General features: G+C 39.0%; 3 protein-coding genes across 5 annotated transcripts; 2 read left to right on the top strand and 1 right to left on the bottom strand.

The window, feature by feature from the left end:
- Positions 1–29,550: 29,550 nt before the first annotated feature.
- On the top strand, positions 29,551–33,953 carry STEAP4 (STEAP4 metalloreductase). The gene is made up of 4 exons (XM_062567733.1): positions 29,551–30,006; positions 31,335–31,862; positions 32,388–32,552; positions 33,595–33,953. The coding sequence occupies exons 1-4, from the start codon at positions 29,551–29,553 to the stop codon at positions 33,862–33,864; spliced, it is 1,419 nt and encodes a 472-aa protein (XP_062423717.1). The 3' UTR covers positions 33,865–33,953.
- Positions 33,954–52,644: 18,691 nt separating this feature from the next.
- On the top strand, positions 52,645–64,993 carry SRI (sorcin). Its single transcript, XM_062569083.1, has 8 exons — positions 52,645–52,880; positions 53,900–53,983; positions 57,251–57,320; positions 57,969–58,012; positions 59,054–59,201; positions 59,364–59,477; positions 60,208–60,266; positions 60,970–64,993. Exons 1-8 carry the CDS (start codon positions 52,830–52,832, stop codon positions 60,994–60,996), a joined length of 597 nt encoding a protein of 198 aa, XP_062425067.1. The 5' UTR covers positions 52,645–52,829; the 3' UTR covers positions 60,997–64,993.
- On the bottom strand, positions 64,293–129,157 carry ADAM22 (ADAM metallopeptidase domain 22). 3 transcript variants are annotated; one of them, XM_062569080.1, is made up of 28 exons: positions 129,076–129,157; positions 124,633–124,696; positions 123,884–123,953; positions 119,535–119,605; positions 117,867–117,941; positions 114,768–114,839; positions 113,579–113,745; positions 111,542–111,626; positions 111,012–111,102; positions 109,483–109,534; positions 107,452–107,551; positions 103,970–104,041; positions 103,368–103,460; positions 101,194–101,274; positions 100,912–100,962; positions 100,584–100,647; positions 98,762–98,867; positions 96,805–96,921; positions 96,065–96,233; positions 94,973–95,081; positions 93,933–94,023; positions 92,515–92,532; positions 90,259–90,366; positions 87,322–87,422; positions 86,663–86,729; positions 81,052–81,138; positions 71,839–71,962; positions 64,293–71,156 (listed from the first exon to the last, which is right to left on the bottom strand). In XM_062569080.1, exons 2-28 carry the CDS (start codon positions 124,690–124,692, stop codon positions 71,136–71,138), a joined length of 2,322 nt encoding a protein of 773 aa, XP_062425064.1. In that variant the 5' UTR covers positions 124,693–124,696; positions 129,076–129,157; the 3' UTR covers positions 64,293–71,135. The 3 variants fall into 3 exon arrangements, with proteins under 3 accessions (XP_062425064.1, XP_062425065.1, XP_062425066.1); XM_062569081.1 differs by lacking the exons at positions 90,259–90,366; positions 92,515–92,532; XM_062569082.1 differs by lacking the exons at positions 64,293–71,156; positions 71,839–71,962; positions 81,052–81,138 and having other exon boundaries at positions 86,659–86,729; positions 90,172–90,366.
- Positions 129,158–144,179: the final 15,022 nt, after the last annotated feature.

The raw sequence follows: 144,179 nt of genomic DNA, 5'->3' as shown, positions 1-144,179 counted from the left end.
TGTGCCTATTTCTGAGCACACTGAACTTCAAATGAACATTATCTTTTGTGAAGGTCTCCACATGTTCAACAATCACCTCCCTATTGAAACTTTGCTATGGTAGTGGGACAATTTCCACTGATATTATTTAACTTTCACTCTTGTTTTTTCCAATAATTTCTAAAACAGACAGGAAAGAATCCTTCAGGGAAAAGGATCTTTCAACAATATTTCCTAGTGGCATTTGTGAAGCAAATCTGCTTAACACAATTCCATATCAATATGACATAAATGGGCATCAGTTAACCACATGCCTGAGGATATGACTAAACTGAAATAATAAATTAGATTTTTCCAGAGACTGCTATGGGTTTAATTTCAAACTATCACAGATTTCGTAATAATAACCTAACTCTTGAATTAATAGAAAATGTATATAAACATTTATGCATTACCTCCATTTTGGTATTGTTTAAGAATGCAGTCAGAGTATGTAGAGATTCAGTGAGGAAGGCTAAGGCCCAGTTGGAATTGAGTCTGGCAAGGGATGTCAAGGACAATAGGAAGGGCTTCTTCAAATACATCAGCAGCAAGAGAAGGACTAGGGAAAATGTGGGCCTGCTACTAACTGGGGTGGGGGCTCTGGTGACAAGGGATACAGAGAAGGCAGAATTACTGAATGTCTTCTTTGCTTCAGTCTTCACTGCTAAGGGCTGCCCTCAGGATTCCTGTAGCCTGGACGTGAGGGAGAAAGTCTGGAGAAAGGAAGACTTTCCTTGGTTGAGGAGGAAAGGATTAGAGACCTTCCGGGCAGGCTAGACATCCACAAATCCATGGGCCCGGATGGGATGCACCCACAGGTACTGAGGGAGCTGGCAGATGTTGTCACCAGGCCACTCTCCATCATCTTTGAAAGGTCATGGAGGACTGGAGGGGTACCTGAGGACTGGAAGAAAGCCAATGTCACTTCAGGCTTCAAAAAGGGCAAGAAGGAGGACCCAGGTAACTATAGACCTGTCAGCCTTACCTCCATCCCTGGAAAGGTGATGGAACAGCTCATTCTGGATGTCATCTCCAGGCATATGGAGGGAAAGAAGGTGATCAGGAGTAGCCAGCATGGATTCAGCAAGGGGAAATCCTGCTTAAACAGTCTGAAAGCCTTCTCTGGTGGAATGACTGGCTGGGGAGATGAGGGGAGAGCAGTGGACGTTGTGCATCTTGACTTCAGCAAGGCTTTTGACACTGTCTCCCATAACATCCTCCAACATAAGCTCAGGAAGTGTGGGTTAGAAGAGTGGACAGTGAGGTGGCTTGAGAACTGGCTGAAAGGCAGAGCTCAGAGGGTCGTCATCGGTGGCATGGAGTCCAGTTGGAGGCCTATGGCTAGTGGTATCCCCCAGGGCTCAGTACTGGGTCCCATCCTGTTCAACTTCTTCATCAATGACCTGGATGAGGGGATGGAGTGCCTCCTCAGCAAGTTTGCTGATGATACCAAGCTGGGAGGAGTGGCTGACACACCTGAGGGCTGTGCCACCATCCAGAGAGACCTGGACAGGCTGGAGAGTTGGGCGGAGAGGAACCTCCTGAGGTTCAACAAGGGCAAGTGCAGGGTCCTGCACCTAGGGAAAAATAACCCTAGGCACCAGTACAAGCTGGGCACTGACCCTCTGGAGAGCATCTCTGCAGGGAAGGACCTGGGAGTGCTGGTGGATGACAAATCGACCATGAGCCAGCAACGTGCCCTTGTGGCAAAGAAGGCCAATGGTCTCCTGTGTTGCATTAGGAAGTGTTGCCAGCAGGTGGAGGGAGGTGATCCTGCCCCTCTACTCAGCCCTGGGGAGGCCTCATCTCAAGTACTGTGTCCAGTTCTGGGCTCCCCAGTACAAGAGAGACATGGAGCTACTGGAGAGCGTCCAGCGTAGGGCTACAAAAATGATCAGAGGGCTGGAGCACCTGCCCTATGAGGAACGGCTGTGAGAGCTGGGCCTCTTCAGCCTGGGGAAGAGAAGACTGAGGGGGGATCTGATCAATGTGTACAAGTACCTGAAGGGAGGGTGTCAAGGGGATGGGGACAAACTTTTTTCAGTTGTTCCGTGTGACAGGACAAGAGGCAATGGGCAGAAATTGAAGCACAGGAAGTTCTGCCTGAGCGTGAGGGGGAATTTCTTCCCTGTGAGAGTGACGGAGCACTGGACCAGGTTGCCCAGAGAGGTCGTGGAGTCTCCATCTCTGGAGATCTTCAAGGCCCGCCTGGATGCAACCCTGTCTAACATGCTCTAGGTGACCGTGCTGAGCAGGGAGGTTGGACTCCAGAGGTCCCCTCCAACTTTACTAATTCTATGATTCTATGATACAGCTTCAAGTTTCATTTCAATAGCAGTTATGGTATTTATTTTCAGATACAAGCAGATACAAGCAGAACTACTACTTTCAAATTGGACTCAGCTGCAAATGGACCATGAACATTAGTAGTGTCAAGCATGTCAATACTTGGTGGAAATTACCATCTACAAGACCAAAATAGCAGCATTTTTGTGATTATCAGGAAGTTATATGAGGTAAGTGACTACAAGAGGTGCAAAGGACTTAAGAATAAAGCCCTTTGCCTATTTTAAAGAAGCCTATGTATTGTCCTAATCATTTCATTCCATTTTCCCTGAGAATTATATAGTCCTAGATTTTATAAACAAAGCTGAAATTTTACATTCCAATTCTCATGTAATACCACATGGAAATTATATATCCTTCTATTTAGTACAAAAAATATTCAGTCTCTGCAGTTCTGATTATATGAGATGGCATTTGGTAAACTGATGTGAGAAGCTTACATTAACTATCGCTGTAGAACCAGCTTAACACTTAATAGTTTTCTTCAGGTTTAGAGATGTTTTGAGAATCTCTGAGTTTTACTGTGTAGTGCTACTGTCACCCATTCAGAGCATGTCCTTGCTGCAGAAAATTCTGTGAGATGCATCTGGAGGGATGAAATTTGTTTGAGGTTCCTTCTTAACTCCCATATCATCACATCAAAGAACAAGGATTTTCATCTCCGTAGGGAAAGTTTGGCAGTTTGCTTCCTGCCAGCAAATGTCCAGACAACCAAGGATGCGCAAATGTATCTATATGAATGTATGTAGTGTCTAGACAACACTGCTGCTTATGTGTCACCTGCTCCTACTCTTACCAAAAGTGCTAAAAAAGAAGCTATGTTTAAGACAGCACTGATGGATACTTCCTGACCACAAATCCTTGGAGGGAACATCGACTGATGGAAATGATTAAAATGTCAGCACTGTATTTTATTTTCTTTTGGGTCTGGTTCAAGCAACACTTCTGGACAGAAGCCAGTGAAAAGTCAGTGATAACAGCACAGCCTGGTTTGCGGTCTACCACAGCATGTTTCCCCTCTTTGTGAAACCTGCCCTTCTCTCTTCTGGGGCAGACACTGATCCAGGCAGAGGCCAAAACAGGACACAGAACTCCCATCTGGAAGGAATGCTTTCCTGTGAAGCAGGCTGTTAAAAATGTGTCCTCATTTCCATGAAATTTATTTTCACTGTTCTTACACAACAATCAAATCAGGTTCCTCCAAAGAGATAAGCTTTCGATCTCAGTAGGGCTTAGGTATGAAGAGGAAGGTACTTCTGTGCAAGTCCTTTTTAACATTTCCTTGTTAGCTGGGAGATTTTATTTTTCCTTCCTGTCAGAATGTGGCTTGGCTGACTGCCGTAGAGCATGCAACTGAAGTTATCAGTTCTTAGATAATGCAAACAAACATAGAATATAGGAACACATCTCCTCACCAAACCGAGAACAGATCACGAGTCTTGGAGCACTTCAGAATTGCATCTGCTCCCTATGGCAGTTCCTAGTACATATTAAGTCAGCTTGAAAATGCACAATGGCCTGGACCAAGCTCTGCTAACAGGTTGCCAGAGTTTCAGGATGAAGGCCCTGATCACTGACTTTATTAGATGAAATGAAATGTTTATTCATAGGGTAGAAGCATACCTGAAAAGGAGGGCTTCAGGGCAACAAATGTGGAATACACAGAAATTAAAAGCACAAATCTCACTACCTCCTAATCAAAGTACGCTTCAACTCAACATTCTTCAAGGCTAACTTACAAGGCTATGAATATCCTCCAAAAAACTCTACTTGCTCTAAACAAACAATTTTTCGTTTAGGAGATGTTTAGGAGAAAGCAAATGAGTCATTTGTGACAGATTTTGTGAAATATGGCTCTAAGATGCTGCTTCTACCACCTTTTCTGTGTGGTAGGGACACAAGACATTAGAAGAGCTATCTCTGGGGGACAGAGAAGTACTGCAAAGTTATCCCCAAGGAATCTTCTCCTTTGGGCCTTGCCATGTAAGGCTGATGAGACCCTTGGCTAAGATTTTTGCTGCCTAGAAACTGTAGCTAAGGAATGAGGCTCCACCGAGCTAACGCCCAGTGTGACACTACCACTACCAGTAAGAGGCTACAACCTTTGTACTATGTCTGCAAAGCCTCAGAACTTGAACATGTCAGGCTGGCTTTGTTTAGACTTGTCTTGGTCTGCCTTGTGCTTTGTTTTAGCTAGTTGAGCTGTAACAGCAATTGTTTACATGCCAGGTGAATATTATCTAATTTGTTTAAGTTTTACCTTAGCTTTGCATGGTTGTGTATTGTAATGCCTATTGGTGTAATAATTTTGAGATTTCTGTAAATAATAGATAATAGAGCTCTAGTTATTTCGTGCTGAGGGAACTATGACCTTAGAATAAAACTCGTGTAGAGGAGTACAAGTAAAGGATGATAGCAGAGGTTTTGAAACTGTGGGGACAGGATGGAACCAGAGGTTCCTGGGCTATAAACAGATCACCAGTGATCAATTACTGGTCATTAAGCTCTTGGGAGGCTAGTAAAACTGGCTTTAGAGATAACAATGGGAACAAAGAACAAATATCCAACATCCGTAAAACATACTAGATACAGTAAATTTAGATATAACGTGGAATTGTGGACCTATGAAGAAAGAGCAACGTGCAGTGCGTGTTAGGCAGCGTATAAAAAGATCATCATGCAGATCATAGAGTAAGGAGGAAGAAATCTTCAGCAACAGCATCATACTTCTTCCAGTGAAGAACTCGGGACACAACAACTCGGCGTAATCCTTTCCCCTTCTTAATAAGGAGCACTGGAAGGGTAAGCATCACCCCAGAGGAAGGGGTAGATACAGGTAAGTTGATGTGTATCCATTTCAATTGCATCATTATTGGGAATGAGCTCTTATAACGGGAAAATCTGGAGTGTTGGTTTTGTACTACTGGACTAATAATAACTCTCTGATTAGACTGCTACTATTTTAATTAATCCTCAGACTGATATGTGTTTCTCTAGCCCACACAAATTGCACAGAGTGTTTAGCTTGGTACCCTGACCATGAGGCTTAGTTATAATTGTGAATGCAACACAGAAACACATTCAGAAAGCTGTTATTCCCAGGAGCATGTGGACTACATGATGACAAGAAATCCCAAGAGTGTGGGACAGAAGTTGAAGTATGAGTTAGTGCTAAAGCAAGCAAATTATCTACAGGAGACAGAGATTTCAGAGAGAGAGTTCAATTGTGCTTATTTCTTGGAAGAATAAATAAAGCTTCTTCAGTTTACAGAAGATGAGCACTTTTTGTTCTGACAGCTCAGTTTTCCCATTAGTAGCTTCCTGTGGCATTGCCATCAGATTGTTGACAGAAATGTGGTTTTGTAAGTATTAATTTCTAGAGGTGATGGCTCTGTCCCTTAGGCCATAATTTTTGTCACAAAAGAAGCAGCTTTTCACATTGCTAAAATTAGTCTTTTGGTTGACTTTGCTAGCATAAATATGACAAATGCTTCTGAAAATTCTTATTAAGCAAATTTCATGGAGGTATTTATTGTAATTTCCTGACATTCTAAAAAAAAATGAGAAACAGAGAGGACTCCTCTGAGGTATACGCACACATCTAAATAGCTTCTCACAAAAATAATAGTATGTAAATGAGAATGGTCAAGATGGCAATAACTTTACTGTAATATGTGCCAGCGTTTCCAGTTCCATTGCTAGCATCTCATGAATTCTGTGTTTGAACTTTATGCCTTTTTACATTTTGTCTTTTCTAAATAACAAAGTAGACTCTATTTTCCAGAGGCTGGAGGACAGAAGGCCCAATAGAACTGGGTAGAAATTGTCTTCTTTTTCATACACATTCTCTTAGGGCTGCTGTGTGCATATTTCCAGAACATAGTCACATCTGAAATACTATTTTTGAAACCTGAAATTCTGTATCTTTACTTTTTTCTTGAGAGATTTCTAATTCCTTCTTCATTAAGGTAGCTGTAAACATTACCTCCAGAAAAAAAATAAACTCAGTGTTGCTGGTATAGTGTCTGAGAGAGAATCAGAGAAAGGCTCACTGCTGGTAATAAGAGTACCTTAAAAAACTGAAAGAAAACAAATAAAAAAGCTAGAAGAAAGAAGAGCAGAGCAGAATATGGTCAGTACATCAGTAAGAGGAAAGTGTGAAGAGAAGGGACTTTAAAGACAGTGTTCATTCTTCTGTGAAGATCAAAAGCAAGACCTTTTAGGAGAAGTATAGCATTTAATAAAAACTTTTGATCATTTCTGAAGAACTGACTCGTTCTTTTTTAGTGTTTTTAAGTGTCTTAATCTCACTTTATGAAAACATGGAAACTCAGGTTAGTGCTTCAAGTTCTCAGTCCAGATGAAGACAGCTGAGCACCAGCCTTGCAGGAAGCCAAGGTACCAGTTCAACTCACCTTTGTTTTGATCAAGATATTGGACCTGTTCTCCAGGTGACAGTGTTAGCACTGGCTAGAGTTACTGCATTCACAACTCACTTCTCCAAATAACACTGGCAAGTGCAACCGGGTTTCCCTTCCTTTCCACACCACTCAAGCCCTGCTCCATGAGTAAGAGAGAGAATCATCCAACGATTTCACCCAGTCAAAATATTGTCTTATATCGTTCAGATGACTTACTCTTTGTGTCAATGGCCAAGCATAACAATGATGATCAGTTAAAGGTGCCACCTGACATAATGAGCGCTCAAAAGGCCTGACTAAAGCTCTTGACGAGTCTCGGAGACCTGACAACGCTACAGCAATTCCAACTCTTCTCTGTCATTGTAGAGCTGTCATCAGAAGTTATTTACTCACTTAAGTAGTCTGTTCATCTTCATGTACCCTTGGTATTGTTCTCTACCGTAATGCCGTACAAATTCTTTTTCCCTAATTAGTTGTAATATCATAAACATATCACTGTATGTCAAGTTCCACCCTTCTTAAGTTACTGTGACTTGAAAGATATCTAAAGAATTTCTCCTAGGCTAAAAGTTAACTTCTATTTTTGCCTGTGTCTGCCGGTTATTGCTCACTTGATAATAAAGTTCCTGTTGTCAAAAGAGAAGCCCAAAAGAAGGGGAACAAATATATATTATGTACATTCAACTAATCTAGAAGAAAAATGATGTTTTTAAACTCTTGTTCTGCTGGTTGACACTGTGCAGTACCAGAAATATCTATTAAGAAGTACGTGCCTAGGAAATTCTTTTTTCACAAGTTGTCAGGAAGGATTAAAAAACAGATACAAATACTGTGCACATGGAGTCAGAGATAGCTTAGCAGGGAACTTAGGCACTGCAGAGCCCAGAGGAAGAGATTTAAGCTAATGTGGTAGCATTCGTTGGAATAAGTGAAGAGCATGGATGCGAAGAGATAATATGGCTCAGCTGAAATGTGGTGATTCATTCAGCTGCTCTGACTTGATCATATGTTTGAGTATTTTGGTAGTGCTGGTGCCAGATGAACTCTGCAAAAATTCTGGCTATCCCAGTGGTATCATTACCTGACTATTGGAATGAGGTTCTTCAAAACATATTTGGGGCTTTTGTGTTTTTCCTGAGCACAAGGGACACAAGGAGCTTATTTTCTCTCTCACAGGCAATTCCAAATTTCAGACCGTGGCTCTATCCTAAATACAGGCAAAAGTTGAAATGTCGGGTTTTTTCTGGTATGAAATTTTAAAAATGTAGCTTCTATTGAGAGTTGTCTATCATTTTGCTCGTGCATAAACTTCCAGACAAGACATTCAGTTCTCCAATATACACTGAATATCTCTTGCTAACCTCCTCTAAACATGATAGCTCTTTTTCAAGGAATGGATGCAAATCCAGCTGTATTAAGCAGATAGAAAACCATCATCCTTGTTTCATGGACCTTTATAAATAAACTTTAAGAGAAAGCACTACCTGTACTGGAATGACTTATAGAACATACAACTTGTCAGCTATCAGGATCTATCCACAGTAATATAGGAAGATTTCAGCTTAAAGGCTTTACCATCTGTTAAATCTTTCTCAAACAAGACTTTCTTTTCCTAGCGCAATTCTGAAGTAGTATTGGATATGAATACACAACCCAAAAAACTGTCCTCACTCCCGTCAACTTCCATGTATGGTGTCTCTAGTTGGTAAGGACCTTCTAAACAAACAAAACATTCCCATTATGACACCTTCACATTTGTGCAACATTCATGCCTCCCTTCATCACACCAGGAAATACTCCTTTCCAGCCCCAGGAGGATCAGTCAAGTCCCCAGAAACTAAAATTTGCTTTGGTCATTTGACTAAAGCATTTCAATTTATTTTGAAGACTTTTTTCACTGTACTCCTGGATAAAGAGATGTTTTTCCCAGAACACTTCAGTTGCAGGTATTTTGCTTTCCATCTCACATAAAATCACAGTAAACTTTCTCTCTGAAATACTAGGAAGTTAAAATCCTACATATCACTCCACACAATGATTTTATCTAAGATGTCAGAGGATGTTTTGGCCTCCTGGTAGGAGTGCAGTGCAGTCAGTGGAGTATGTTCCCAGAAATTAAGTGAACAATAATGTCAAATGTTTGTTGTAATTTAAGGGAAAACTAATTAGAAGCAGAGTAAGTAGCCTGAATGTGACAGGAACCCAGCTGAGCATGAACAAAGGCATACACAAGAGCTATCTTTGGTCACAGGGTAGCTTTATCTGCTGGAACAGCAGTGAAGGATGATACCAAATTGTATTATCATCTCAGAATGGGAAGTGTCACTCTGTAAATAAATGACAACCACTACCTGACATTATATATTAGCTGCATGTATCTCCAACGCCTTTAATCCCAATTAAAAAGTATTGACTAGCCAAAATGGCAGGTATCCAAAAAAGAGAAAATTGTAGTAAAAATGGAAAAGCTCATACAATTGCATTTTTGCATTTACCTACTCACACTGTTTTAAGTCAGAGGCCCCAGTATGATCTTCCCTACTGGTCTTCTCATTTATATTGAAGACCAACGCGACATAATGGCAACATGAGACATCTCACGGACTAACTGTGTGCAAATGTAGTTCGTTTGCAGAGATTAACTTTAGAAGCAGGAATCCAAGAGAGCTTTGGCCAAGCATGGTACAGCAAATGGTGAAGGCTGCTATCATTATTGACTTCCAGCCCTTCCATGCCAGTCTAATTTCTGACAACAAGAAAAATGATTCCACTTCTCCTTCTCCTCGCTTAAACATTTTCTCCAGGAGTGTCCCAAATTACACATGCTTTGGTTATGAGGATAGGCTGGGTGAGATTAGTGACTCCTACAAAAGGAAAAAAAAAAATCTAGAAATGACTGACTCCACCGAAGATTCACCTTTTCCCTAGCTTTAAACATCTGATCACACTCCAGCTCATCCCTGTATGTATATTTTTGGCTTGTATTTTCACTTCTTGAGCATCTTATGAAATACTGTTTATCTTGGTCTGCAACCGTAATAGACCTGCTCATCTGCTCTGCCCAGTGCTTCTCTCACAGTCTTACAGAAAAACCATTTGTGTAAGAAAGAAAACTAAAGCTGTCAAATGTTCTAGAGCTTATGTTAAGTAACAACACGGAAATTCCCACTCTAATAATTGATAGTAAATGTTTGTAGCTGAACTTCCGCCTGAGCACATGAAGAGAGCAAACTATCACAGCAAATAGTGTCAAGAAAAGTACAAGAACATTTGCTGACTATATTTGAAAAGAAAATGTTATCTAATTTTCCTCTTAAATACTTAGTTCTTTTCCTTTGGTAATCCAGTTTCATGGAGTAGCTTCAGCTTAATCAGATGAATTTCTAGTCGGCGACGATACCATTGTACAGAAACCCCATTCACAGTGAGACCTCCATCTGTGATTTTGAGAGGGGGTACAAGAACCCAATGTTTATTCTTTGGGGGAAAGTTGATGTTAAGCCAGCTACTCCTAAACACTAAGATCCCAATTCTTTATTCCCAAAAAGCTATGCCTTGTGCAAAAATGCCATGATACGGGGAAGAAGACAAGACAAAGCTTATTTTTAAATCATGTTAGTGTATGCCCTCTCTGCAGGTAGAAATCTATTCTATTCTGGCATCATTGAGATTCTGGGTAATTAGTGTGCATGATGGTGTTCTGTGATCTCCAACATATGAATTCAGAAAGGTATGTATATCCTTAACTAGTTAACTTCCACAGAACACAGATGTCTGAATATCTTTGCAATTTTTGGACCTCAGAATAAGATCCTAGTAAGTGATCTGTTTCATCATGTCCTCCAATCTGTGAATGTTGTATATAACAAAGAAAGGTTTTACAATACCCAGAACTTTTGTTTCAGGCACTAAAACTTTAAGGCACATTCCCAAGACTGTACCTTTCCTGCCAAGGAAAACATAAAACCAAGTATATTTCAAACAACGATATAACATAGAGTTACAAATGTTTATCACCAGCCTTGAGATTACATTTATCAGTAAATTTCAGTCAGCCTTTGAGTTGCTTCACAGTGTCTCTATGGGAATGTTGGCTCTCCTAGGGTACTAGTACTGTTTCTCCCAAGTGGTAGCGATCCTTGCTCTGCATCCTGGGACTCCATCATCTCAATGTGTGTTTGCTGTCTGACTTTTTGTAGTGTGAAATGACAGGCTCTGTGCCTCTTTTCTTCTCTTTATCTTCTGAGGTTTTTTTAGAAGGTTGTCATATATTCTTTCACAATATTTCTGAGCCTGGGGAAATAACCTCCTACAGGCAACATGTAGCTTTGTAACATCACTGCTCTTTCTTTTCCTAACAAGAGGAGCACAGGCTACTAATGATAGAAAACAAAGAAACAAAAAAGAAAAAGGAAGGGACATGAGGGTCAAGGGCTCAAAAATTTATCCCAAGGACGCCAGATGGGGACACAGAGCAGAGCACCCCTGGCAGCACATAGCACTCCCAGCAGGCTGCCAGGGAGCTGGGGGATATGGCCCAGTGGTGCCTTGCAGGGACACGTAAGAGGATGAAGGAGTAGAAGCAAGTCCCTCATTGCTTCTCGCTCTTTAGCTCCTTCCTTCTGGTGACATGGATGGCCAACACAGCCACAGCCAGGAGGAGTTCAACAAGGAGGTCCTGTAACTTACTGGGCTCTTGGTTGGGGAACGCAAAGTGAAGTGAGAGGAGAACTGGAACCAGAAGCTGTCAATGATGCTGGGAGAGTCAAAGGTCTACAGCCCTCCTCCATAGCACTCAAGTACCTGTGCACTAGCCAGGGTCTCCTGCTTGCCACACATGGGGCACATACAAAGCAATATGACCATGCCCATGCCTCTACTCCACCATATACACAAAATCCAACAGAGGCTTTGTCCTGAGGTGCCTTGCAACGGTAAGATTTCCCACCAGCTGATGTGTAGGTGAGCTACAAGGGTGAGCAAATGGAGTCCGAGTGAAGTACAAGCATGCCAAGCACAGTGCAGTTCACAGCTGGACCAACTGTTGGGTAGTATCAGTGGGGAGCAGCCAGGGGGATTGGGGAGCAACAGCAGTTCTGCAGGGCTGAGGATGAGGTGTGGGTGAGGCTTGCCCTCCCACGGGGCTCATTTGAGACAGGGAAGGAGCCACGGAGGCTTAAGAGCATTCCAGTCCTGAGGCAATTTTGGGCAGTGAGGTCATATGCAATGGCTTGCATTGGGCTTGACCTTGAGCTGCTAGTGGCAGTCTTGGAGGTCTCAGAGCTTTGTGAAGCCCACTAGGAGCATCCTCTGGTATGCTGAGAGGGACTGAAGATGTGTACATGGAGGTGGAGGTTGTGCAAGAAGGGTGATAAAGCGGTCCCACCTCTTGGTGGCTGAAGGGGTCCTGGTTGCTCCCAACAGCTTCCAGGTCTGGAGGAGGTTCTGATAGAAGACCCTGGTATTCTACCTAAAAGTAGATTTCTGCAGTGGATAGTTGAAAGTTGCAGACATAGCAAATCTTTTAGAGGTGATGGAGGCCCAGTAATTCCCTCTGGAGGCTGGCCAGGGCTGAGGGGGAAAACCAGGGCTGTGAGGAGCACAAGTTGTTGAAGCAGTACGATGGCGTGGACCGGACTAACAGGTTGAAGACTCTTCCCTGAAGGGAAAGGACCAAAGCAGCCCTGCCCATTTTTGCAGTCGTTTTGAGACCCTGGCCTGGAGCTCATTCCAGTTCAAGGCTGTTTTTCCTGCCTTAAAGTCCCATGGCCCATGAAGCATCAGCAGCTCCCAGGACTACAGCTCTCACTGATGTCTCCTCGTGTGCCCATTTGTCTATCTCTGTATTCCTGTATCTTTGCATTGAATCTGACATTGACATACAAACTTAGTATTTTGGTAATTTTTCTTGATATTTTGATAATTTTTCCCTCATTAATTTATTGGAACGAATAAGAGGACTGGGCAAAAATAAAATTCTCTAAGAGCATAATTCCCTCCTTAAACTCATGCTTGCTGAACTGTGATCTGTTGTCATATATGCTAGATAAACAAAATAAATTTGTAATGGTACAGTTTTCTGGAGTACTTTTTTCAGAAGCATTTGTTTGGCTGAAGTGCTAAACTGCAAGAGCCAGCAAGGCTGTCTCAGGGAAAGGAGAATAAAGGCTTGGAAGAAGAAGACATACCAAGTGCAAATAAACACATCCTCTATGGATTCTTTTTTTTTTTTTTTTTTTTTCTGTTTTTCTGTTTTCTGTAAACTCTTTCTCTAGATATGGCCTTCATCTGCCATATATGATACACCTTATCCTCTTTCTAAACACAATTGTGCAGCTGAGACTCATGTACAAGATGTCCCTGGCCTTTTCTTTAAACATTTGGATCCTGAAATTACCTACATGTGTGCTTTGGAAGATCCTTCTCAGAAGTACTGTCAAATTCAACACTCTCAAGCCATTAGGCTAAATTTAATCTTGTTTTAATGATATGAATTGTTTTCTGAAGCATCTTATCCTCAGTAATTATTGTTGCAGTAACAATCACATGTACAAATCTCTCTCTGAATTTGGTTCCATTTTTGTCAAATGATCTGGAAATCCCTTGCTTGCAATTTCAAGGTTATATTCAAGTTGCAAGTCATACTTCATAACTAAAAAATAATAAAAAATAATTATTGGTCAGTTAATTTCTTATGCTAATCAGCTTCGAATAACATTGCCCTTCAGTAAATAAAAACATGTTTTTGATTATTTCCACAAATAAGATCAAATCCTCCTTTTTTTTCCACTGATGAATTCATACCTAAATTTTCTTAACTCATCAAAAAAATTCTATGATCATTTATTTGGATCACACTGCTTAAAAGAATTATATCAACGTCTTCCCTGAAATCCTCCATGGATGATTACACTCAAGTCTTTAATTAATTCCTTTTATTTCTCAAATTTTTCAGTAATTACTTGCTAGATCAATAGGAATCTTTGCCTGATAGCACTCTCAAGGTGCTTCTTTAGGTACCTATTTCCCAATACAATCCACCACCCAAATAATGTTGGAGCAGAAAATCTGCTGAATGTTTTCCTGTGATCTACATTTTTTTATAAACTTTTTTCAAGTATGTTATTTTTGTTACATGGCATTTACTGTGTTGTTTGTCCAGCTTCAGCCCAGAAGCATGGTTTCTTTCCACAGCTGCTTTGAGCCTCTGTTTTTCATCAGAACTAAATGTCATCTGCATAAATCTTACTAACCTGTATGTTATCAAAAATTTATCATATTTTTCCATGCCAATTACAGCCTAGATAGAAGCCTGAGGAAACAGTGGTTTCCTCACACAAATGGTTTCCTGGAAGTTCAAAAAGAAGTTCTTCTCTTTTTCCTAATATGAATACCTGCCAGGAGCACAGTGATGTACCAAAGACAGAGAGATGTTTGGCTCTGACCAGATCTCCCCTTGGTAGCATAATAGATTTGTTTTGCTCCTTTGAGTCTATTTATGGGCAAAAAAGGGGTTTCACCCTTCTTTTCTATAACTAAAATAACTACTCTTGTCAGTTCTTCCAGTCATCTTTGAGCAATGAGTGCATCTAGCTCCTTTAACCAGTGCCTTGCAATGTGAAGGACTTGCCTAGACGTAAGAACTGTTGGATAGCTCAGCCATGTCTGCATTATTTAATATTCATGAGATCTTGATCCACAGGGAGATGGTTTCAAGTTCTTTCTCCACTTTTTAAGTTCATATGCTTAGATAGGATCTAAATGCTTACATTGCCTTGATGATGTCAAGGGCATAGGACTTTTCCCCTTTTTTCATTTATGTATTCATACATTTATTTCATATAATTCTTTCATGGGATTAGCCTCATGATTTTAAGTCCCATGAATAAAACCCTCTTTCTTTCCACTCCCTGTAGATTTTCTTTCAAAAGTAAGAACACTACTTTTGGCAGCATGTTAGTTGATGGATCAGTGTACAACTGAAAATAAATACTACTCTGTTTAGTTCTAAGTATCTTCACTGCCTCAGTACTCATTGCTCCTGCAAGGAATCCTGAGCAAGATATGTTGTCATCATTCCACCCGCACCATGCACATCTTGATGCACATCTGGCTGACTCTTGCAAAGTGATTTCATCCATTTCAGTTCCTGGATTCTCTCCAGTGGTCCAGGCATCACACCGGCTTGTGTCTTTGTTACAGGGCATAAGCGACATTGGCTGTTCCTGTCTTGGATCTTAAACACGATCTAATGTCTTCTGTAGAACTCAAAGCTCTCAAATACAGTTTATGCAACCCTAGAGTAGTCACAGATTGTTTTGATTTCAACTTCTTCCTATCCTTTCCCTTTTTTAGAAATTACTTACATAGTTTATATTCTATAAACATTTTCCTGCTTAATGTGTTTTGTGTTTAGTCTCCACACTCTGAGGTAACTGAAAACTGCTGTGCTCACTAAGCGCTCCAAAATCAAGCTGATGTAAAAACTTTTTTTTTTTAACTTTATTCCTCTTTACTGGCAGACACTGCTTGCAGATCTTGAATGCCTTATTATTTAAATCTCCTTCAATCTGTTTCCCAAACGTCTCAAAAATCTCAATGCTATTTGGACTTTCTTAGCGCCTTTTTTTCTATTTGGACTATGATCCAGTCCATTGATCTCTCAACGCTTAACACATTAGTTTTGAATTACGTCCCATTGCAAGCAGATATGTAACATCAAAAGCTTTGCATCCTACCAGAGGCTCATCCCTTAAAGATGCATTTCTCATTACATATCTGTTGCAGCCACTGGCTCCATCAGATTGCTGTGGCTGCCAAGAATATGCAGACAGTCTCAGAGATCAGGTAATTTCCACCTTCTCCACGTCAAATTCCTTTCCTCTCAATGTGACATTCTTATTGTCCCTACCCATGGCTGGAATGGTACAAGTGTCGTGACACAAAAGAGAAGCTCTCCTTCCAGGCAAATAGCTGGTGTTACTCTTCTTCAACATTCTTGCTTTATGCAATTCTCAGGCTAGTCCTCCAAAAGCGGAGGAACGCTGCCAAACCTCAGCACTGGCTGGTAGCCAAGGGGTGAGTCAGAGCTGGTATGACAAAAGCAACCACAGCTTCACCTCAGCTGTAAATACAAGGGCTGGGACTTTCCCTGAGACTTTGACGGGAAGTGCTTTCACCCTTCACAGACAGACAAGGTTTGCAAAATCCCCTGATCCCTCCCTCCCCTATGCTCTCTCCCTGGCTTCCACTAGATAAATGCGTGCAAGGCTGTCAGGGTTTCTGCACTCAGCCCCAAGCAATAGGACCTCTCTGCAGCTCCTCAGGCCAGCTCTTGCTTCAGCACAAGCAGTGGGAAAGCACTGCTTGCCTAAGGAGAACTCAGGAGGTCGAGTGCACAGGTAAGTTTTACAAAGATAATTCTCAGGTTTCTGTCACTGCTGTACGTGGGAACATTGAACAAAAAGGTTAAACTTTCAATGTGTGAAGTTCAGGTGGGCTTGAACTCAATTTTTTAAAGTCTCCTGATACAATTTTACCCCAGCGTTTCTCTCCACTACCTAAAAATGCAAAGCCAGAGCACGTCTCTTGGCCTTGTATTGACATCACACAACCCATTACTCACTAAGAGTTGATCTATGGAAGCACAGAGACATAAGAAAGGTTTTGTATCTGTTAAGTTATGAAAACTAGAACTTTAGATTAGTCTATTGGTATTCAGAAAGCTTACAATAGCTGATAACAAGTTTATTTAATCTTTCAGAGGCGTTCATTTTATTTGAAGAAGTGGGAAAATCTTCTGCAAATATGGGTTGGTCAGGGGAGGTTAAATGATGAAGCTAGAAAGCAGATTTTTCCTAAGACATTGCCAAAATCCTAGTTTCAATTTTAGTAGACAAGTGGAGCCAGTAGAAGGGCATTTTATTTACCCCAAATCATAAGTAATAGGTAATAATTCTTGGAACTAGAGATCCTTTTTGCTTCTGGATTTGTATGTGGACTTCATGTTTTCCCTTTCAGTTCAAGTAGCATATCAATTTTAGCCCTATTTAATATTTTATAAGCAAGGGGCTTCAATACTGCAGAAAGAAATGGATTTTTCTTAAACATTGTCTTCTACCAGCACCACGTTATTAATTCAGAGAACATTTGCAGCTGTCAGAACTCTTCTTCAGCTTTGATACAAGAAAATTTAATATCTCTTCTAAACCCACAAACATAAACTGTCAGTCACACTACAGCCCATTTTTTACAGATTGTTATGATTTTATAAAATTATGCATTTTGTTGAAGCTTTAAATTCTTTTTTAGATGTGGCCTTCCTGCAGCTCCTAGATTTGTTGATAGCAATGAGTTAGACTACCATGAAGTTGTAATAACTGAGATAGTGCTGTAAGTGCATACCAAAATATTCCAATAGCCTATAGGAATCAAGCATCCCTGTTCTTTCTTCATCCATACTGAAAATTGCTTATACATGCATGTTAATGCTTTTCACGTTCCTACAATGTTAGGTAGGTGGCATGTTTTTAAATCATTCCTCTTAGTTACAGCAGAGAAAGTGGATAAGTGATCTGCTTGTCTTGCACAGACACGTTATTAAGATAGTTCATTGCCTAGATCAGTGTTTTATCTCAAATCAGGACCTTGTTTCAGCAGTGACTCGCCTACTATCCTTGAGGTACCATGCTTGGTTTCACATCATAGAGCAGTCTTGGGATACGGTCTCATTTGCTTTTGAATGAAATGAAGAAATCCAGCCACTTACAGGCATTCAGCTCAGTGGACCAGACTAGAGTTAGTCCAAAGCCAAAACCCCTGCAATACATGCAGTGAGAATATTAGGTGCTCAGAACCACCTTTTTTTCTCTACAAATTCATTTCTATTGGGCCTCACAGATACAGATACAGAGACAATAAACGAGATATTCAGAAACAGTATCAACTGAACAGCAGCTCAAATCTGCATATTTTAAGGCTTCCCAAGCTATTTTTACTAAAACCTGTTTATCTGATAATTTCAAGATTCGAGCTGAACATTTCTCCCATTTTGTTCTTAGTAACAGGGCTAGCAGTAAATGGAACCAAAACACTATTTACATTTTGCTTTCTCCAGAACTTCTTCTAGATATTAACATTTTGAGTTCACTTTTGTTCTAACCACTTTTTAATGTACATTAATTTTGGTTTTCGAAAACTTTTTTAGGGAGGAAAGGCGAGGGAGAATATCTGATTGTCACCCTCACACATACTTTTTTTTTTTTTTTTTTTTTTTTTTTTTGGTCACTGCGTGCTGTAAAACCAAAAACAGCTGGGGGGAACTTTTGACATCGCTATTTTAGGCTCACAAATTCTTTTCTTTTTCAAAACTTTTCCAACCTATATTCCCCTCAGTGAGAGCATGGACAAGAAAATAGTAAGTAAATTCAATTACTTCGTGTTCCAGGCTGGGCTGTGATAAATGGGTATAGTTTAAATTGTCCAAATTAGAAATGGATAAATTCAGTTCTCCAATGTTTTCTCTCTTCTGTCGTCCTGGGATGCCTTTCCCATTGGAGCCTACCAGCTTCCAATAGCAGTTTTCCTGACTTAGTTGGAAGCACATCTGACAGGCCAGTTCACATAACATCACCTAGGTCTCCTGTTTTCATTTTCTTCTTTTTAGGTTTGGGGTTTGCTCCTTCTGGGTTTTTTTTCTGGGCTGCTGACTTCAGCTCTCTCCTAATTGTTGTCGTAATTTTGGGCATGGTGCTCCAAACAGTCAGTGGTGGGCAGTGGGTGGCAGCCTGGGTAAGCATTAGTTATACTGGTGCTTCTTGGAAATGGAGGAGGAGAGTGGGAGGATTAATTAAAGGACTGACAAAGAATGCCTCAAGACTTTGTAGTGACTACGCAGCAACCCCCAGCAACAGAACTGTAAAGGTGGCTTCAAGCTATTTTTATTTATTTATTTATTTATTTATTTTCGTCTGTGGGTTGGAGGCACCAAAAATGTAGCTAGCCTGTTAGGGGAAGGGGGAGGGCAGCAGGCCTGCTTCCCCAGCACCCTAGTAGTGTGCTGGCTGCTTCGCTCAAGATTACTCTTCTGAAGTTTGGCTAAGTCATTTCTTATTGGCACTGGCAAACCAATACACATACCCCTGATTCAGTGGTAAGGCTAGATATAAAACTTTCTTGGTATCTGTAAATCCCATGGTTTTCTCTGGAATACATGACATAAAGATTATGTCAGGAAGGAGGACTGTTACTTAATTCGTGATGAATTTGCTGTATGCACTTTTCCAAAGTGGAGTAGACTCACCAGCAAAAATTTGAATGTGCAGAAAAACTATTTCCATAAACAGCAACATAAAAATGAGAATATTAATAAATCTCATTTGCATTCTACAACCTGAGCCCTGCCAGAGCGACATATAATTTGGCACTTCAAAAGTGCTTAATTATAATAATCTGCTACAAACAGCTTGATCAATGGTGAAAATGGCTCAGCCATCCACCTCTGACAATTTATAGCACCTGAGGCCTGGGATCAAAGTATTTTACTGCTGTCTACCACCAATTCATCAGAAATACCAACTATGCAGGCAAGTAACTGTAGACCACTAGATAAACAAGCCTTAAGTGCTAAGAAATTTAACAGAGAGGTTGACTGCCAAGGAGCAAAGCACTTTCTGGCATCATTACAGCATTAGGAATTAGGATTCCTCTGAGGTGGTCCCATGCTACAAGAATGATGAGAGTAGGAAATATGTGAAAGAAGACATGAGTACTCACAACAAGGGGTAATTATGCAATAACCTTAACAGCATACAATGGTAATATAATAAAGACAATAGTTTATTCAGGAATCCATTCCTCATTTTCTTTTGCATTTCTTTGCTAGAGCAGCATGAGAGGGTCACCCTGCAGGGTGGAATTATTTTGTCCAATTAGGCAGTTATGGAAACAGCCTAATACCCTATTTTCTACTTCCTGGCACATATTCAGCTCACTTTTACCCCAAATTATAGTGAATAGATCTCAGTGACTTTCAGTAGGAGTAGACAGCTCTGGCAGGGTTAGGATCAGAGTTTTCTGTTGATCCCAGATATGATTGCTCTGATATTTAGGGCAAAATTCCATCCTGAAAGGCACCCAGCAGATCTGAATTCTTAGGTTGCTAAAATTAATGGAAGATCTATACAGACAGAGCAGAAGATCACTCAGTGCTTCCCCTGTGCAGATTTAATGGGTATTTTCTTCTTAAATAGCTGGATTGGAAATTTAATACAAACCTCTAGAACACTAATCGGTAGCACTACCAAAAGATCTGGCTTCTTTTAAGAGAACATAACCATACCAGTGGTAATGCTGGTTGGTGATACACACTGAATTTACTGTGTTTAGTTAAGAAATTATTTCTTTAACTATGCCATTGTAGAATTAATATTGAAGGACTTTGAGCTACATTCCCTATCAACATAAAACATCAAAATTTCTCTCTCTTCTATATCATGTCCCAAATATCAACCTTTTCCTTTACTACATTTGCACAGATATGGCCTGGCACTACTTTCTTGTGTGCTCTATGGGTTTTATGTGCAGAACAAAGAGCAGAACTTCTGCCTCGACTTGCCATATTTCACAGGGATAGGAACAAGTGACAGCCAGTAGCCTTGACTCAGAGTCAGGCATTGCTGGCTCACTGAAACCAAGGTGACTTCTCTCTGAATAACAGCACTCAGGCAGCAGAGATTTATAAGAGGTCCCACGTAATGTTTCCTATGCCTATGTGCTTTCGACCATGGCATAGGATAAAATTGGCCGCACTGTGCTATATCGCTTGCAAGCTGGTGGCAATGCCACGCTCTGAGATCAGTACCTCATGTACAGTACTCTGACACAGAGGTTTCTGTGTTACTACCAAGGTAATGACCTAGTTCTGGGCACATGCTCCCCTAGTTGCCATACAAAGGAATTAATGTCATTAGTGTGGGCATGTGCAAAACCTGAGCTGAACTCAAAGGCAATTTTGTTCATATAAAAGTGACAAATTAGACCATTTGTCAGTATAGCCCCCATCAATTCTGCAGATTTTTGACCAATCTCGGCTCTATTTTTTACTTTAAGAACATGCTTTTAAATTCAGGCTTCTTGGCACTTAATTTTCAAAGTCCACAGCTTAAAGTTGTTGTTTAAAGACTTCTAAAATCATTGTTTCAGTAAGAAAAGGAATTTCTTCTATATTCGAAAGAACTAGTTTTTAAAAAGTTGCTTGACAATAATTTTTCCTTCCTGAAAAATGCAACCTCGTTTACAACTGTGAGTTTTTTTAATGAGGAATATAGTTTCTTTATTTCTGAAAATATCGGTGTTTATTTTGTCCCAGATCCAGGCATGTCTCTGCAGGTGTCAGCTGCCTGTTGCCAAGTGGTAGATGAAAAAGTTCAAGTACATGTTAGATATAGAAAAGAAATGAAAAGGAGCAAATAAATCATGTGTCTTTAAAGACTTTCTTATAACAGTATTTCAGCGTATAGGCTCACACAAGTGAGAATGTAGATTAATGAACTTTCTGTAAAATTTGTTTGGCCCAAGTCCAGACGTGTTGCAAATCCCCAATATGTATTTGTTTTGGCACGAAAACTTTGTATTTGTGCCATTTCTTCTTAAATCTTTCAACATACTCTCCCTCCCACTCCTCAAGTTTCCAGTAGCGTAAGAAAGCCAAGAACATTCACGCTGAGGCCCCTGCGCGGCAGTTGGCAGCAGACCTTTGATTTTGTCACAGGTGTTATGCAACAAATGGGCCTCATTTCCTGCCTGGTTATGCTAACTCGATCCAAAAGCAAGTTAATTGAAAATCACCAATTCCATTAGTGTGACTGGGAAGAGAATTGGGCTCATCACAGATTCCTAGAGGGCATGATGAACACATGTCTTGAACTCTTAAATTTGTATCATTTTGAATGTCTGGTTTTGATTGGTTGCTGGTGCATGTCCAGTTTATAATAGTCTAAACATATCCTCTGATGGACTTTCAGTAAAAGTATTTCAAATAACTTACCCCTGCTTAGATCTCAGTGTCTTTTGAAAGACCAAAATGATATAACATTACAATTCAAAAGCAGTTTCCCACCTGTTTCCATCTCTTTTGATGGTACAGACGTATGTGTGTGTGTGTGTGTGTGTGTGTGTGTGTGTACATATGTGTATATACATGTGTTTGTGTGTATATCTATATATGCACATACATCATGCATTTCCAGATATCCACTATTTCAGTCTGATTCCTCTACGAAATCATATTTCTCTGATGAGATTGAGGTATTCATGAGGTATGAATATGTCCTTCACATATGTCCTACACATGTCCTTCCTAATCATTTGTTAGGGCTGATTTCATATAAACATACTAGGAGGAGAGAGGATTCTAAGATTGATTTCCTTACACTTCATAAAAAAAGGCAGCTATGCAGAAGCTGAAGACCCCACAAGAGAGTCCTGACAAAGCGAAAGCCCATACTATGTCTGTGCACATTTAAACACCTGAAAATCCACATGAGAAGAAAACTTACAGGAATGATCTCCTGTGTCTAGAACAGCTTCAATCAGCTTTTGTTATCAGTCAGGAAACACAAATCCCAAGGAATCTCAGCCTCAGCCTCATTATTTCTAGTGCTCACATAGCTTCTTGTTAATATCTCTAAATTGTAGATAAAAGATGCTCAGAAGAATAGCTTCACAGCAAGGGAAGAGAGCCATAGAGGATATAACAGGAATCCAGGAGGTATTTACCACGCAAGGTGGATCTGAAAGCATGTATTTCAGTGGCTTAGCCAAGGTCCCAGAACAGCCCCCGACCTTACTGGAATAAATCCACCACCTCCTGGCCTGGGTCTTAGGCAGGCTTGTCTCTCTCTTTCTTTTCCTCTCTCAGCTTCAGGTATTTTATGAAATCCTTTCATTCTCTTTGCAGTAGACTAGGTCAGATTAAAGCTTAATACCTATACAACTCAGAACAGTACAACAGCCCTAAAAAAATGAGAAAATTACTCAGGTTATAGCTGGGTCTTAGTATTTATGGGAGCTGTTGGAGGTGATAAGATTTCCAGCTCTCTCAGTACTTTGTTATGATTTAGACAACATGAAGCACATCTATTTAGACCTACACTTCATCACTTCAAAGAGTCTCCAGGTAGCTTTAGTGTTCTCCTGATAAGAAGTAAAGATGTGGGAAGTATGATGTCCTCTGTATATTGTCTCAAACAATCAGTTTTCATTAGTTTTGCCAAAACTTGGAGCTCAGGACTTTTTGCTGAGAAGAACAGCAGACATTCATTTACTTGAAAGAAAATTCATGAGTAATACATTGTGATATGTTTATTAGGAGCTATTCTGCTTTCTTTTTTATGTGTTTAAGTACTGGGTTAATCATGAGACAGTAGTTTTGCCATGTGTCTTTCAGTTTTAGATGTATTAAATAACACTAAATGCAATTTATAATTTAGGGCAGATTTCGTTCTACAGCTATCAGGTTATAAGAAATGGTATTTGTTACGGAGTGCATTCTCTTTCTCTGTGGGAACAGTAACATGGAATTTTAAGTAAATGAGATTGCCTCAGAGTAGTGCACCTGTATTCCTGAGGTGTCTTTTTAAATCACATTTCATTTATTCTCCACATTACACCAGGTCTACTGAATAAAATGCATGCTGTGATATACTTCATAAGGATACATCCAAAGTTGTGATACTAAATATGCAAGAAATGAGATGTTACTTGTTCTCTTTTTCTACTTTATTTAGTAGGTTATGATATTAATTTTAGTGTATTTGGGCACTTTTGTCTAGTACACACATTTTGATCACAGATGATTCAGGTCTCAGACCTTCCAGGGCAAAGCAGGATTCTCAGTTATAGAAAAAAACAACTGGGGATTACTTCTACTTGTCAGTGTATGCAATAATCAACTAATAAAATAATGAGAATTAACTCTATTTCTGAGAGAAATTGATTGACTTTGGAGAACTTAAGAGCGTGGGAAAGAAAGGGCCCCAAAATTACCAACCAAAAAACTATAATCCAAAAAAATGTGGAGTGTAAAGTCAAAATCAAGGAAAGGATTGACCCACTACTCAGCTGAGAGAAAATTGTTCACTAATGACTTCGAGAAAGACAACCCTTTCCTCTTTCTTCACTGCATGGGTCAACTGTGATAAAAGAGCTTATACTAGTAATAAAGAGCTGAGAATTCAGGCTACATAACCCAAGAAATAGATTGTGCTTAGATAAGTTAAATGACTTCAGACCAAACTAGGCTGATGAAACTCACTTTCAATTGTTCAGGGAACTAACTGAAGAATTTTCACAGCCATTAATAGCTGTCTTTAAGAACTGTGCAGGACAAGCAAAGCTCAGAAAGAGTGGGAAGTCAATAATCTCCATCTTTAAAAGTGAGAAGAAAGAGGAGGTGGAGAATTATCAGTCAATTCATTCAAATACAATTCTTGAAAAAATACAGGGAGCAAATACGAGACAAGAAAGAGATGTGTTATAGGCACATGAATCAATAAAGAACAAATCATGCCAAACCAACCTAATCTCATCTTGTAATAGGATAATAGGCCTGGTAAATCATGCAGGCTATACAACTTGACGTAAATGGGTAAATGTTTCAGTAGGGTAAATGTTACAGAACATTTTCATAAACAAACTTAGGAAAATGCAACCTAGATTAATATAAAGTAAGTTTCTGCAGAACTAGCTGATGAACTGTTCTTAGTTTTATCATTTAATCTCCAGAAGACTATTGCAGGTATCTAGAGGATAGCTAAAATCTTATTCAGGAATTTCATTAAATGGTTTACATGCTGGAATAAACAGTATACTTATTAAAACTGACAAGTTGACAAAGTTGAAAAGGGCTGCAAGCACATCAGAGGACGAGCTTAGAAATCAAAATTACCTTGAAAAATTGAGGCTACAGTTTGAAAAAAATATGTTACTGTTCTACAGGGGTAAGTGCATGATACTGCACTGAGCCAGAAATAACTATGCAAATAGAGGATGAAGCAATCGGCTAGGGAGCAGTTTTGCATTAAGGATGCAGGTTTTATAGGATGCACTTACATTAGTATTTTAGTTCTGACCAGAAATGCACTGTTGAAGCAAATCACCACTTATCATGCTGTGGCTTACATCACAGAGAGGTCTTGGGACATAAGAACCTAGATTCCTTTCCAGGGAAAACAGAGCTGGCTCCAGCTGTGCTCCAGATGCACACCTACTGCTCTCCAGCTGCTAATGGGCACTGAGACTGTCATACTAGAATAAAGTAGTACAAGCTAAAAATCTCTGACACGTATACAGCATGAACATTGGGTGCTTTGCACCAACTATTTCACTCAGCTTTGTTCATATTGCGCTACGCTACATCTTAAAGTACACAGACATAATGCATGACAAGCTGACTATGAATCAACAGTATGCTGTGAATAAGGCAAATGTGACAGTCGGACAGTGTGTTTCCTGTAAGGCAGATGAAGCTGGTAAGATCTCGGCTAGAGTGTTGCATTCAATTTTAGCACCATCCTTTTAATAAACATGTGGGCTAACTTAGCCTACAAAGATTAGAGGAAAGCAATGAGAATGATCAACACTCAGAAATGTGAGTTGCAGGGAAAAATCTGGAGTTATTTTATCTTCAGAAGAAAAGTGTGAAATGATAACAGCTTTCATGTCCAACAGAGGCTGCTGCAAAAAGGACTGGAATAATTGGACATCTATGTCTATTGTGAAGGAGGTGATTTAGATTAGACATAGAAAATCTGTTTAATAGTACAGACAGTGAAACAACAGTACGTGAGGGAGATTGCAGAAACCCCATCATAGGAAGATTTTGCAAACAAGTTAGACAGGCATCTGTCAGACTTGGTTTAAATGTAGTTCATCCTGCCTTAGGGAGAGACAGATATAATCTTTTGAGATCACTCCAAGAGCTCTCTGTTTTGTGTTTTTTTTAAAAAAAAAATGTAAATAGTAAAAATTTCTGTTTCATGCTCCTACCATCTTGTCATTCTACCTTTTGAATCATTCCAGTGACATCTTATCTGTCATTTCAAGTTACACTTTTCTGACCTTTTGGTTTTACATCCCAGTCTATGTCTCTGTCCCATCCCCCCTTTCTCACTTTGGGGCTACACTTCATTTGTGGCACTGCTTCTGCTATGTAATCCCTCCTTTTTCTCATGCACAAAGCCACGTGCCTGTCTTCATTCAAATTTTCGCATAAATTAAGTATTTATATATAATTACTGAACCAAAATTGTATCTTCATTCAATTCACCTTGTGTTTATGTACTGGGTAGTCACGGCAGTTCTGCATAGCTGGGTTCTTTTCTTCTTTCAGTGTCTTCTTTTATCACTGACCTAGCGGTAATCAGCTGAGAGACTGCCACCAATTTTAAGAAAAAATGGATAATTCACTGTAATTAGTAACAATGCAGAAAAGAAAGGAATCAGTTAATCATTACAGAAGCTTGCATAGATTATCTTTTAAATAACCAAAAAGCATCACTAGTTTCCTAGTGTAAAGGGGATAGACACAAGCAAAAACACTATGTATAGATACAAATCTCTATGGCATTTTCTCAGGTAATGTATGGGTACATATATACAGGAACAGAAAATGATTTTTGCATGTTTCTTTGCTAGTATTCTGCTTTCCCCCGGAGCTCTGAGAGCTCCCAACGTACACAGCAGCTCAGAGCAGACCGCTGCTGCCACCTCCTGCTTCCGAGACCCTGCTGCGAGCACAAGGGCTGAGCTCGCAGACACCAAGTGAGCCAGGTGTTTGGTGATGGATTTCTTCAGCGTATGAGCAAAACAGCTTGTATTATAGCACATTAATACTTTCTCTCATTACAGCTTTGTTACAGTAATGCCTGGAATTTAAAATCAAACTTACCTTGCCTTTTGCATGTCCTTGGAGTAGCTGATGCACAATTAATCAAAGCTTTACAATATACTTTATTTGTTAAGAAATCCACTGGTGACCAGCTTATTCTTGATACCTCGTGTGTACCATCATAACAGAGATTCAATAACAGTTCTATGCATGCTTATGAAATAATTCTTAATAAGAAAAGCTAAATTTTGCTTACTTTTTTCAAGTAAACTGTCTCTTTTGTTAAAAATTGGCTCATGTTAGATTAGCCCACCAGCATTAGAGTAAGCTTTAATTCTCTTCAGCTTTCTATGGAATAATATTCATTACCATGTAGAAGGCCCTTCATAAATTGGATAATGCTCTAAGAAACAACATTTTTTTAAAAAGAGTATTACTTGTATTAATTTTTCTTTTCATCTCCCTCTCATTCTCTTTCCTGACAAAATGAGTTCAATATTCACTAGTAGATAAGGTGTTCCGTATTAATGAACACAGGAAACACTTTAAAAATTTATTTAATGCTCGTGAACATTAAATATTTTAAAAAGGTTAAACAAAATATAACTTTAACTGATCTACCAAAAATACTACCCAATAATATCTATTTGATTTTTTTTTCAATCTTACTTTGGAGAGGAGAATGAAGTGTCATGATTCAGCACCAGCTTAATGATTGCCTGAGGGCAGATACAGAAGTTTTCAGCTGGACAATGGTGTGTTACAAACAAGGTTTATTCTCCATTTTAAATAGGAGACTACTTTGTTAAAAATAAAATTAGAGAAAGACAAGTTGAGTCTTACTACACAATGAGTTGTAACCATTTATTCATATGACATATGAAACTCTTCTGTTCTGCTTTGAAATAAAGACTACTCACAAAAGGGAATTTTATAGCTTTCCTCCCATTAGAGCCTCGTGGGAATTATCAAAGCCCTCAGAGAATGATTTTCTAAACATGTTGGAAGACTTGCATTTGTATGCATGTGTCACAGCATACAAATATGCAAGATGCTTTCAGATGGGTCTCTCTGAGGACCTATTTTCTCACTCAGTCAGTTACTTTATGAAGTATACAAAAACAGAGTCCAGGCAGGTAGCTGGGGCACCAGCCTCAGGAGAGCTGGGGTCAACACCCTGCTGCACTGCAGGGCTTCCTGGGGCACCTGGGACACCTGGACGAGTCCCCCAGGCCACAAGAGCAAAGACGCTCAGGCACTGCTCTGCCTGAATGGATGCACTGCCCTGCCTGAATGGATGCACTGCCCTACCGGCCATAACAAAATTCCTTTGGCTGTCTAAAACCAAGGGCTCCTACAGCTCACTGGCAGGCACCAGCAGGGCTGAAAAGGCACTGGTGCCACCTGAGGGCTAGGAAGATGCACATAGCTCTAGCCCAAGCCAAAACCACGTCATAGGATTCCCAGAATAAGCACTTCTCTGTCTATCTTGCTAGCAGAGCTTACACTCTACACCACGCACCAAAATCAGGTGTGAATCTCCCACTCACACCCCTTAACTCAACTCAAGCAGGGTAGAGGGAAAGTTTGAATTTTTTATTCACCAAACAAGTGCAAGTTTTTGGCCAATCAATTCAAACTCATGTCAGATTTTTTGAAAGGAAAAAAAATGTTCTTGATAAGAAGAAGTTTAAAAGAAGCTGAAGAATATCATCTCAATATTCCTAAATGCCATAGCTGCATTCTGCACAGTGCTTCAGAAAAGAATGTGAAGGGTTAATAAACAACAACAGCAAAGCAACTTGCTTCAGATCTAGCTAACCATTTCACACAATTCCTTCCTGCAAATTGGAAAATCAGTTATTCTCACATCTTTAATTAATACACTCACCTGAGATGCAGAGAAAGACTTGAATCAGGCCTCATGCAAATTAAATGGCTATTCTAAGTACTAAATTATTGGCCATTCCAGAAGTGAGGTTTCTTAAGATCTCCTCTGGGAGATCTGCCTTTGGGCTTTAGCTTCTCTGTCCTCGGTTCACTTTTTGTAAACATAAGAGTATGTGGCTCCATTGCGAGACCTTTGGAGCAGACTCTCTTGGTTCTGTATGTGTATCATGGATCTCACTCTGTAGGTACAGAGCATATATACTGCCATGACATGGATAATACATTAAAGACTTTGGAGCTCTCAGATACAGTGATGAAGGAGGTGAGATAAAAACCTCAAAGAGAATTTTGAGCAATGAGTAATACATAACTATCAAAAATAAAAGTTCAACATGAAATATTTCAATTCCACTAGCCAAATGCTTCATAGGACTTTCTTCAGGAATTTGGGGAACAATAATAAAACAAACTGGCATTGACTAGTCATATTACAGAAATACTGAAGACAACGCATAAATTTGTAGCTAGCTTTTCTAATGTTTCTTTTTGAAGTATTTTATGAAATGACCTTCCAGGTTCTAATCTGATTAGTGCACTCCTTTTTCATGCTTTTCAGTAACATAAAAAAGCAGAAATGACTCCAAAGTGTGTGCAACTCTTGCTGCCTGTGCGCCTGTATCCTTTCCTCCCTCTTTCCCTTTGAGAGGAAAAAACAGCAACAGTTCAGCTGAATATTAAAAACCATTAAATGGATAGAGAATACTGTAAGAGATAAAGAATTGAATAACCTGAACCTCTTTTTAAAAACTGTACAGAAATCTTCTGAGAGTGTGTATTCACAAAGCTTTCTGTGTCCATAAAGTAGATTAAGAAGCAAGAAAAAACTCTCTTATGTTTATTTTGTATAGCCAGAACCAATGGTAAAGTCATTTTCAAGAGACTGATGTTTTGCTTATTTTTTCCCATTACTTTTTTTTCAAATAGATGAATACAAATCCTTCCAACGTAATGGCTTTGACTTCTAACACTTCCAACAAAAAAGAGACAGTGTGCATATTTGGAACAGGAGATTTCGGAAGAGCTCTGGGATATAAAATGATTCAGTCTGGCTACTCCGTTGTGTATGGAAGCCGACAGGTGCAGACATCCAGCCTGATTCCCAAAGATGCAGAGGTGTTGAGCCATGCAGAGGCTGCACAGAAAGCTGCCATCATCATTGTAGCAATCCCAAGGCAACATTACAACTTCCTTATACCATTAGCAGAAACTCTCCAGGGAAAAGTGTTGGTGGATGTAAGCAACAATTTAAAACTAAACCAGTATTCTCAATCCAACGCAGAATACCTTGCTCAGCTGATCCCAGGCGCTAAGGTTGTGAAAGCCTTCAACACTGTGTCAGCCTGGGCCTTGCAATCTGGCACGCTGGACGCAAGCAGACAGGTAAGACTCAGCAATGGCAGCTTACAGTACATTGTATCTTACAGTTTGTTAGCAAATAGACAAAACATACATACATATGGGATATATGAATCAGGTAAGGTTGAGATGGTTGAGACAATCAAATTAAATGTGAGCTAAAATTAAGTTTTGGGCTCTAATATGACATGATAAGAAATATTGACAACTTGCCTTTTGATGACCATCAAAATATAGCAAGGTGTTAGGAGAGATAAAAAAGCAAGGAAAGAAAAAAATAGAGCTATAATGAAAGAGAGAGACAGAAAGGACAGAGGAAATGATGGGTGCATCAGTTGTTTACTTGGAATGTAAGGTTAAAGAGAAAGGATAGAGGAGGAATATACTAAAAGAATAAAATTAAGAGAGTAAAAAATCAGGAGGAGAGGGATATGATGGGGCAACAGAATGAGTATGAGCAACAGGAGAAGTGAGATGAAAGGTGAAGGGATCTTCTAAATCAACATCCATCAACAAGGAAGTCTAAAAATACGACCCGTGCAAACCATTTTAACTGACTTCTTGACCACAGACAGACGAACACAGAGTTGGTCATAGAAAGTAACAGCACACATTTTACCTGAAGAAAAATCATTTATGATTGCCTTGCTATATGAAACTCCGAGGGGCTGTGTCCTTGCACAACATGCTGTGTCAACTGGCTATTCAAATCATTCTCAACTTTCCTTTGGATTGGAGCGGGAATGGTTTTCGCAAAAGGAAATGCCATGGACTTTCAAGTCTAGGCTTCACAAGCCTTCATCATTATTAGATCAATAAAAGCAGAGATTGCCCCCTTTCTTCCAGCCTCAAAAGGAGTACTGTCTCGCACACCCACAGAAAAGAGGTAGGAAGAAGTAATATTTACTTTCATGAGAGGGCAATGATGTTTCAGTGATCTCTGTGCCCAGTTGCCTGGAGTCCTTACGAGTCACAGTAGTGGCAATGCTTCTACCTACAGGAGTCTTACAGAATCTCATGTCACTACATGTGCTTCAGGCAGCTTGTAAGATCTTCAAAAGTTATGTTAAAATCCAAGTATTCCAAGCAAAAACTGGTACTACTTGTGTTATGGTTTGTTGTTTTTATAGATACAATTTTGCCATTTGAAGCAATCTCCTTCTCCAGAGGAAAGGATCCGATTCTTTGTTCTTAGGCCTGTTGGTCAGGAAATAACCATAGGTTAAGGCTAGCAAGGAAGCCAATGAGTAGTCTAGGAAGCTTGTGCACAGGTTCCACATCAGTACAGGACAGCAGTGAAGAGTGTCACAAAAGTTTGTGAAAACAAAGCTTCTGTTTGTTTCTGGCTGCAGGTGTTTGTCTGTGGAGATGACAAGAAAGCTAAACAAATGGTGATGGATATTGTTCGTGCACTGGGTCTCACACCATTGGATCATGGATCTCTCTTGGCTGCTCAGGAAATAGAAAATTACCCTCTGCAGCTCTTTCCAATGTGGAAGTTCCCCATCCTTCTGTCTCTTGGCCTAACTGCATTCTTCTTCTTCTACTCTTTGACTCGTAATGTAATTTACCCTTATGTTTATGAAAAAAAAGATTTTTCATTTTTTATTGCAATTTCCATTCCAAATCGGATCTGCCCTATAGTGGCACTAATTCTTCTTGCCTTGGTCTATCTTCCTGGTGTACTTGCTGCAATTATTCAGTTGTACAGAGGTACCAAATACAGTCGTTTCCCAGACTGGCTGGACAAATGGATGCTGTGTAGAAAACAACTTGGACTAGTAGCCTTGGCATTTGCTTTTCTACATGTTTTGTACACTCTTATTATCCCTATTCGCTACTACGTAAGATGGAGAGTGGAAAGCAGAACCATTTCCCAGGTAAGTTTTGCTCCTCTTCCTCCTTCATTCTACATAGTTTATGTGATAACAAATAAGCAGGAGAACTGTAAAAATTCAGAATAATTTAAAGAAACATATTTCCCTATTTCTGCATATACCTTTAAGAATGGCATGTATTCTGACTTTCTGACCTTATTTAACAAAACAGAATCACATATGTGTCCTCAGCAGTAGATCTACAGCAGTGTGAAACATGCAGTGTCACAGAATTATAGGTAATGGGACACAGAACCTACAAGTAATATAATACCTCTTCTGCTTTTTGAGTAGCCATTCACAAAGAATCTCCAAAATGAGACAGCTGGTCTGTTCTTTTTATTCATTTTAAGACAGTTAATGTATAACATTTTATATAATGTTTTAATGTTACATATAATGTTTTATATAATGATATGATGTTAAAGTATAACAATTTTCTTCCAGTTATCTTAAAAGATATTTTTTATGCCTATTGATCCTAGAACTGCTCTCACTCTAATATATACCTGGTTTTCTTCTCTTTAGGCACTTAGCAACAAAACAAATCCATTTATTACCACAAATGGCTGGCTTAGTGACTCTTATTTGGCTTTGGGAATTTTAGGATTTTTTTTATTTGTTCTGCTGGGAATAACTTCCTTGCCTTCAGTCAGCAACAGTGTCAACTGGCGAGAATTTCGATTTGTACAGGTAAGAAAAAGACTCTTTTATAAATCTTCTTCTCTCTGCCTCTTCTGGAAAATTTCCTATTCCCTTGTAAATTATGACTACAGACAGGTTTACTAGTGACTTAGCACTCTCGTCCATTAGTATGTCCAAAAGTGATGCATGCACTTTTTTACCATCACACAGTAAAAAAAAAAATCTGCATGGCTATATAGCTTCCCTATTAAAAAGGGAATTAAAAAACAGCTCTCAGCACTGCAGATGGTAGAACTGGGATTATTAAATAACAACAGAAAATAAGGAAGATCTGAGCTCCTGAATTACAAACAGAAAGCAGACATTGTAGAATTACCAACTGCTAAATTATACTAAGTCACAGAACATTTTGGCCATTTATTGGGCTAATTTCCTTGGCTCACATGAAAACTCAGTTAACTGAGGTAACAAGATAAATCTGTTAAAATGAGTCTGAAAATTCAGTTTATCACACAAATCCTCTCAACAACAAGGAAGGGAATCTGCAGTTTCCACAGATTCTAAAATTTGCTACAGCAACACTATTATCTCAGCCCTTGGATTCGAAGATGGTTGGTACAGGCTACAATGTCTCTGCAAGAACTAGGCTGGAAGGGAAGGTGAAGGGAAGAAAGATTACTGTCACTGAATGTTTTTTACATAGGCCCAGAACCTGCACTGTATGGTAGTTCAGGCTGGATTAGCACTCGAGCATTAAAAAAGCTTGGATCTCTGAGCTGACTTTCACCATTTTCTCTGCATTTTCCTATATATGACAGCCACTAGGCAGTATGTGTGAGCTAGCAAAAAGTAGCAGGGATGTTGACGGGAAAAAGACCAAACATGATGTTTCACCTAGGTCCATCTGAATGAAGCTTTATTAAAAAGAGCCTTTGTATTCGTAAATGTTTTACTTCAGCAGTCCCAAATTAGTCTCAAATTTGGCACATTCCATAAAGCTTACTGTGTACTGTAAATCGAATTTGTCCTGAAGTTTAATATACTATTTTAACCTCCACTTTTTTTCTTTCTTTCCTTCGTTTCCCCCTAGTCCAAGCTGGGATATCTGGCACTGATTTTGTGTACTGCACACACACTGGTTTATGGTGGAAAGCGGTTCCTGGATGCTTCATCGTACAGATGGTATCTTCCAAATGCCTACATGCTCTCGCTCATTGTTCCTTGCGTTGTACTGGTTGTTAAATTTGTACTTGTATTTCCTTGCCTAGACAAACCACTCACACAAATTCGGCAGGGTTGGGAGAGGAATCCTCGATACTCAGAGCAGTCAAACTACATTATCAACAAATCTGCTGTATAATTAGACCAGTCTGCAACATAAAATATTAAAAAAAAAAAAAGAACGAGATTATGGAGGCAGTATCAAAATGAAACCTTATATACACCTTCATCTGGGGGGTGAGCGAAAAAGTGAAAAATGTGGCAAGGCTCTGAGTAAAATAAAATCACCCTAGTCACAAGATTAAAATATATGTTAAACAAGGGGCCAGCTGAGCTCCTGCTCTCCATGTATGCTTTGACACAGGAGTAGGCCCTCATTTCTTCTCAGTATATTTTCCCCTCATCTACTTGTCCTCTATTCCTAACAGGAATATGAGAGAAGAAAATGATGCCCAATATCCCTCCTTTGTCATTCTGAATCTCACCCTGGGCTGGGCAGAATCAGAGCAAAATCTGCTGTTACATGGTGTCTGTTTCTCTTCCCCATGCTGCCCATGCAGGCTCTTTCAAGGAGACTTGCTCTCATAAACATGCATGCACACACACGCACACACGCACACAGGCATGCACACAGTCTGATCCCATCCCTCAAGCCAGTGGCATCTGTAGAACGGGGCCAGACCAGATGCTAGCTGAAAAAGAATTCTGCTCTTCACAACATTACCTTATCCTCCATCAATGTCTGAACCAAAAGATGCTCATACTTTAGAGATACTTGAGCAAGATTTGTTCCTTTGGCTTGTGTATAAGAACTGTGTTGTTCAAAGTGTATCAGCCAAGGATTACTGAATCTTTACTTTACTATAGTACTACAAATGTAGCTAGCAAGCGGATGGAGGAGAGACAAAAATGACAGAAATAGCTAAGATGGTGTGGTCACACACCTAAGCTTCTCTACAAGTACATATGAAAAGTAGCCAGTAATTCTGTGTATACAGTGGACTGTAAGGAAAGAAACTGAAAGAAAATCCTATTATATTGGGGGGGATTATATTATATATCAAGATTGTATCTCATGAAGATAATTTTTCCATTGCTAATTTTTCCAGAAAGATATCCTTAGGTGCAATATTAAAGATATTTTATGGAAAATACACATATTTTAACCACAATAAAGAAAATTCCTTTAAGTGTTGAGCTCTGTTACCATTTTGGGAACCTCTTTTGATATGATGCAGCTGCTGATATGCTCACTTGCTTAGTGATTTTAGAATAGGCCTTGAGGCAAGGAATAAAATGGGATCCGGTCTTCACCAACCACCAGTGCACACCTTCCCCCATCTTTGTTGCTCTGTTCTTGGATCTTCAGATATGCAGATCTTACTTAGTCACTGAAGTGGGCTCAGTATAATGTGGAAAAACAGGACCCAGCTCAGATGATGATATTGTTACATTGGAAAGAAGGGATCTAACAGCCTCCTTAACACTAGAGAATTTTTTTAAAAGGCAAAATGTTCTTTTTTATAGGAAGAGAATTGCTGTCTTCTCTCTCTCTGCCTTTTCCCTGTCTCATTGAGAGCATACTCACAAATATGAAAGTATGACAATGAAATAGCTAACTTATTTCAAACAAGCACTGTCAAACAGATCAGAAAAAAGATCATTATCTGAATGACACTTACCCAAACATCTCTCAACAGTGGAGTCTTTCCTACTCCAGACCCATATCCCATCTCCTTCCTACTCTCTGAACTAAAAAGAAAGAAAGAAAGAAAGTTCTTAGTACTCAAGATAATGATAAAGGAGACTAGTGTATCAGTAAGTGATGCAGCCAGATTTCTTACAAATAATCCTAGCAACAAGTGATCCTACTAACCAGTATCTGTGCATACTTTACATTCTGCATGACCAATGTCTACATCATTACAGAAGTTTTCTTTGACCTTTTAAACGATGGAGAAGTACCTCATTTCATGCTTTGTTTAGAGATATTCCAAGTTAATCTAACGGAGTCACTGAAAAAGGATCATATATTGGCTCAAGGGGCCAGAGTAGCCACACTGTTGTGATGATGCCTATAACAGCTCCTCCAGACTCCCCAGAAGACTTTCCTCTCTAGGCAGAAGCAGAGAGAGAAAGAGAGAGAGAGAGACAGCAAGAGAGATAGCATTTGTGAGAGAGAGAACAGAGAGACCATGTGTGTTTGTGTGTGTGCAGGCGGGCGGGCATGCATGCGTGTTTTAGTAGAAGAGAAATGGAAAGACAGAAAAGATATCCTCCAGATTTGCCATCTTGGAGCCAACTTCTGTTGTGTCAGACTTTCTCCAAATTTATGTGATTAAGAATATTAACGACCAAAATTCATGTACTTTTTGTTTATATAGTCATTTGTAATGGATTTACAGGGGTCTCTGACTGTGCAGATGTAGAGCTAAAAATGCCCTTTTCTCTCTGTTGAGAGAAATGCCCTTTTCTCTCTGTTGGTTGGTGTTGAACCTGCACCAACCATGGCAAGTAATGCTCATCTAACAGTAATGCTTCATCATATACAAACATAACAAGCGCTCTGTGTCTTCGTCCCTCAGAGAACAGTATTCTGTATTTCAGAGTGCCCTTTTCAGAGTACACTGGGCCAAATCATGTCTTCTTTAGCCTCACAGAGAATTAGCTTCATTTAGAGATGCAGTCTGTCTGAATACCATCTATAGAGGACTGAAGTTAGTACAGGATCATATTCTCAGGTAGGTACAGGATTGTAGATCATGCAGGAAAGACAAAAGAACTTCCCTTAGCATCAATGTTAGGTTGCCCTTGTAAGGCTGAAGTGTAAAACCAAGATTTACTGAAAATGCCAAGCGAGTTTTGCAATTTGCAATTTGCTGTTTAGTCCAAGAATAAAGTGCCAATATCTATTGTGTACAAACCAAACAAACAATGCCGTTTGTTTGCAGGGTGGCAGTTTTGAACGAGCCAGCTCTCAGGAGCTGATCCAAAGCTCTCTTATTTGAAACCAGCAGTAGGCAGTTTGTTGATTTCAGGAGATAATAATAGGTCAGATCTCCAGCAGCACTTGTTCCTCCAGCCTGAGTGAATGATTTTACGTCCTATTATTCTTGGGTAACTGGGGAGTATTTGCTTCACAAATTTATGCATTTATTTCTTGAACATTGCAGAGAAAGCAGTTTGCATTAGTAATCTTTAACAATAATTAAGCTAACATAGTTTAACATGGTAATATTTTTAAATCAACTAGTTATGAAAAGTGTTCAGAGATGGCATACATTTTTCATGGCTGAGCTTTTCATATTTTAAATATTTCTTATGTGTTGACAAAGCCTTTTTGGAAAATGTACATTAGAAGGATTATGAAATTAATTTTGGAAATGGTGTGTCACATATGTTTCCCAGAAACAGAAAAATAGCCTGTATTTGTATATGTGTATAATGCATTTTAAGAATGCATTAGCTCTTGAAACTATACTTCCAAATCAGAGTCAACACCTAGAGGATGGGGCCAGACTCTTCTCAGCAGAGCCCAGTGACAGGACAAGAGGCAATGGGCACAAACGGAAACACAGAAATTTCCATCTGAACACAAGAAAACACTTCTCCACTGCAAGGGTGGTTTGAACCCCGGAACAGGTTGGCCAGGTTGTGGAGTCTCCATGTTTGGAGAAATTCAAAACCCAATTGGACATGGTCCTGGACAACCTGTAGACCTTGTCTGAGCAAGGGGTTGGACCAGATTTTCTCCATAAGTCTCTTCCAACCCCAACTATTCTGTGACTGATTATTTTGTGGGTTTTATGTCTCCACACACATCCTTTCTTCCTCTCTCATTTCCACATCCAGATTTGCTCATAATTTAGGATTCATTCAAATACAATTCCTTCAAAATTTTAACTACGGTCAATAGAGTCAAGTTATTTAACATTAGTGCTAAGGAGCTTTTTCTAGTTTATAGCCCATTATTTTTTTCCAGTTTTACGGATGATGAGACAGTATATTCTTCATAAATCTCTCTTCAGAGAGTTAAAAATTAGGTACATGAAAAATGAGAAAAAGTAAGTTATTGCAATATGCCTAACATTGCAGGATGCAAGCAGCTAACTACTGTTAGATCAAGTCAGAGTGTTTGTATATCAAAGGAACACAGCTGTCTGGATAAACATAGAAGGAAAGAAGAAAGGAAGGAATGTAGCTATCTGGATAAAGTCATTAGATAATCTCAGTACTGAAACAGTATCTTTAGTCAGTATAATTTAACCCAAATAAGTATATGTTTGCGACAGATTATCCACCATTAAGAGCTAGCATGGAGAGAGGAGGTAAAAGAAGAAAATGAGTTTTTTCAAGGACTCATTCTGGAGAGAAGTATATGGAAAGACAGTAAAATAACAATTAGAATATGTAGAAAAAGAAATAAATATCTGATTTTCTTTATTCCTACTCGTTCCATGACAGGAAATGTCACACTTTTTTGTTACTTTCAGTTGCATGGCATCAGTATTTCAGTACCTTATTGCTTCAGTATTCAGTACCTATTAAATGAAAACTTCAATCTTGATCAGTCATGGAATCTCACACGTTTTGAGATCTCACCATCTCCTCCTTTCCCAAAGCCAAATTAGTACAAGTCAATTTATTCTCTCATCCTTTACAAACACGTACCAGAATCCTCCCCAAAATAGCTGTCACTCCACACCCCAACAGCCACTGTTTAGCAGCAGCAGTAATGAACTCAGCTCTCTGCATCAGGAACAGGACTTATATTGTTCAGTATTGAATATAGCTGGAAAAAAACATTCCCCAGGGGAAAGAATTTGGGATGGATGCCAATGTCCTACTGGCCAGATGCAGGACAGATACTACTTAATGGACTGCTCTGTTTCAGTACAAGATATGATCGTCTTAATTTTACAGCTGAAGAACAGAAGCAAACCAAACACAAGGTATCTGGCTGTCCTGCGAGTCCAGTTCATCCATGCCATAAGAAGAAGGTTTTAGAAAACCTAAAGGAAAACCTACTTTTTTCTATACCAAGAAGACATGCAAGTGATGGACATGGTGAGCAGTACCTGAGAAGGTGGTCCACAGGAGTAGCCCCTGGGAAGAAGAAGACCCTTTAAACTCCGTTTCCCCCCTTCCTGTTGGCTAGCGACGAATCAGAGCTGCAGGAGCTGGCAGGAACAGGGCAAACCCTGCATCCATCCCTCAGAACAGACTAAGGGAATCAGCGCGGATGGCTGCAGAAGTAATTACAGGGAATTATGTTAAATACATATAGGATTAGAGTTTGCTTGTTTTGCTTGTAGCTTCTGTTTTCCAATTCCATAAGTAAAGATTGGAAACCAAATCCTATCTTTAATTGGATTGGTCTAAAGGTCAAGCCTTAAGTCACACTGCAGAAACTCCAGTCATTTTACTACCATGCCTGCTTGGTATTGCAGAGTAAATAAATCCAACCACTTAAGGTGCTCAATCTTGTCAGGGCCTGAGGAATATCTCCTGTGCACTTACAGAAGTCTTAAAGAGGTCAAAGGGTGTGTGCAGTTATGTGTTTTTAGGACAATATCCTTCCCACTGAATACCCTCTAGCATCTCTTCTTCAATGAACAGGCACAGACAAATACGCCATGTTTCCCAGCAAAACACCAGACTTCACTATCTTTTACAAAGAAGCTGGTACTTAGATCCACACTTGACTGTCATCACAGATATATCCCAAGTTTCTTTAATGATCCTTGTCTCAGTGACTAATACATCACATAGGAAGTCTAAGGCAAAGAAAGGAATTGGATATGGATTTCTAAAGCTAAGGATAATTCTCTAATTATGAGAACCTTTATAGATTAGAGAATTAGAAGGCAACTTCGTGATCTGCTATTCTCTCTTCCTGCAGAACACAGGCAGATACCGCCTGAATTAATTCCTTTCTGAATTATCAGGAATTGTCATATTTTTCAGTTCACAGGCCCCTATAAATTTTCCAACAGCAATGAAGATTGCTGCAAAGTTTAAATTTCCTAAAAGCAGGCATTTTTAACCTAGTTACCATTTGTTGCTCCTGACAGGTAATCCTTAGTGAAACTCCTGAATTAGAAACTGAACCTTAAATATCAGAAAAGTCTCTACAACTTTTGGCAAATCATTTTGCCAGCTGATTACTCTCACTTTAATATACACACACACACACATATATATATATATATCCATCCTGAATTTTTTTAAAGTATAATATTCAGCCATCAGAATTCATGGTTTCCAGTGACTCATCAGAAGTGTCCACAACAGTGGGTACATATGTAACATAAATATTCCAGGGAGGAAGCACAAGTGTAAAGGGGAAAAAGTGGGATTTGACACGATTATGGAGAAATATAAACCATATCTGATCCTACTGCATAGCTGGAAATACAACCACATCTCCTGATGACAACAATGAAAGTTTCAAGGTATTTCATCTACATGTTCTTTATTTTAAAATGGAAAATTATAAAAATATCAAGAGTCACTGTGCATAATCTCAAGCTTGAATTCAATTTTAAAAACCAAATAATAATAAAAATGTGTCAATAACTTTGTGAAAACATCTAGTATGTTATCTTGAGGATTACAGCTTTTGTAGCCTACTCTGGTAAATCCATACCAAGAACTATTACCAAAGAGGTGAAGTTCCTAGTGAGTTTCTCAGGAACTGGCTGCAGACCCTCTGTTGTACATAACAAGTTTAAACAAATATAAAATTACCACCAAGGAAATCTGCGAGTCACATTACTCTGGAAATCTTATAAGCAGTGAGGACAGCTATACATAAAAGCAATTGATGAACTGTGGTTTTTCAAACACACTGCATTTGAATCCAGCCCTATAGAAGATCATTGTCAAGGAACAAAGAATGCATGTTACACTTAGAAAGCAAGGAGAAATATCCTGGAAAGCACTGACTGAAAACAATTCACAGAGGGTCTATTAGAAAGGATTATGAACTATGTTCAAACTTGCTGAGAGGGGAAAGGGAAGTAAAGAGAAGATAGGGAAAAGATTTAATATGATCTTGGCATTTTAAGATGTACAGAGCAAGGAAGTTACTCAATTTCTGCACAGAGTTATCAGTTGTGTATTGTTCCACATTGTGTAAAGGACATTGAAGGCTCTGGAGAAGTTTAACCAAAAATGGTATAAGAATGTGGGAAAATTCCTTATACTTAGACACTAAAGGAGATGAATCCATTCACTTTATCAACAAGAAGCATTAGAGGTGAATGCAATACAATGTACCCAGGTCATTATGCTGGTGAAAAAAAAATCCAGAATCCAGTATTTGGAGTAAGTCTGAGAAAGGAGGTCCTCTCTTCTATGAAACAGCAGAGAAATACAAGCTAAACAAACATAGGCAGCTCTAGGATTGTTTACTAGAGCAACGGATATGAGAGAAGCACACAGAAAGTGCCACCTATGCATCAGATAAAACCACCAGTGTACTTAGTTCTGACTAGGTTTAAAGCTATGACTCAATTTAAAGCACTCTAACTCAGAGACTGAGAATAAAGACACTTGTCTGCTGTTCAGTTCTTCACGGGTTTAGGTATTTGACATTCGAAACTATTGCATTTATTTCCAAAGACCATACATAAAGAAGTATGTGGCTCCATACAACTTCTCTTTCCAAAGAAAAGAACACGAAGACTAAATGTTTAGGATAGAAGGAGTATTAGAATCATTAGACAGACAACGAAATAGTATCAATTATCCCAACATAAGAAAGATACAACAAAACCACTTGGAGTTTAAGTCATACAAATTTAGATTTAAAATTTGCTTTTGTCTTGAAGAGAAAAAAAAAGTGAGGATAATTATCACTAATATGATGAGCATTCATTAGCATGAGTGGATTCAATGTCTCTTGCAAACACTAGACCAAGAGTGAATGCTGATGTGGAACTGCTGTTTTAGTCATGGACAAGTCAATGAGTTTAGGATAGGGGAAATGAGATGAAATGTAATTGCCTGTGTAATGCAGAAGGTTACACTGCATCATTTAATGCTCATTTCTTGCTTTCAAATGTGGGAATGAATGTGTGAATGCTACCATTTGCTTTTCTTTCTTTCTTCTGAAAGTTTCCTTAAAACAGACAAATGAAAACACATGATGTTTCATCATCTACTTCTTTCCCCACACACAGTTATGAAAAACAAAAAAAGTTTCTTAAGCAACTCCCCCTCGCACAAGCACAGAGTATGTGTAAATAGAGAGTCATGGATTTCCCCCTTAGCTGTCTGGAGGGACGATTCAGTGATCAGTCCAAACACTATTTCTGTAAGAAGTGTGCCAGGAAAAACAGTAGAAATAAATTTACTGGAAAACACAATAACAGAAATTTCCTAAGGAAGGTTGTTTATTTTTTAATAAATACATTACAATAAAATATACTGATTCAGTCTTTTACTGTGGCAGAAAAATAAGCTAAGGGGATCACATTGCAAGAACTAGGTGTAGTACTAAAGCACTCTGTTAACACTCTTTAAATCCCAATCTTGGAAGTAATAAATGCTTAAAATAAGATTACTTCTGCTAAATATTCATGCTCTAATTAGTTGAATTATGGAGGTTCTACCCAAAGATTATACAAATCACATAAACATACTGAGCCAGAGAAAAGAAGTCTTGTTATTTCTGTTTACAAACAGGTAAAGAGGTAACGAGAGATTAAGTGTTCAAATCTAGACAGAGTCTGAGGCATCAGTCCAGTATTGACACTCTGAGCTCTAATTCCTGCTCCAGAAGAAAATTAGCTCCTTCTCTTTGAGTACAACATGACAGTTTCAAAATCAGGTCTTTCAGCCAGGACAAAGATACCCCCTAGAATGCCTCTGTGTTTTACTCTAGAGAAGAATAGGGCAGTAAATTGCAGAGAGATGGTTCCTGACTGATTTTATTAATAGAGTTCATGAGAAAAATGAAATAAAACAGTCAATCAACATACATCCCTTCTCGTCCCGCTCTCTTCTTAAGGGAAGCCAACTTCCAGAAGAAGCAGACTTACTTATTTCTTAGATAAAAAGCCTGGCCATTTTTTACAAGCATGAAGACAGATACTTGTGTCCTACCCTCCCAAGTAGGCTTTCAACAGAGAGTTTCACAAGACTGTTCACTGCTTCAGTCTTTGCATCATCATAGGCTGCTGTGTAAAACAAGGTTATGAAGGTATAACTCATGATGTCCACTACCAGTGAGGAACTGGGCCCTCAGATCTAAGATAATGAGACAGTGATGGGCTATATTATATCCGCCCTACATGTCAGGACTGCTAAGGAGTTGGCTCTGCCCTGAATACATTAGTGTTTTTATTAAATCATAGCCTTTACATTTTTTCCAGCTCTTTAATTTTTTCTTTAGTGCCCATTCTAGAATGTGATGAAAACACTAGTGCTGATCCAGCAGAGTACATACATAAAGAGTGACAATGTTTTGCTGTTAGATTGAGAGTTGTTATGCTTACGCTAAATCCTTGGAAAACCATACTGGATATTAGCTAATATTAAAGGTGACCAAAAATGCCAAAATGAACAAAGTGACAAGATGAAAGCCAAAAGCAAAGAGAAACTCTTTAACTCCTTACTGAGATAAGACATATATCCTAATCCAGAGGAGCATGGAGATTATGCTGGTTATCCACAGCTTTGTCAGCTTCCCGAAGGCTCTAGCCTTTCGTGGAAGCCCATCTGGAGATGGTCATTGCCATGATGGGGTTCTGCCATCTAACAGCAGCTCCTAACTTGAAAGTGCTTTTTATTAAGTGTCAACTGCCACCAATTAATTGCTTTACTTCTAACTTTGCTTAAAGAAAATCAAAAGGGATTTGGAATGTGTTGCTGTAAACTTGCAAAAGGTGCTTTTAGATGAGTCAATAATAATTAATTCCTGGCTGTAACACATGCAGGATGCGCAACACAGAGTGCAAAACAGCATGTGGTTATTACAATCTTTAAACATTCCTAGAGTAGGCAGATTACATAAAAATATGTATTTTTTCATGACAATATATACAGATATCAAAGAGCAAAAAAAGAAATAAACCCTTGTAGTTTTTTGTTAATTAAAGAGACCTAAAATTTCCAAAGTACAGAGTATGGCAACTGGTAACCCATCTGGTCCTTTACCCCTTTGCCTTCTCATAAATCCTATGCATACTTTCAAAAACATTTGTTGGAAATTATTTAAAATTATGTAGGACCCTTATTTTATTTTCAGTGAAAATACTAATCATCGTAATTTTGTGCATCTACTAGATAAAAGAAAAAGAAATAATAATCTATAATGTACATATTAATGAAGTGTGAGTATATACAACTACAAAAGAATTGGACTAGAAAGAAACAACAAGATGACAACACAGAAAGGAGTAGCGGATGTCTGACAAACCTGAAATAAGAATGATCTGTATACATTATCATCAGCTGTCCTGACAGCCACAGAGCTAGCATACCCAAATATTTAGGTATTAGTCAAAAACTTCAGCCACGATTTTAAAAAATATATGACTAAATCTATGCTTCTAAGTTTTCCCAGCAGAAGAACCTACATATAAACTCCTGAACCACTGTTAGATATTTAAATAGAGTTTGGCGCAAAGAACATCTCAAGAAAATTACAGACCATATTACAGATCTGAACTGACATCTAAATAGCTAGGTTTTAGCTTCTCACAGATGTTACCTCATCTAGGTGAGTTCTGTTTCTGCCTTTGATTAACACTATATTTGCATATACTAAAAAAATTGGCATAGGTTAAAAGGCCATCCAGGATCACTTGATGTGTCTGTATTAAAAGTACTAGTATGACATCTGGTGGGCATTTTTCATGAAAGCAATAGGCTCATTCCTTAAATATTTGGCAACTCAGGAGAGGTCAGAACACAGGAAACAGAAGGAGCAAGAAGGCTATTGTTTTCCTTGAGCAACAAGGAAAACAATATGGAACTATTCATGTGTGAGAAAAAATATTTACCAAAGTCACAGCAGGAGGAAGAATATGCTCACTAAAATTGCTCTAGAAGTGTACCCAAGCATGATAAAATTTTGTGGTAGGAAATGTAAATGCATTATATGTTGGCTGTGTGGGTATGTATTTTGTAATATTTGAGGAACTTTCAACACACACCCTTGCATAGTAACAGAAACATTAATCAAAACATCCACCTAGAGGAGACCTCATGATCGGGAAAGCGATTTTTTCCCCAGGGTGCAGCAATTCTCTTCGCTGAATGAGTGTACTCAAGCCTGTGATTTCCCCACACACTAGAAATCCCACAGTATCATCTGTGGTAGTGGGGCACTGCGTTCATGCTCTGCACTTAGGGAAAAAAAAAAGTAAACTTTATTTTCTTGGAGTCAGTTGTTTGCATGCCACTTCTACTTGTGTCAGGGTGAGCCACATGTGCATTACTGCTGCAACAAATCAGCCCAAGACATTTCCCCAATAATTCTGCTAGTTGCTTTGATTATGGAAGATACAGATCAGCAAATGAAGATGAACTCTGGTAACACTGTGGTAGCGTTGACCCGATTCAAGCACTAGACATGGAGAGAATAAGATAAGCTAATGCTTATCTTCAGCCATTACAGCTCTGAGCTCTACCGTAACAGAACATATATTCTGATAAATACACTGATATATATCATATCAGCATAAATGTTATATGTCAGTGTATGTGTCAGAATTAACACATATACATACATGTACACATATGATTGCAAGGAGGGTTATACAAGAAATCAGGCTCCTTACTGCTGAACTTGCTCTGTGCTGCAATCATTTTTATACCATTGTTTTTCATATACTGGCTTCTGTTCGATAAAAAAAGCAGAGCAGATGTGGATCCTGACCCCATGCTACCAACTGAAGGATTAAGGGAGCTTGCATGACTCATCAATCCCTGTTTTAAATTATCCCAGTTTTCAAAATTGAAGGTTTTGAAATAGAGTTAGGTGACAAATGACTACTGATCACTTGTGATATGCAAAACAAGCAGAACTGTAAACATCCTTTCACAAACACAGGCATGCATTATATTATCTTAAGATATTTTTATACCTTAATTAAACTTGGAGTTAATGACTATCTTGGGAACCACTACACTGCAAGTTACTCTATCTCAGAAATTAATGTTGTTACTGAAAACCTACTTTTTATCTTTAATTCTATAAAAATCTCATGCCTGGGGAATATGCAAACTGCTCTATGTACAATAAAATCAACGTGATAAGTGTGTTGTTGTATTGCATTGGATAAAAGCTAATTTTTAGCATCATAAATAATGGCAATATCAAAATCTCAATAACAGCACCATCCACAATTAAGATTATCTTGTCTTAGTCTTTCAGTGACATTCTTGCTGACACCCAGAAAGTGATGAAAAAGTCTTACAATAATGAACACAGAGAACTGAACCAGAGAGGAGTATGGAGAAAGGAAGTCTTCACTGCAAAACCATCTGTTAAAAGAGGCTGGAACTGAGAGTTGGGAGGGAAAACTAAGACTGGAAAAAATAACTGTTTACAGAACAGAGTGTAAATAATATGCCTAAGATATATAAAGATAAATAAAGACATATAAAGATAAATAAATAATTGTCTAAGAGACAATCCAAGGTTCTACATTTTATCTTTGCTCTGTCTGGAAGTTTAGCAGGGTTCTTTTACTGTCACTTTTACTTTATTTTAATACCTTTTGGTCTGTACTACATTTACCTTTCTAATTAACCATTACATCAGTGTTTGAATTCACATCTCTTCTCAAGCTGTGGCAATTTCAAAGGTAGTGAGATTTCTCATCAAGTAACATCCTTATTTTCAAGTTTTTATCCCCTCATATATGCTAGGTAAACATTTCAGGAAATTTGAACTTTACACTTTAATTCTGTTCCTCTTCTCTAGCTTTTTTTATTGCAGTTCTGGGAAGGGCAAATTCCATACCTGGTTTGCCAGGAAAGTTTGAAGCCTCCACATGCAGCCACTAAGCATGCAGCCACCAAACCACACAGGAATGTAAGTAGTAACACTGTGCAGCTCAAGGCTTTCAGTTCAGGGCAGCTGAATTTACATGTCATAGCTAAGCTCATGTCACATTTAAACATATCAGACTTAGTTATCTAGGGGGGCAGGGCAAGGACAGCAAAAGGTATGTGATGTACACTGCACTTACGCTAGCCTTTATTCACTCTGAGGAAATACGGTAAGTACAACTAGTGTGACTTGTGATTACGTTTTAAAGTAATAATGTCATTACTGTAACTCAGTTTTGAACTCCTTCTTAACACATCATATTAAGAATCCAGTAAAGGACATGAAATGTAAACTATATACATAATTTTAGTTTTCTAGACAAAATTATTTTAATGAGGTCCCTTCTCAGGAAAATACACTGAATTATCTAAAAGGGCAATAGTACTAACGTTGTGTGTTGATTAAGTCCAGTCTTCTGACTAGAGAGATAACATATTCTTGCAGATCTGCATAATCAGTACCTACTTATCTTACACAGATATCTTACTGGTGCATTTCTAATGCTAACTTCTTAGTTGTAATGTAAAACTTACACAATTCATTTGCCCTTCAGATGGTAGATCTTTTGTTTCTTCTCCTCAAATAGCCCGTCTTTTGCAGGACAATTATATAAAAATCCTGTAAAAAACAAATGCACTAGTGCAAACAAAATTCCTACCCAGCAAACCATATAAAGTACATTACATCATTATATCTGCCTCCTAGTTCCTTTATGTGTTGTCAAATTTAGATAATCTTTTAAACATTAACTACTGAGCACAGTGTTCAGTACCAGTAGTCTCATTTGAAGCACTGCAAATGGAGGATGACTGGATACTCATATTGTGTTTAAGTACAGAAAAGAATTAACTGTGAAACACTGCTACACAGAATGGTTGAGGTTAGAAGGCACCTCTGGAGATCATCTAATCCAATCTCCCTGCTCAAGTAGGGTCACCTCGAGCATGTTAGACAGGATTGCGTCCGGGCGGGTTTTGAGTATCTCCAGAGAAGGAGACTCCACAACCTCTCTGGGCAACCTGTGCCAGTGCTCCATCACCCTCACAGTAAAGAAGTTTTTCCTTATACTCAGGTGGAACTTCCTGTGTTTCAGTTTGTGCCCATTGCCTCTTGTCCTGTCACTTGGTGCCACTGAAGAGAGTCTGGCCCCATCCTCTTGATACCCTCCCTTAAGGTATTTGTAGATTCTGATAAGATCCCCTCTCAGTCTTCTCTTCTCCTGGCTAAACAGGCCCAGCTCTCACAGCCTCTCCTCATAGGGCAGATGCTCCAGTCCCCTCATCATCTTCATCGCCCTACGCTGGACTCTCTCCAGTAGCTCCATGTCTCTCTTGTACTGGGGAGCCCAGAACTGGACACAGTACTCGAGCTGAGGCCTCAGCAGGGCAGGAGGGGCAGGATCACCTCCCTTGACCTGCTGGCAACACTCTTCCTAATGCAACACAGGACACTATGGCCCTTCTTCACCACAAGGGCACAGTGCTGGCTCACAGTTAACTTGTTGTCCACCAGCACTCCCAGGTCCTTCCCTGCAGAGCTGCTTTCCAACAGGTCAGCCCCCAGCCTGTAGGGGTGCATAGGGTTTTTTCCTCCCAAGGCGCAGGACACTGCACTTGCCTTTGTTGAACTTCATGAGGTTCCTCTCCGCCCAGCTCTCCAGCCTGTCCAGGTCTCTCTGAATGGCAGCACAGCCCTCAGGTGCATCAACCACTCCTCCCAGTTTGGTATCATCAGTAAACTTGCTGAGGAGGCACTCTGTCCCTTCATCTGGTCACTGATGATTAAGTTGTTCAAAACTGGACCCAGTACAGATCCCTGGGGGACTCTGTTAGCTGCAGGCCTCCAACTAGACTCTGCACCACTAATCACAACCTTCTGAGCTCTGCCTTTCAGCCAGTTCTCAAGCCACCTCACTGTCCACTCATCCAACCCACACTTCCTGAGCTTATGTAGGAGGATGCTATGGCAGACAGCGTAAAAAGCCTTGCTGAAGTCAAGGTAGACAACATCCACTGCTCTCCCCTCATCTACCCAGACAGTCATTCCATCACAGAAGGCTATCAGGTTGGTTAAGCAGGATTTCCCCTTGCTGAATCCAGGCTGACTACTCCTGTCCACCTTCTTTTCCTCCACATGCAGAGAGATGACATCCAAGATTGGTTCATCACCTTTCCAGGGATGGAGGTGAGGCTGACTGGCCTGTCATTTCCTCAGTCCTCCTTCTTGCCCTTTTTGAAGCCTGGAGTGACACTGGCTTTCTTCCAGTCCTCAGGCACCTCTGCTGTTCTCCATGACCTTTCAAAGATGATGGAGAGTGGCCTAGCAATAACATTCGCCAGCTCCATCAGCGCTCATGGGTGCATCTCATTGGGCCCATGGATTTGTGGGTGTCAGGTTTGACTAAATGATCTCTAACCCGATCCTCCTTAACCAAGGGGAAGTCTTCCTTTCTTCTGACTTTCTCTCTTTTCTCCAGGCTCTGGGATTCATGTGGGCTGACCTTAGCAGTGAAGACTGAAGCAAAGAAGGCATTCAGTAACTCTGCATTCTCTGTATTCTTTGACGCTAGGGCACCCACTCCATTTAGCAGCAGGCCCACATTTTCCCTAGTCTTCCTTTTGCAACCAATGTATTTGAAGAAGCCCTTCTTGTTGTCCTTGACATCCCTTGTCAGATCTAAATCCAAATGGGCCTTAGTCTTCCTTGTCATATCCCTGCATACTCTGACCATGTTCCTATATTCCTCCCATGTGGCCTGTCTACATGCAGGTCTCCTGCCCCCTTTGCTTGACTTCTTACTCATAGGGATACACTGATCTTGAGCTTGGAGAAAGTGATGTTTGAATATTAACCAGCTCTCTTGGACTCCTCTTCCTTCTAGGGCCCTCACCCATGGCATTCCGCCAAGTAGGTCCCTGAAGAGGCTGAAGTTCGCTCTCCTGAAGACCAGGATTGTGATCCTTCTTATTGCCTTCCTCCATACAGGATCCTGAACTCCACCATTTCATGGTCACTGCAGTCAAGGCTGTCCCCAACCTTCACATCTCAACCAGTCCTTCTTTGTTTGTTAGTACAGGAACCAACACCTCTCTTCACTGGCTCTTCACCACATATGTCAAAAACTTATCATCAGTTCTGTGCAGAAACCTCCTAGACTGTTTGTGCCTAGCTGTGTTGTCTTTCCAGCATGTTGAAATCCCCCATGAGAACCAAGGCCTGTGATCATTAGGCTACTTCTTGCTGTCTGTAGAAGGCCTCATCATCTTCCTCTGTTCCTGATCAGGTGGCCTGTTGTAAACACTCACAACAGTGTCACATGTTAGCCTACCCTTTAATCCTTACCTATATGCTCTCAACTCACTGTTCATCCATCCCAGGCAGAGCTCGATAATATTCCAGTTGCTCTCTCACATAAAAGAGCAACTCTATCATCCCACCTTCCTGACCTGTCTCTCCTAAAATGCATGACTGCATTCCAGTCATGCAAGCTATCCCACCACGTAATTGCAATGAGATCACGGTCCTGCAATTGCACACAGATTTCTAATTCTTCCTATCTACTCCCCATGTTGCATGCACTGGTGTACAGGCATTTCAGAGAGGTAATGGAGCATGCAGGTTTCACAGGAGGGGTGTATGTAGATCCCCCACAGCCATGTTTCACGCACGCTTCCCTGGCTGCATGCACCCATTGGAGGCAATTTCTGTACAACTAACACAGTTGCAGTACCTTAATCTAGTAACTAGTCTATATCCGATGTGTTTATTCTCACTAATGTAGTTAAAAATGCTTTCCTGTTATCTTTAAGCTATTTGCCATACACATATATCACATTTGACATTTTGTTTCTCTTATCACTCTAAAATCTCTTTAAATCTTATCATTTATATTCATTGTCATTTATTTTCAATCTTTCTAGACTTCAGTAATTTTATCACTGTATATCTTCTTTTAATTAGGGAAACTTCTTGCCCAGATATATTAACTGTAATCAGTGTGTGTACAGCACAGTATCTCTGATAATATATATGGCACGCAGATTAAGTTTGGTAAATAGAACTATCTGACCACTGCACAGTTTTATATTAACAAATGCTACTTGAATACTCTTCTGAGATGGGTATTTCTTAACCTGAAAAACTATTCATATTCATTACTTTGTTTCTCCGTTGCCCTAAAAAAACAGGCTTTGTGTATGCTACTCTGTGTGATAAAGACAGGAAATAATGATTTCCTTCTTTCATTTGACAACTATCCTGAATATTAAATTTCATAGAACAACATACTTGTCTCCTTACTGGCATGATCAATGGCATTAGTGCAACTGGCGCTGAAATAGCAAAAAATGTATCATAGAAACACCATCTGAAAGCTATGTTTATAGGATGACCTAGAAGCTGAGAAAGATGGCTCACTCTAAATGAAAACTTTCCTGTAACGTAATTAAACTAATAGTCCTAAACTAATACAGTCCTACACAAGTTCCTCAGAAATTACGCTAAACCAGCAGAAAATAAATTATTTTATAACAGAAAACAACTGTATTTCCCCTGCAAAGCCTTCACCAGAATATTTGTCTCAGTTAATGGAGTTAAGTGAACAACTCTTCTGGCAACTTAATCAAATACCTCTCATAACAAAAAAGTTTAAATACTTTGCAAATAAGTAGACCAAGCCATGGTCATTTCAAGTCACTGCTGCTTTCTGGGGTACTCAAGGGAACAAAGAATCAGCAGTATTAAAATACAGGTTGTACCAGTGAGTTCTTCCAGTCTAGGGGAGGCTGTTAAACAAAAGTTTTGCTCTGCACTGGCTGTGACTCTTGAGGTTAATTGCCAAAATCAGAGCTGCCTCAGACTGTAGATTGCTGGTGGGGCATGGCAGGAAAGGCCTTTTGTAATTGTAGTAAAACACTAAATTTCCTACCTCTTTTGTGTTTTGAAGGAATTTGGATCTACTGACCCAAAAGAAAACTGAAAAGCTGATCTATTTTCTATCTTTAGGATAATGGATAGGTGATTAGACTTCAAAAAGTGTACCAGAAAAAAGTACCAAAAAAAGTGGAGGACATGTTTAACGTAATGAACAAATGGATTTTGTGATATATGCACAGAGAATAAACTAATGAGCTTACATGCTTTACTGTCTTGCCTTTTTATAAATCATGGATGGGTGATTTAAAAGTAATTTGACATCAAGGTTCGTATTTAACATTTCCAGAAGTTTCCAAATGACTTAGTTGATAACAGTATGACAAAGATGACTGGGGAAAAAAAAGTTGTCCAGCAATACTGTGGGTTCCTGCACAATTTCAGCTGACTGATACCGCTGTGGGCTGCCCACATCAGCGTGAAGCCTCTTGGCATTACTGCTGCCACTCACTCAGATGCATGGCTTCTTTTTTTAACCACACACAGCTGCTGCTTCCCCGTGTGTGTTTGAACAGCTGTACCCAGGGACACCGCAGAGGTAGTCCTGAAGTTACAGAGACAAAACTCCGCTACCTCAATTTCAAGCGTTTCTTGTCAGGCACAAACACGAGCAGCTGCTAGGGCGAGACGTCGAAAACGGACGCGCCCCAGGAGCTCCCGCAGCCCCAGTCCCCGCTCCCAGCGACACCGCCCTCAGCAGCGCCCAGGGAAACGGGCGGAAGAGGCCGGTGCCGCGCCCCTGGGGAAGGCCGGCGGCCATCAACGGCCACGGCCACGGCCACTGCAAAGTCCCAACCACCGCCGCCCTCAGCAGCGGGGCGGGAGGAGCCGCCCCGGGCCGTTGGCCCGTACCACCCGGGGCGGGCTGGCGGGGGGGCCCCCTGCTCTCGGCGGCACCGTGTCGCGCTGCTGCGCCGCTCGGGGCGCAGACGGGCGGCCGCTTGCCTCTGGCGGGGTGGCGAGGCGCGGGGCCGTGGGCAGGCGGCCCTTCCCGGAACGTGCCCGCCCGTGCCCCCCCCACCTCGAGTGGCGGAGTGGTTCCGCCCGGGCGCTGGGCGCTGGCCGGGCGGTAGTGAAGGCGGCCGGGCAGGTGCCAGCAGAACATGGCGTACCCGGGGCAGCCCGCCGCCGCCGGCGGTTACTACCAGGGCGGGGTGAGAGAGCGGCGCCGCGCGCCTGGCGCGGAGAGCGGGGGTGGGAGGCGGCGGCGGGGCAGCCGGGCTGGGGCAGGGCCTCGGTGGGGCGCGGAGTGCCGGAAAGGGGCTGTTTTACGAGCTCTCCGCCGCCTCAGGGGCAGCCAGCTGGAGCGGGGGTTGGGGGGGATCCTGCACCGCGGCCGGGGCCCGCGGGGGCCCTTCTTTGGGCCGGGGCCGAGCGGTGCCGCAGGGCCCGGCGCGGGCTGCGGCCGCGGCAGCCGCGAGGCCCGAGCCTACGAGGTGCCGCCGCTGGGCGGGCGAAACGCCCCCGCTCCCCGGCGGGGGCTGTCTGCGCCGGCTTGCTGCGGAGCCCGCCGTCCTCCAGCGAGGTCCCGTGAGCAAGGTCTCACCACAGGCTGTTCTCGCTTGTGCTGGGGTCAGTAGATAGCCAAGTAAATTAGCCTTAGCTGCTCAGAGCTCCAGCCTCCCCACCCTTAAGGGGAAAAAAAAATAAAAAAGATATAAATATAGTTACTCTTCAGCTGATAATTTGTTTAACTCAAACAAGATTAAGATGTGTTCTTCTGCCACATTTCTGTTGAGAATCAATACTGGAAAAAAACTCAGAATATATATTAAGTACATATTTTCTTCCAGATACTTTCCCTGCAGAGCTGTTTTGCTTTAGCTTTCTTGAAATACAAAGAAAACTCTATAGGGCCGTAGAGATAGCCTATCTTCGGGGCCTCATTTACTGCTGGTAGTAGACTGTAAAGTTTAAGTTTGATGAGGTATGGCACACTGCTCAATCAGCTGATTGATCTAGTGCAAGGTTTTACACTGATGTGTTTAAATCATAAAAAATAGGTATACTAAGATTGTGTTCTTTTTAAAAAAGAATGTTTTGTGGAGAGGTCGATATGACTCTTTTACATGTGTGTATAAAACACAAATTGATTCTGAAGTACAAACATTATAGTTTCTTACAGTTAACTGAATCATTCATTTATACTTAACTTTCTTTGTGATCTCTAAAGTATGGAGGAGCTCCAGGAGGACCAGCGTTCCCTGGACAAGCTCAGGATCCTTTGTATGGTTATTTTGCTGCAGTGGCTGGGCAGGTAAGCTTTTAAAGTGTTATTTATTTGTTGGGAGAACTCTATTTTTCAAGTCTTTCAAAAAGAAAAAAAACAGATCTTTTTTTCTTGGTCCTTCTACTAAAATGTGCTGGAACTTTAGAAGAGCTAGTTAGCATTAACATTACCTAGAACTATGTAGTTACTATACAGGAACGATGCAGTTACCTGAAATGTAGCAACTGAGTTTTGGCTCAGTCCTTGGGTTAGGGAATGCTGTCAGCTTCAGGAAGAAGAAGCCAGAAGCCTTCTGGAAACATCAGCTGTGGAGATGGCCTTGCTATGAACAGGAAAGATTAATAAGAAAGAAATCATTATGTCATGAAGTGGCTTGATAGACTTGCAAATGGAATAACAATCTTCAGTTGTGCCAATATCTGGGTTTGCTTGTTAGATAGGGTCGTTATTCTTTCAGAGAAGGGGGCATGCACAACTTTGACTTTTAGGCTTCTGTTTCTTTCTTTTTTTACCCGTTTTTTGTTGCTATATTTTATATTTCTTTCCTGTAATTTTATGTAATATGTTATTTCTATATGATTATGCATGTTTCTAGGAGTAAGTATTTCTTGCAGTGGATTACAAAGTATGAAATACTGCAAGTATTTCTTGCAGTGGGTTACAAAGTATGAACAAATAAATTAGATTTATTGTGCTAGAAGTTCTAACTTTGCCGGTAGCATGCATTGTGTAGCTATTTATTGCATGTTTAAAGGATGTACGCAGATCTAAAACTCTGCTCCTGGACCTGATATTTGCGGGTGCACATAGCTACAACATAAAAGGCTTAAATTCAACAGACATAGCTGAGGTTTCAATTTCTGTTTTAGGAGGACTGCAATTTATGTTACTGCTTTCTATTGTCTCCATTATTCTTCTGAATTAACAGTGCATCTTACAACCTAAATATTACTACTTTAATGTTGCATATGAAAATATATAGACCATGCAATTTTTTATAATAAATGAGAACATTGGAATAACCTGCATGTAATGAGACAGGCCTCTCTAGTAAGGTGGAGCCTAAGCAAAATTCTGCTGAATGAATGCTGAGAATTTGCCTGCCAGCTCAGAGGGTAAAGAATCTGGGTGCCGTCAGATGGTGTTCAGGAATCAGCAGTCAAGCCAGCAGCTTACTCTGGAAGAACAAGAAGGGTCACAGTGTAAAGAGAAGGAGTGAGGTAATAGCAAGCAGGAAGTGCCGTGGAGAAAAGGTGACGAGCTGGAGCGCAGTGAAGCACAGAACGTGCCCAGCTCTCGAAGTGAGGCATGGTTTCTAAAACTTGGGAATCAGTTGAGGTAATGGGTATAATCAAGTTAATACATCTCTTAAATACTTCCTTATTCCTAGGAATCATTCCTTCTTAAAATAACGTTTCAAAAAACAACCTAGTTTATCCTTGGAATCAGAAGAGTCTGTTTCATTGAGTACTAGATGTCCAGATGTAAAACTCCTATAAGGATACTGTGAAATGGAACAGATAAAATATCACTTGCCTTTGTCCATCCATGCAAGTGTGTTAAAACCTAAATCTTACAGCTTTTAGGAAGTGCTTATTACAGAATTCGTAAAGCTTATGGCTTACTGCTCTCCCTGTCATGCTTTTTCACCTAAAAAGTACACGTCATCCCTGAGCTTTCTGTGAAATAGTTTACAACAAAAATTTTGTCCTAATTTAAGGAATTCATTTCCTTTGTTTAGGAAAAAGGTGAAAGTATTGTTTCAGATCTTTAATAAATGAATGTATCTTTGTGGGAACTGATAACTTTCTTACCAAGTCTGTTTACAAGCACCTATGCTGGATGTAGTTTAATTCTTAAGTTCTATTTTTAAAAAAGAAATTAAAAAAAGGGAAAGGTCGAGGTGTTTTTTGGTAGTGTTAATCACCCAGATAATGCCTTTATCTTAGAATGCACAAGCGCTTTAAAGATAGATTTGCTGCTGAATATATATGGCTAATTCAAATTGTATTTTTGAGTTTTCCTGTAAATTTAATGTGTTTACTACATCTATATAGTTAGGGCAGATAGACTAGATTGGAAACTGATAGAGAATCAAAATGTTACTATTTTTTTCAGACCTTGTCAAATGTCATCTAGTATGATAATAATGTGCTGTATTGTATTATTAATCATACTTTATTTCTGAAAGTTATCTGGCTGTACCATTGTGACCAATCCATTTAGTAGCATATCCCAGTTGTTAAAAAATACATATATTAATTTATAATACATAAATATATTAATATATATATTAATTTATAATAGAATTAAAACCACATACATATATAAACCTTAGGAAAATGCTGAAGCAAATAAATTCATTTAAAATATAAGGCAACTCTTGGTTTTTGTATCTAATGCTTTACATTGAAGTCACACTGGTTTTTACATCTACAGATATAACGCACCATCTTTGAATGAGGTTAAATTATACTCAGACTCTCTGTGAACTGAGGTTCATGTGATGGGTGTGAGGAGTGTGACCTAGAATTCCAACTCCGCTTTTTACAGCTCATTCCTTCAATGACTTGGCAGTTGTTTTCTGTTTTACCCTGAGAGAGATGCTTTGCAAGGGAGTCATGTTCAAAATTGCACAGATAGGTATCTTTTCTGTTTCTTTTTTTTCTCCTGTCTTTTAAAATTCTTTATTTTCTGCTTTCATGTGTTCAGATAACAACCTACTATTCCCAGACAAATTTTTAAATTTGTCAGTGTTAAGTCTGCCTTGGGAAGAAGGCATGTATGATCTGTATTCCAGGTTTCCTACTGTACAATGAGATCGTAAATGTTTACTTTCACTTTAAATTAATACCTATTAACTTGAAATTAATACTTTGAGTGGAGTTGAGATTCTCTAGAAGATTTTATGCCTTAGTTTCTGTGCACTTCACTCTCAAGTAGATGCTGCCAGTATTTTATGCGGTTAAAAAATAGTTAAGTTTAGAGCAAACCTGCTCCTAGTCCTGTTTGTTTGGGTTTTTTTGTTTGTTTGTTTGGTTGGTTGGTTGGGTTTTTTTGAGTGCATAAAGTCACTAGATGTGAGAGCTAATGCATGTTGCAACAATGTCAACTGAAGAAATACTATTAGAGATACAGGTTATAAAAAGCAGTTTCTGTCATACATCAGAGAGGCAGTCAGTTCTGTTTTGTAAAGATAACTAGTTTAATGCCACTGAAAAGGGAGTGGGTACTAGGAATAAACTGTAAAGAGGGGATTAAAACTCTAGCTAATATATCTTCTGTTACCCAAAGGATGGACAAATAGATGCTGATGAGCTACAGAGATGTCTGACCCAGTCAGGGATCGCAGGAGCATATAAACGTAAGTCAGCAAACAAAACACCTGTAACCCTAAAATACGTATATTCTTATATCTACCAGGAAAAGCATGCAGTCATGCAGTTTTCCGTTTGCATGGCAAAATGGCTTTCTTGACCTGTGGACTACTTTCAGATGCAAAATCTCTCTACTGGGTTTTGTGCATATAGAGCTTTCCTTCCCCACCTGGTTAGTTCTCAACTACTGAGCTGTGGAGCTGAAGAAGTGGTTTGGTTTGGTTTGAAGTTGAGCTTTGATATTGACAAAAAATTGTATGGTGGAACTCCTCTGTCAGGGTGCTTAGTGTTTGATTTGCAAAATTGAGTTTCTATGTGTAAAGCTGTTTTGCTCAAGTGATCTCTGTAGTGAAACAAAATAATAACTTTGATTGAAACCTAAACCCCTTATAGATTAAGTTAAGAGCATATTCATTTTATTTATGATCTCAATAGTCTCTAGTTTGTGTATTGTCAGTATTTTTGACAAGTCATGATAAGAAGCTCTTACTTGGATCAAAACATGTATGACTATATACAGTAGAAAGCAATTATTTAATATATTGCATAAAATGTAATAAGCAATTTTAATCTTTTATGTAAATGAAAATTAGTCATTCTTAATACAGCTGTTCCTTTTTTTTTAATTTAAATAGCTTTCAACTTAGAGACTTGCAGACTCATGATCTCGATGCTGGATGTATCCTTTATTATGAAATGTAAACATTTTTACATTACATGAACAAAGATAAGACAGTGTTTGAATGCTGGGAAATGCTTTGTAATTTCCATTCAGACCTTAGTTTATATATAATTATAGTCAGGTATGACTGTGGGCAGCAAAACTCCCTTCTTGCTCGATTTTCAGGATGAAATAATAATTCTAATCAATGAGGCTTTCAGTAGTTGACCTTTTATAACACATGGTATGTCTCTGAGTCTTGGGGACTGTTTCTCCATTGAATGTGTAAGAAGTCAGGTCTGGCATCTCAGGACAGAGGTTTGTGCGAATCACTCATTGTGCTTTTAAAAGCAGACACCATTGTAGATGTCCTAATGAATGTAAACGTATGTATGCAGGCTGAATATAATCTAAGGCCTCCTGAATCCTATTCCTCGCATGAGTCAGGTTCATGTACCTTAGAAGGACGGTATATGGCATTCAGCAGTGGGACCTGTGGAAGACTTAGGCATATAGTGCAACCTTAGAACCTTTGAAGACTTTTAGTTAAAACTTGTAATGTTCAAATGTCTTTCTAGTTTTTTTAAAAAAAAGAAAGAAAGAAAAGAAAAAAGTAAATTAAACCGGAAGGGCTGTGAGCAACCTGCTTACAGTAACAGAGAACTGATGTTATTCTAACTTAATATTTTTATTTGGCATCTGTTTTTATTTCAGATACATATGTTATTGATGATAACTGCACTACAGTGTGTAAAGAGAGGATAGCCAGATAAGCTACATTTAGAAAGAGCAAATAGTTTTATAAGGCTTCACTGAGGAAATAGTGGGGAGAGAGTGATTTCACTGACCTTTGGTCGGAAGTATTGTCCATCTGCCATGGGATGCTCTAGTTAGTTTTCTATGAGAAACTAACTCTGAAGCTATTATCAATATTTTATTTCCTCCACTTAGAGTTTTGAACCACAGATGATAAAAAAATACTAATTTCCATTGAACAGAGGTGGGTTTTTTTTTCTAGTTTTGGAAGCTAAGTAACTTTTTTCCTAGCTTTGTAATCAGAGAGATATGTCTGGTACACTGGGATTTAATGAGTTTAAAGAACTCTGGGCTGTGGTCAATGGCTGGAGGCAACACTTCATAAGTTTTGACAACGACAGAAGTGGCACAGTGGATCGTCAAGAACTAGAGAAAGCCTTGACAAACATGGGTACGTTGTGAAATTTTCTTGCTTTTAACACTGAGGCTGACTCTCAGCCTTTCCCAGCACCCATTAAAGTCCTGCAATAACTGTCACATTTCCAATAAAAATTGTGTTAGATTGTGTTAACTTACCTCTCATTTCAATATGGACTTTTTTCTTTTCAAATAGGATTTAGATTGAGCCCACAGGCAGTGTCAGCAATCACAAGGCGATACAGCACCCGTGGAAAGATTACATTTGATGATTACATTGCCTGCTGTGTAAAACTCAGAGCTCTCACAGGTATGTTGATTATGGACTTGTTAATGCCATCTCCATAATATATTTTTATTTAATAAAATGTGATTACTAAGGATTACTCAGGCATTTCAGATTCAACTTTAACTTTTATGTAACACAAAATAGGTTTCTTTCAATGGAGTTTACATGCAGAACTAATATATTTATAGAAATTGATTATTTAAGACTCCATTTAAGAGAGAAATAAAATTAATACAAGATTTATTCCATAGACTAGAAAAGTCTTCAAAACTGGGGAACACTTTTTTAAACAGGCCCTAAAGGATGGGTGGGGCACTCTCAATGTCAAATGATAAATAGGAAGATTTATCATACATATTGAAAGGATAAATGTGAAGATTAAGAACTGAAATTTAAATCTTGGAATTAATTGTGTTCTTTATGAGCTCTCATCCATGTGATTTTCTTTTATTTCCTTGCCTCCATTTTGCTCTGCCCTAATTTCTGTTTTGTTACTTCTTGGAACCTTGAACTTTTTGTTTTATTTCGGGATGAAATTCAGAAAGGTGAGAAATTTGCATGAAATGATTTGTAATTATGAGGAGCAATATAAACTACTGGTTGTCTTCTGATACTACGAAAGACAACTTGGAATAGGGGTATGGCCAAATCTAAAATGAAAGTACAATGCATTTTAAAAAAGAAAGAAAATGATTAACTGTAATTCTTCTTACTTGATTTTTGTATATATTTTTTAAATACATTTTTGCAGAATGTTTTAGAAGAAGAGATGCATCTCAGCAAGGTTTTGTAAACTTCCAGTATGATGATGTAAGTAAACTTTAAGGAACCGTTTAAACTTACGGAGTAAAACTAAAGAAAAACTAAAAAATAAAACTGAAGAGAAACAGTAATGATTTCAGTTTGTGTTTGTATTCCCTACTGTTATGGTACCTGAGAGCCTGAAGATCCTGTTTTTTGTTTTAATCAGCTCTTTTGGAATTGAGCTAGGTAGAAGAATTAGAGTCAAATCTTCTCTTACAAAGTTTTTACATATTTTGCAGAGGTTTATTTAGAGTTCATTGTACATTTTGTCAGGCTCCCCAGAGTTTAAGAACATCTAGAGCAGATATACTGCTCTTCCGGCTCGGCTTCTGTATTACACGCTTACCTACACACATGCACACAGACATGCCTTTTTTTAGGCTTAGTAGGCATTTGGGGGAAGGGAGGGAGGGACAGGATTCTAACCAGTCAGGTTTGTAGGACTTGGTTTCCTGGCTGCATCTCTGTGAGAGAAGGAGAACAGTATGGTATGTAATTGCTGGGTTAATTTGTTGTTATGAAGAAGTGCTTTGTTTTAAACCATTAGCTAATTTTCCTGTTCAGCTTTAAAGCTTTGTTGTTCATGGACTGAACATGCTTAGAAAAAAAGAGTAGTGACAATGGGTATGAGTAGTGACAATGGGTGTTTTAGGAGAAAAAGAAAACTTGTTCTGTAGCATACATTTAATAAATGATTTTTTTTTTTCAGTTCATACAGTGTGTAATGAGCATCTAAGTCAAAAAGAAGGAAGCTGTGGATGATCACAATTACCATATTACCATTCCGGTTTGTCTTTTGCTTTGCCAAAAGTTATCATGACTGTATATCTTAATTTTGTAATTTGCATATTTTAAAATTACTGAATTATGCACTTGCCTTTATTTAGTTTTAATAATGATTAAACTAAAGTACTGTCATCTTTAACCTCTATTAAAGATTTTTTTTTTTTTTTACATAAACTTGTAAGTCACTATGTGTAACTCAAATTATGTAGACAGTAAACTTTTCTGTAATGTATTTACTTCTGACCAGTTTCTGGAGTGCAGCTTGTCTTATTTCAGACTTAAACAGTATCATGTAGACGATGATACATAAGCTGATACATATTCTTTTGTCTTTGACAGTATAAGGCAGATGTACAAATAGAAAGAGTTAGCTTTTGGAATCAACATTTTACTGTGATCTGTTAGAACATCAGAAAATTGAAGTTGCTTGTTTTGACAGCGAGGTGTTTTGGGGATAAGTCAGTGGCACCAGGCATTGTAAATTGACCTTACTAGAATTTCTTTCAAGCAGGGATGTATAGAAATGTAGCACAGAACTTTTGACAGAGTGATCTTGTTTACAGTGCTTTTATTCCAGAAAAATTATCATTGTTTGTGTCTGTATATTAAAACACTTCTAAATGTTTAAAACTACTCACTGTCAGTTTAATATACGTCCCTTTTAACTATGAACTTTGTCAGACTACAGTTACCTGTAAATTAATGTTTCTATCTTCTTAACAAGTCCTCTTCCTGCCTTTCTATAAAGACCAAAACCCACTTTGAAAAACTTTTACCCATCTACTTAAGATCACAGCATGTCATTACCTCTGCTGTGGACCTTACATAGGGGCAGCTACAGAAAAGCAAGACTTTTTGGCCTGAGATTTTCCAGGGCAAAAACGATTTAATTTATAACAGAAATAAAAACAGCTGCCCTTTTTAAGAGAAGAATGGCAGAGGGAGGAACATAAATATATGGAATTAGTTGAAACTTTTTTCCAATTAAATAAAGTCTTGGAATTTTGGTTAATTTTTGTCATTTCTGCCTGCCACAGAAGAACAATAGATTATTTTTTTCCCAGCTTTACCTAATGCAAAGAATCCCAGATTCTTGCTGTTAGAAGAATTGTATTTCTTATCATGGTTTAGGGCACTTCTGGCAAAGGCACGCTTCTAGGGAGGAGCCTTTGTCCTTGAGGATGAAAGCACGAAGTAAGTGTGTGTGAAAGTAAAAAATAACTCTGTCACTGGACAAACAATGGAAATAATTCTCAGGGGAGAAGGCTTGCTGCAAGATGTGGTTTTAAACCCTTGTCAGCTGAGAATAGTGTGGAATCCTGGTCTCTAGCTTCTAGGCTATATATACAAAGTGGGCTGGTACCACCTGAAGAAGCAAATAGTGCTTCTTAAAATCCTGTGTATAATGCTGTTAATTTCATTTCAGAAGTTCTTTCTGGTATGAAAAGTGAATTTTAAAGGCATGAGTGTGATTGTACACTGTTTTGTTGCATGTCAAGTTGGGAAACAGACACTGAATTTTACTAAGAGCCTTTCTAACATAGCAACCAAAATTTAGGTACAGAGGTTGACTGAAGTAGCCAAGAGCAGTTCTGCTGTAGTTCAGAAAATTCATGGCTGAAGCGATGAAAGTTAAGAAAGTGTGATGCAAAAGGCCATTCTTTCTGTAGGATTTTGATTAGACTATTTTGCACAAATGCAGTATTCAGTATCCTTACACCTTAAAAATGATGAGACTTCTTTACCAAAACTCATTACCTGCACAACTTTTATCTCATATTTTTACTTAGTTATGTTTCTGAAATTACTGATGACTATGTGAAGGAAAACATTACACAAGAATGAATGTAACATTTTTGAGTGTAACTTAAGATGATCTGAGGCCTCCAGAAGTTCCACAGTCCATTACACATATGAAGTTCTGCTATAGATTGAGACATACTGATGAAATAATATGTGGGAGTGAAATTGCACCTACAAGTAAAAGCTTGGCTTAACTGTTTGGCATCTGGACTGGGATGAAAAATAGTCCAGTTTATTAAAATAGATTTATTGTGAGAATAGATAAATGTGGTATTTTGGGAAACAAAATACAAAGTAGGTGAGGATTTGGTAGGACCAGTCACTATTTGTCTTTTTTTTTTAATGTGTGTATAGTATGTGTGAATATATATATATATATATATATATATATACACACACACACACACACACACTCACTTTTAAAGTGAGTGGGCATAACTAACGTCTACAGCACTGAAAGAAGAGCAACATATACTCCAAGTTTGCTTCCTCAGTTTGCTTCCCCAGGTGGAATTACATTTTAGTGCTGACCAACTACTGGGCCTCAAAAGACTGCAAAAACAACTATATACAATATGTACAACCAACAAGCTTGGTTTTTGTTTTGTTTTGTTTTTTTACAGATCTTAGAAACACTAAACAAAGAAACCTGTAAAACAAAGAGTGAGCTCCAAAAACCAGGAATGAATTCTAGTTTGAACCAAAGAAAGAGTTGCCTTTTGTTGTCAATATGCATTTCCAAAACCACGGGGTTCACAGGAACTGATAGGTTAGATCATCTTCCTTGTCCATATAGATACAAACTGAGGGGAAAAAATACGATTACTATTGAGTGATTTTAAGCGAAGTTGTCATATTACAAAAAAAAAAAAAATTCCAAAATGGCTTACCTATTAAGAGTATGTTCAGCAAGCAACTTGAAGTTACAGTCTGGTTGTTTTAGCAAGACACAGTTCTCTAACTTAAAGAGCTTCCCTTTCCCAAAAGGCATATTGGGAAGGTTCCCTGTATGATTGCAAGTGGGGTGATTGCTCTTGAATTTCATGCAAATTGGGAATCGTTTTGCTGCTGTAGGCTTGGTTCTCTGTAACAGTAGTCTCTAGTTTACAGAAATACATGATTTTGATTACTATTAATGGGAAGAAAGAATTCACACGCTTTTCTAGGTTGCCCTCAGACATGCAAACCTAAAGTACAATAATTTCAGGTTTATAACTGTGGGAACTTAAAGCTTTAAAAAGCTTGTAGGACCATTTTCAGTTTTAAAAATTGCAAAATAATAACTTCTGGATTCTTTTACTAGCCATTATCGCTTTTTCCTATGCATTCACTGTCACTTTTTAAAGAGAACTTTAAAATAGGATATGTAAGTGTAAAGAAAATGTAAATGAAGAAATGAAAAAGAATGTAGAGACTTGCAAGAACAAAATACACACCAGAGTCTTTGTCATTGAAAGTCACTTTACTGATGTTACAATATGTTAGTTACATTGAAAACCACAGGCATTGTATTAAATACTCTCATAGAAGTGGATATTGTGATGCTGTTATTAAAAGTGAGCAGGAATTTAGAATCCCAAATTACAATGGTTTTATTTATAAAAAGCAACGTTTTGTTTAGCTACATGAAAGCCAGATTCATTCACTTCAACAGCCCAATGCCTGTAATGTTTATGACAAAAATATCACACTCAAAGCTACAAAGTTGTAAATTGCAATGCTTCATTTTGGTGTTTGTCAAAATCTTTTGTTTCTATTTTGTCATGTAAAAGTTTTTAAAGGGTTTTGACTAGCAAATACAACAATACGATGTAGACTGATTGTTTTTGCTAACATTAGCCCGGTCCCAGTGGTGAAACAAGATTCTCCTTACCTCTCTAAACATTTTACCAATAGGGGCTAACATCAGTGAAAAAATAGATAGCTTTTTCTTACAGCAATGCCCAAGATCAACATTAGCACAAAATGAAGCTGGCAGAGCCAACTGGTATATTCTACCCCCAAAGCTTTGCTGAAAGAACTGGTCATACTGTAAATAGTGTTTTCTCCAGCAGATTAAAAATTCTGTAATGTCTTGCTATTCTGAAAAAAATATTTTGCATTTATGCAACAATAAAAATAAGTATTGTATTCTATATAAAACACTACATATTGTAATATATCTTTACCCTTAAGAAAAAAAATCAGGTTATATATTCACAGTTTGAGTATGTTCTGGACTCTATTTCCAAGCATAAAATACGCAGATTCTCTACACAGGCAGTGAGCAGGAGTCCTTGTACCAATAATCAAAATAAATCAGTATTTACTGTTACACAGAGCCTTACAATATTGCATGATTAGCTGCTAGCACCACTCTACTTACAAGGTCTGTCAGGCCTATATACAGGAATTTCTAATTTGGTTGTAAAAATAGACTCTGCATGCTAAAGTTAGAATATATAAGGTCTTAAGGCCTCAAGTTAATCTTTCTTTAATCAAAACTTCTTTTTATTTGAGAAATACAGAAACAAAAAGTTATCTTGTTGCTTTGAAATTTTATGCTTTAATAGTTAAAAATAGTATAAGATACCTATTCTTCTCCTTTCAGAGAATGTTTTTACTGCTTTTCTCCTCTTATTTTCCCCAATCTTCCTTATCTCAGTCTAAGTAATATTGTAATTATGGCCTGTCTACGTAGTAGAAATTTTCTAAACAGATTTTAGTTGGATCATCTAAAGTGATTTTGTAACTGATGTGGATTTGATTTTAGAGATTTAAAACACCAGACGTGGCCAATTTTAAAGTCAGGTACAAAGCTTCTCAAGTGTGCGAGAACAAACACTTTCCTGTGTTCCGAACTTATTTTCACTGCTTGTTTTGGTTACTTGTCTCAGATACCATATTTATGTTGATGACTGTCTTCTGAATAGCTGAAGAAAACGGTTGTGGAATGACAAGATGCCACCTGCTGGCCGTGAGAGCTACTTCTTGCCAAAGTTTACATCAGGATCCATACTTGAGTCACCAAAAATATTTTTCATAAATTAACTTGGAAAATATTCAGCCCAAAGGAGTTTTTTAGTGTAGATGGACCAGCAGATATTCTAATTTCTTAGCATATCGTGAGAGTCCTTTTTATCTTGCAACTATGTCTTCACAATCAGTTCACTGTTTTCTTCTTTCCTGATCTATTAGTCTAACAGTTATGTCCACATAGGAACTCTTCTCCACCATGCAATCCTGGGACAATAAAACTGTACATATTTGTCTGCGGGGAAAAGGCCAAAATCAAAATGGAAGCCGAATCTCATACTGCCCAACATATGTCACAGGGTTTAGAAGCAGTGCAAATAGCAGGGCAGCGGCAGTCAGAGGGACAGTCTATGCTGGGCCAAAAAGATAAGTTAAGAGACCAGAATGCTCAAGCTCTTAAAAATGAGTTACCAGCCTCACACTGTGGTTGGTAAGTGTGGCTCACAGGGCTTGCTAATGACACAGATATTCAGATAGCTCAGAGGAAGAAACAGATGGTCCTGAGACTTAGAATAGGGGAAATAGGAGAACACAGCACAGCTTTCAGGTTAACAGACTCAGTGATTAAAGCGACTCATCCTTGGAAAATGGTAGAGGATGAGAATTACACAGGATGACTGAGACACCAAATGCTGAACTAGTGTAAATTGCAAATGAGACATGAGGCTCTATCAATTACTTACACTCTAGCAAGGGCAAGAAATATATTTACAGCACCGTAAACAGCACTGGAAAGACCTTATCCAGGACATCATGGGGAAAGGCTTCCACCTTCATAGCACCTTTGTAACATCAGCTTCTCTTGAAGCTGGTTAAGCTTGATCTTAACTAGCAATCACACAATGCTCCTAGTGGATGTAACTATCCTTCAAGGAAATGCTTTCTGGGGAGGGGGGAGCGGGCAGGGAGATGGAAGGGAAGAGGAGCTTGCCTAGTTTCAAGCTGGAGTTTGGTAAGGTTATTTACAACAGCTGGGTACGGGACTTGGTGACAAAGCAAGCCTGAGGAGCAAACCTGTTATCCCATCTGACTGTGGAGCCTCCTAACTGGTTTACTTTATGTCCTATTGGCAAAGGCAAACATCATGCGTTCTCATAACCTGACGGATCATTAAACATGCTGCATATAGCCACGATACTAAGCAGTGAAATGATTGCAAATTTGGTCAGAAGTATACACATACTTGTCACAGCATATGTAGCTATTCTTAGCCCTGGTTTTGAAAACAGACATTGCATTAATGTTGACAGGACAATCCAGTTCATTTAAAATCAGCAATGGTGAGTCAGATAAGAGGACTTGGGTACATATTGGCTGTTGACACAGTTGGGTATTTTTTTCTTATTTTGATTCTGGCTATAGCCCAATAGTCCATTTGATTATTAGTACAATCAAAAGTATTTAATGGAGGGAATCAGCTTAACAGGTTCAAGATCTCATAAACCAAGAACAAAACTCTTAAATCATTTAGAAGTGGCTAACTTTAAAGACATATGTCACATTTCAAATCACATAATTGGCAAGTAGTGACTTGCAAGTTCACACTGAGGCAAAGATATACTTACTGAACAATTTCTTTAAAAACTAAAACTATTTATATTACAACAGTAATATAACAAATTTACATGTAAATTATCAATCACAACCATTTTCTAGCATACCGTCTAAATATATTCATCAAAACATATTCTACAGTATGGATTACTGAAGTTCTCATCTCAACAAATCCAGACTATGCAGGTAAACTTTTAACTGTAAAATGGTGGTATCACACTGCAGCATTATTATTTGGATATAATCTCTATTTTTTTTTGTCTCCAGCAGTCAATCATATTATTTTAAATTATACAAGATTCTTCTCCCACATGCTGAAATACACAACACTACATTAAGTAAGTATAGCTCATCCTGCAAATCCTATGCTAACATGGACAACTACTTGTAATGTGTTGGAGATGAACTGACGACCTCCCCATTTCAGCAGGTATTTACAACCATGAACAACTTCATTTATTAAAAATAGGAAAATAAAAATAAAATCAGCAAATAAAAGTCTGAATGTGAATGAGTCAGCATGACTGAACTACCTTACTGACCACACAAACACACCATTTTACACTGGGTGAGGTATTACATGGCAATTTAATATTGCTATTGCCAATATAACTGTAACTACTGTGGTTAAATAAAAATATTTGCAATCTCCAGGGTTACTAATCTGGCAGTTTTCAAACACACTACATTTTAAAAGTAGAAAACCATAGAATGTAACCACCAAACAACTTCTCTCTTTCACATCCACTGGCTGTAGAGGCTCATACAGCCCTACAAGTTCAGGTTTTGCGCAACAACTTAATGTCTCCAAGTTACCAACTCAGTGCAAAATTCCCTGCAGAACAATTTTGCAAAAGGCAAAGTTTCATGATGTTCTCACTCTCTTGACCTCATCCAAGTGAAAATCAGTATTTATTTAATTTAAAGTTAGTACTCACTAGACTTCCAGTCACTGCGTATCTCCAAATGTGAGAGTGACTGCTAAAATTAATGTAAGCACATAGCTGTATCGTCAAATGCTAGGAATGAAAGATACCAAAACAAGAGAGAAGCTGAAAGTACGTGGTACATCACTGAAAGAGAGTCAGGAGAGTGCCTTGTTTTAAAAACAAGCTACAAACATTACACAAACAGCCCAGTATGTTACATTCAGTTCTGTCTCCCAAATCTTGCTGCTTCTTGACAAGGGAAAGGGGATAGGGACGAGTAAAGGATAGTAAACATGAAATAGCCACAGAATGTAATGGGATTATCCAAAATTACATGCCAATCTGTATTCAAACAAAGTATCATAAAAGGCACATGATAAACAGTCCAGTTACTAAGGACAAGACACTAAGACGGAAGGAAAAAACAGCTTCCAGGTGACAGAGTAACATAGAGGCTATTGGGTTAGTGATATTTCCTAATCGGGGTTGAGGGTCCAGTTCAAAGTCCAGTGAAATCAATAAAAGACTTATATTGACTTCAAGTGATTATGGCTCCAGCCCTGATTTCATGAACTATACACTACCAACCATCTTTAATCCAGCTACCTACATTCAAATTAAATCTTTGCAAAAAAATATTCTTCAGTGCTGACAGATATTTACTCTTCACAAAAGTGCAGATTTTTTCCCTAAAGCAATGAGAAGTGACAGGCTCCTTCCAGACGGTCTGTCTGCAAACTGTCCTCACTCATTTGTCCTCCCCCTAAATACTTACCAGAACCTTGTGACTGTGAAGGAAATCATTTCAAGGCCAATATTTTGTTATAATTCAGCACACAGTCTAAATCATAAAATACAGTGCGTCTAAAAATCTTACATACTTTACAGCTGCTGACATGTTTAAATTTTTTTTTTATTTAACCTTATATATATTTGACTTTACCAAGAGACATAAAAGTTAAAAAAAAAAAAAATATATTAAAAGGCTGCAAGTGTTGGGTCCACTTACTAAAGGAAATATATGAAAGAGGTAGAAGATTCAGAAACACCTTGGATGTTCCTGTCATAACAGTATCGAATTGTTCGTCCAGCTATTGGGCCAGGTATGCTACTGAATCTTACAGAAACAGACGTTTTATTCTGTAATGTTACTACCTGGGGCTATGAATTTGTCACTTCTGGAGAGCTGAAGAATTATAAATTGATTTAATATGCCCATTTTTCTTACCAAATGCCGATTTCCTATCAACAGACCATATTTACTTTACAATATCCTTCAGAAGTCTCAGGTATTAGAAATTTAAGAGCAACATCTCATTCAGCCCTTAACACATGGACCACTGGCAGTCAGACTAACACCACTCATTTATGCACAAGACCAGCATTTCCATGGTAAAGGCATGTTGTTTCCAGGATCTTTTTTTTTTTTTTTTTTTTTTTTTTGGCTGAATTCATTTGTACTCAGTTTAAGACCCAAATAAATTGTAAAGAGGATTTCAAGGACAGGCAGCATAGCATTCTAACACATGCTAAAGGAGATTCCAGTAACAAAGATAAATTAAAAATAGTAAAGAAACTGGCTACTTGCCTAGCGCTTGTATTATCATCTAGTGTAGTGAAATCATCATGCCTCTCATAAGCTACACCTTGCCATCTAAAACGGTGCCTGAAATGCTTTACCAAATATATACAGTAAGTCTCACCAAAAAAGACTTGACATCACCATGGTCTGAACTGCCTGCTTACAAGTATTCCCAAACTTCCAGTAAGTTTGTACTCAACAGTAGTTAAAAACTCTTTCTCTGCTATCTGCAGAACTAGTCTCGGTTACAGCTGTGTGAGGCTACACTACTCATCATACTGAGCAATGGATTTTGGCTGGTTCCTTTGATGATGGTATCAGACAAAGTCACTGCACTCTGATTTCTGCACTCCATGACACAACCGAGATTGTCAATCACTTAAAAGATAGGGTAGATTTTGGTCAAACACCAGTTTTGAAGAGACACACTTTTACAGTACTGTATCTTCTGTATTTCCAAAGTTGTCTGCTCATAATATTAAAAAATTTGACGTGTGATGTTAGTCATGACTGTTTCTTTAGGCATTTGGCAAAATATACTTATGTGTAACAGCTATTTTTGACATTATCAAATGTTTACATATATACAATCTGTATACTGAGATTATAAACAAGGTTAAAAAAAAAAAGATATAATCCTTGTTCGTTTGAAGTTTATGTAAAATATTTGTCTTTCAAAGCTCGAGATCCTGTCACAAAAATCCTATATTTCTTACTCCTGCATGCTAATTTCTACTACAGTATGTTGTCTGTCCCTTACATGTGGAAAGTAAAGAACACAAGGTTCATGCATACAGCGTACATGTTTACATCGGCTGCGCTCTTCAGAGCACTTGTTCTCAATTCTGATCTGCTCTAATTTGAAACTGCATTAAACCAAAGAAAAACCGCTGTTACTTGGGACTTGTAAATTGACTGCGGCTGTAATTCTATATAAATGTATTTGTCATCATGCGGAAGAGCCATTATCCCTTCTTAATTTTTATGATTTGGTTGTTCTTTACATCAAATTCATAAAATCCTTGTCAACAAAAAAGGACTGCTTTTTCCCTTCCAAATGAGCGCAGGTTGTCACCGTGATCGCCGGCGTCTGTTCGTCTTTCATATTGTCTGAAGAGCAGATGAATGTGCAACGACTCAGTGACGCCGAGTTCCTACAAAATCTGCAGCAAACGGTTCTGGTGTCACCCTGGGGAACGAGCGGAGCTAAATGGAGGTCTCCCAGAGCTGCAGAGGGGGGAGAAGGACCACAAACGCACGTCACCAAAGGAAAAAACAGGCCACTACCTAAACGGTGGTAAGAGCTTGTTTGGGGACTCGCATCTACGTTGCCTGGGTCTCAAGTGAGAGGCAGGCTGGTCTCATTCTCCCCTCAGGCGGGTTTATGCTCAGCTCACAGAGTCAACAGATTAATTGGGAATGTTTCAGCAAGGCTTGCTGAAACCCCAAAAGTAGATTTCAGTGATTTTTTTTTTGGTTACTCAGTATCTGCTAGGGCCACGTTGGTGCGACACGGAGAGGGGAAAGGCTACCATCGCCCGGCGGCGGCAGCTGCGAGCCTCCAGGGCCGGGACGCCGGGCTGCACCGCGCGTCGCAGGGCCACTCTGCTGCTCCCGCCCGGCCTGGCAGCGCCGCAGCCGCCGGGCCCGACGCTGCAAAGTCCTTGCACGTCCCGGCCGGCCTTGCGCAGCTCCACCGCGTCTTACTTAAGCTAACGGGAGCTAACGGAGCAGGGGCAGCCACGAAGGCTGCTCTGATCTGCGCCAGAGGCTCAGCCTTCGGCAGCTGCTAGGGTTAGAGATAGGAAGGAAAAGCCGTTTTTGCTCTCAGCGTTACTCAAAGACGCGGATCTGCCATGCTTTTGAACAACTACCAGCAAATCAAGTCCCTGACAAAACACACACGTACCCTGGCACTCTGCCTGTTAGCTTTCTTCTCCTCGTCAGGAAGCGGCGGCATCGGGTACGGGTACTTTCTACTGGAGGCAATAGATCCAGTGGATGAAGACGGAGACTTTGCAGGAGAAAGTGTCCTGAGATGTTGAAACACACAAAATAAATGTGATGTCTCTGGGTCCGAGCACTGCAACAGCAACTGCCATTACTCTGAAGTTTGGTTCAGAACCAAGTGTTCACTATTGTTTATTCTTAGCTCAGTATTGGGAGGGAGTAAAAGTTGATAGATCAGTAGTCTAAAACTTCATGACTATAAAGGTATTTATAGCTTTCAGGAACACTGGAAGAAAAATTAAAATTTCCTACCACTTATTAGGACTGTATTGCATAATAAATGATTTCTTAAGCTGCTTTATACGGTACTATAACTAATCGTTATAAAATTAACAAGTCAAATCTGCAATAAAATATATAGAGAACTGAATGACAGACATGGCATTATGAAACTTAAGTAGAAACAGTAATAGTATAAATACAAGCTGAACAATGTCTTCTGCCAGTGGATGAATAAATGACAATATCTTCGGTGTCTTTGTGTATATCTTACACAGCTCATATATTGATACAAACATAGCAAAAAAAATCTATTAATCTCTAACAACACATTAATTTACACAAATGCATGCACTTAGAGGCCAAACTGTTAGTTGTGAAGTAACAAAGGCATATACAAAGTGCTAATAACAAATTATTAGACATGCAAGCATCATACAGTGCATATTGTTCCAGCCAAAGAAAGAGTCTGATGAGAATATACAAAAATGGACTGATTAGTCAGTAGCAATCAGCATTTCTGTACAAGGTGAGTAGAGTAAGCAGTAGCAAGTAAATGTTTGTATCACATGAAAGGTATTCTTTTCATGTCAATAAGGCATCAGCACATTATTGACTAAAATTTTATACCCAAGAAAAGCTCTTATGCTTCTGTTTGGAGATTCTGCACTTTTCCCACTTGAGAGGTTTCTATCAGGTTCTAAATCTGGGCAATGTAAAAGGACAAAAAGCCTCAAAATAGAAAACTTGAGCTACCCTGGCATTTTTGTTCTGTTTTGCAACCTAAGGGCATTTTTCAGAGGCCTCCCCCTAGGGCGGGCACATCACCCAGCCACCCTCTGAGCGCTTTTACCCTAAAATCCTCTGATTCCAAAACGTCCCCTGGGGAAGCAGTTTATACCTGAGTTCTAAGGCAATCAAAAACCCCTCGACCGCAGCAAGGGGCTGTGCTTTGCGCAGGCGCGGACTCCAGTGACGAGCACCGTGAACAGTATCACTGGTACCAAGGAGCAAGGGGAGACCCCTGGCAGCAGCCCCACCGCCTGGCAGCAGCTGTAGGATCCCCGTGCTCTAGCCTCTGGACCGACAGGTGCGGGGCTCTTTTGCATCTGGAATTGTTTTGCATCTCTATTAATTAAGTGAAATTCTTTTACCTTTAAATAATTTTTCTTTTATTTTAGACTAGTGCATAATTTTATCGTGTCTGTAATTCCCTGTGACAGCACACAGTCTGATGTGACTGATGGCAGTCGCAAGCAACAGGGTGTCCATGGAAATTATATGTTGGCAGCTCCCCATGATGCTCTAATGCCTTGTGCTGTAGTCTCAAAGATCAGCAGCACTTCTCGTAAAAATTATCTTGGTACCATTTTTCAAATATTGAAAAATATATCTTCCGCATGTGCATTTTGAGGACCCAGTAAGATCAGCTGGACATGAAAGTTTTTAGAAGAAAATTTTAAACAGCTACTGCAGTATAAAAGAAGGCATTCACACATCACAGCATCATAAACCTGGGCACCAAACTGCACGGACTACAAAAAAGTCCGGACTACTAAAAGCTTTTTTTTTTTTTTTTTTTTTTTTTTTTAACGCTTAGAAAAGTTCCCGACAGTGCTCAGTGCTCTGCTGTTCACTACACATATGAGTCCTCTCACTTGCAGCCACATTTGGACTGGTAGGGATTCTTAACACTCAAACTGTTACTAGATCCAAAATTTAAAAAATCAGAGGAGAGGATGAGGTGGGAAGATAAAGAGGGCAGAACTTACAGATTATCCATAATCCAATTATTTATTAATTTTACCCTACAGCTGTAGTAGGATTTAAGATCTTCATGTCTAAACTTATAATGAGGCACTTGAAAACTAAAGAAGGGAACCGAGGGTGCGAGACTTGGTGGGGTGCTCTGCACAAGCGAGCTGTTTGCTCACCCCGGTGCCAGCTGAGCGGCAGCGTGCAAGATGATGGCACTGGCACCCCATCCCTCGTGCCACATCCTCGTGCCACGTTGCCTACTGCACATCACCGACTGCTCCTGCCAGTTACTCTGACCACCACTAAATAAACCTCAGTAAGGTGGAAAGCCATGGATGAGCCCATCTATCTGCACACCAGCTCACGTGACCCAGAAGGAGCTGTATCCCCACAAGGCTGGGGCATCTTGAGCACTTTTCCTGCACAGCAGGTACCCGAGCAGGATCCTGCTGAGCCTGGAGCCAAGGGGCTTTCCATCAGAGTCCAAAACCTAACCAGTACAATGTAGCTAGGATTTCTCACAGAAGAGGTGGAAATCAGAATCAGACTCAGTGCTCAAAGTTTGTGCAGCCATCGTATTTAAAAGAAGTTGCACAGAAGAAAGTTGAGGACAGACGTCTCACAAGAGATCTGTGATTAGCTAGTCATGGATATTAGATATTTACTTCTGACTTAATGTTAGGTGTCTAGAGCACAGGTGTCTGGGTGAAAGAATCTACAAATGAGCACCAGCAGAGAGCATGACTAAACAGCTGAATTTGTATCGCTGAATCGCCAACGGATGATAGCTACAACTTTGCACTGCAGTCAATGGAGGCCTCTGAGATGACTAATACCGAACATCTAACTTTTAGATCCCTATGCTGGTGGTGAGCCAGAAGAACCCACTTTCTGACACAATCGTGGAATTTTATCTAAAAGACTACATGGAACAGTTTTTAAAAGATTTTGTTGAAAATAGAGAACAAATCATCCCTAATGGAAGTGATTTTAAAAACATCAGCTCAAATCCCATGCAAACACACCCATGAATGATTTTGAAACCCAGACCTCCACAATAGCTTGCCTAAACTTTGTGCATGTAACTCACTTGCATGGAGCTGCCAGCCTGTGTGGGCACATCTACAGTGGGTCTGGGAGCAGTATGTCCATCCTCCTTGAGCATGTTTCAGTTTATGCCCCTAACCATTGGGAATGCAGTTGCACACTTGAAGAAATGACCATGCCCTCCCCTCACAGGCCCTACCCACTTACTTCTGTTACTCATTTATATACTCGTTTTTGTCATCTTTAGTGCCATCTACTGAGACAGTGAAAACATGTCACTGCTCAAGTGCATGCTCACAGAGCTTATTATGCATCTTACATTAGAAGTGTAGCCGGTTGTTTTTTTAACCACCTTTCAGGTTCTGCCCTGCAACTGCGTATGTGCTGTGTATCCCAGATTTACATGTACTTTAAATGAGAGAGCGCCAGAAACGGCCTTTCTCATTTACAGGGTAGGAGGAGGACAGCATTCAGGGATACTTGTGGGTAATGCCAGGGTTAAAGGTAGGTAAAACTTTGCAGTTTGGGTTAGGGGCAGCTTCCATTTAGCTTTCATGGGGGCATTAGTTCTCCTGATATCACATCCATTAGCTTCTCTGTCAAATGTTATTTCCACCTGAACCTACACGAGAAACCAGAAATACAGACTGCATTTGGTCCTGTGCACTCTGTGACACAATTTTGGAGATCCTGCTTTCAACCCCAAAGGAAGTCATGCATCTCAGTGTGTTTTAACAACTCTCCTTTCTGTCCTGGAGCCAAGATCTAGTGGCTATGTTGTGTCCTTCTTTCCATTCTTGAAGCTGGAACTAACAGTGTGTATCACACTGGGTTTCAGAGTAAAATGCTGCAGAAGCTGTAGGATACTTCTACGTGCTCGTTTGCAGCTGGATGTCTGCTTACTCTGCCTTCTCTTGACAGAAACTGAGAGAATGTTGGCCCAAAAGAGATGGCGCTGAGATGCCACTTGGTCATACAACTAAATGTCGTGTAACCTCCTCAAATGCTATTTTAGTCAAACTCAAGGCAGGTTGCCCTGACAGATGTTACCTGCTCACAAACTGTGTTTCATTCTGCTCTGTGAACTGAATTAATTTAACAAAATTCACTTAAAATTCAACCTGCCTAAAGCAGGTCATGTCCAAGTATAGATATTATCAGACTGTTCTGACATTTGTTTATCTGGATTCAGCTCTGCCTGTGATATTATCAGTTTACATTAGCCTACATGAAGATTTTACAATCTCTTATAGGCACTGATACGGCTAAGCACTTTAAATGCAGTTCCTTTTAAAAAGTACACTTGTACCCAAGCTTCCTCAGAAGTGAAGGCTATGAAGAAGTCCAGCAGTAAAAAAGCAGCTTGGTTTGGGGGGGGAACCACAGACCAGGCAGCAGCCCCAGACTTGAGACGTTCATTTTAAGCACTACACAGTCCTGGCTCCTGAAGCAAGCACTCCCACGCTTTCACAAACTCCTCTGCTTAATTCCTGAGATAAAATGCATATCCTATTGATCTCAGTAGGCTTTTTGCCACTGACTATCTATAAGGGCAATATTTTCCTTTAGTTGTAATCACAAAAACTTCTGAATGGGCAGAGCTTCCTCACAGAAGGGTCTTGTCTTGGTGGCTGCTTTCCTTAACAGCGAGGCTCCACATCAGCCACAGATCCCACAGGCAGAGCTTGCGAGAAAGGGCGACAAAGCCACTTTCCCTGGAGTCTGAGAGTCGAATCTCCTTACTCTGGACAAGATTAAGACGACTCCGAACTGCCTGTTGCCTTCGGTGGTGAGGGATCTACACTGACAGAGCTTTCCAGCAACTGCAGTTCATTATAGCAACTGGAAGGTCAAAGGAGACCACTAAAATTTTAAGACGACTAAAAAAAATATCTTGAGAGAAAGGCATGGTGGGGGAGGGATTTTTTCTTTTCTAAATCAGAGTCTAACGCTGCCTCAGAGGAACAGGGAGACAACGGTCTGTCACGACTATGGCCTGTCCGCTGCAGGTTCACACAGCAAGGCGACGGACGCGGCACAGAGGCCATTTCGTCGTGCAGCAGAACTAAATCTGGTCTAATGACCAGCTGAGGAGACAGAGAAGAAATCAAGGAAGAAGAAAGTAAGAGTACCAAAGCACAAAAAAATATGAGAGAAATGGATAGTCTACCGTCTCCTGCCCACCATGCCCCTTGCCAATGCCGTCTTGGTACTGGACAGCTATTCCTCCTCCAGGTACATGTTCTAGATCTTCATATAAAAACTCTTTTATTTGTAAACTATTTTTACTTTTATACACTGCCATAGAACCTAAGTAACTGTAAATTCTTGCATTAACAAGCTTAGGCAGCTCTGCACGCCTCCCAGTAGTTTTTTTCTATAATTATCTACAATAGTGTCACATTTTGAGATTCTTACAGTTGATTTCCTCATACTATCATGGTTCTTGAGTCCTTCAAAATTCAGTAAGGATAATCCTTAACTATATTTTGGAAGGTCAGTCTGTGCATTAGCCACTGTAATTGGCAATAACAAATACATGCACTGCAATCACACTGGCACAACAGTGAATTTCCTTCAACAACAGCTAGCAGTGAGACTCAAGAAGATATTCAGGACCTGGTCTGAATTCGGGCCATGCTCTGAACTGGAGGGTTCATCTGCCTCCCTCAGACCTTCACAAGGACATTATAAATTTAAATACGGCAAACTATGGTTTGCCTTTGCAACGTATTGTGGGCAAAGGAGCCTGCTTCTAACTGCAAATCCCTAATAGATTACTTTCCCCTTGTAATAAAAACTGATATCAGGGAAATATTTTCTGCTTGGGTTTTTCACTATAGTTATGCAGCTACTTCCTGGCACTCATTCAGACTGTAAAATTAAAACCTAGCCTAGACTTTCAAGCAGGAAAATTAGATTTTTCTTTACAGATCTTCATTTCTTATATAAGGGAATCCCACATGTGGGAGCTTTCTGGCATCAGAGACATCAGGTATGATGATTATTACTAATAAAAAGTAATTATACAGAGATACTCATTAGACCTGTAGACTACAAAAAATAGTAACTAGAATATTAAATGTCAGGGAGACAAATTTTGGTTTATGTAATTTTTTTTAAGTTGATGGGGAAGGTATTTGTGATACCTAGTAGCTGTAGTTTTTTTGAAAAGCTGCATCTTTCCTAGGAATTCTTGGAAATGTTTTTATATTTTCTGATTATATTTTAACTCTGTTACCTGCAATAGCACAAGTCATCAATGCTCTCTTCCTAAAACTATAAGGAGACGAGCAAAACAGCAGTGTTCCTTCCAGGTCTTTTTAAAAGAAAAAAAAATCAAAGAGTCATAACAAAAATTGAAGTCAGCTAATTATCAGCTGTAAATGTCTTAGCTTGGGCTATGATTTCAAATCTAGTATCAGCTGGACATGCTTTTTTTTTTAAGTCTGATTAAACAAGGTGTGGTTTGTTTTCTGCAGCTCTTTACACATTGAGCCATCACCCCTCAGTCATCTTCCTAAGTACCGCAAGGCTCTCTTGTTCACCAGCTACTTCAAAGGCTTCCAAAGCCACCGCTCAAGTGTCTTTCCAAACACCCTCTTCTTAGGAACAACACTCCCCTGCCCATGACAGATTAACCCAAAACTGAACCTGAGCTCTGGGGAGAGACTGCAGCAGCCAGTAAAACCCTTCACGAGCCCACAACAACTTGTCTCAGGAGAAACCTCAATCCTTTCTCTTCCCTAATAGGCCTGCAGAACGTTTCCCTGTGGTTACCTCAATTAATTAGGACACACAGCTTTCTAAAGTTATTTTAGTTTCTCTCTCATTGCTAAAACTAAAGTTACTGCTCTGGGCTGTCATTATTAAACCTAACTTAAAAATATTACTGCATAGAGGCTTCATCCCTCTGCCATATAAAGCCCTTAAAACTGGTATGGATCAGTTTAGGCCTCCTCTACAAAAAAAGCTCAGTTTATCTCAAATACAATTAGCAATGTGACTCATCTGGTGCAATAATGAAAACCCTTGGGTGGGTACACCCCCATCAATTTAATCCACTTGCTAAATCAAGACATACTGATATCAAAAGATGAAAACCAAATTAAGAGTATCCACAAAAGCATTTGGACCTCTTTCAACTAATCCAATTAAATTAACAATTTAAACTAGTGCTATCTTCGTATTTCATCAAAGACTATTTTTTCACAGTCAGAGGGCTTTTGATATGAACATCCTGAGAGACAGCTATGAGGCTAGGTTATAGCGGGTATCTATGATTGCACTGCCTGAACAACCACGGTCCAAAGTGTATTTGTAGGAAAAGGTTTAATTTCTCTTGCTAATAATAATGCACTTCCTTACTAGTGTGAATTTGCCTAGTGTCACCTTTCAGTGAATCTTGGTCATCATCAGTCTCAATCTCCTAGTCTGAAGCACCCCCATAAAGGTTTTGCTGCATATGCACATAGGGATGTTATGATCCAAGCAAGCCTTTAAACCGCTCCATTCAACTGAACAGCTTGAGGTCCTGAAGTCTGTTCTGCTGTTTTTCAAGGCTATATGCTTAAACCTCTCCAATTCTTGCTTGCACTTCTTAAGCTGCGGACAGCAGAAAGGAAACTGTATCCCAGTGCAAAGGGCAGCAATGGTGAAAATACGGGACTCAACCACTGTGCCAAAAGACACTGAGACGTGCCCATGCTGACTGGCACAACTTACATCGTTCTCCTTTAAATCCAGAATTGTTGTGTTGGGGCTTTTTTCTGTTCCTCGCTCAGAACTGAAATCAGAACTGGCAGGCTTACATTTACCTCATGTGCCCTATTTGGTCTTTTGAAAGCTTTTCTGCATGAGTGATTGAAGAGTTCTTGAAAGCGAATACAAATTATATAAAAAGCTTCTTTGATAGGTCTTCTAATGTTTTGGGGCAGGGTTCATAGTTCTAAAAATGACTAAGTTCACAAGCTGCTATTTAGTATCTTCCAGTGTTACTACTGGAATAGAAAGCTTTTCATTAGCATCCTGCAACTGGACCCCCCCATGTTTCTTCCAATGAACACACTGGACTTATATACTGAATACTTCTGTCCTTCTGGACTATTACTGCGTCTCCTGAGGTACCAAAATTCTTGTTCAGATTTTGTTTACTCCTTTTTACTGTCCTTAACTCTTCTGGCTAATGATTTCTCTTTGTATTTGTTTGTTTGTTGTTTCTACAGTTCTTATTTCAGCTGCATATTTAAGTCAATTTACAACCTCTCTGACTTCTTTTACGTTTTATATTACATTACTTGTGATAAGCTGTCTTCCTTCCCTCTTAGCAACACTATCTTTTTTTTTCCAACTGATGCGAACTTCTTTCTGAGCCGTGAGTTTGTCTTTTGAGAATCTGCTAAACTGTTCTCAGTCTCATGATTCATGTACAACTGGGAGGCCAGCCTCATGCATGTTTCCTCTCTTTAACTTGGAATGTATCGGATGCATATTTTTTTCCCTTCAAAAATATTTTCAGGTAATATTTTCGGTAGAACCCTACACTCGCTTGTAACAAACTCATTAGTGGTTAGATATATAGAACACAGAGTACATTCTCATATATCTAAGTCTCCAATTACATTAATTAATTCATCGTATTCTGAAGGTAAAATACCACTACTGTTTATTCTTTTTTCATTTTAGTATGCACTATATAAGACAGTGGGTAGAATAAATGTATTACGAAACCACTTGCTTCAGAAAAATACTTTCTGTTTAAGTTACTACTACTTTATTAGTGATAAATGTGTGTCATGCCCATAAAACACTACTTGGCATAAAATGATGAGAAAGCTACTACAAGCTATAGATGATGGTGGGAATGCATGCACTACAAACACCCTTTTTAATGGCTTCATTAAAACATTCAGGAAAAGAATTGTAAGTTGCACGTGAAGCCAAAAACAGACATCAAAATGCAGCAAAAGAAGAGGGGCCCTTTGCACCTACAGTAACTTGTATTGATTTATACAAGGTAGGAATCCCAAGATATTTGTATATGCTGGAATAGCTCTTAAAAATGATATAGAATTAATTTACAAAATACCTAAAGTATGGTCCTTCAGTGTTTTTATTCACATCTTCTACCCACTTAGCTACATTATATTCTCTTTTGAACCATGGGTTTAAATACCTGCAGAAAGCAATGGAAGGAACAGAGAAAGCAGAAGAACAAGAATAGAAAATCTGAGAACACACAGCACAAGCTTAGCAAGGATGTCTTCATCCCCAAAATGCAAGTGAATATGGCAAATAAATTAATATGGATGTTGGGTGAGGACTAGGCAATGTGTACAACTGCATGAGAAAATCTGAACTAGAACAAGACTCGCATGTTTGGTTAATCTGGAAATTCATTTGATATCTTAAGGGTAAAATTCACTCCTATGCAGAGGGCCAGCATTAAGCTCATAGTCTGGACTTCTCTGATGATCTCCAAATCAGGATGAAGGGGCATTTTGGCTTCAGTTTACTTGCTGAAGACACATCTGGAATAAATTGCAAGGTAATAGCTTGATGAGCATAGACTTGGGCTTGGCCCTTTCTACAGGAATGAATTTTAGCCTCAGTATGTTTAAAAGCTTTAATTGTTTGCCACTGCAGTGGCAATTTTTACACTTATATGCAAATAAAACCCCAATTTTTCAAGGATCATTTCACTTCATAGGAGCACAGGGAGCTTTCAAGGAGGTGGGCTGCAGAGTTGATCTCAAATTTTACAGAAGCAATCTTGATACCAAAATAACACCTTTTAGAAAAGTCTGCATTACATACTCATATTAGTTACATGAAAACTATGAAATAAAAATGGTGTTTAATTAGCTGACAGTAATATTATCAGGGAAAAGGAAAAGAATTTTGTAACTGCTTCTTTCAGTCACAAACAAGTATAGAGAACTGTATTACAATTTTTCCTCCTTCAAGTTTATAACATTGAGAAAAAAGGGCAATGTAAAAACAGCAGTCTGCCTGGTCCAATTTAAGTTCTGTTTTTGTTGTATAAGAATGGCAACATTTTAACAATTATCTGCATAGAGACTAAGGCATTCAGAAATAGGATATAAATTGTAACCAAGGAAAAAAAGAAATAAAATTCCTTTTAAAGTTATTTTTAGTATTTCTGAGCGAGTTCTCACCACTCTCATTTATGAAAGCAGCTCCAATGATCTCATATATGGGAACAGGCCTTGCAAGGGATTGCTCAGATGAGTATAGATCAGGCCAGATTACGATATTTACGCTCCAACCATATTTCAAACCATGTTGAAGACAAAGGCTGCAGCAGTTTTTCAACTTCTTAGGCCTCCTTTTTTGCTCTGGAACTTCTTCTGCCCGCCCCGCACAAGCACAGCCACAGCTTTCAGAAAGTATTCACCCTCAGCCACAATTGCTTCTAAGTAGCTTCCTCAGCTTGCTTATTTATCAGGAATCAGGAGTGCTTTATGCTTTCCATCTTAGCTTCTTAGAGAAAGAAAACGTCAAAAGTGGTAGCGCAGCAAGAGTTGAAGTGCAAGTAAAGCAACAGGCTGATGCCAGTATCGCCAGAAACTAATAGACTCATGGTTTAGCCTTAACTGTAGGCATGACTACATATTTTCTCGGAAATCAGAAATCACTGCAGTACTTTTGACTTGGGATTTTTTTCATTTCAAGAGGTCTTTTGGTAACCATGAAACACTCCCAATCTGGCTTCCTTTATTCAAAACCAAAGTGTAACGTGGTATCAACGCATGCAGTTGTTGCACAACCGTGTTTGAGATTTTCTGGGGTCTGGTTGTGTTGCAGACCATCATTTACTGCCTAAATTCATCTGTTGCAGAGAGGTTAAGATTGAGTTACTGCAGGCCACTAATACCATTAGAAAGCTCTTAAGCCGATTTTCATGGCCACACATTCATTAGCGATGGCCAGAATCCACATTTTCTTTGAGTAAGAAATTCTGCTTTAAAATAAAGCTGTCCTGACATGTAAGCCATAAAACTAGCCCAATGGCTTGATTTGGCTTGTAGCGCAACATGCAACAACGCAAAAGACCTGGGTTCCAGAGTAACTGTACTCCTCAGGCTGGCAAGGAGAAGTTAGCTAGCGCCGCATCAGCAGGAGCACCTCCAAGCAGCCAAGGTGTTTTGCCACAGTGAAACTATAGTACACTGAGGAAAGGGACTTTCCACGGGATAAAATGGCAGCCCAGAATGCAGGGGCAGGTGAGACTGACCTGTGATCCCGACTCCCTGTTTGGGGGTGCTGAGGACCCCCTGGGCTTATGCCTTGGGTCGGGATTTGGTGGGCGAGAGAAAGCCCAGGCTCAGATGCATGAGTTACCCTGCTGCAAAAACACAATATATAACAGAAAGTCTAAGCCAAAGATGTTTGTATCAGTTATAACAACGAGGAAGATAAATGCTTATAGGAAAAGCAATGCAAATTAACAAAGATAAGAATTGCTGTTTGGCAAAACACATGTTCCCTGGGACCTGTTTTAACGCAACTGCCCATTTAAATTGTCGGCTTATTCAGAAAACTCTCATTATCTTTCCTGGATAACTCTAATTGATTTTAACAGAAAACTACTGTTCTACCAGCCCACTTCATCAACCCTGTTTGTGAAAATGCTGCAGAAACATTTGGCCTGTTGGCATTCTTTCTTGTGAACCAAACAATCTGCCTTTAATAAAAACCCCAAATTTTGTTTTCAAACATCTAGAACCAATTTAAAACCTCCCCAAAGAGCTCTAAAAGCTTCACAGAGCTATAACATTTAGCAGAAGCCTTATATCATGAATCTGTTAAGTATGAAGGGTCACACAAAGGAGAGACCAGTACATTTCTCAGGAACTGCCCAGGGTGCCTCCAGCCTTCCTGTCAGTGCTGTCAATGAGGGCTGCACGGCTGAAACCCTGCTCAGTGCTTAAGAAATTTTACTTAAACTAATAATGGCACATTCCTCTGTCTGATGCATGGCTGCATACAAAAAGCCTTGTGCATAGTATATGCAATTACTGCAGACCCATGCTACTTTAGACACTTTTGTAGGCAACTCTAATACTGGGTATCTGCTTGTAAAAAATAGGAATTAAACACAGGGTATTGAAGAAATGAAATCAGTCTTCTAGTGGTTAACTTACACTGTCTCTACCAGTAATAGGAGTCAGATAGAGTTACTCCTTTTGTCCACCTCAACAGTGCATCATTGGACTTCCAGGGGTCACATCAGTGAGCTTTCCAAATGCCAGCCACCATTTCAGAACAAAATCTAAGATTCTTCTGTATTTCTCAGAGAAGTTAAGAAGGTAAATTTGTCTGGGAAAAGGCTGCACATATTCTGAGGATACCTCGGAAGCAATTCCAGCCACACAGAAGTTGCACATATTCTGAGGTTTCCTCAGAGCGCATGCAACCTCAATGTAGCTAACATCGCTTTTTGTTTTGCTAAATAAATAAGAAATGTTAGTCATGGTTAGACCATTCAATTTTCCCCTCTCAAAAAGAAAGTCGTATTTCTAACTAGACCCATTGCATACCCTTGGCAATTCTCTCAATCTCAACACACTGGCACAGCGCATGGTTCATTCAGCAGAGCCCTCTGTCTGATGGGTGACAGGCTTGCAGAGTAGACTCTGACCAGCCATGCAGTCCAGCCTGAGACACCTCAGAGGAGTGGCTGTGTAACCCCATCAGGAGAAAAAGCATACCCCACCAGTTCCCAGGTATCTGCTGGGAACACACACACTGTGTTTCATCCCTAACAGTCTCTGGGCAGCCCTCAGGAAGGACCAGGGGCTGCTGCCAGGCTGGGAGATAGTAACAAGTAGCAAGAAGGAAAGAAGAGAATTATTAAGTGGAAATTCTGGGGCACCTCTAAATGAGCAAAAAATACTTAGGGAAAAAAGATGTCTAACTCACAGAGAGGATGTCCTCTCTGCCTACTCAGTCCAATTTATTTAGTGTTGTGAAGTTCTCTGAGCTAGCATACAATATACCAGCAGAGCAGCACAGAAGAGAAAAGATGCCTACTGCTCTTCTGCCTTACTGAAGAGATTATTCTCTTCCCATGCAGTTATCTTCACTCTGCGTTAGAAAAAAGCTGATCTGGTTTCATTCAATGGACCAAATTCAGCTCCAGTGTCCAACTCTGTTGAAGGACAGAATAATGGTAACATTAACTTAACCCGATTATTTTTATAAAATGTTTTTTTCAGAAATACAGCTAGAAAATGAAGAAAAGTACAGAACAAATTTCTAAAGAAGAACTTGCAATGTTATTTGTACTCTTAGTGTTTTGGTCAAACAGACTAATTTTGCATTTATCAAATGCCAGGAAAAAACAAATCCAACAGAGTAACATTCCAGTAAGAGTTTATCAGTGCTAGGACCAAGAGCACAGTGGCACTTGGCAGATAAACTCCTCAGAGGAATCTAGGATTAATATTTCTAGTTTTGTGTTGCCATTTTCACCAGGCAACATTATAATAACTGTGCATCAAGCTATTATATCTGTAATTTGTAACACAGGGTCTTCTCTAGGAATCTTTCTGAGCCTACTTGCCTAAAGACCGTGCGTTGCAGGTTTGTAGAAAAGTTTCAGAATGAACTCACAATTCCCAAACTGAAGAAAGGATGGCCCAGAGAGGAGTTAGTGTTATTAGTTTCCAGCACAGTTGGTATCCAATTCACTTGCCAATACAGGTGCAAAGTTAGTACTAATGATAAGGGCACAGTCATTGCCGTTATGGCATAAGTGCTATTAGAGCAGGCCAACGTTGATCTAGAGATCCTGTTTCCAGCCACTCACCATTCATTTACATTAGGAGCCTGAGCTAGCAGGCGTAAGTACTGAGTAAAGGCTGTTTCACCATGCGGAGCACTGCACACATGGGCTCTTCAGTAAATGCACCCACCAAATCAGTACAGAAAGCAACTCTAAATCATGCTGTAAATACATATGCAAAGTTGTGCGTAGACAAGGCACTTTTTCAAACAGGCTTCCTTGCTAACATATTTAACTTTTCCTTTACTTTATTCCTTTTGGACTGGATCCATAGCCCACTGACTTCAACGTTGAGACTCATGATGTGCTTGTGCTGAAGCCTGGGGGTCAGTCCCTTGGTAAGGACTCTTATTACATATTTACTTCCGGGTTTACTCAAGATTGGCTGTTTCAGGCCTGGTGGCACAGAATAATTAACTTCAGTGTCTGCTCAGAACAGACAGACCTTTCTCCTAAAACCTCCAGGCAGGTACTCAAATCTCTGACCTCTACAATGGCCCAACCCAAAGTGAAGACAAAGGTAGAAAAAGGCTATCGAGAATTCACTACTGAGCCAGGACACACTCAGCAATGGCAGTTTACTGTAGACAAAAGCCTGTAGTGATGGTGTAGGTTGTCACCATCATTGGGAATTACTATGGGAACGCCTGTGAAGAAGCCTACATAAAAAATAAATTTGATAATTAATTTTTAAAGAATACAAAAAAAAGAAGTTGAAATACATTGGCTAAACCATTTACCAGATTATCAGTCAGCAACCAGAATGGGCCACGAGACACTATGTAGTTGTCTGCTTTTCAATACTCTTTCAATACTCTTAATCTCACTCTTCAAAACATGAGCAAATAAACTATACTTTTTGGCTTTGCTGTCAGAAGTTCAGACTTACTCAGTTGAATTAGACCGTGGCCTAAATCTTTTGCCTTTGACTTTCTTTCTGTTTCCTCCTATATTACCTGAAAGAGACCAAAGCATAAAGACAGACTGTATAACATCTTGAAAGTTACCTGCGTTACATTCCAAACTGTATATATTCTTTATATTCCCAGCAATAGGGTCATATTGTCAGCTTTAACCATTTAAAAGTTGTAAGTCAGTCCCTCTTCGTTTATCCCAGAGCAGAAATATTTGACACCTGAGTAACCTTTTGCTACCTTTAGCTGCAACCGTGCAGACTAAAAACTTAATCTCAGCTTTCAGAAAATCACTACTGAAAGAAAAATACCAATACCAAAATAAAAATACCAAATACTGCAAAATGCACAATAAAAACATAAAAGCTGTCAAGAGTGAATGAAATTTTTCCTTTTTCATGTTAGCTCACACTACAGGAATGGGAAAAATTAGGAAACGTATTTCTATGTAATAAAGCACTGTACAAAAACTAAATTTGCGTCAGATGCTGCTAAACCCCCACTCCAGGTTAATAACAATTAATAAAATTTTAAGGAGCCATGACGCTGTCTGAAGATCAACTAAATTTTCAGCAGGAAAGTAATGACACAGAGGCTGGTTTCCACCGCAGAGAGCTCATAGGTTCACACTTACCTTGCCAAGAATTACTCCTAGGTCTCCCATTTTCACAGACATCTGAAACATGTTTCGTGTCTGGGATCCTTTCACTCCAGGAATGAGACAATCCATTCGACCTGGAATAGGAGGGCTCAGATGCGGTTATTGCTAAGGGCATTTTCTCACACATACATTAGCTTAGCGATTCAGAGCTCATCGCACTCCTAAAATCGGCCACGAAACAAAACCTAAGGTCTGTCTGCACTAGCAGCGCATTCTGTATTTCTGGTTAAATTGTGCGGTTGCGTTTTGCCAGCTGTCCCTGAAGCAGGTCAGTGTGTCCGCATTCAGGCCTCAGACACGTTTCCTAGTTTAGCTGGAATACGCTCCTTCCGCCCGGCTTGTCGCAGCAGCTTCCTCCGAGCAGGCGCTGCCTGGGCGCTGCCCACCGCAGGGACGCAGGGACTCGCGCACCTCCGCTTCTCCTCCCACCGCTACCGGTCCTGGGGGACACGGGTCTGGGGTGAGCTGAGAAATAAGTCCAGCTCAGCTTAATGATTTTGAATTTCTATTCTGTTTTGTCAGCGAGTCACTGCAATACATACTTGCGACGCCAAAGTCATAGCTGAAAACAGTCTTTATGTCTAGGTCCTTGGTATCAACTAAAGCTTTTCTTTCCTCATGTACTCCCTCCACCACCACACCATGTAAACTGGAGGTGTGTAGCGATGCCCAACAGCTGGGGGAGAAGGCAGGGACCCCTCCTGCTGAGCTAGAGCTGCTGCTCTGCCCTTTGCCATGAGATCCACAATTCATTTCCCATATGGAAGAAAAAAAAAAAAAAAGGAAGCTGAAAGTTGGTCAGAATGGACGGCCCAACTGTTAGATCGATGCTTGGCTCACAGGATGCGTTTTGGTATTTTCGAATAGTCTGACTACTCTCATGTTTTCCAGTCCCTGCTTTCTTTAGAGGGCACACATCCGATGGATGCTGTTCAGATGCCTCCAAAAAAACACACTAACCTCAGCCACACTGAAGTAAGCCCCGAGTTTTAGTAATCCAAACTTATTTAAAGCACGAAATGTCTGAGATTTTTTAATCATTTTTAAATCATTTTCTCTTCCTAATGGTTTCTTTCTAGGTTTTGTAATGCTTTGCTTTTTACTGTTTTTGGCGTTTTTTCATAACAGCAGGAGTTATTATATCATTATTCTTAATTCTTTAGTACGCTCTGAGAATCCTAACACTTCACAGCATTTTCCAGTGTGGAAATGCCCAGGTGACTAACGGCCCAGCCACTGTGAAGTCTGCCAGGAGATGACCTGGGTATCTGCATGCAGAGCAAAACCAAAGCAGTCTGAAAGGTGCCAGCAGCACTCCAGGCCTTGAACTGGGAGGGCTGCACCAGCTCCAGCTAGTGTGCAGGGAGCGCTGCTCGGGCTGGCGTGACAGTGGCCAACATACCTCAACTCGTGGTGGGGAACAACAAAATTCCCTAGTATAGACAGACCTTAAAATCCATCAGTTTTGTGGATCAAAAAATAAAACAGAGACACATGAAAGAAATGGAAGTATGAGAAGAAAAAATGGTGCAGAATGAAAGAAATGTATTAAATGACATTCATTTAAAAACATTTTTTTTTATTATCTAAAATGTAACTCCTCCTTAAACAAAACCTAGGGAAACTTGCTATCCCAGACTTTTTTTCAAATTTTTATCAAAATGAGAAAGGATTCTCCAACACAAACACTGCATCATTTAAGGTAAACATTTTCTTCCTGAAAATAAGTAGTTTATCCACTCATAAATCTAAAAGCTGTATTTAGAAAGTTAGAAACTATTAATTAATTACTTCACTAATATAGCTTTCTTTATAACATGTTCACTGATCAGATTGAATGAAGCTGTGCATAGGATCCATCTGGTACACCAAAGACACTGCAAATGCATGTCTTTCATTGTACTTTCTTTGAAATAACAAAATAAATATGGCCTTATTGACTGCACAACTATAAACTACTCGGCAAGACGAACTGATTTCTAGAACTGCTTTTGTGTGAAGCAGTTCAAGAGCAGCTATTCCTCCCATGACATCCTGATTGTTGTAAATTGTTTTGAAAATCTAGATGAAGAAGATTTTCCTAATTAAAGGATCTCTGACCGCAGAGGGATGGTGAGCATAATTACCTCATGACTTTAGCAATTGTTAAAAACTATTAATGCTTTTCAACCAATTTTCCACTTTAAAATGCTGTTGATGGATTGAGTTTTTGGTTTTGTTTTTTTTAAAGTAACTGGAGAATAACAAAATTAGCAAATTCTGAACAGAGGTAAAATCTAATGCCCTTCTTGGTCACTCAAAACAGCAAGCACGAAAGTACAGAAAGTCTTTATAAAATTATTTCCTAGGACAACACTTGGTGATCATTTAGTATATTAGTCTAATAAGCAAAAATGGAATAAACTGCAAGTACCCCCATCTTTACTGAGAGACAGTGCCAATATTTTCCAGAGGTCTATGTCAGTTCAGGTAGTTATTGATGGCATTCACAAATAAGATATAAAAGTAACATTTATATTTAACAATTTATAACTATTTTACAGAATAGTTCCTTTTCTTTGATTACACGACTACGATAAAAAAATTTTTTTTAATGTTTTGTTTTTGAGTCAATAATTATTATTACAGTCTACTTGAAAACAATTCTCAAGCAGGAAGATGATGAAAATTAGATTAACCAAAAATTGGTTTAAAATGGAAAACATGCTTATTCTGACCTAACTGTAATAATTAGCAGCCCAAGACAGGTGAGAAAAATCAGTAATCAAAGAACAAGGGATTGTGCCATTTTTAATATTCCAAAGAAAGAAGAAGGAATCAAACCTGCTGCAAAACAATGAAATGTTCTGACTAATGGAATAATGGGTGATGGAACAGGTAGAAATCTGAAAATGCGACAGAAAAGCAGACCTCTTCTTAGAACTAGACGCAGAGTTTGTGCTGACTCCAGGAGGCATGTCGCTATAAAAAGAGTCGGCCTCTCCAGGCTTTTTTACATAATCTCCCTGGGGTATTTGTCTGAAGTATAATAAACATTGTAGAGTCAGAAAACAAGACAGGCACGAGCACACAAACACACACACACACACACACACACACACACACACACGAGTGTTAGTTTAAAAGAAAGTGGCAAGCGTAATGATCCTTGAGAAAATCCATTAGATACACACAATAAACATATTTCAACCATCAGTGAGAACACTGTATTTTTGACAGTTCAGAAAAATAGATTATATAAGTTTAGGTAGCGGAAAACAAGGAATATTTCATTAATAAACTCTGACCACAGGTTTCAAACTGATTAGTTTGTGGTTCTTGAGACACTGGATAATCAAGTTTAGACATTTCAAAGGGCTCATCAAGCAGGCTGTGAAGAGCTTCCCTTCTGGCAGTACAAGTACCAGAACCAAATTCAGGCATGGACCAAATACGATTTAAGGAAAAGTGAATCCATTTTCCCTTCTAGATGAGACAGATGTTTTTTGTTTAATTTTTGTGATCACTAATGAATAGAGAAGGAATTTCTTCACTGTGAGAGTGACGGAGTACTGGAACAGGTTGCCCAGAGAGGTTGTGGAGTCTTCATCTCTGGAGATCTTCAAGGCCCGCCTGGATGCAGCCCTGTCTAACATGCTCTAGGTGACCCTGCTTGAGCGGGAGGGTTGGACTAGATGATCTCCAGAGGTCCCTTCCAACCTTACTGATTCTGTGATTCTATGAATACAAGAATAGCAACCTGTTGAGCTGTTCAAACCTTGGTAGGAGAAAATCTGCCAGTTTATTAGCTGTCCTCTTTCGCAGTGTAACTTAAGCCAATGCCAGAGGTCCTTGGTTACTCCTGATAACCACAATAAACTCAATCTGCCAAGGCACTCAAAAATACTAGTATCGGTATCTGACAATAGTTCATCCTTTCCTAGTAGTAAAGGCTCCTCTTTAACAAATAATCTTCTCACAAGTCAGTCAGAACGTACTTCTCCCACATATTTGTGCCCTTTGCACCACATTATCTTAGTGACAGAATTCTTAATAATTTATCCTCTTTATTACTTTCAGCTGACTTATTTTAGCCACTGAGTATTCTCAAATAACATTCTGTAGGTAATGCTGGTATATACGTTAATGGCTTATTTTTATCTTTATTTAAGAATTAACTGTAAGCAGTCCAAAAAAAGGACACTATGATGTATTTATATTTTTCCATTTATTGAACTCTCCTTGTATATGTCCATAATTATCTATTTAGAAATCAGTCTATTGAACTTCATATTCTGCATGAAGGAGATTTAGTTACTAAACACCTCTTGTTTTCCATCATCCTCAAAAGTTTTTGATTCTGCAAAAATATTAGATACACTAATATTCCCATGCTAATGAGCGGAGGGTTTCTAGTTCCACATTTCAAGCCTGTAGCTGCTCTGTCCTCTGCCAACGTGGACGTATCTATAGTGGAATGACCTGAAGGCAGTTCTGTACTTGCACACTCAGGGCACTCCACTGAGAATCACCAAAACTTAGACCACCAAAATCTATCACTTGTGTCCAGGTGACATCTCCTGTCTACTGTAGTGCTTGACTTTCATCTTTGCCTTCTTCCCAGTTACTGCTCCTGTGAGCTATTAAACCTTGTCATACACCGAACAAATTAATCAGCACACGGCAGTGCTTTTCTACTCCAGGCTACTACTTCAAATTTGCAGGGAAAGTATTGTTTTCCAGGCACAGGAAATGGAGAAGAAGCTCAACAGGTGGCAGCAACAAAGTGGTAGCTTGGACGAAGAGGTGGTAATAAAGGCAGAAAAAAAAGGAGAACATCATGTCAATATTAATTATTCAGTTCTCAGCCTCTCAGCATTTTAATGTAACAGTGTATTTTTGGTCTCTTTTTTTTTTTTGGAAATATTCTCCTGTTTTCCTAAATAAAAGAGTAAACATCATTTTTGTTGAGTTCAATTAAATTAGGATTTTAAACAATGTATTTGTAGACTAAACACAAATTGCACAAATTCAAGCATGCTTTCTTTAAATTATGATAATATCTCATGAGTATATTTTTATATATATGTTTATTCATTTATTCCTTATAGCATGTAAATGGACAAATGAGAAGAATATCTATTTTCAGACTTTCTAAAGATGCATTCCGTTACTTTTATCACATACCTCTGCCTTCTGTAATTTCTTTCCATAAAAAAAGAAGAGAAAAAAATGAGTTATCAGTCTGCAAGTATGCATGGTCAGTAAGAGAGAGAAAAAAAAAAGCCAAACAGAAAAGCGACATATGCACAACAAAACTTTTGCTCAAAATGATTCTATAGAAACCACTTCCAAAATAAACACATTCCTAAACCATTAGCTCAGAATGAACTAGGAAACTCTATGTAAATGCTGATGGCTACACTCAGTGCTGAGTTTGAGGTGCAGTTCATGATGAAGCTAAGTCTATTTACCGTGGGCTGCTCCTGAAAGGTGTTTTCTCGATCCTGCCCTCCTACCGTCCCTTGAGTCCACATCAGCAATCACGTGTTTGTGCAGTGGAGTCAGGACAGCTCATCAACCTCACGGAAAAGTAATCTTCTCCACCCCACCCCATGCCCTGAGATAACCCTCAGTCCTGTCCGGGACGCTCGCCGGAAGACTGCAGAGCCATGGGGCCAGCAGCGCTGGCAGAACTGCGGACGGGCGGCAGAGGAGGGAAACGAGAGCCGGACTCGCGGCGCCGGTGCAGCCTTCGGCCAGTCCAACATCAGCTGTTGCACTGCCTTCTAAATATGCCTTTACAAGCTGCTCTCACTCCGCAAGCTTGCAATGGCCCCAGAGGGTCCAAGCCGGAGCGCACCTGGGAGCAGGCCCTGCCTTCCCACCACCCCAGGGACGTGGGCTTCTGCAGCCTCAGCCAAGCGCGGGTGACTTGCTGAAGCGGATGTGCCCTAACTCCTGATTTAATATACACAAAAGAACTAAGACTTTCTGCCTTCAGAAGAAATTCACAAAGGGGGAAAAAACAAGGAAGAGCAATTGAGCTAAAATAATCCATTCTCACCTTCCGTTAGCAGAACGCTGGCAACTGCACGCCAGACGAGAACGTGCACCTTGCTAGCAAATCACAGATTTACATCTCTCAACAAAACGCTGAAGCACCTGCTTGACTTAATTTGGGATTCAGCTGCCTGAATATAAATATCTGGTGAAAGAAGCCTATTGTAAAATGCTTTGCTGACTGAGGGCCAATCCTCCTAAATTTATTTTGTCATTAAGAAAGATTTGTAATTGAATCAGACCCTACTCTTGCATTTTCTTTGTCAGATATAGTAAAATCATAATCTGATCATCTTCAAAGAAGAAAAAGAATAACTAAATAAGAAATGTATTTCAAGACTGGCTCAAGCTCTCTGAAAACAAAAACATACATACACGTAAGAATTGATTGAAAAATGCTAATACTATCAAAATTTCACTAAATAAACACAAATCAATTTGGAGTTTTTATATTACGTTTGAATTGCTCATTTCACAATGTAATTAACTAACAGATCAACAGAATTTTTTAAACTGTATTAAGAAGAACACAGTTTACTTACTTGTAACCCCAACCAGTTATTCCTAAAACGAGAGCCAATACTAAAATGGTGCCAGCAATAGCCCCTATTATTATATTTGTGCTAACAACACCTGGAAACACAAGAAAAGGGAAAAATATGCTGGGTTTAGGAGCAAAATATACAAAAACAGTAAATGTCTTTTAAAAATCTGTTTGGAAAACTTGCACTAAGCTAATTAATTGTAACCAGTGATACAAATCTTGAAGTATAGCCTGGACATGAAAAGAGAATTTGCACGTCAAACTTTGTGTCTGTTTCCCTTAAATGAACACTTGTTACATGTGAAAGTCGTGTCACGTATACTAATATAATATTATCAATATAGTTAAGCTGCCATAGCTCCATACAATCTGCCTGCTAGATATGTACTTATATTGGAATAAAAGTGACTTTTTTGGTTTAAATACCTTCCGTAGCTGAATAAACTATGCATTCTGGAAGAGGGAAAAACTGTCTCCCACAATGTTTTATAACAATGATAGGAAACATTTACACCTTCATTTTTCCACAATATACCCTCTTCTTACATGCAAGCCTGGAGATAAATAAAAACTTTTGCTCTAAAAATGCTTGTGTGCAAACATTCTGCATAATGACCACATTATAAAAATTTTGACCCCACAACAAAAAATCAAATATATATATATATATATATATTATATTTTACCTTTCCACTTAGATATGAGGAGCTCTAATAAATTTTTGCTCGTTAATACACTTAATATACTTAGTAAGACCACTCAAATGTCTGGAACAAGCAAGACACAACTAGATGCACTCATGCATGTCCTGGGAGTTGTACTGAATGCTCGTGGGACCCCATCATTCGCATCCCAGTGCAGGACTGAGACCTCAAGCACAGAAACCAAGTGTTCATGCTGAGGAAGGAAGGGCGCAAGGCTCTCAAATGATGCACCATGTTGCATACAAAGTGAAAGAGTAGGAGATCTAGTTTTGCTTAATGAACCTTACTCAAACTCATGCTTTTCAAATTACTGATAGAAAGTATAACTACTTACCTTTATTGAGGGCCACTTTATCAAAAAACATATCATCTTTGATGCGGGAACTGCAGTCATCTCCTCCCCAGAATCGGTCACAGACACACTTTATTTCATTACTACAAACCTGCAGCCAAAAATGTAGCTCAGAAAATTAATTTATTCCAGTAATTAAACTACTGGACAGGTACAGTCAATAAGTACTGATTTTAACAGTCTGCAAAATTTTGCAAAACATTTCTGATATATAGCAATTTAAATATATATATTAGGTATTCATGTAATGTATTAAATATATCACTATATACAAATACATGATCTATATTAAGTACATCAGTATATTCTGATGTATAATATATTTAATACAGACATTTTTAATTGCTTTGGCAGACAACCTCATAAAGTAGATTTTTTTGAAATATGATGAAGTGGTTAATTTAAAATAATATGCTAAGTGTTAATTCAGTGCAGAAGAGGTAAGATGTTATGAGAAAATGATTCTTTTGATCTCATGTCAGCTCTAGAGACCTGGAGACTGTTTCAAACTCTATGAAGGACAAAGGGACTGGACTCTCCAATGACCAGAGTGCAACACGCCACACAAAACAAACTCATGAGCTGTGCACCAAGCACAGAAGTCAGCTCTCTGCTCTCTTCCCTGATTGAAATATCTCTCAGCCAACAAAATACAATGGCTTTATGACCCTGTTCAGCTGTTAACACAATACAGAGGGAATTAAAAAGAGCGTCTGGAAGAACAGAGACCCAGGTTTCTCAGAGGTGGGCAACAAAGCCTATTCTCCAGTATATTGCCTGAGGAAATATGAATCAAGTTAGAGAAAGTAATGGTAAAAGAAATAAATGATAAAAATGTTTTTGTCAAATCAGTGTGCACTTACTGCGATCCATTACTTAGGATGCCCTGACTACAGTATACTATATACACATATCTATATGCTCCCTCCATCTTTCCTTTTCAGAAGCTTCTCCGGTGAAAAGACTTCTTTTTGTCACAATGCTGGATTCCTGAGAGATCTGACAAATACACTACACAACACCAGATACATTCAGTAAAAATAGCAAAAAGGATTAAAGAATACGAAAACATACACCATGGCCTGAACAAATTTGGGTTTCTGTGGTGCCTGGGCAGGTGCTGAAGTTGAAGGATTCACTGGGGAGGCACCGATGCTCCAAGCACACCATGTTCGGCCCACACGGCGTCCCATTCTCCACGTAGCCCAGGTCCGTCTCCTCATCAAGCTTCACATGGCCACCACTGCAAGAAAATCAAAAAGACTCTGGAGGCTGCGTGCTGCCACCGGATGGGACTGCTTGAGAAAGTGGGCTCTTGGCTGATGATACCTTCATTTCTTGCATTGCATTATTTGATGCACAGAACCAGGAAAGAGGTGTAAGTATTGGCTTACTTACCTCATCAGTCCTACTGTAAAACAACCCAAAATGCAGTATATCTACATCAAACAATATGACTGTGAAAATAAAGACCATTTTTCTTGTAGAAGAGCTGCTATTGGATAAAACACTGAGCTTACTTGTATAGGGCTTTATTTCAGCTTAGAACTGGGATTCAGCTAACATACGGCAATTTATTAAGCTGCCAGTTAGCACTGGCTATACAGACTTATGTCTAAGTATTTTAAGTACATTAAATACTTTACAAACATTAAGAATTTTAGTATAACAAGGTCAGAGAAAAGCATTAAGTCTCTACAGGCAAAATTAACTACTACATAGAGGGGCAAACAAAACAGCTATATTCCTGATGTATGTTCCCATTCTTGAAGCTTAACAAGGTTGAGCTAAAATAATGGCTATAGGAAACTCACCTGCAATTGTATACTTTTCCAAACTGCAAGACTGATGATGTGATTTCACCATCAAGTTCTCCAAGTCTGGGCACACTAGATATATTGGAGCATAGAAGGTATCCACAAAGCACATCCCTGCATTGAAAGGTTAAACAGACACTCACAGAAAAGAAAATCCAATGAAAATGGACATTTAAATTAAATGTGTTCTTCTTCTCCTGCTTTATGACACATTTGTTACTCCTTGCCTTCTCTCATTGACAGTAACTCCCTCAAATAATGCCCTGTCTCCCAAGAAAACGATCCTCTTCTGAGCTTTGACTAGGGACAGAAGCTTTTTTAAGAAGTATTATCAAAAATGTTCTGAGTAATAGCATAAAGGCAGCTGTCAAGAACAGACTACTTCAAAATGATTTATTATCCTATTAGGATACAGTAACAGGCCAGGTAGAGGAGAAGCAGTAGACAGTAGCTTTAGACAAAATCCCAGATGATACATTTTTAAGGGAGCTAGAGAAACAAGGTTTAACTGAACTCTTGCAGGGTACTTTTACAAACCGTGTGCAGAGATTGTGCACTGCCAAAAGGGAGGGTTTCACAGGGGCCTGTCCTCTCCAACATTATTTCAACACTTTTACTCACAAGTTTATTATGGAACAGAACATAAGGTTATCGAACCTGTATAGATACAGATCCTGTAGTCAGTATGAGAATTCAAAGGGCATTAACGAAATGGAGAAGTCATCTTAAAAAGCAGGATTTGATGAGGAGAAGAGAAAGATTCAAAACTAGGCAGGAAAAATCAACTGCACAAATACAGAATCTGGCAACTTGCAGGAAAAGATCTAGAGGATTATGATACAACGAAAACTGAGCGTAAGTCAGCAATGCAATGCCACAGCGTAAGGTGAACACCACACTGGGATGTGAAGCAGTGAACTGCCTCTAAAGAACAAGCAGCAACCCCTCTGCTCTACCCAGCACTGCCAAGACCTCATCAAGGGTCCTGTGACCACTTTGGTCTCAGCTACAATAAAGGCCAACAGGATACATGTCAGAAGAGACCCGTGAAGATGATCAGTTTGTACTCATGGCTGAAAAAGGACAGGAATAGGAACAGAAAACATGATCTATGATAAAAAAGGTTATAAGGAACTCTGTTTTTCAGGTTAAAGAAGGGAAGACTTGGGGAGGGACCTGATAGCAGTCTTCAGGTGTATAAAAGACTGCTGAAAAAGGAGGAAAAATCTGTTCTCTGTCTGTACCAACAGCACAAGAAATACAGCTTTAAATTTTAAAGAAGTTGATGTCAAGCATTAAGGAAAAAAACATCCTAATGACAAATCATTGAAGGTTCTTAAAGGGTAAAGAATCCATGTCTGTAATGGCACTGGTACAGCTACTTCTGCCTTGCTGCAGAAGGATGGACTAGAAGGCTTCCCAAGGTCCATTCTAATCATGTTTTCCACATTTATGCAACTGCTTCTTCAGAAGACTCTTGTACTTAAGCAGACAGGTGCAATGCCTGTAAAAATATAGTTCCTTATATTGTAATGTAAGGCTTTGTAACCCAGAAAATGATCAAACCTTCATCAAACAGATTCTACAAAGACCCATGATTTTCTCCAAATATAAGGCCAAATATTCAGATTTGAAATACTCATGAGAGCTGACAGCACCTGAAAATATGCCACACCACGCAGGACAGAGTACCTTCATTTGAAAACTCTATTTGCAGCAGGAAGATTCATGACTCAGTTTCAAGCAATCCCAAATGGTGCTTTCTTGTTTGAGATCATATCCTCCAGCAGCTCCTCTCCCATAACCCCTTACTGCACTAAGGTTTGCAGATGACTCCAGTCCTCAGGCCAGGAGATAACTCTTTATAGAAGCCTCTAGAGGCCCTTTATGCCAGCTAAAGAACAGGAGCAGGGATAAAAATCTCACAGCAGCTTTTCTAAATAGATCAACTTACTGTTTATTGCACTGTATCCAAGAGTCCTTGTCTCTTCCGCAGTTTCCTTTCTCAGTCCCTTCAATATTCAGTTTCTCATAGCAGTACCTGTCAGCAGCTGTCACTTCTAAAAACAGAAACAAATCTCTTCTAAGATGGTGAAGACTTTTAAAAGCAAGGTCTTTGGGAAACAGGGATGCATAATCAAAGCAAGTAGGGCTTCCCAAACTGTGAACTGCAGTATCTCTGTGGTCTGCAGCTGTAGTCTGCAGTATCTCTGTGAAACTCTGCCAGCTTGCACAGTGTTTCCAGGGAAAAATTTTATGTTGGCATCACATGACTGTTTTAAGATTTTGTACAGATTGACCATGGTTTGTTGTTCCAAAACATCTGGAAGCCACTGGAATAAATCACATATGAGTGTAGGGTCCTTAGGTGGTTATTAATGAGAAGTTAAACCTCAGATTTCAGAATAACCATTAGTAGGTTAATCAACACTAGAAAAAGAGCTTGAAAAAATGGAAAGATAAAAAGAAAGAGAGAAAAAGCACGTTATTTGTTTCATCTCTTCAGCTGCCTGTCCACCTAAGCTATTCAGCAAAGGATGCTCTGGAAGTACCAGATTTTAGCACAAGCCCAGAAGAGCCTAATGTCATCACAAGAGAGAGTAGGTACTCAGAGAGAGCTGCTCTTAGGAGATTTCCAGATTGATTATTCCCATTTAGAGGATCCTGCTAAATCGAAGAAGCTTTCAAAAAGCATCAGATTTTTTTGAGACAGTCTCCAAACCAAATTTAGACCCCCAACTTTCTGTGGCTTGTGTGAGGAACTCAATATTGGCTGCATTCCCTTGGTTTCCTAACATAAATGAAATCATTCAAAGTGTTATTTATCTGTAAAAGGTCCTATGTAAACAGATCACTGCAAGTCCAGCCTGCACAATGTTGATATAATTGTGTAAAAGATTCGACATTCAGCAGCGGTATTTCATATGATCACAGAGAAATTCCTGTAAGTCTTCCTTGCAACCTATTCCCTTGTTTCCCAATTATAAAATAATCAAACCCTATTAAACTTGGTACATTGCTGATCAGACATAAAACATTACAAAGACAGAAAAATAATTAAGAGAAATGTTGCATTTGGAAAGATGAAGAAAAGTATTTATTTTACCATCCAGAACATAAGAATCACTAACTTCTTGCTATTGGTTACTGTGGTTGTCATATCAATGCATCTAAGTTCATTGGAATTTACACAGCTTTAACCAAATGCTAGCTAAATACATATTTTGCTTTCCAATAAACAGTATTATTCTCAGCAACAGATAGACATTTTTCCAGAAATCCTTGTCCTTTAAACAAGGTATGTAGCCTAAATGCTGGTTTGCAGAGCCCTCCTTACAGTGTATCCATTACAATTTCTTATATCTTTCTTTCATTCCAACTAATGCTGCAGGTTTGACTAATGTACAGTTCCTGCCAGTAAAAGATAGTGAGAGAATCACTATCCTATGAAAAAGGCAAAACATTAAGTACTGGAGAACCCACAAAAGAATTATGTAGGTGACAAAAGTATGAAAAACATAAACTTAAAAAATTGTATTTAAAATTTGAGGACTCCAACAACTGCTCCAAAGGAAAAACAGGAGCCCTAAAACTGAAGGGCAAAGTTCAAAATAGAGCAGAGTTCAGGACCATAGTGAATATTTTTCACAGCATACAGTCCTAGTTGGTTTTATCTGTTTCCAACGACTCTGAATAGGTATCTTTCCATAACTGCTCCCAGATAAGATATTCCAAGCCACATGAATGATAACCACCTGGAAATATTATTTACTCACTTTCACCCCAAATATATTTACATTGCCGGTCTCTGGTTTTACATCTTCCTCCAAAACAAATACCCTAAAGAGAAAGAAAACACACAGAAACAACTTTAACATACAGACTTGCCATTTTTTGCTAGACTTTCATTTCTAATGAAATAAACACCCAATATGTGATTCTGCTTTCTAGGTTGTTCGTTTAGTTCCAAAATCTGGTTAAACCCAAAATTCAGTAATGTCAATGGAAATGTCCTACGTGACTTCCGAAAATCCTAAACTAAATTCTAGAAAAAGTAATCTGTAAAAGTATCAACAATGTAAAAAACCCTCAAATGTTCATTACCTGTTTGTTATCGCATGAATATCCATCCATTTTGTGAATATTGGGAGAACACTACAGGAAAAGAAAATAACTGATAGATAATTCAGACATCGATGAAAACGAAGTCTACAACAAAGGAGATGATTGGTATATGGAAAATTACACTATCATGCTTTCCTTCTGGACACGTAACAGGTTTAATACAAGTTTTATACTACTCCCTATATAAAACAGTAGCATTCTTATCAACTGAGAGTCTACCGGTATTTTTCGTATTTCTTGGATAGAAGAAATAAAAATTACCTGGCTGGAATTTCCTGTGCAGTTCTCTGCAATATCACAATCATTCACTGCTTCTCGGCACAAAACTCCTTTAGGTTCAAACTGGAAAAGGACAGAAAATCAGTGACTTGGTTTCTCTGTATCTTCTTTTGAATGCAATACTTCCCTAGAGTTTTAATTAAAAAACGGAAATTTCCCAGTGCTGACTGAAGTGGAAAGATTTTCCTTTGTTCAGCATGGACCTTCCAACAGTCAATCCACAGCCATTTACTGCAGCGCCTCCGTTCTCAGAGCCATCACTTGTCAAGTGCACTGAGCACGCGACCTGCCAGAGTAAGCGCTGTGCCAGGATGCAGGACTCCAGCTCTGCAGTGGCTTGTGGCACTATGCTGCCCAGATCATTTCACACTTTTGTGACTCCTTTACTAGCCTTTGTAGAACATAGAGAACAATCCTGACGTTCTCTGAGAACTGCTTTAAGATCTACAGATAGAGAGTGCTATAGATCTCTAGGTGTAATCACTGTGGTTACTAGAAAGCTCCATTGCTGTTGTAGAACAGGAAGTATTCATAAATGTATTGGGTTCTGAATGATTTGATACCAATTTCTAATGTGACCAGATGTTTAACAATGAAAAATGTACCAGTGACCTAATGTATGCATTTGCATTCCGACTAAAGACTCCTGTACCACTGCAAATACCATGACCTGTAAAAGGAAGAAGACACCCACTACAGGTGACTATCTGTGCTTAGCTTCGTCAGAACCACTGTTCCCTGTCCAGTCACGTCCCTGGGCAGAGACATGTTTCAGAATTCTCGTTTTCCCTGGAAGGTTTCTCAATCTGTGCTAGTTCATTTTGAAGCTCTGTGACATTTTTTCTGGGTCTGGATGCACATTTAGGAAAACCGCTAACTCCTCAGCTGCCATGAACTAGCACACGTCCGTGGAAGAGGTAGACTCTACAGCTCTCGTCCATAAGCTCACCTTTCTCCCACTTGTCTGTGAAAAATCCAGATAGACACGAATTTCAGAGATACTCTGAGACACAGGGATGTACACTATCGCCTCCTCACCGTGTTTTGTTTGCAATCTCACTTTCACTCCTTCTTTCAAGCAGGCCATTATACGGGAAGGTAACTTCAAGTTTGGGAACAGTTAAAACTAAGTCTTTTACATTGTCCTGACTAACACCTCCTCAGGATACATTTTGCAAAATACTGCCTTTCTCTTCATTAGCTTCCCTTCACCATTCTATATGTAATGAGCCATTACTCCCATTATTCAAAAATAATGTACACAGAAACTTTAGGAGGAAGGGTTGTGAGTCTTTAATATGGTGCCAATGTCACCAGGACACTTGAACAAATTCACTCAAACTGGCAATCTGCTAGTTTCTTTCTATTACATTTACAAAGGGAACGTGCTTAGGAAAATGTGATCTGCTCCTGCATAATCAGCACTTTTTCTTTTTTTACCAGTAGGATGAGCACAAAGTCAAGAACATCGTCCACAGCTACTACTAATCTTTCTCCGAAGGAACTGAAACTCTCAAATGCCCACAGATAAAAATAAAAACATTACACACAGTACCCTGTAGTGTTAATAACTAATAACAACAACAGTAATAATAATCACATATCAACAACTGCTTGAAGTCGTATTTAGCTGGGCTTCCTTCCAGATCCACCTAAATCTCCTTTTACTATTTATTGATATATCAGGAAGAATATCTTATAACTAATAAGGGCTTCAATCCCTTTTCTCAGTGGGATGTTAGTTAGTCCAAGCACAAAGAGACACAGAAAGATTTGACTGGAACTAAAGTGAGGTGTCTTCTAGATACACATTTTAGAATACTTGCTAGTTGCTCTTTTTTTTAATACTATATCCTTCTCTCAGGCCCCTCATTGTATGATCTTCCCATTCAGTTTCATAGGGGCAAATTCAGAGCAACGTGTAAGACATGATGGAAACAACATGTTGGTACACATGTGCACATTTGAGCAGACAGGTCTAATGGAAGTCTAAAAGACAGAGAATAGCTCAAGTGAACCAGTTTTCAGCCAATTCTAAAAGGCAAACTTTCAGAAAAGGAAACACAAGGTCTGACAGCAAAAATATATGTGCTGTGCTGCCTCTGACCACAAGTTCACTATTGCCAGTACACTGCAGTACAAGTCACTGTACTTACCCGACACTTTCTGCAGCAAAGCCCATTACTGCACTGGGAGCCTGCAGTCAGGGTGCACGTATTGCAGCACTCTCCTCCTTCACTGGCACACTCCTAAGGAAAATAAACACTTATAAAAAAACACATGCGAAAAGCAGATGACCCCTAAACTCTTTTACTCCTATTTGCTTTAGTTTGCTACTGGAACAGATTTTAACCAGGCCTCCAGGCACCTGGAGGCACAAAAAAACACAACAAACACTGTGGGGACTAAAGCTGTTTCCTATGTCATATAGGAAATAATTGTTTTAACCTCACAGCATCTATCATGAAATGCTGACATTTTAGCATTGACCAGCATCACATCTCCATCTAGAAACATATTTTCTCAAACATCTTTTAAGGTCTGATTCTGCAGTGGTAGTTTTTGCTATTAAAGATTTATGTGGTGGTAGAATATAAAAGCTGGCCCAAATTCTGTTAAACATGATGGAAACAGGTAAGAGAAGAAGAATCTCAGGACCTCAGCATCTCCTGTCTTCCTCCACTTAATGTCAATGGTGGTTATGGGCAGCAATATGTCTGGAGAATCCAGTCGCTAATATACAGTACATCGCACTTACTGCAATAGTCCCACAGTCACATTCTTCCCCATCTTCCACAAAACCATTGCCACATTCTGGAGGATCCAGAAGCTGTAGAGCAAAATTAGAAATCAAAGGACATGTCTTTCCTAAGGGAATCACTGTCATATTTATTCTGTACAACATGTTTTTTAGCTAGCACTCCAAATGCATTACCATAAACACAGCACCCACAACTCAGGCAGAATTGGATTAGAAACAACACAAAAGAAACACATGGAGAACAACCAACCCAATGAATTAATTCAACAATTCTGCAGAGCAATATGTTATCACCTGTGTTAGACTGTCATTTTTATAGCAGATCCAGTCTAAGCAGAAGCCACATTCAAGAATAAGAAGTGTGACAATAAATGAAAAATTTTAAAACAATACAACGCTTTCATTATAGTTAGAGGGGGTGCAATTGTTGAACTCGAGTGATGACAGCTGTGTCCCAGGTTGAATTCTGTATTATAGCTTGAGAAGGAAAAGCCACAAAAATTGTCATTCAGAAGCAAACAACATAGAAATGAAGAGAGATGCTATGATTCTTATTTAGTCTTTGCTACTGTCAGATGCTACTTACTTCTCTTTTCCTATACTGTATTTTTGAATTGGCAGCAGTTTTCAATAAGCATTTGTCAGAGCCGGATGAGAAAGCACTGCTGATAAGACTTCTGCCCTTCTCTACTTTTCCTTCACCCTCCTCACTAAGCTGCATCTTTAAATATCCAAATCTGTATATCTGCGGTAGCAATAATTTCCTTTCCCACAAGCAAGATTCATTCACCATTTTTTTAATAAGAACCCTTGCTTTGCTCTCTTTTAATAGACTTTTACACTCTGTTCCTTCCTGTTTCATTGTTTCCCTTATTCTAAAATTTCTAAAGGTGATTCTGCAAAAAGAAAAAAAAAGTTTTCTTTGAGCATAAAAAAACATAATAGTAAGTTTTATTAGATAAATGACAAGGTATGTAAGTATCTCACCAAAACAGATAGCCTGAAATTCTGCAGATTGTCCTTCCAGCTCTCCAGTTAAACTAGGACTAGGACCATTCCAGAAACCACTGTGCTTGCAAGCCATCTGCAAGAGTAAATCACTCGAGGTGCACAGCTCCCTTCTTGCTGCTGCTGCTGCTGCCTTGCTGCCAGTAGCCCACAGGCTGGAGTGTCACTACACACACTTCAACAGTGCCACAAACCAGGTTTGGGTTTGTGGCACAATGTGACATGCTATTCTTAGACACCTCTTTGAAATGGAAAATTGACTGTAGCTTGAAATGCATGGGTAGAACACTACATTAAATATAAGCAATTAATTTTCTTTTATAATAATCAAGTAGTCATTAAAACTGCTTGCTTCCTAGGTATTTTTGCAGATATCTTAATTTCTTCAGTATCTCTAGGTGTGCTGCACAAGTAGATTGGCAAGGGGAGATGCTGCCTTAAAACGTAAGGCCAATTTCCTGCAGAACATAGGGCCAACTAAACATTAAATGAAAGGAAAAAAACATGAAAAGCAAATCAGATAACTTTTCCGCAAAAGTCTTTATATAATTCAGTTATTCATTAAGAAGGGCATGTGCTCAATATGCTCCAGCAGTCAGTGAAGCAATTTTGGGGATCAAGGCTGATCTTACAGTGGAGTACTGTAGAACACTGCAGCTTCACACATCACGTTTCCTTTATCTCTGACTTCTTTAAAAGTAAGTTTATGTTTTATCACTCTTGCTGGGAAACATGCCTTTCTGACAGCCTTATGAATTAGACAGACGCTCATTATTAATAACATTAAAAAACTCAAACAACAATGCATGAAAAATTCAATTACTATGGCTTTCACATTGACTTTCACATTTTCATATCCCATTGGCAAAAATGCAAATGCTGCTAATCTAAACTGAGATTAAATTGTTTTTCTTTTTTTCCAAGTGACAGATGTGCAGTGAACATCTGCCCAAGCAAGAGGGCATTATGTTATGGAAAGAATCCACTCAGCAAAGAGTCAATCATCATTTCTAACATTTCTCTCTACCTGTAATGAGATGGCAGACTTCTAAAATGCAAGGATGTTTTAAAAAATAAAAAGTCATATATCTTATCAATGAATTACAATGCTCTCTCTCACTTTTAATAATATGTACTTCCATGAAACATTTTGCAGAGATAAGCAGATACAAACTTTTGCTTACAGACACCAGAACAGTGGATGGTGTTTTGTCTGTGGCTTTCAGTAGGTGCCACGCACCAGAAAAAGTAAACTCACACTTGTTTATTTATTACTAACATCAGTTCTCTCATAATAAGAAATATTCAAACCTGCAATTCTTAAACTGTCCAGATTTGATGCCTTCCCTTACTCTCTAACATTTATTGAAATTCTGTGGGGGTGGAATCTGTCAGAAATTATACTTTTTCCTCAGCCACTCCAGAACAAACATGCTGGCTCTAGTATCGTCTTTCCCTTTTACATTTGTGACCACCTCAGCTACCAAGTCTTTTTTTTTTTTTTTTTTTTTTAAGTTAGACTGTCTATCTGCCTTAGTCTCTTTCCTCTGCTTGTTGAAAGACAACCATTAAATATAGGTTAACATTAATTATATATAGGAAAGAGTCACAACCAGCACCTCGAACAGAGCCCGGTGACGAGCTGTGCAGCCAGTGCCTACTGCTGCCACGCGGCTCCCGAAGAGCAGGAGGAACACCCCGGTGATGCCTGTCCTCTGCAGCACGTGGCCTTCTCGCCTGCCCTGCCTCTCCTAGCATTTTGAAAAATTAGTCACAGTTTTCAAACACTGCTGTGAAAAGCCACTGTAAAAGCCTTTCAGAGAATTGTAGGAAAGAGGGGAAACAATTTCATGGTGAAACTAGGTATTTCAGAAGGTGCTAATTTATTAATCTTTCTCTGAGCATAAAAAGCATTAACTTTGCCTTCTCCAGTTCAGAGAATACCAAAAGCAACCGGTAACCATCACTGTTCAGAAAGCAGACTGCTTTTTGCGATCACTAGAGAGGTTCTAGGAGCTCTATGTTGTCCTCGGGATAGATATGAAACAAAAGCAATCTTGCTTCAACTTCCAGAGTATTGCACCAGAAGACATCAGTCCAAAGCAAATTAGAATTAGAGTTGCGCAAAGTTTACCAAGACACTGGAAACCTTAGCAAATAAATTCAACAGCATACTGTAATTACAATATACAAAAGAAAAATGCATAAGGGATGGTTCTAAATCGATGCCTGGAAGAATTCTGTGGGCATGAAACTACCTATTAAAAAATTATTTAAATATGACTGCCAAACTAGTATGAACTAAAATCAGCCACTTTCACGAAGCTGTCACCAGGAAATCTGGAATTTAGAGATTAAATAAATCTCAGAATTACAGAGTTCTTTCCCCATAATTTTGCTTTGACTTTTCTTGGTTTCTTCTAGATTAGAAATATAATAGAAATAATACTCAAAAATGAGGTAATATTTACCTTGGTGGGTTTATTGAAAAGGCAAGCTCCACCTCCATTGTTTAAAAATTCATGATACTCTTCAATATCACACTTGGAGAACTTGCTTGGAAGATAATATCTGCAAAGAAATGAGATGGCAGGATTATTTTCTACAGTGCTTTTACAGTGTATCTTCTTTTTTCAAAATAGAGGGATGAGAAACATATAATTATACTCTAGGAAAAGTACGAGAGTACACCGTTCGGAAGAGTTCAGTTCAGAGTGAAGATACCTGCTTGTAATTCATTCTAATTGCTAAATTGCTTTCATAAATGGCAAGTAACTTTTAGCAATGAGGTAGAGATCTCATAAAGTGATAAGTTAAAAAGATTTCACTCTTGAGTTCTTTTATGCCAAATACCACAAACCCTTATTATACGATATGTAGTTCTCACAAACATGATCAATTCCACTAAAGGACCTAATCTCAGAAATGCATTTATTTTTTCCCCTTCATACTGTAGGAGACAACTGCTGCCTATCCCACACAGGATCTGTTTAAAGATTGCTCACAGCTCATTTCCCTCTAAGACAAAATTGCTGTCCTTGCCCACAGAATTTTTATGTAACAATGTCATACTGTTTTAAAAGAAGCTTCTAACCAATATCAGCAAACATTTCTGCTGTCCTCTCTCTCATGCCTCACTGAATAAATTTTATCCCAGGACAGAGTCAATATAAGGCACAGTGCACCACTTACAAACAAAATGAGCTTTAATTGACAAAGAGAAGTTTTGAATGGATCCTTTCCACAGGGAAAAATTTTCCCTGAAGTAACTCGAGTTATCTTTATATTTAGGTCCTCAGTCACAAGAGTATTTATGCATCAATCAAATTTTAGAGTCTCAAGGGTCTTCCTGTATCATGCTTATCACTGGATAAAAACATATTAGCAAAAGCGCTATAAAAAGCAATCCTGCAAAGCCACTGCAGTTATGGCTTGCAAAACATAACTGCTTTTTTTCCATTTCTGGTGTTTATGATTTAGGTCTAAAGACTACAGAAAATCTAGGATTCATCATCTTGAAAGCAGTTTTGTAAATATATGATATTATTTTGTCTATAATTATTTGAAAGGTTTGGATTTTAGATAAAGAATTTAAAGATCATTAGACAAGAAGTAATTTTTAAAAAAAAAAAAAAAAAAAAAAGGACTCTTCCCAAGCTTAGAAACAATCAAAATTTGGTATGTGTTTAGGTAAATAAAGCTTTAAAAAGGCACACATTCGCATTTCTAAAGACCTTTGAATGAAGTATGCTTATTTTTGTTCACAAATTGTACTGATTACAAAGTCATTAGAAAAATGTATACGTCAGACTGAAATACCTTTAGAAGTGTGAAGCATTGTCTGTATTTAAAAGTAGACTATAGTTTTGTTCATATGCATGACAGAAGACAGCTCTGTAATACAAAGAATTAAGGCCCAAATACGCTGTCTAGGGAGTCTGATCAAATTTCATCTAAAAGTAAAAATTTCCCACTGCACTAAAAACCATTATACAAAATCTCTCTAGTGACTTTATTTGTGGGCAGATGTATACTAGGCCTCTAAAGGGAGTGGGCTTTTTCATATACTACACAAATTGGGGGTAAAAAATTAAAAATACATAAAAAAGGTTTATGAAGAACCACAGAAAATGACATATACATAAGAAATTTGATCACAGTATTTCAAGAATTTGGATGTGTCATTATTCTTTTACAGCAATTCACAGGAGAAAACAAGTTAAACATGATTCTGCTTCTTTCACAAAGAACTGGCTTGGCTGTTGAGCTGCTATTCTTTGTTCAACTAGCAGTCACTAAAATCCCTCTCTCATCCTCTCATTATCTCTCATGTTCACACATTTCTTTGAAGGTGTCTTTTCTAAGTATGCTGTGCAGGTAATACCTTTCTGAAAAATAATTCATAGAAATATTCTGCTGAAACACAGAAGGCATCTATGTTCACACTTTTCCTTTATATCATTGTATGAATGACACGATACTGCCTCCAGCGAAATGCTTACCCTGTGTCTCCCATTATGCATCCAGACCACGTGTCCTCACACTTACACTCACCTGACAATAAAAAAAGTAAAATTTACAGAGTCTTGTAAGAGTCCAAAATAATACACTTCTTATTGCAAAATTACACTGAAGCCACTTCGTTTTGCATCTAAATATAATCTGAAAAAGATCTTTTGCTATTTTATTGCACACCTTAATTTAAGCATACCTGTGCATATTGGTAAACTTTCTTTCAAAGCCTACACCTGTTTCTATGCAATTCTGAGCTTTAAAAACATGTCTTGTTTGTCCCTCCTTCTCTTAAATGAAGTCAGAGAAAACTGCACTGTCAGCCTCAGGCACCTGCAAATCAAGAGTCAGCTCTTTGTCTTCCTCCCAAGTCAAGGTACTGGATTTCCAAAATTTCCAGAGCAGAAGATATGATATGTTTTAATCCATTTTAGAATTTTTCAGTTCTTTTCTAATACTACAGGCTCTGTCCATTAATTTTGTTTTCCCTCCCTGTCCCTAAAAACTTCTGCTTTTTCTCTGCTCAGCCTTAAGACAGGGGAGTCATCACTCTTATTTTCACTTTGCTTCTGCCCCCATATCAAGTGGAAAATGAATACTGAACATCTTGCTAGAACAGACCATCTTTCCTACATTCCTGAATATTTCTCAAAATAAAATTATGTGAACTGCAGAAACTTCTATATGTGGCTATATCTTTGCATTATCTACTGTCTTTACAATGGCTGAAAAAAAATCATCTAAAAAGAGAATTCTATCATTCAATATAGTGATTATAATATTTTTTCATATGCTCATTTAAAAAAAATAGTAATAATCTTGGTTTTTTATCAGCTATATAAGCATACATGATCTAATACCTAAGCACTCCATCATCCAAGTAGTTTTAAAATTGTATGATTATTTTAATAATCCACTGTTCTCAATGTGGCGGGACTGTACAAAGTGGAACCCGTGAGGATGAAATGCTTGTGGGTGAAGATTTGAATTAAGGGGTTGCAGGTAAATAAGGTTTAATAACAAGTTGAATACCAATGTTATAGTAGTCACTCGGTAGCAAGCAGTGGAGTGGCGAATACAGGAGATTTGGGTAATAAAGTGGAATCCATTCAAAGCAAAACTATGTGGGCAAGACTACCTTGCATCACAGGACTGAGGTGGCTCCCCATCCTCAGTCTAGCAATATATGCCTATCTTTGCAGGATAGGATGGCAGATACTTAGTCTGTAGGACTGTAGGACTCACTGAAATGAATGGAGGTGCCAGACATCTTTATGATCTATTTTTAGTCAAATGGTGACATTAGTGCTACAAGTAATTATAGGCAGGGGAAATGACAGCATTTTTATAGAGGAAGATTCATGGTATCTCAGTCTCTCCTCATGTTATTACATGAAAAGTAAAAATTTTCTGATATTGCGAGAGCCATGATGAAAAATCATATCAGACACTGGTAAGTTCCTCCAGACAGATGTTCAGATCCTCTCTTGGAAGAAGATGAAAAAGCAAAGAAACTTACCACTTATTAGTTTTCTTCTGTCTGAGAAAATGCCAATATTTTGGGCTAAAGTCTGTGCCAGAGTAACTGCCATTAAGTCTGGTTTTCCGAACTGAAAAGTAAGAAGCAAGGCAGAAACAGTAATCAATTAGATACAAGTATCTCAGATACAAGTTAGGATTTTCTCATTTAAAGGTATTATTTTAAGGCAAGAACAGATGCAAAATGTTATAGCACTTCACTTCAGTGCAGCTACATAATGGGCAAGTGATGAAGACCAAAAACTGGCTTAAGAACAAGTAAGAGAAACTGTTTCTTTCTTGCCGTTGTGGCTGCAAGTAAGAATGACAAGATCAGACACTGCTCAAAAGCATATTGGAACCGATATATGATTTTATTCAAGCACCATTCTTTACTGAAACATCCCTTCTACGTAGCTGTACTAAAATTCTGTACCAACAACGAAACAGCAAGATTTGCTGAGAACGTATCTATGCAGATAAATTCTGTGGTTTCCACCACTTTTTGCTCTTATTGATATCAACACCTACCTCATTCACACCTCCACCCTTAAGCAAGGAACAGATGCCACCAGTGTGGGCTATGCCACTCCGACTGCTCTGGAATCGACTCCCCCTTTGACAAAAAGGAGAAAAGAAGTTTACCTCGCTCAGTCCCCAAGCTTCTCACCTAACCATCCCAGTATCTACCCTTTCATCTCCAGATAAGACACCAGCATTTGCAAATGCCAGTTGCTACCACCATGCTGCAAACTATGCGAAAACAAAATGTAGAGATGGGAAAAACAGACAACCATTCAAAAAAAGCATGTGAAAACCTTTCTAAACTGTCTCCAAAAAAGTGATACCGTCTTCCCGTCTCCTCCTCTGACTACCTAGTCTGAGAAAACTTAAGAAAGACAACAAGGGGACTATTTGCCCGAATCACCTGCATCTCCGCAGCCTTTTGTTTTTTCACACACTACCTTAACACAAGGACTTCAGCAGCCTGCACTGGAACGAGCTACAGACAGAGAGTGAGAGACATCACTACAGCGCCAAAGCACAAGGCTTCTGCTGTGACAGGCAAGTGGTTAGAAGACGCAGGTCTAGGTGGGCAATGTAGATGTGAAAGGTTTAGGTGAAAGCTGTATCAAGCAGTCTGAAGCAGAGGCTGGTGAAAACTCCCTGGAGTTGCAGGCAATCTAATCCAGGATACAATTACTCTATGAGCCTAAATCTGTCCATCACTTTGATGCTGCCCATGTCAGTACAAACAATTGCCAGCCACTGGACAAAAGAAACTCTGTACCGCTTCACAGCACGGATCCATATCTGCTGTGGCAAGCTGATTTTTCAAAAGAAAACAGAATCACCAGGAAACAGAATACAACTAGGTAATTCTGCTGAGGGTAGAAGTACATTTGTAAACTGTGTACCATCACACCAGCCAGTCTCACCTCCCAACTCAACAGTGTCTTACTAAAAAACGCAATTTGGGAACTTGATATTTCTAAATAATCTATGAATGCAATACGTCAAACACCACTGTTGCTGCTGCTGTTATGGTCAGTATTGGAATTAGTACCACAGTGGTACCCAGAGTCCCCACCACAGGGACAAACAGGACCCTCTTTGTTGTAGTCAATACACAAACACTTTTAAGAAAAACTGATTCGCATTTTACAGATGAAAAACTGAAATACAGAGGAATCAAAATCTGCAAGCACTAACTGCAGCTCTGAGTAGCTCTCTTCATATAAGAAGTCAATGACAGTAATGAAGTGTATGCATAAAAATTTGAGAGGCTGGATATTGCAGCTGGATAACATGTCTCCTAATTTAAGTTATGTTAAAATGAGGTTTTAAGTTAAGTTTATTCATGTAAGCTCCTAAAATGTCAGCACGGAGAGACAAGGATTCTTACGGGGCAATTTGCCTGGCCTATCTTGTGTGGGTCAAGAATCACGAATGTTTCCTCTATTTTTGTACACTTATTTTGTTTATCAACCTTATTCTCAAAATGATTGAGAGATTCAGAGAAAACCGCATTCATCCTAGCTCACTATTCTTGTTGTGAATGTTTCTCTGAAGAACAAACTGCTTTAAGGAACTCAAACACTTCAGAAATCCTGCAGCGTGGAGGTCATTGGCAAAGTAAAGCAGGCCATATTGCATGTTTTCCTTTTAAGCAGAAGTCCTTGGTTTCAAAGCGCACATTCTGCTTTTAAATATTATAGCAAGGCTGTCAATGATTTACCGCAGCAAAAGCAAACCTGCACCATGGAGCCATGCATTACCTTTCAGGCAGCTGTGACTGTGCTTGCGGTGTAGTTAACTGCACAGAATAACCAAAAATCACAGCGCATGCAGCTTGTGCTTAACAAGTTAAAACTAAAGTGCCAGTAAAATCTCCAATTGCACTACCAAGCAGTTGGTGCATTGCTCTAATTTCCACCCCCTCCCCAGCAGAAACGTTATGCTCTGCAGTACTGTGGATTACACACACAAGATGCGTTAGCCACTTGTGATAAGCAACCCCCGAGGTACGAAGAAAACAGTAACAAAACATCACACGAGGTTACGTACGAAAAAAGGTGAACTGCGTCACTTTTCTCTCTGATAAAATCCCTCCTATATTTCATAAACTCACGTAGGGTCACCAAGGGGTTTTCAGATATGGTGAACTTGTTATCAGTAGCCCAGGTTTCCATGGCAACCAATACTATCCTGGTGTTAAGTTGTTCTTTATATATCTAGTACATTAACAGAATGAACAAATATATTATGTCAAATAGGACAAAGGTGGTTTTTATCCCTTTTCTGCAATATCTTGCATTACTAAATACTTAGTTTGTACTAATACACTTTTGATTCTCCTATGCAGTTTTATCTCAAAACCAACAAACAAAAAAAAAAATAAAATCTAGATTTTCAGTAGGTTCCCTCATGCCAAAAAAGGATTCCCTGCAGGCTGTATAAAGGTTCATAGAAATGAAGTGCGATTTTTGTCAGATTACTACAGAAATATTTCAAAGAGTTCAAAGAGTTCAAATTTACCTCGCTTTTATAAGGTCCAGTACACCTCAGTGACACAAATGAAAGGCTTCCTATTCAAGAGCAATCTACAGAAATGCTGTTTTTTACACACCTCTTCAGTAGTATTTAACCTCATACTGGCCGACTCGTGCAAAATGGGGCAATCCTTTGACAGCTGGGGGTTAACAGCACACACCAAAGGGTGTCAAGCACAGGCATAATGTTTTTCATTTTCAAGTAACAGAATTTTCTGCAGCGAGGCATAAAAGCCTCAGTTGATTCTCATTTGATTCATCTGAACTCACTGGATTTAGCATTACAGCTATAATCCATATAATCCATCTCTATGGATTGTTCCTATTCTAATTCATTTACTCTAATGCCTATTTTTTCTGAGAAATTTTAGTACATTCTAATTTTAGATCGTCTATTTACTTTCAGCTGTAGTCAATACATGATCCTGCGTTAAACACTTTCACACCAAAGGTGCCCTTCACAACTCAAATTCAAGGAGTCAGTCCAGCAGGGTACTTAAACCTTTGAAGCCGCAGAAGATCTCTTACCCTTTATGTTAGAAAAATGCTTACACTTGGCTGACTTTGGTTCTAAATGAAAATCTGTGACCTTCACATATGTTATTTTTAGGTATACCAAGAACAGACAATTCTTGCAATTATCAATAGGATAATCATATGATTTATCTCACAGGTAGAAAAACAAGTATTTGAGTGATACTTACTAAATCTGCCATGTTGACAACTGATTTAGCATAGCTATTTGTATGGCCAACTGATAAGCGGTGCTTTTTACACTGTAACACAAACACAGCCAAGTTATAAATACAGATTTTAGAAAGAACAAACTCAATTTCCAAAAAAGTATGGAGTAAAAAGCAATTTTATCAACAGTAGAACCTCTGTGCAAGGCTGGGTCTTCTGTGCTGAATGTAATGTTAGTAAGTGATAGCATGAAATCTCTCAGAAATGCACAATACCAATGTATTTCACAACAGCTATTGCAAGGATCTATCAATAAATGTTTGGAAAGTATTTTAAGATCTTTACTGAAAAATGCTATATGAGCAGGAACATATTATTATTCTTTTTACTACCTTTATTATTGGCATTTTAAAAGTTAATTGGCAAATGCTAATATAGAAGTCAGCAATTCAAAATCCATGGTTGAAATTTTTTCAGAGGTGTTTAAGTCAACTTTGCCTGCATCTATGTTTTCATTTATCAGACTTTCTATTTTTTCTTAGCTCTTTCTTAAGCCTTCTTTTTGGTTTCTTCATTTTTCAATATCACACTCCAGAATTCCACAGAAACTGGTTCAAACCCACTTCAGTAATCAGATTGCAATGGTATCTTTACTGAGATCTATATTATAGTTCTATAAAGATGACATTTTACACTGAAAATAGTTTTCTGGTCCCCCTATCTGCTGAAAAACACTTATAAAGAGCCCCAATGGTATAAAAGTGACAAGTATCTTAGAAGAATTTAAGACACAAAGGCAAAGATTTTCAGAAGAGCTTAATCACGTTGGATCTCAAGAGCTTGATTTTAGAAGCATAATGCTCCATATTTTCTAAAAGCTAGGGTCTTGCAGTGAACAAGAGAAACAGCTGGGTAGCTGAGTGGTGGGAGAGGCATACTTTTAAGCAGGAATGAGGGGAAATCACCAAGAACAAGGTGTAATAAGTTACACTTAATAAAATAACAGAAGGAGAGTGAAGAGAAAAATGGTAGAAAGAATGAATGAAAGATGTACAAAATAAACAGAAAATAAAGTATAAGAATGAATGGAAATATGTACACCACTTAAGTCTCTACTTGCAAATAAAATATCAGACTTCAGGTCTCCAAGTTTCTTTTATTTTATGGAAATGTTTTAAGTATATTAATTTATAAGTTGGCTTTAACATTTGCCCTTTGAAAGCTTTTCCCCTGTTTAAGAGTTACGGTTAGGTGCCCAGCTGAGAAGGCAGATTGGTGGAGCAGCACCAGCCGATAGGCACGTGGGGGCTGGCAGGACACGGCTCCTCTCTCAGCACAGCTGCAGCCACACGAGAACGCAGCCGGCTTGGCCACAGTGCAGACAAACAGCGTAATCACGAGGCTACTCACACCGCATATGGGCATTTAACCAGGAGGAAAACTAGCCACATACAAAACAGTGCAGTGATGCTCAAGCAACAGCCCCTGGGCCACACGCAACCTTGCAGCACAACCTGTCAAACCGTGGCCAGCAGCAAGGTCTGTGCTCTCTGTGAACCTGGGGTCTCGCCCTGACGTGATGGAACTGACTCAGCGGTTTCCAATGAACATGTTCTCTGGGGAACATAAGAAGGGGTTTCTCAGGCAATGAGCACACCCATTAGAGGGCTTTCTGTCATGTCTGAAAGGCATGTCTGAAGGGAAAGGAAAATGATCCAACCCGCTCTGACGGTGACAACCTCCTGCTGTCTCTCCCAGAGGTTCCACAAAGCTGGACACCAGGAGGACACTGTGCCTACACCCACTCTGCGCACCTCTGCAGGGCTTCAGCTGCACGCACAGAGCATCTACTGCTGCACCTACTGTACACCCACAGAATAATCAAAATGCACATACACACTAGCCCTAGTCATGGAGCAAGGGAAAAGCCCTTCCTTGCCACTGGAAGAAAGTATGTGGCTTATCCAGCCTTATATATTCACTAGTGTTTTCTTCCAAGAACTCTCCCTTAAGCGGACTGACTGACACATTAGCTATAATTAATCACAGTTAGGAAGCATTGTCCTTGGGAAGAAATCAATGGGCAAATTGTGGCTTCAGGTCCTCAGGCTCAAACACAACCACACAAATTTAAGGAAGTCTGCATCCAATATTATCCCCTCTCATCAAAGAATTTATCGCTACATCCACCAAACCGAACTGACAGAGGAGTACAACGTTAACTGCCAAAACCGCCCAAGGACAGTAGCAGATTCCTTTTAGACTCTGATGCCCATTGCTTGTAAGAAGCTGCACGTTACAGAAAGGGTACATAAAAACCTATAGATATATTGACTTTAAAGCCATAAATGACCATAAAATTATCTAATGTAGCCAGTCTAAGGTGCATCACCGGTCTCAGAATTTATCCAGTTACTTCACTATTGAATCCTATTCTTTCTGTTTGACAGAACTAGGCACATCTGCACATCTTCCAGAAATGCATCCAATCTTGATTTGAAGACTGCAAAAGATTAAGAATTCAGCATTTCCTTTGATATTTCTTTCACTAATTATTAATCATCTTTGCTGATTTAAATCTGTACCTTCCCCTATTTGAGTATGCCTGGTTTTTCTTGTAGATTCTCATCTTTCTTACATTTTCCTCCATCACATTAAATAGCTTATTCATTTTCTCTCTGAAAAAGTATAAGCTTAAAAAATAATTTTATCTGTATTTACTTGGACATATCAAAAAATCCCCAAAACTTCTTTTAACCTCCCCACTGTCATAAAAGCTGTGCAATTACGTTGTTTTTTGTTGAGTTACTATAACTAAGGAAAGTGTTCAAGAAAGCCAGAAATAAAAAGCATCAGCTTAAGAGTCACATTTATATTAGTCATCATACGACACAGTTCTAATTTATGACCTTACTTTCCGATACTCAGGTCTGGATCCATTCTCAGTGAAATTACCTCACTGCAGCTTCAATGGCTAACGAGACCACAATCCCTTGTCTTAGCGACACCCGGTATTTATTCTACTTAGACGTTGTTCTTTGTTGTTCATGCTTTACATGCAAACTAAGACAACATTATGTTATTTGTAAACGTAAGATATTGAAGCATGTCAGTCTTACCATTAGATGATCGTTTACAATCATTAACTCGATGTATTTTGTTTCCTCTTCCACTTTACGTGGAATCTGGCGAACCTACAAATAGAGCAGTATCTTCAGAAAACCAACCTTTTTTTTTTTTTTTCATTCTGTTTTTAGGTATTGATAGCACTTTTGGTGCTTACTTACATCAGTATATAAAATCTTAAATGTACCCTAAAAAGCAGTAGTATTTGTCTGAACTAGCAGGCAGCAAAAATGGGCATGTAATTTTATTGTGTAACTGACTGAGATATTTTTGGTAGGGTGAATGAGCTAGATTTTTTTCTAATGTACAGTCCTCAAATTTCACCTCCTCCAGAACATTTATATAACCTTAAACAACGAAATCAAGTCTTTCACCACATCTGACCCTCCATCTTAGCTTTTTTAAAAGTAAACTCCCATTGGGCCTCTCTCTGTAAAAAATGGGTTGTATCAGCTAAAAACATTAACTGTTTTTTGCAGAGAAAAGGAATCACCCTGACTTCTTCACTAAAAAATTCTTTTAACAATTGTATTATTTATTCAAATACTACATGATTCATACACTGGACACAGTACTCATCTCAGTGTCATACTTACTTCTAGTTTAGGAATACTTACAACTGTGCTTCTCCATGAGGTGCTTGTTTTCCTGACTTTTCCAGGACAATTATAACACCATTATGTTTTGAAAATCCAGCGTAATGGCTAGTTTATAAACCACCTGATAGAACCTCAAAAATGATTTCTGGAATTTCTCTGATGTCATTCTCACTCCTCTTCCACCTCCAAGATGCTTACATTAGTTACAGATGTAAAAGTCATCTTCTTCTCCAACTGCTCTCAGTATTTCAAGTTTGCCTGCACTGTTCAGAACCCTTGAACTAGCCCCATTTTAACCAATACCATCAATTGAGCTCTAGTCCTAGAGTGCAAAGAATTGCTGCTATCTTTCCAGTGTAAAGAAGACAAAAGTCTGGAGTTAATGGTTCCTTTCTTTAATAAACAGGAATTGAACTTTTAATTTATAATATTAATTAAATCAAAGTCAAGTGAGATAATGTAGATACTTGTCCGCATTGTAATATAAAACCTATTTGTAAATATTTCACTAATTCGGATTTTCTGATCCAACTCTACATTAGAACTGATGGAAAATATTTTAATTATTTTTTTCATCTGCAGTTTAGCAATGTGGATAGTTTTGTCATGTTGATAAAAACACTAATTTTGAGATTTAACATCAGAAGACTACATGGAGCTTCGGGGAGTAATTGCTATGCGGTTTTATAAAAATAAGGATGGGGGGTGATTTGGGCAAAACATGCGTGTCTTAGGGTATCTAGTAATTCTCTTGGAATTGACATTTCAGTCGCTTCTCATCACTTAAGAGGAGCTTAACTCTTAAGGTAAGTAATGTGTAGCAGAATCCAGCATTATATTTATTTAAATATAAATATAAATATAAAAGTGTGTGTATACATACATATACATACATATAGATAGATAGATATCCAACATTCGATACCCCTTTCTGTAATAGCTATATTGATATAGAAAGACCTTATGCCAAACCAGAAGCAGCAACAGGACTCCATCTGGAAGAATTAATTCAGCAGGCACAATACTGGCATATTATTTATAAGTGAGCATATTGGCACATACCTGCCTTTTACTTCTTTTGTGTCCTGGTTTTACAACAAACTTCTGCGACGTAGTATTCATTTGCCAGAATTCTAAGCAGAAAACACAGGCAAATACACTGAATGTTTACAAAAATACTGTTCAACAATTACTGACCCTGATGTAGCACATTCTCCCATGGATCAGATATGATAACAACTCTTCTTTACAAGTTTCCAGCTAGAAAGGAGGCAATGTTACAGCTGCTTCTCAGGGACACGGTTCTTATTAAAAACACTACCAGTGGTAATCTAGGTCTGCTAAAACATATGATCTGTGGGTGTCCCGCTTCAGAAAGTGTAGCAGATGCTCTAAGACAAAACTTCACCAATACTGTGGATGTAATATTATTAGCACAGTGCTTCCATGGAATGAATCATATTTTCTGGAATTCAGCAGACATTCACAGAGCTCTTGCAATAGCTACCTAAATTAATAAGAAGAGCACAGAAGGCAGGATTAATGCTTTAAGACGATTATATTCACAAAGTAAAACATGCTAGAGTTGGGAGAAACCTTATGGGATTTTGGCAATGCTGTCAATACGATATTCCTCCTTGCTAATCCCTCTGTGTCTTTAATTTGTTAAACCTCTAATCACAAGCACTGAGTAGTTTATTCCTTTGCCAAATCTTTTTTGCCTAATCTATTACCAGCCACTCATGGAAGGGTACACGAAAGCTAAGCAGAAGACACCACTTGTTCTCACTCTTTTATATGTACGTTATGTACTTTTCCACCTTTAATTTTAGATTCATATTCTTTGCCTTGCTTTTCTCTATATGAGAGAAATCTCTTTCCTTATCTTGCATAAATATGTTTATTATTCACCTACCTCCATGAAGACCTTTTTTTGAGACACACAAATTGTCTGCAGTTGCTTATTTTATAGCATGACTTTTCCTTTGTTTAGTTTCCCTCCCTTGTATTGTCTCTAACTTTGAACATCCTTCTAGTCTCTGTGGGTTGAAAACTGCTTTCAATATTGCAGAATGATTTTACCAATCCTTCAGAAAAGTAAGCAGTACTATAGGAGCTGTGTAAGTTACCGAACTTCCAATTAAAGGCATCTGTGCTCATAAATTTTGGTTGTGTCACAAAACCTGAAACAGTTCAGTTTTACTGGTGACTACAGAAGGTTTCTTACAGCTCCACCTCTCATCATGTACTATATGAACTATGAAGTTTCTGCATGAGATTCAAAGAGCAAATTAAAATCAACCTGGACGAAGAATCTGATAGGCCTGCCAGCTCAGCAAATACTAAATCATGAGGTTGAATTGTCTATCCGACAAAACATGCAATTGTATTCTTAACCAAGAGTGGGTAGTTACTTACAATAAAAACCATGAAAGCAAAACATGGGTAATTGATATGCTGTTGGTAAAATCTTGGGGATTATACTGCCATTTTGATATGCAAAGTTTGCAAATATCCTCCTAAAGAGGGGCCTGGGCAACTGCAATCACTATGCTTAAAAGTTTTTTCATGGTGCTTTACACCTATGAGAAGCCATCTGAGAACGGTTACACCAGCACACTTGAGGCTTTTCTTTATAAAACAAACCTAAGACAAATTAAATCACAACCAGGCCCCTATTTATTGCTTAAAGGCCTGTAAAAGTCCAGTCTCTACAGCTCACAGTGAAGGAAAACTACTTGAAAATTTTCTGACAAGTTCATCCTTATTTATACTTTATGTATGTTGACTAATTTAGACTGTGTGCTAGTGCCACACAACTGACACTCAACCTTTCACTTTAGTTCTACAGTATTTTTTTTTAAGTGGTAAAAATACAGCTTTGTAATCAATAAAATAACATTTTATATTTGTATAGGATCCGAAATAACTTTACAAACATGCAATCATTTTACCCACTGTTGCAAGTCAGACATCTCTGGAGGGGAATGAACATTAGCATTAACACATTATCACACATTAACACTGCTCTATAATCCACAAGCTGAATGAATTCACTCAGGGTGCGTTTCCAGCCATGGACCCTCAGGCAAAAGAACAAGACCAGCAAAATCACAAAGGAAATACAGATAGCTGAGAAAGCCTAGCTGAAATTTTGACAGGAACATATCACCTTAGAAAAGTGTAATGAGGATTCAAGTGACCCTAAAAGAAAAAGACATTTACTATGCATTATTTGAAAAACAACACATTCAATACTATAGTGTTGTATAAAGCCATGGAAGGGCACTATATACATACAGATTGTGAGCAAAAAAATGTTATCTACTAAATTATGAAGTCAAAGTCTCTAAGTATGCCAGGTTACCCACCTAAGCGCCCCTTATTTAAACTCCTCATTATCTCTACGTGCTACTGCAAAGTAAGGTACAACTTACTCTCTTCTACAACAGGTGGGGTTTTTTTTTTAATTCCCAAGGAGCAGACAGATGTAAAAGCATGTTGCTATCACTGCAATATAACAACACATTTAACCTTACTGATATCAAGTAATCCCTATTACTTCATTTTTGCCTTTCTAGCATCAGCACCGAAGCTCCACTGAAGCTCATCTAACCCATTATGAAGTGCTTAGTGGAAACCTTAGCTTAAACACAGACTCTTTTAAGGATCAGAAAGAAATTTTGACATAAAGGTAAAGCTCCTTAGGCTAGGCAAATTGATAAACTAGGATAGTAATAAAGAACATGATAAATACTGATGACAGCCTAGCACAGTGCTTGCTACTAACAATGATGATCCTGCTCTAGTACTTCAAAAAAAATCAAACACAACAATATTATTAGTTGTAAATACTCATCAAAGTATAGAAAAGTTATTGTGAAGACAATAGTCCTCTGAGAATACTGCATTTTCCCATGAAAACAAAGAGTAAAGTCCTAGCTCCATCCAGGTGAAGAAGAGCCTCACCATCGGTTCCAGGGGAACCAGAGCTCCCGGAAGGAAGATGTGATGGTGTGGCAGGGAAGACATGGCGGGGAAGACGTGGCAGCAGTATGTGACACTCCCCAGTCCCCAATGCACAGCAGATGTGAGAAGAAGGGAGGGCAGCACGTGCAGCAGGTTGAGGGAGGAACAACAGAGCTCACATGAGCGCAGGAAAAAATAGGTGGTAAACAAAGCGTGATGCTTACTTCTCTCACCTCTGAAGCTATGGCTATACAAGAACAGAGGGATTCCTAATGAGGTCATCACCATAGCACAAGCCTTTTGTCCTGACCTCAAGCCCAGAGCCTCTTCCACCTTGCCTGGGCAATCGTAAGGAGAAGATGTGAGAGACCAAACTGGGAAATTGCCTTGTTCAGGCCTAGAAATACTGCTTCTCCAGAACTGAAATCAAGGTGCCCCAAATGTAGTTATTTCCTGTGTTTTCCCTCATCAGCTCTCCGAATGATTCTACTTTGCTTAAAAACTAACAAACCCATACACACTGTTCTCCAGGACAGGACCAATCTATATGCAATGCCCAGCACAGTAAGACCCCAGTTACAAGTGCTACCATAGAACAAGTATTTTGTAATGCAAACACTGGACTTGTACTTCTCCTTTAGTCTATAGAGGTTTCTTCCCAAACAATGGTTTCTGTGAAAGACAGCTTCATTTATCTAGGATAAACTTTGCAGAGTAGGAATCCACATCTCTAAAATTGACAAATCCTTGACAGAATAGGGGTGTGCCACAAATACCACAATTTTAGCTTCAATTAACAAGTCAGCTTCTCACAGGCAAAACTCGTTATTTTAAAAACCTCTTCTCCCTCCATACACAATGCTTGTAAAGGAACGTGTTTGCAGGGATTCATTAGTATGTGCTTAACACCACTTCCAAAGTCATCTGCAATGAAATACATGATCTTTGCTAGAGTTCACAACGTGAAAGGTACTGAATAGACTGGAGAAGAGAATGGAACAGAACAGTATATGGCAAGTTCCTGTCTCCTAGACTCATGCTCATACCTCAAAATGGGAAAAACTCACAAAGAGTACCAACCATTGGCGACATGGGGTTTTCCATCATCATCTTCAGGCTACTTCAGTCCCTTCTTTTCTATATCTAATCATACATAATGAAGTCCATAGACCACAAGACTTGTTAAAAGAAATATATGTCACAGTAGGAAGGTATAGATGAGATTTAATTCATGGGGATCAGGTTTTTTTTCAGTGCTTCAGGTTTTTTCCAGTGCTTTCAGGATTTAAGATCCATTTTTTCAGTGCTTTTTATATAATCAGTGAAAAAAGAAGCACTACACAAATACACAACACATTGTCAAGATTAACAATCAAATACGATTAACAAATCTGGTCATAGATTAAAACAAGACAATAGTCATGAATATTAAAAAGTCATACCAGATGGCAGGTCATCCAAGGGAAATTCAAACAACTTGGATTTGTAAACAGAGTGGAAATGGAAGTCATCCTGAAATAGTAAACAGTTGCATGTATTAAATGAATCCATCTCAAGAGAATTAGGAAGGTAGTTCTAAAGAGGTCCTTGACATCAAACAACTACATTAGGGAACTGCAAGCTGCAGGGCACCATTTTCGTAGATTCTTCTCCTTTTCTCAGCTATGACGGGATCACAAATGCAATGATTAATCATGTTTTACTTGGCATATGTGAGTACATCCAATGGAGTCAATGAGCATCCTTAGAGCTCAGAAGCTGAACTTAAGTGGCTGAGGGATATCAGTCAGAGCCTCTAAGCTCATGTGAGCTGCTGAGCTAGCAGCTAGCACTGAAGCAGTACCAGAGGCATGGAACAAAACTGGAATGGAAAACTGGGAGACAAGGAGACAAGGCATTCACAGGCTTTTCTTGTGAGCTCTGATGAACGCTTATGATCTAAGTTTTACTCTGCATCAAAACGTTAGGGAGGATACACTAATACACATGCTACTACCTAACTTTTGGGGAACTTCCTCTGTAATTCTCCCCCTGCTTGCACGCATCTCCCCATGTGTGATGATAGGTATTCAAATACTAGGAAAATGACTTGGGAATGAAGGCATGGTTTTTTGGTTACAGCTCTTGTCTGCACCCATGAATGTTTGTATTCAACAAACCACACAGCAGGATTACCAGAAATTCTACTTACATCTGAAGTGTAGTTTTCATCTGGCTCAATAAGGTATGTATGATTTCCGTCATAGAACATCCCACTGTTAAGAGCAGGAAATGTAAAAACTGGTTTAATAAACAAACATTTGTAGAATGCTGAAGTAAGTTTAGTAAGTTCACATATTTAAAAAGTCAAATATTTTAGAGAGGAGGAAGTTAAAATTGTCTCAGGAAGTGAGTGTGATTCTTTTTTGGTTTTTTTGGAAAGATATGCTCTCCCTCAGAGACATAAGAGCACCTTTCTTCTCCAAAACACTCTTACAACACACACAAACCCAGGAAAATTGGCTAATTTAGACAGGTCCAAATCTAGTTCAGAGCTTCAACTCCCATGCAGGACAGATATACCTGTGACAGACCCATCCTTAGGAATCTGCATACAGGGACTTTGGAACATTCCCACAGCTTTCCCACAAATAAAAAATATTATTACATTGAATTGATTCTCAAATTTTAACATTTTTGATGATTAACTCTTTCTTCACTGAGCTCCTATAGTACCAAGTATAAAGGGGAAAACAGGCTGCTTCAGGCATTTCAACAATAACGAGTCAGATGTGTTTCTTTTAGTGGCTGTATAGAGTATTACATCAACATGGACATTATAAGACATCTCATGATAAGGAGATGAGAAACAGCCATCATATAGGCTTCCAATGGATTTTGCTGAAAATGCTGATACTGAGGATCATGCCTTCTGCCATACCTATGCTCCTGACATGGAACTCATGGGCTCTTTCTTAATGGTATAAAAACTCAACCACAGAAAATTGAAGGTCATCTATGGTATGCACACTGGAAAATCTGCCACTTTGATAGCACAAAGATAATCACCAATTTTCCATGTTAAATTCCAACATGTAATTTAATTCTAAATGAAGAACAAAGTGAAGTGTTAAGACACTCTAAATGGATGAGGATAGCCTGAGAGAGTAATACCAGGTGCTTTTGTATTACCACTTAAATGTACAGCTAGGACATGGTCCAGCTCTGCAGTGATGTTTTCTATGAAAGGCTACCTTAACACGGTTTGAGTGAGGTTTGGTCTTTAATGTAATGCAAGACTCATGAGTATGGGTCATATACTTAAAAAAAAAAGTGTTTATACAGATATTATTCTTTAAGAGCATAAAACAAAAGGATGTTTCTTATATCACCATAATTTTGATCTTCAATCAAATCAGCATTTTTGCCTTTACTACAGTGACATGCATGGTTGGGATTAGCTTGTAACAGCACATCCCTTTTAAAATGTCACTACTAAGGGTTTTAAGCTTGGCCATAAATATAAGCTGTAGGTCCAAACTTGGCATATATTCACAACAGCAGCAAGAAAGTAAGATTATTTATTTATTTACCATTTTACAAATTTTTCAGCATTAAAAAGCTGCCAGAATTTTTCTTCTTTCTTTTGCAGCTCTTTTTTTCTTTTTTCATCAGAAAATGTAGCTTTGGTTATGCACAAGACTAGGTTTGATAAGTAAAACATTGTAACTCTATTCTGAACTATTAAGCCCTAGCTAGAATGTTTCTTCCTAGAAAATATTGTAGAAAATAGAATATTCATCCCTATTCCTAACTATTAAGAAATATAAGCATATATTAATCTTATAAATCATTACGGGTTTTCATAAGCATATTTATCTTAATAATATTCATTTACAAGGTTAATCACATAGCTTTCACAGAAGCAGATTTGGGTACTGAGTATATACTCTACATCAGATATTGTCATGAGGACATCTAAAATTTAGAGATGTTTCATCTTCCAAACTACCCATGCGTTCTCTAGAAAGTCCACATCGCTTAAAATAAATATTCTAGCACCTGCTGTGCTTCTCTGCCTAGGAATAAAATGAGATCTGGGATCATCCTGCAGCTCTTAACCAAGCAAAACTTCCTTCCCTCTCGTTGCAAGCACAGTCTGCAAGACAGAGCGCTGGCGGCAAAGGGCTTCCTGTACGACTGTTCCACCCAGCACTACAGACCTCTCATCAAGTCACTCAGTGGTAATAAAAATAACAGTCACAGCCAAACTACAGATCTGACTTGTCCACTTGACAACTGACTTCAAATGACTGTGCTCTGTGAATGAATCGTATCTTCATGGAATTGTTAGAGAGAAAGCAATAGTAAAACATAAGCCATTTAAAAACCTGAATTTTGATTACATAAAGTCTTCAAACAAATTTGCAGCAATAGAAGTCTAATTTGTAGTTTTTATATTCACCACCAGTGGGCAGCAAAATCATAAAAGAATATTTACCTGGTGTCCCTATAACAAGCTTTGAAACCCAGAATTTTCAGTCACACCCGAAGATAGCATATTAATATCCCAACAACCAGCGTGTTTTGGTTTTACATTTTTTTGCATTAATTCATGGGAAACTGTGGCTACTGCATATGCCACAGAAAAAATGCTGGCTACCCTGGAGTTTAAGTTGCAGAAATACATTTTTTATTAGTGAAATTATTCATTTGAGAAGAAATTCATAGTGATAAGGTTTGTGTCACCTGGGCATCTTATTAATTTAATTTATAAAAGGAAAAACACAGATGTTACCATTCACAATTTATGATTAATTAAACAAACGTAACATTATCTCGTAGAGACCTGTACTAAAAATTCAGCCAACTGCCAAGTTCTGGGAGCACTAATAAGTGAGAGAGAAGATTAGCATGAACTTTGGGAATATGAAGCTTGTTATTCCGTTAAAAGCATAACTGCTTTTAACATGTGTTAAAAGCATAGTCTGTCTTATGCACTTCCTAAAATTCAAGAAAGCTAAGCTCCTGCCACATAGACCTTATTAGAAGGTAACTCTCCCCAGCTCACAAAATTAACACAGCTCAGAAAAATATTGCTTTCTCATACTGGATCCTGGATAGTTTGTCATACTAGATCCATACTGGCCTGTTAAAATAAGCTTCATATCATATCTTATACGATGGATAATTCTGCTGGAACTTTATTGCCTCAAGAAAAGAAAAAAGATACCTCTGAAAGAAGAGCTTAATTATAAAGGAAAAACATCTGCATCTCTCATCATATAACTGTGCTGGAAGGGACCAATTTGAATACTAGGCAATTTAAGAATATAAAGTAGCATAAGGGTTAGTCTTAAGAATCAACCACCAAAAGGAGGACAGAAAAGGACATATGCAGCCTCTTCTTCCTTTCCTGCATTTTCTCCTAGGAGTTAGCAGGGGCTAGAGGATTGCAGGCAAGATGGATGACTGTTAATGGATGACTGCTAATGGAAGCCATGCAGCTAAACACTCTCTGGATGCATTAGGATGCTACTATTTTTAGGATCACTGGCTATGCAGAACCTGAGTTCAGGTTTCTTGAGCTGCTCAACCTTGCACACAGAGAGAAATACAGCTCCAAGTCAGACAATGAGCGCAAGAATGACAAGTCTTACGCACACGTTCTCCCCCTTTCCAACAAAGAAGATATAGATATAAATGAAAGAAAACACTTAAATACATGTATTTGTATGAGTGATATCAACATTGTAGAGTATCTGGAGTTAGAAAATAATAAGCTAAAGAAGATCCCATTGACTAAGCTCTACTTCATCAAAAAAAAGCAAAGCTCAGGTGATCTCCACACTCAGGCTCATTTGCTGCCGTTCCTCACATGACCTTCAGGAGAAGGATGACCTTGGTACCAAAAGTGCAGAGATCTTTTAATTCCCAGAGTCAACAGACATCAAAGTTATTTGGCTGCTCTGAAAGCCTGAATAGCACTCTTCTATTAATGCCAAAAGCAGACAGTGCCAAGAGCCATACCATCTACGCACAGCTCCCTGTAACCTTCAGATGACAGCAGCTTTACTTTTATTACTAAAACGGCATAATTTGTTATTATTTATGCCCAATTTCTCATGCTTTCCTCCTTATTTTCCAAGCTTTGAGTGCATCAAAAGTATTATCCCATGTATGCAGCTTAAGACTAGCACTTCTGTGAAGAAAATGGATAGCACTAGAGAAACTCTAAACAGACTTTGCTTTGAAATACAGCAGAGTAGAAGAAAGATAAAGTTTGTCACTGTAGTGACAAAGAAGAAGATAGACTCAAAATGGCTCATATCAATACTGATAGTATTTTTTATGTTTTTTAGAACAGGATGTTATCAGTTACTTTTACTCTTGTTTCTCTGTAATATCTTTTTTAATGACACCCGCCTTGCGTCACTGTCTTGTGTGCTTTGTTAAGAAAGAAAAGAAATTTGCGTGCTTTTACAGCAAGGATTTTACAAGGTTCAAATTAAGCCTGTACTTTCAAAAGATTGTTGAGATACTTAATGGTCGCTGCAACCTAATGAGGAAACAAACAGTACTTATTTTACTACAAAGAGCTTTATTTTGTTTAGAAGACTAAGCAAAGCACAGTAAAACAAAATAGCAGACTTACTGAAGTCCATGGCATGTTGACAAGGCAACAAATGATACAGGATTTCCTCGAATTTGTCCCTGATAGTAGCAATGTTCTCCACCCTGAAATTGAAAATTGAGAATGTAAATTCACAGGATGTCCCATACTATCCCAATATGTTCTTTCAAACACTGTTTTTTGATAATTACATTGCCAATCCACAGACATGAAACCCAGAATTCACTGTCACTCATAGGGGGACTCATCTCATTTACTTTGATCATCTGCAAGTTTAGTATCTAGTGTAACAGTGGTTTGGACACCCTCTACACTGAATGGAGATATGTATCTTTGGTCTGCGATCCCTCGCATCCTGAGACAGACTTCTGAGCTAAAGGGCTCCAGAGGTGCCCGTCTTTCTTCACTCAATACGAAGTCAGCTTGAAACGGGTGGCTTAGACTAGACACCTGCTCTGCACATGGCTACACTGGATGAGATGAATCTAGCCTGCAGGTCCAGCAATTTCCTGCTTTGGGGGAGAAAGGTAATAACATTCAATTAAAAGAAAGAATCAGAAGTGCTCCTTAGTGTTTTAAAGCTAACGGAAACTTTAACTAAAAACAAATGGTATAGGAAAACAAAGAAAAATAATATTTGCCTCTTCTCACCTGCAAATAAAATATACACTCTTGAAACAAATGCAGAAACCCTTACTTATCAAATCCCCCGTTAGTTTCTGAGGAGTCACACCTATAGCAAAGTGAGCCCTACTGTATATGCAATGACTGTATTCAGTGTTGCATAATACAAATATTTGTACAGACAATTAGAAAAATAATTCAAAGGTCCTTAGATTCTTACTTCCACCTTGCCCTGTAGGGAAACTTAGTTATTAGGAGCTCACCAAACTCAGACATGCCATATTATTATTGTGCTATTGTTGGTTAAAGGACTATTTAAATAGAGAAAAACTTTTAGTGTTTTTTTTTTAAATGGTGACATTTTAATATTTCTATTACCTACTACCAAATACTAGCCCACAAGTATGAAAAATCTATAATATACCAAGCCATGTGAATATTTATGTCCATTTACAGTAGGAAAAGGCATTATACCTACTGCTTTTTCAGAAGCTGGCAGTTACCTGCATGACTCAGTAACGCACAGCTAACAATCAACATAGCTGCTCATTCTGAACATGCAACGTGCTCTTGTCACACCCCCTTCGATGCTCTTGGATTTTATTTTTCAAATATGGAAAATATTTTTAATCAACACTAAAATTGGACCAAAAAGGCATTGATTATGTTGGTAGTTTTATGTTTTGATCGGGAAAACCTGCTTCAGTTTTTTTATGAGGCACGCAAACTATTTTTGAAAGCATCTACTGGTTTTGGGTGCCTCCATTTTAAGATGCTCTGAGATATGGTAGAGGAACCTGGTTTTCAGCACATAGCTGCTGGCAGTTGAGGAGAGCTGCTCTCCAGCTGGCCGCTGAAAATCCTTACTTAGACCTCCTCCAGAGGCTTTGTGCGCGCGAGGCTGAAGGCAAGCTGCCGGGCTTGCTGGACCTGGCACACTGCGAGCAATGCTCCGGAGCGGCAGCGCTCACCTCCTGGGATCAGCAAGGTGCAACGGAGAAAAGCAACAACCGATTCGTGGGCGCTGAAAGCCTCGGGCTACTTGGCAGGCTTGCTGCTTTACTTTGCGGCAAGAACCCCCGTGGTGCATCTTCTGCTAAAAATATTTTACTCTTCTTCACAATTCATTCCATCTCATTATCTTCTCTCTTATTTTACATACCAATTCTTCCTTTCACTTACTGCAGTGATAACAGCAATCTCCATCACCTATCCACCTTTGTGCTTTCTTCACTATGCATCTTAGATACAGAACATCTTCACCAAACGAGCCTGTAAAGTGACCATTGTATGCCCTACTACTCATTTCTCTATTTTATTCTACATTTTTACACCCACCTCCATTCTGTATCTTAATTACTTTAAGCTTTGTTGACTTGAGATTTTTTTTTCCTTAGGCTTAGAATGTCCACAACAGGGTCACAGCATTGTCTCGGGCTTTCGGGAGTTTCCAGAAAACATGACCAAAAGTAAGTAAAGAGAGAATCCAATATGCTAATAACAAAATAAATAATCAAACTATGTAGATGAGCTAAAACGTTATTTTATGAAAAATAAAATGCTCTCTGAAAAGAATTCTTGCAGTAATACTTCTGCAAAAGATATAGGTACATGAATAAGGGAATTATATTGAAAAAAATATTAGTAGAGTTGTACAGATTTCGATCTGTAGGGAAAGTTTGGAGTAACTAGTCAAATTGGTTTGTCCTCATAAAATGTAGTTAATATGTATCAGAAATTCAGGCTCCATTATTTTACAAAATCATGTCTTCGTAACCAGCGGAACATTTTTTAATAGTAAGAATCCAAATCTGCAGCTGAAGTGTTTTGATCTTCTTAATGAGAATCAAGCAAACACCCCATGATAGTACCTCTTAATTAATATATTCCATAATAAATCTATGATGCAAGTTTTCTACACACATATCTAGGAAAGAAAAATATTAAAAAAACAGCTTTAATTATTTTTTTAGGAAAGCCTCAACTCAGACACAGACATTCTGTTTTATTTAATCAAATCAAATCAATTCAGTTTGTTGATTTACTGAAGTTCCCACTAATTCTGACAGAGGCAGAAATGTAACTCTGATATCCTCAGTCTCGGGGACCCATTCTTATGAATATAAAACATCTATTTCTGTACATTAACATGTGTGAGATATTTTCAGATGTGGACTTCTATGTTCCTATCAAGATAACGTAAGTCACCTCAAAAGCAAATATTGAAATTTAATGGGTTTAAACGAAAATGGCTATTCTTCAAATATTTAATGCACTGAAGTTTTTTCTTTCTTTCTTTTCCTTTTTTTTTTCTTTTTTGAAAAAGAGAACTCTTCAGTACAAAATATCCTACCAGCAGGATACTTCTAAACTAAGTTCTGGATTTGTTTATCACCTCATTATCATACTCCCAGCAAATTCAAAAGAAGTGATACAGTGACACCGCATGATAGTGCCACTGGACAGCTCAGGAATGAGAAACGATTGCTAAACACCTCCTGCCAGAGCACCTCCAGTGGATAAAACACTCCAGTGACACGGAGCACGCGGTGCAGTGCGTACAAATTGTATACTGTGAGTCTGTGAGACTCAGCTCCAACAGTTCATTTCACAAAACATGTGAAGAGAAGTTTGGGAGTGGTTCTGTAATCAGAGTCAGGATAACTGGGAGGACTCCACAGGTTAACGTTTCCTGTGGAGCACAAGTGATTTGGGATAGGAGGTTTCCTCCGTCGGCTCCTAGCAGTAGTGAGGTTGCTGAAATCCTTGTTGCTTTTGACATGCACTAAAACTCCCTTAGAGTAGGCACTGTAGTACATTGTACTACAGAAACAATCTCAATATATGTGAGATCTAAGATTCCCGAAAGGTCAAATATAATCATCACAGTATCTGCTTTTACTCTGCTCTTGGAAACACTCACTGAAGGACTGGGGATGTCTCTCTTCTCTATTTGTGTCTGTAGCAGCATGACAGGAATTGAAAGAAAAAAAAGAAGAAAAAAAAGAAAACATGAGTAATTTCACTTTTTCCTGAAAATATTCCAATGCCACACGAGAACTTAGACTTCCTCCATGAATTAAATTAGTAGCGTTATCCATTACAATCCAGTCCACACTGCCAAGAATTTTGTCTAACAAAAAGCCTATCAGCTTCCCATAGGCTCTATTACAACTCCTTTCTACCCCCTAAAAAACACACAGCAATTGCTTATCTCAGTGAATCAAACTTCTACACCAGCCTCTGTCAACTACTGGATAACAGTTCCGTATTCAGATGATGTCAAAATAATGCAGCTCTTCCAACGTACACATCAGCCACAAGTGAGAGCCATACATTCATCCTTTTTTTCTCTAATACTGAAACTGGCTGGTCAGAGTCCAGCAGAAAATTAGGCTAAATATTTTCTTGAGACAATAACAGCTCTGTGACGATGCTCGTCATAGTGCTCCTCACCCCACACACACTTGCACAGTATCCAACAACAGTCTAATCCTCCCATAGAGAGAAAGAGCAGTATCTTGCCTTCACAAGGTACACACAGCACGTATTCTTCATGCTGCGGTTAGTTCAGCACAAGACATATTTTCTGCCAGTCCCAGCAGCACTGGGCTGTCCTTTTCCCCAGTTCACCAAGCTCTCCTTCCTTTGCAAAATCTCTCATCCTTACTGATGAATTCCAAGAGCAATATGGAAAATATAGGGATTTAATATGAAGTTTATTGGTTTGGGGAGCTAAAAATGTAATAATATACCTCAAAAATAAACAAAAAAACAGAACAGGCCTATGAGAGGATCAATTAAAACAAATGGACCATCATGATAGGGATCAGCCTATGACCTAATCTTGATATTCATGCTTAAATCAGATAATTGTAATAAAATCCTGAATCAGATCCCTCTTGCCCTCTGAACTGCTCTAGCTCTTTGCCAACCAACTTGCTACTTTTATTGCCCTATGTCAGTTTGGTTTTCCCTAAGGTCTGTCTGGGTAATTAGAGTGGCAAAAATCTGAAAAAAAATGAGAAGGCACAATGCAAGTAAACTGCCTCCGTTCCAATCCCTTAAGACAGCTTATCCCTTGTCAGAGAGGCACCAGCTGTTGCAGTAAACACAAAAGAGACATGAAAAACACATTAACCAATATTCAAAAAGGAGGAGGGAAATAAGTAAAGAGCAGCCATTACAGTCAGTGATGGCTGTGGTTCACTCCTCTCTACAGTCTTCAGGAAGAAAGTATTTGCTGACAATATACTGAAAATGTTTTGTTATTCACCTCAGAGATACTCTGACCTTCCCAGGGGAGGTAAGTTAAGGATGCTCATTCATCTGCTTTCAAATCACCCCATCGGATCTTCAAGTAAGCATTTTTTCTGCAATTAGGAGAGGTACTTGCCATTAGGACTCATGCTACGTTCAGGCACTAGACCTAAAATTAATAACTTCCTCTTCTGAGCAGCTACATATTCCTATTTTAACACTCATTAGTCCAAAGGAAAGAAGATTGCCAGTCTAGTTCAGATCCTCCTACTACAGCCCCCTCTTTCTTTGCAGTAGAAAGCTCCCAGAAGACAAGCTAACGTCCAAGCTGCTATATTGTGAAATGCCAGATAATGATCAGCTTTTTAAAGAGCTACCCATTGCGGGGTCACAAGCTTTAAAATTGCTTCCTTAATCATCACTTAGATCTCTTTACAAATTATTGATGCTTGCACAAGTTTTAACCCAGTGATAACTAAGACTGCGCAACAGAAATAACAACAGAAGAATTCCCATCTCTAGCTGATCTCTCCTCTAAGGCAGTAAATGACTTGTTATGGATGAGTTTCCATTTGTAAAGTCACTGGAAACAACGCTTTGGCCTGTGTCATTGAAGAAGCAGTGCAACTGCATCAGGAGAAGAATCTGTTTTAGTTGATGAATGCTTCTCCAAGGGAAGGGGCCCTGCTGGCACGGCTGTGCTGCCCGGCAGCAGAGCCAGGGGCCAGGTGGTGCAGACTCGGCCCGTGCACAACCGAGTAACAGCTCGGTTGAAAACGTGGAAACATGGCATTGCTTTTTGTGGAGCAGGTTTCTAGATTTAGCTGCGTTGTACTGTAAGACTCCTAAAACTCAAGGGTTTTGAAAATTTAAATGATGTTCTCTCTTTGTAGGACAGTTATGATATGTGCTCATGTAATTCGGAGCCAAAGCGCAGTAGTGACATTAGGTGATAACACTCTTTCAGATGCTGAAATCAGAAAACTAGAAATTAGATGTATGATTTCTAAAATTAGAAATAAAGCGTCACCACTTCTAAAATTCTCCAGAAAATACTAACGTTTCAAGACTATTGGCAGCATCCTTAAAAACACATGCCCGCTGACATGATGGGACTGTGCATGCAGGCGACTCAGACCGCCTTACTGTTTGTGACTCATGGTGAGGGCTCTCAGCAGATGGCGAATGCTATTAGCCCAACTTCCAGGGTTTGAGGCCAAAAGAGGGTTTGTGTTTACTGCCCAGGAGGTACAAGAGAAGATGCTCCCTGAATTTAGCTGCAGGGTGTGGATGGAGAGCCCACGTCAGCTCAGTGCCATCTGGCCAGGGAGCTGCCTTAGCATCTGCTTGGGAAACAGCCCCTTCAGTTGCCTTGCTTCAGCCTTAAAGAAGATGACTTTAATTAGCACCTGCCAAATGCAGATGAGGCAGAAGAGAGCAGAGTTGGTTACCTCTTCTTTCCTACTGTTATCTTCAAGTTGGCTGTTGTCAGAGTGCCTAGTGTCTCTGAGTCACGCCACACAAATAATTGTAATGACAGTTACTTTGTGCTCTTCCTGTGTGTATTAAAGAAAACCCCTTTAAAAAGCCTTTAAAAAGCCTTTAAAAAGGCTACATAAAAAATCTTTATAACTTACCCTCCCACATCTTTCACAGAAGCTCATACGCCTATCCTGAGTCTTCAGGAGCCAAGCTGTAACCACGTGAAGTGCCAGATTATCATAAACACAACACAGGAGATGAGAAGACAGCCTGTCGGCATGTACCTACCACCAATACCTATCTGCCTAAAGCCTGGAGGAAAACAGTGATCAAAATTCCTTATTAGCTCTTTGTTATTCCTGAAATTTCTCTTGAAGTGAGAATTACAAGTTCTAGAAACATTAACTCACCATATATAATACAGTGACGGTTTTGTATCTATAGGAAATGAGATGTGTCTACACAGGGCTATTTACTGTAGCCAAGATGAAGTAAGTAAAGCTAAAGCACATTAAAATTTTGTGTGGAAGTGTTCTCTCAGACATACAGCAGCTTCTGTTTGCTTTAGCTTATTTCTCCTTCAAGGGGATTAAGTTAAACCCAAAAAGGATACTTTTATTTTTTAATAAGAGCAACTGCAAAGTGATTTAATGTACTTTAGCACTATATCGGTAGTTAATTTGCCTTAGCTATACTCAGGGTTTGCACATAAACACGGTCTGATTTTACAGAACATTTGATTTATACCATTATCCTGCATATGTTTTATCTCATGGGAAAAAACTTCATGAAGCACACAAAATCTAACAGGACATTTCAATGAATTCAGGCAGTGGACTGCTCTGTTCCTGCTGGGACAAAGGGAAACTGAGGCAGAGAGCACTCAAAAGGTGAAGTGCTTCTGCCAATAAAGTCACCTGAGATCTGACTTCAGTAGATCCAGGAGTCCATCACTGCAGTCAACATCCACAAGTCCTATATCCATTTTAAGCACTTGACAGATTTGGCTCTCAGAAATATTTTTTTCTCCAAGACTTACTTAAATATAATTAAACAATATAATTAAACCTGCAAGAATCTACATGAGTCATGATCCAAGATTCATTCCAGCATAATGTATTCAAAAGCATGGCCTGAGAAAGACTCCTAGAACTAAAAGCTGCCACTTCTAAATTTTTTGTTCCCAGTGGCAAGATGCACGTAGAAAATAAGCTAGTAATAGCAAAGAGGTAAACATACAAACAAAAAATTAATTCAAATCTACATTAAAAGTACCAGCCTGCAGGACCTTTAGGTCCAAAAATGCATTATATATGATGACTGATTATCTTGCAATGGTGACCCAGAGTGGATATTACATTTTACGGAAATCCAAAGGAATTGTCTCCATAATTCAAACAATGCTAAAAGAAGAGAGATATTCCTCAACACCTATTGATTCAGGCTGGCAGCATGACACTGCTAAACAGAAGATATCAAGAGAAATTGAAAATGCACAGAAATTTTCATATTTTGTCAGCTCCTCATCAGAGCACGTACAATAGCATTAATGCTATCCAAATTACCGGAAATAATTTAGCCAATATATTCTGGGATCAGGTCCCTTTGTCATGACAGCATCCTGATGATACCTTACAGTCATTCTCTGCTCCACTACTACTCTCCAATCTTTTTCTTTTTGTGAATTTATGAACTCCCAACTTACAGAAGAAACTCCTATAATTAGTCCCTAAGTGAAAGAACTTGCAATTTGTACCATCAAATTTCATCCACTTTTATTTATTCCATTCATCAAAGATAGTCAGCTCTCCACCTTATCCTTCTGTATACTGAAATACTTCCCAATTTTGGACCACTAACAAACTTCACTAATATACTTTTCTATCTAGGTCATTAATGAAAATACTCGATGAGAGCAGTCTGAAGACCAGCCTTGTGGAAATTCCCTACTAATCTGCATCACACTCACAGACTCTCTGTCAATGTGCCTGATGCAGTTCTTTGTCAAGTTTACTGCTATCACTAAAATGCAGATTATGGCCTAGATTTATTAATGATTTGCTACGAGGCAAGCAGAGCTCTATTGAGGGAATAGGGGAGTGGGGCTCTGATGATGTTAAGGGATTCCCCTGTTAAAATTCCTCTATCAAATAAGCAAGAGAGTGATTTTTTGTTGTTGTTGCTAACTTCTGTAGTCACTGGATACAGCAGAAAAACCCCTGCCAGAAATGGACATATGTAAGTCTCACATTATTTCTGATTAGTTCCTTTTTAGTTTCATTTTTCCTCCAGGGTATGCATCACTAGGTTGTGCAGCCTCTGGGATATCTTCACCAACATATGCTTAAACCTCCTATCCCCAAACTCCTCCTGCTTGTCACTCCCCACCACACAAGATGAATTATCGCTCTGTTTTTTCAGGAACGAGGTGTAATCCCTACCAGGAAAGCATACTTAGTACACAGGCTTTTCTGCCAAGTTGAAACTCCTTCCCCTTTGCTTGTGAAACAGCAAGTTATCAAAGCACCTCCCCCCCCCCCAAAAAAAAAAATAACAGAGCAATTCCTCTGAGTAGGAACGATGCAGCTCAGGTAGTGCACAGATTTCCTTAAAACTGGGAGGTGGTGACGGAAGCTCCTTCCTGTAAAATTGGTGATGTATCACTTGACAATAAAATGACCAGGTCACTGAGCACGACTGTATCCTAGCTGCACCTCAAATTACTGTGGCAGTAAAATGAGTCAGTATCTGTGGTGATACAACGAAAAGTTTATGCCTGAGCTCTCAAGTGTCCTCAGCCTTCTTTATCCTTCTAATATTTAATATTTTCCTCCTTTCTGTACTATTTTCCTTTAAAAAGGGCATTTAAATAGCCCTTCAAAAATATGTCATTGGCACACTGCAGTTGAGATTTTAATCACAGCACAGCACTGAACAACAATAATTTTTCCCTCTTATGTACAGGCTTTAAAATAGTTACAATAACAGGCACCAAGTGCTTCCTACTAGCCACACGACACACACAATAAAAAGAAATAATGACTGCTTCCAGCAGGTGAGGACTCTCATTTGCTGCGATACATCAAAATGCATGTCCCCCACAGCCCTCGCTCCCCAGCCGCACGGGCTGCACCTCCGCGGAGCGCCCAGCGGACGCAAAGCCACCCCAGGACCCCGCCGCTGCAGAGCACTTCCACCGCGTGCGAAGGGCCCTGCCTACGCTTCACCCGGCAGCTGCCAGCAGAAGACCACGGTGGGCAGGAAAATGCCTCGGGGTGGCTCAAGGCAGTAAAAACTTAGGCCATGGGGCAAGATTGGCCAAAGCTTCTCTGTCAACACTGTAAGCAAAAAATAGCACCTAGCATTTATTATTATTCTATTTATACTGTTCAACACTATCACAACAATGAACATGCTGTGAAGTGGAAGCAAAAAGAAATGTTACTTTATGCTTTAGGCATTCTTTCTGTAATATTTTGTCCCTGGCACATGTACTTCAGAATTTTAGAATTAGGTATGAAATATAGTTCCTTGCAGTTATATATGCCATCAAAACAAGCATGACATTTAGCTACCATAACTCTATCTGTGTAATTTCTCTGACTGGGTATTGAATTATTTTCATTCTTTAATTGTTTCAGAAAGTAATTTTCTAGGAACTTTTATAGAATTGTCCGATGTTCTTGGGAAATACCAAAAAAACCATTCATTCCTCTACTCTCAAAAGAAGAAAAACTGAAACATAAGAGAAAAAGTCACTGAAGATATCAGTTGTTCCTTCTTATGAAGAAAAATCCGGCAATGGGAATTACTCAGCACTATAGCTGGTTTTTGCCTTTCATCTCACTGACAGCATCAGTGACAGAATGATAACCTAAAAAAAAAAAAAAAAAAAAAAAAAGAGGGAGAGAGAGGAGAGAGAAAGATAAAAGGACACAGAGATATACTGCAGCAACATAAAGTATACACAAGTTCAGTATTTACGTGCTGTGAGCATAGGATGATCTGGACTGACACAATCAGGAAAAGGCAATGCATGAAGGGTTTTTCTCTTTCTTATTAAGTGATCGTTCTCTTTGCTTCCAGAGGGAATTTAGGACAATACTGCTGCTTTCCTAAGCAGTTAGAGACACCATCTAAAGTAAAAGGGGGGAGGAGGAGGCCAACACAGAAATAATTCAAACATCTAATTTCTTTTCTTTTTCTTAAGTATTGCACATTGTGGCTGATTTAATCAGCATGTCTTAGGTGCTGCCCAAGTGTGCCAAGCAACAAAAACACCTCCCAGAGAGGCATCCTGGCCCCTCTTCTGCAACAGCTAAATACTCACACTCTGCAAAAACAGGGCATAAACATGCTCCACCTTCACAATGATCCAAGTTATTAATGAATTATACAGCAATCAAATTAAATTCAATTTTCTCTTATATTAAAAAGATGTGTTAAACAGAGGACTCTCCTCTCTACATAAATTCCTTTGCTCCTTAAAAGTGGGATTTTAAAATACATACTTCTTCCTTTCCCTGCCCCTTCTCCTCTCCAGAACATCCTAACCAATGGCAGAAGCTCTGTTTATATTCTGCAGAACAGGAAGTTTTGCTAAGGGGGCTTGTGAGGGGGAAGAAAGTGTTAAAAGTAGTTCTTATCAATTCTGCATTGCATATGAGCCAAGGCAGGCATCTGCTTCCTGAACATATTCACGCTAGTAACATTCTCAAAATGCTGAGTCTATGTACAGCTGCATTCCCCTGGTGAGCTAAAGCTCCTGCCTTCTCCCATACTGCTGATGACATGACAGCAACACTGACTACTTGTGTGTTTGTGCAATATGCAGCATGGAGAAATGGAATGAGGAAAAATACATGTATTTTAAAATACACCCCTCCTTACAAAGGGAAAGCCCTTTTGCTGCCTTTGCAGTCTAAAAGGCTTGTTCAAAGCCTGCAGCTGGCAGTGAATGGCAGACATACTTTTTCAGTCACTCTTTCTCTCATCAAAGAAGGAAGAGAGATGTTGCCCGATCTCCTCTATTCCTGCCTACCCCAGAAGAAAAAGCACACAGAGGAGGGCAAAGAGCAGCCTGTTGCAGTGAGTGATACAGGACTGACTCCTTTCTGAAATACCTCTCATTCTGCTGTTGTTGAAGAATAGGATGCCTTGCATGCCTTTTCTGAGATTTACTTATAAATGTCACCCGTTCACTAACTATTTTTAAATGAGTATCAAAGCAATCTGCACAATTGCTAGGATTTATTATTATCATTCATGCTTTGTCCAGAGTGTATAATAAGCAGTAGTTCAAGACTGGTTTTACTGGTTACTATAAAACAGTTACCACAGAAATTGACGGTACTAAATCACCATCAAAAAAACTTTTTATATTTGCAATAAGGTTTTCAAAACCATTTGAACTAAAACCAGAGTGCAGTTTCTCAAATGCAAAACAGATATTGCTGGGCTTTTCAAAAACAGTTCCATGGACCAGTAGGGCTCTCCAGCCCTTACTCCATACCTTATTGCTATTCTGCAAAAAACTGGTGGGTCAGAGGGAGTCAGATTATCTAAGAAGCTATTGGGTACTGAAAATTAACCTCACTTGGAGCTTGGCATCAAAAGGTACTGCGCAGCCTGAACTTTTCTGAAAACCTTTGATATCTGAGCTTTTCTGAAAACTGGAGAGTAATTGTGGCCAATGAGTTCTTCTGAATATTTTGGTATTTAATCTCCTCTGATTCCAGATGCTCAGTTGCTGCAAAACAAACGAAAAACAGATTAAACCCCTCGCTAGTACACTTCAGCAGGACAGCTCCGTGCCGAGCTCTCCCAGAGGTCAGAGGAGCCTCTGGACGTGCTTCTCGCACTCCGGCACAGGAGCCTGGAGGAGCAGCAGACAGTGGTGAGCGGTAAGCACACCACCAAAGGGAAAGGAAACAACTGTTCTTTGCAGAAGAGGGTGAAACAGCAGAGTGATCCTTTTTTCACAGTTCAGTCCATCTTGTGAGCCAGGATCAGTGAAGAACACCAATTCTTTATTAAAAGAAGAGTTGATGGCACTAAGCTAGCCAGTGAAAGCAACTGCCAAGGTTACCCTGCAATCCTGCACGGCTGCTAACTGAAGGGGAAATTATCTCTGTGACCCTGAAGACTGGGCAGTATTTTGCCTAGGAAACATTTTCTGATCTTTTCTCTTAAAGGCTTGATTTGGCCATCTCTTCCCATGCAATTAGACATCACTTACATGAGAAGAGCCACCGATTTCAAATATTTACTTGTTAGAATAAGGCTTATTCATCAGAACCAGATTTGTCCTAATTCAGTGATGAGACTCAGAATGTTTAACTTGGTTAACATGTAACTCCTTCATGCAGAAAAAATGGATTGTTTTGTTCTTATTAGTAACATCTGTTATCTTTACTTCTGCTTTGACTCATGTTCTGAATTTGAGTCAAGATTTCTTGACTGCAGAGCATCGCTGATTGGGAAATAATTCTTTACGATTTAACAGAACATGTATGTGTCTCAATCTGATAATGTATTCAGATTGTTATCAGAGAGCAAAAAGAAAACAGATTTCAAGCTTGCAAATTCTAGAAAGAGATAAACCAAAGGAAACGTATCTTCAGGTATTCAGTGGCTATATGATTGCTTTGTCCATTCTGCTTTCAAAATGTTGTAGAGGTTAACGCATTTGTTTCAGGATATTTAGACAATCTCAGATTTAGTAAAAGACTTTTCTAAGTAAAAAGTAAAATTTGAAAAAAATTTGACCTGATTGTCTCCTTTAAGGAGCTTCAATTATGCACAGCATATATTATATTCATGCATGCTTTGTATAATATATACATTAATTCTATATCTGACTTCCACACAATATTATCATAACAAACACAAGGTCCTCAGGGATATTCTCCCATGTTGTATGCAAATACAAAAGCACTCCTGTAAAAACAGTAAGACATTTCTTAGAAGGTAACTGTAACAAACATTTTGTAGCCATCATATCAACAAACCTTCAAAGAAAGAAACCCACAATTTCAAATGCTGGCTAGATCATACAGTGACACCATACAATGGTGGAAATATCATACATATCTTGCTCTTCTCACTTATGAAGCAGCTCATTAAAAAAAACAAACTTGGGTTTTAGTAAGATTAGTTAGGGAAAAAGCTAAAAAAATAGATTTTCTTCAATAGTAAATTCCTTCAAAAGTAAAATTTATTAATTAGCAAAAAGGACTACCATGTATGTATTTTCCATGGATACCATTTGGACATAAAAATTACGACACTGAATTTGTCCATAATGTCTGTATTTTGGTATTTAGAAAGCTGCAAATTTAGAAAGCATAAAACATGTTTGCCACAAAAGAGTAAAACCGATCACCTGAAAATCAGATTTCTCTCCTTTTAAGAAAATAAGAGAGTTTGCATTAACATCTAAAGCAAAACAAATAAAAATGTAAGGCAAAGCAGAAAAGAGAAATTCTTACTTTAACTTCCACTGTCTTTCCACCTTGCTCGATATGCCTCTCAAGATACTCAGAAGACAGTAGATCACTGCAAGGAAAAAAAAAGAATGATAAGTTTCGTGCATGTGTTCTTGCACTCTCTCTCAGCAAGCACTGATTAAACATTTACATTTGAAAAGGGCAAAAACTGCAGGATCCTTTCCCTAAAATGTTCACAAAAATGACTGAAATGACTCTCTCCAATGGAGTTACACCAAGCATAGGGTAGGCTGATTTTAAATATCAAAAGGCGAGACAAGGAGAGCTGAGATTTTTCTTTACGGAATGCTCAGAGACAGCCATTGATAATGGTTTTACTTCAAGAAATTTTTCTGTTCGAGGAGAACAATAAGGAAATTGGGTAAGGTTTGGGTTTTTTCTTTTTTTTCTTTTTTTTTTTAACAGTAGGGCGAGAAAGCAGTTGGAGTCACTGCTTCAGCAGGCTGCATCTGAATGAAAATGGCAACTGTCTCCCGCAGACTCATACGAACGTAATGGCACAATAATGAAATGTCATTTTAATACATCCTAAATACACCCTAAAAGTGAGTTCCAGACCCTGCTGAACGGGTAGATGAAACCTCCGTGCGCAGGAGTCGCAGATACAGCAGGCTCACGCCAGCTCCGCTCAGCGGGTACGTGCTCAGGTACTCAGGGGGTGACACGCTGGCCACCGGCTCTCCTGGCAGGCTGCAGCCGGCGGTAGTAACTAAACTCACACTCACTCTCTCCAGGAACCCCGCGGCTTTTACGGTATCAGAGGAAAATGATCTGTGCAACAACAAACCCAGCCTCAAAAGCACGCACGGCTTTGGAACAAACACTAAAGAGAGTAAAATAATTAGACTTGAGGCAAATACAAACAAGTAAAATCACTCTGTGTTTACTGAGACACCCATGCCAAACCAGTCAAGGCTCTATCCCTCGTAAGCCAGGAAAACAAATGTTATAAACCAGAAATTTCAATAAATGCTTTCAAAATTTTCAAAATCTCATCTAGAAGAAATTTTTGTAAAGATTTGGGACTATGAACTGAACTGAACTATGGGACAGGAGGCAATGGGCACAAATCCTCCTGGCAGAGGAGGCCACCTTCAAACAGCAGCACACTCACTGCCCGGGGATCAGCAGGCGAGGGGCTCAGAGCCATGCGGGCGGCAGCCCACCCCGGGGGCGGTATACGGCTCCCGAGGTAGCAGCTGCCTCGCTTTCCAGAGCTTTGGCACTAGCAAAACAGCCTTTTTGTCAATT

This window comes from Rhea pennata, chromosome 2 (genome assembly GCF_028389875.1).
Source record: "Rhea pennata isolate bPtePen1 chromosome 2, bPtePen1.pri, whole genome shotgun sequence".
NCBI lineage: Eukaryota > Metazoa > Chordata > Aves > Rheiformes > Rheidae > Rhea > Rhea pennata.
The sequence above is the reverse complement of the archived record's forward strand: the minus strand, read 5'-3'. Positions and strand labels throughout refer to the sequence as shown.

What these genes read in the sequence shown, in the direction of transcription:
- SRI (XM_062569083.1), top strand. Translation starts at nt 52,830, where the DNA reads ATGGCGTACCCGGGGCAGCCCGCCGCCGCCGGCGGTTACTACCAGGGC. An exon ending in TTGCTGCAGTGGCTGGGCAG is followed by an intron (nt 53,984 to 57,250) that starts GTAAGCTTTTAA and finishes TGTTACCCAAAG; the next exon opens with GATGGACAAATAGATGCTGA. An exon ending in AAAACTCAGAGCTCTCACAG is followed by an intron (nt 59,478 to 60,207) that starts GTATGTTGATTA and finishes ACATTTTTGCAG; the next exon opens with AATGTTTTAGAAGAAGAGAT.
- STEAP4 (XM_062567733.1), top strand. Translation starts at nt 29,551, where the DNA reads ATGAATACAAATCCTTCCAACGTAATGGCTTTGACTTCTAACACTTCC. An exon ending in AAAGCAGAACCATTTCCCAG is followed by an intron (nt 31,863 to 32,387) that starts GTAAGTTTTGCT and finishes TCTTCTCTTTAG; the next exon opens with GCACTTAGCAACAAAACAAA. An exon ending in GAGAATTTCGATTTGTACAG is followed by an intron (nt 32,553 to 33,594) that starts GTAAGAAAAAGA and finishes GTTTCCCCCTAG; the next exon opens with TCCAAGCTGGGATATCTGGC.
- ADAM22 (XM_062569080.1), bottom strand. Translation starts at nt 124,692, where the DNA reads ATGTTCTATGACGGAAATCATACATACCTTATTGAGCCAGATGAAAAC. An exon ending in GGAAAAGTATACAATTGCAG is followed by an intron (nt 96,234 to 96,804) that starts GTGAGTTTCCTA and finishes ATTTTCTTGCAG; the next exon opens with TGGTGGCCATGTGAAGCTTG. An exon ending in TAAAGTGGCCCTCAATAAAG is followed by an intron (nt 94,024 to 94,972) that starts GTAAGTAGTTAT and finishes TTGTGTTTCCAG; the next exon opens with GTGTTGTTAGCACAAATATA.